This window comes from Canis lupus, chromosome 5 (assembly GCF_011100685.1).
Source record: "Canis lupus familiaris isolate Mischka breed German Shepherd chromosome 5, alternate assembly UU_Cfam_GSD_1.0, whole genome shotgun sequence".
Taxonomy (NCBI): Eukaryota; Metazoa; Chordata; class Mammalia; order Carnivora; family Canidae; genus Canis; species Canis lupus.
In genome coordinates this window covers 9,715,054-9,859,232 of record NC_049226.1, presented here as the reverse complement: position 1 = coordinate 9,859,232, position 144,179 = coordinate 9,715,054, and the positions used below count along the sequence as shown (strand labels likewise).

The 144,179-nt window shown below is 42.0% G+C and overlaps 4 protein-coding genes and 1 long non-coding RNA gene across 9 annotated transcripts; 3 read left to right on the top strand and 2 right to left on the bottom strand.

The window, feature by feature from the left end:
• Positions 1 to 12,705: 12,705 nt before the first annotated feature.
• Positions 12,706 to 13,635, top strand: OR8A1 (olfactory receptor family 8 subfamily A member 1). Its single transcript, NM_001388781.1, has one exon. It carries the CDS (start codon positions 12,706 to 12,708, stop codon positions 13,633 to 13,635), a length of 930 nt encoding a protein of 309 aa, NP_001375710.1.
• Positions 13,636 to 45,666: 32,031 nt separating this feature from the next.
• On the bottom strand, positions 45,667 to 56,304 carry LOC106558784. Of its 2 annotated transcripts, XR_005359113.1 has the most exons (4): positions 56,049 to 56,304; positions 52,017 to 53,887; positions 50,237 to 50,550; positions 45,667 to 49,735 (listed from the first exon to the last, which is right to left on the bottom strand). It is a non-coding gene; the product is annotated as an uncharacterized LOC106558784 (long non-coding RNA). The 2 variants fall into 2 exon arrangements; XR_005359112.1 differs by having other exon boundaries at positions 50,237 to 53,887.
• A 66-nt stretch (positions 56,305 to 56,370) lies between these two features.
• TBRG1 (transforming growth factor beta regulator 1) lies at positions 56,371 to 69,401 on the top strand. Of its 3 annotated transcripts, none has more exons than XM_038535817.1 (9): positions 56,371 to 56,719; positions 58,579 to 58,649; positions 59,294 to 59,526; positions 60,106 to 60,242; positions 60,541 to 60,687; positions 65,324 to 65,421; positions 65,674 to 65,784; positions 66,195 to 66,337; positions 66,872 to 67,010. In XM_038535817.1, the coding sequence occupies exons 1-9, from the start codon at positions 56,570 to 56,572 to the stop codon at positions 66,901 to 66,903; spliced, it is 1,122 nt and encodes a 373-aa protein (XP_038391745.1). In that variant the 5' UTR covers positions 56,371 to 56,569; the 3' UTR covers positions 66,904 to 67,010. The 3 variants fall into 3 exon arrangements, with proteins under 3 accessions (XP_038391745.1, XP_038391744.1, XP_038391743.1); XM_038535815.1 differs by having other exon boundaries at positions 56,378 to 56,719; positions 67,000 to 69,276; XM_038535816.1 differs by lacking the exon at positions 65,674 to 65,784 and having other exon boundaries at positions 56,373 to 56,719; positions 67,000 to 69,401.
• A 555-nt stretch (positions 69,402 to 69,956) lies between these two features.
• SIAE (sialic acid acetylesterase) lies at positions 69,957 to 108,874 on the bottom strand. Its single transcript, XM_038535814.1, is given in 11 exon segments — positions 69,957 to 71,503; positions 71,505 to 71,549; positions 72,948 to 73,137; positions 74,522 to 74,676; positions 81,037 to 81,170; positions 81,724 to 81,833; positions 82,996 to 83,173; positions 87,278 to 87,416; positions 96,353 to 96,528; positions 104,256 to 104,417; positions 108,730 to 108,874. Coding segments are annotated over 11 exon segments (1,533 nt in total). The 5' UTR covers positions 108,800 to 108,874; the 3' UTR covers positions 69,957 to 71,329.
• Positions 108,875 to 108,961: 87 nt separating this feature from the next.
• On the top strand, positions 108,962 to 121,262 carry SPA17 (sperm autoantigenic protein 17). Of its 2 annotated transcripts, none has more exons than XM_038535818.1 (5): positions 108,962 to 109,118; positions 110,319 to 110,499; positions 116,202 to 116,272; positions 118,066 to 118,152; positions 120,925 to 121,260. In XM_038535818.1, exons 2-5 carry the CDS (start codon positions 110,346 to 110,348, stop codon positions 121,066 to 121,068), a joined length of 456 nt encoding a protein of 151 aa, XP_038391746.1. In that variant the 5' UTR covers positions 108,962 to 109,118; positions 110,319 to 110,345; the 3' UTR covers positions 121,069 to 121,260. The 2 variants fall into 2 exon arrangements, with proteins under 2 accessions (XP_038391746.1, XP_038391747.1); XM_038535819.1 differs by lacking the exon at positions 108,962 to 109,118 and adding an exon at positions 109,479 to 109,687 and having other exon boundaries at positions 120,925 to 121,262.
• Positions 121,263 to 144,179: the final 22,917 nt, after the last annotated feature.

The window sequence follows — 144,179 nt, the reverse complement described above, 5'->3', positions numbered from 1 at the left end:
AACACAAAGGGTTATCATAACTTAGGGTAGAACATTTCATAACTTATTCATATCCCAATTCATTCTAGGAATAATTGCACTACATCTAGAAAGTAGACTTCTCTGATCCCTAACCCTCTCTTCCCACGGAGTATAGGTTTAATGGTAACATTACGTATTAGGTAAATGCTCCCAAACTCTGCCAAGAACAGACTTTTTCTAAATTACTAACTGGTCAAAACTCCCTTTGACTGTCCCTGTCTTCCACCCACTTTTCTTGGAGGACTACTCTGGTGGCTTCCTAGCTTTTGGTGCTCTCAAACGGTATGCTAGTGGATCAGATTCTGGATGTCCAGGGACACATCCAAATTTGTTCTTCCTCTTCAGTTTGCTTTTGTCTTTTTCTATTTTCTACTCTCCATGCCAGCTTCTGCCTTGACTAAAATTGACTATCCTATGACTTGATCTCTTAGAGCTATAGTTACTTTAATACCAAGCCCCCACACTAACAGAATTTTAGACCTGAGGCGATGTGGGAAATTGTCAAATCCAGTATTTCTCAAACCTGGCTAAGCACCCCAATTACCTAGAGTGTTTATTAGAAAGAAATTCTGGGGATCCCTGGGTGGTGCAGCGGTTTAGCGCCTGCCTTTGGCCCAGGGCGCGATCCTGGAGACCCGGGATCGAATCCCACGTCGGGCTCCCGGTGCATGGAGCCTGCTTCTCCCTCTGCCTCTCTCTCTCTCTCTCTCTCTCTGTGACTATCATAAATAAACAAAAATTTTAAAAATACTTTTAGAAAGAAATTCTGGGCTCACCACCCAACCTTCTGAATCACAATCTGTATGTCTATGAGTACAATAGCTGTATTTTTTTAATCTTCCCTGGTGATTATAATGCCAGCAATTTATGAATCTCCAGAATGAATAGTTACACCCATCTTACATACAAAATCATTAAGAAGATCCCAAGAAGTAAAGCCATTTGTCCAAGGTCACAGATCTAATTTAGGTCTCCAGGTTTCCAGCTTCTTCTAGTCCATGGGCCTGTATGCCCTCCTGCTTGGCTGGAATGCAAAGAAAAATTCATTTAAAAGTAAGAAATCAGACTTTGGATTTCAGATGTAAAGGAGTAGCTGATATCACACTACTACCCTCTTACCATAAACTACTACAATATCGGAAAAAATACATAAAGCATCTATTTGAAAACTTTGAGAAGCAGACAGCACAGGGATGAAACTTAAGAGAAGGCAAGAAAATGTAGTAACTACCACATTTCTCTAGGCAATTTCCAAATCAAGCATAGTGAGATGGAGCCCAAGCAGGTGACAGCAGTCTCTACTACTAGAATAAAGACCAGTATTCATGAATGCCAGGACAGCTGGAATCTGTGAGACAACGCATGGAGAGGAAAATGTCAAAGAGAAGAACCCTCAGTCATGTTCATTGAGGACTCCTTTGAGTTCTTAGCTGAACTCTAAACTTCGTACATGTGCATGGCAAGACTCCAGATGTCTAGGATACAACAGCTGTTTGGAATCTAGGAACTGAATAGAGGTCACAGAGCATGCACAGTCCTGGGGAGCTATTAGATGTCTGGCTTAGTGAGAGTGGAGAAACTTTGGTGAACAAACTAGACATTAAGATGAACCCCCTGAAATCCATACCTAAGAGTGAGGACTAAGCCATCAGGCTAAGGGCAAAATGGAACTAGACTCATCATAACAAAGACTAATCCAGATCTCAACAAGATCACGGTGATCTGCTAGTAAATTAACCGCATCTCCAAACAAAATGCAACAATCTATACAGAAGAATAACATAATCCAGTCTCTACAATATATTCACAATTCCAGCATTATAAAATAAAAAATTATGAGAAATATAAAGAAGCAAGATAATATGACCCATCATCAAGAAGTAAAAATATTCCGTAAAAGCAGATCCCCATGTCCTGAATGCTGCAATTAATGAACAAAGAGTTTAAAATAACTACTGATGGGGGAGCAGAGGACTAGCTGAGGACAAAGCACAGGTCCAGGGCAGCACATTGACAAGTCCTTGAAATAGACAGAGGGACATTCCTCTACAGACTCAACTGCTTCAATGTTCATACTTTGCTAAGGGCAAAATCAATCTTAGCCTGACCCCCAGGATCCTGGAAGTCTACTTTAACATATAAAAATTCCTTTAGGAACTTCCTTTATCTCTAAACCCCCCAAGATACATGTTGACAATCATCCCCCAAGCACATGGCCCACCAATAGACAGACATCTGAAGGGTCTCATGACTAAGGTTTTATTAGATGGTAATAAATGAACTTTTCCCAATAATAGCTAGCCCTCTCAAGATCCTGGAAACCTTGCTTCCAAAATTCCTTTGAGAGTATGCTATCCTCAAACCACTCCCAACTCCCAGGTATATAATCAGCCACTCCTCACAGGCCAGGGCAGCAGCTCTTCCTGCCATTGGGCCCTGTCCCCATGCTTTAACAAAACCACCATTTTGCACCAAAGACATCTCAAGAATTCTTTCTTAGTTGTCGGCTCTGGACCTCACCTATATTCCACTTCATCAACTACTATAACCATTTACTGAAATTTAGACAAAAAGAAATACTAAATTGACTAACAGATGGAAAACCCCAACATATTTATTTTTAAAAAATAAAATAAAGGAAAATTACAAAAAAATCTTCAAAACTGACAATATTGGAAATAAGGAAGGCTGATTTCTTAGCAGACCGGCACAGCCAAAGAAAGAATCATTGAAAGCAAAATAGATCAACAATAATCCATATTCAAATAATATAGAGAAAAAAATAATAAAAAGGAATATAGCAACCAAAATATTTAGGACAATGCTAAATGGTCCAACATATATGTAATTAGAGTTTCAACAGGTGAATAGGTGAGAACTGTGAGAAAGAAGATTTTTTAAAATAATAGATGAGATGATCATATTGTTTTATCCTTTCTCTTATTGATGTGATGTACCACCTTGCTTGATTTATGAATATTGAAACACCCCTTGCATCCCTGAAATAAATCCTATTTAACTGCAATGAATAATTTTTTAATTTTTTGTTGGACTTCGTTTACTAATATTTTGTTTAGGATTTTTGGATCTCTGTTCATCAGAGATACTGGCCTGTAGTTCTCCTTTTTCTGTAGTATCTTTATCTGTTTTGGTTTCAGGGTAATGCTGGCCTCATAGAATGAATCTGGAAGCTTTTCTTACTCTTCTACTTTTTGCAATAGTTTAAGAACAGGTATAAACTATTCTTTAAATGTTTAGTAGAATTCACCTGTAATGCCATCTGGCCCTGGATTTGTGTATATTAGAAGTTATTTTTATTTCTAGTAATTAGCCTGTTCAAATTTATTTCCTTCTGATCTAGTTTTAGAAAGTTGTGTATTCTAGAAGTTTATCTGTTTCTTCAAGATCATCCAATTTGCCGGCATATTCTTTTTCATAATTATCTTTTATAATCTTTTGTATGTCTGTGGTGTCAGTGTTATTTCTTTTCCCTCATTTCTAATTTTATTTATTTGGATTCTCTCTCTCTTTTTCTTAATGAGACTGGTTAAAGGTTTATCCAATTTTGTTGATCTTTTCAAAGAACTTTCTCCTAGTTTAATTTATCTGTTCTATTGGTTTTTTAAATCTCTATTGTATTTATTTCTACTCTAATCTATTAATTCCTTCCTTCTCCCAGCTTTGTTTGTCCTTTTTCTAGCTCCTTTAGGTGTAATTTGGATTGTTTATTTGAGATTGTTCTTGCTTCTTGAGTAGACCTGTATTGCTATACATCCCAAAGATGTAGAACATTTGGAGTATTGGTGTTTTCGTTTTTGTTTTTCTTCATGTATTTTTTTTCTTCCACAGTTTCTTGGTTGACCCACTCATTTGTTAGTAACATGTTGTTCAAGCTTCATGTATTTGTGTTCTTTCTAGATTTTTTCTTGTGATCAATTTCAAGTTTTATACCATTGTGATTGGAAAAGATGTATGATATGATTTTAATCTCTTTTAATTTATTGAGATTTGTTTTGTGCCCTAACACATGATCTATCCTGAAAAATGTTCCTCAAGTACTTGAAAAAAATGTATAATCTGCTGTTTAGGGATGGAATGTTCTGTATAAATCTGTTAGTCCATCAAGCCTAGTATGTCATTCAAAGCCAATATTTCCTTATTGATTTTCTGTGAATGACCTAACCAGTCATCCTACTGGATTCTACTGCCTAGAGAGAAAGGGTAGATGTGGTTGTTACTCATTTTCTTGCCTTCTCTTAAGAATTTGTTACTCATTTTCTTGCCTTCTCTTAAGAATTTCTGTAGATCATCTATCCTTTGATCCTGTTACTTTAAAACAACTATGTACATATTTTGTCTAGTTTTTAATTGCTTTTGGTAAGATGGCAAGTCCCATGTAAGTTATTTGCCATGACCAAAACCAGAAATCATAAGTATTTATTTAACTTAATTTGGCTAGCCTTTTACGGAGTTCCAAAGCCTAGAAGGAAGAGCAAGGAAAGACCAAGAGAAACAAAAGAATATACTCATGAGAATATATGCCTGGAATATGGTAAGCACTCAGAGTAAATGATAAGTAATAATATTCATAATGCTTCATGTTCAAGAATACTTGCAGCATATTCAGATTACTAAAGAATATATTTTTATGAATGTTCCTATTGAATATGTCATTTTTTTTAAGATTTTATTTATTTATTCATGAGAGACACAGAGAGAGAGGCAGAGACACAGGCAGAGGGAGAAGCAGGCTTCATGCAGGGAACCCGACTCGGAACTTGAACCCAGGTCTCCAGGATCACACACTGGGCTGAAGGTGGCGCTAAACCACTGAGCCACCAGGGCTGCCCAAGAATATGTCATCTTTGACATATACCAAAAATATATTTTTTTCCAAAGATAAATTCAACAAATATATCCTACTTCTGTAAATATTCTTCAAATTATTATTCTCTTAATATAAATAATGACATAGATGAGATGAACACTGGGTGTTATGCTATATGTTGGCAAATTTAATTTAAATAAAATTAAATAAATTTAATATATATATGTAAATAATGAAAAAACATGTGGAAAATCTTGGAGGATTTGGGGAAGACTGTGTCATGGTTTTTTAGTCTTCCTGGATACTCCCATCAAAAAAAAAAAAAAAAAAAAAAAAAAAAAACAGCACAACTAAATAGCAAAGAGGAATCCCATTAACAATGTCAATGACAAAAATAAGGGATATGTTATCCCCTTTACCTCCAAACATAAGCAGATGGGCACAAACCAGCAAAAGCTTAAAATCTGCTTAGTATCAGCATCTGTGCAGGAAGAAACAGAAGGATGCGACAGGACATCTGGCAAACCTGAAATCCAAAACAACTAATCAGTATTCCAAGTAACTCTCAAAGGCCAATTTGAAAATAGCACCTAAGACTGGAAGGGATTTTGCATTCTCCAATAGTGGGTGAATTTAAATGTCTCCATACTAAGATCTGAAGGGGCTACAGTTTGTGCACTATGAACTCTCAAAATAAAGCAACCAAAGCTCTTTACAAGAACAGGAATAAAACCCAAACTAAACAGAACAAATAGAGATAAAAGAAAAAAAGGTCCAGATAAAGGTAGAAAGGGGACAGAGCCAGGAGATCTCAGACAGCAAGTCATCATGTTTTTTCAGCACCTCACAAAAGCAAAAGAATAGAGAATTCTACATGGATAAAGTTAGAAAAAAAACTAATTTGATATAAAAAATGAGCAATAGAAAAGAATCAAAGAAATTCCATATAAAATTATAAGCAAACCAGAGAGACATACTGTTGTTAGTCTGCTTAGGATGCCATAACAAAATGCCACAGAATGGGTCACTTAAGCAACAGAAATATATTTTTTCACAGTTCTGGAATTCAGAGTCCCTACATTGGTGATTTCTGGTGAGGACTCCTCCTGGCTTACAGATGGCTGCCTTTTCAGTGTGTCCTCAAATTGGGAAGAGAGTGAGCACTGGTGCTACTTCCTTGTCTTAAGAATGGCACCAGCCCTCTCAGATTAGGACCCCACACTTACAGTCTCTCATAACCTTTATCACCTCCTTATATACATTCTGTCTCAGAATACAGTCACATTGAGGGTTAAGGCTTCAACATAGAAATTTGGGGGTTGAGGGAACACAACTAAGTCCATTGACTACACATAAATGATAATATTACATATAATACAAATATTATTTCAAAACAAATTAAGGGATCCCTGGGTGGCGCAGCGGTTTGGCGCCTGCCTTTGGCCCAGGGCCCGATCCTGGAGACCCGGGATCGAATCCCACGTCGGGCTCCCGGTGCATGGAGCCTGCTTCTCCCTCTGCCTGTGTCTCTGCCTCTCTCTCTCTCTCTCTGTGACTATCACAAAAATAAATAAATAAATAAATAAATAAATAAATAAATAAATAAATCTTCAAAACAAATTAAAACACATGAAAATGTTACAAGACATGAAAGAACAACAAAAGTCAGAATTAGAAAAACTTATAAATCAGGCAACAGAACCCAAGAAATTATTAGGAATAAAAGAAAAAATAACTTAAGAAATATGACAGAATTAGAAGTAGCAGAAGAGCGAATAAACACAACAGATAATACCTGAGGAGAAATAGAAGGTAAAAAAGAGGGGGTAAGAAAAAGGGAGGGAGATTCTGAAAAAGGTTTGTGGGAAAGCAGCAAATTTAGACACCAAACAGAAAAGATCTAATCCAAATAGAGTAGAAGCTCCAAAAGAGATAATCAAAGCAAGGGACGGAACAGATAACAAAGACTAGAATTCGTGGATCTTTTCCTAGTGTCAAAAAAAATTTTTTGAAGTGATATATTGAAAAGAATTGTTACACCTAAGAAAATTGCCCCAAAACAAGTATCAAAACATATCCCAGTGAAATTGTTGGCCTTTTTAAATAAGAAATCCTTTGAGAACCATGTAACCCCAAATTTCCTGGTTCTTTCTGAAAAGACTTAGAAATAATAACCAAGCCAGAAGCAATGATCCTCTCTAGCACCTAATTACTGGTCTTGAAATACCATTTCACCACTAAAAGAAAATATGCTTCCTGGAGAAATGATTGGTTCAGGTCAAAAGAATGAAATGTATGAGATGACCTCGGAACATCTTGTCATATCAGATAAAAATTAGTATTAGAGACTAGTAACATTCTGTCAAAGACTCAAGAGACAAACTGAAGAGAATTCCACAGGCCAAAGACAGAAAATTTTGAGCAAGGAAAGGATAATAACATTATGTGTAATGACACATAAAATATATTTAAGTTGATGAGAATATAATGATTCTAAAGAAAAATACCTGGTTACCTTTGCAAGATAGTAAGAAACCAAATCATTATTTTGAAAATCAGAAAATGAAGGTCATGTAAGTGTTTTTATCTGAAGTATGGGTGGATAATGAACCTGCTGCATATGAGATAAAATTGCATTGAACTAAATGTACACACACACACAAATGAGTACAAGTAAAATGGAAATCTGAATGAAATCCATGAATTGTGCATGGCAGAATGCATATGCAGTATTGTGGTGTCGCACTATAATTTTGAAAAATGTTACCATTGGGGAAAACCGCATGAAGAGTACACAGGATCTCTCTACATTATTTCTTTCAACTGCATATGACTCTGTGACTATCTCAATATAAAAAGTTTAAAAATCTTCATTTGCAACATTTTCATGGGTAAGATATTGCTGAATATAATCTCTAAAACTAAATTTTCTTATGAACATATTCCCTTTATGCATGAGGAGTTCTTAGAACTCTACCTCTTATGTCCCTCAGCCTCCCGCCCTTCTACAGTGGCCATCGACAAGCACAGCAACAGGGTGACAAGCTCAGTGTTGCTTATAAAGTTAACATCTCTTTACTGAACTTCTGCTTGGTTTCAGTAAAATATTTTAATTTGCTTTAGAAACATTTCAAATAAACATTTTCAGTCTATATGCCTACTGAAGAACAATGTTGAGTAGTAACCAAAATGGTAGTAACCAATGATGATGGTAATGACAAGTGGTAGTGGTGGTGGTGCTAGTGAGGATGGTGGGGTTGTTGGCTATAAGATATTTGAATATTGGCATTAGACTCTAAGTTTCCCAACCTGAAGATGACTCCAAATAAAAGGAAAATTAACACACCTGGGAGACAAACATGCTTCCCAGCACAGGCGTAAACCAAGACGCTAATTGTTCCTCCAACAAGGACTCCAGGCTCCGAAATGACTGCATCCCAGGAGGTTCTGCCCATGTGTTATATAAACAGACCCCCAGTCTCCCAGTCTCGGTGACCCCATAACCGTGCTGGCCCCTCAGAATACATTTAGGACTAGATATGAATCTCTATGGTTCTCTCCTTTCTTGATGTTTATTTCCTGACTACTGAAACCAAGGCATCCCCTAAAATTTCTAAGGGACCATTTTGGTTTTTTCTCACCGCAGGTATTTAATTTCATACTTAAAGCAATTGAGAGAAATATTTCTTCTATGAACTCCTAGTTCTAATGCAGGCTTTATTTCTAACCACTTGTCTACCTTCATCGCTAAGCATTTTTTCTTTGTGTGCTGTGTTCTCGTCGGCAGCAATCCCAAGCCTCTGATGGTCTGGTAACGCTAGAGGTAATCATTGTAGTAACTGATATCAAATATATGGACCATGTTTGCTTATTTTATATCATTAAATGATTATGGGAGTAAAAAATTAACTCTGTGTTGTCTAGGATTTTCACCATCTGCACCACACTGGTGTTTGCACTGCTTTGTTTCGTTTTTGTTTTTTAAAGATTTTATTTATTTATTTCGAGAGCAAGAGAGAGCATGAGCAAGGGGGAGGGGCAGAGAGCCCAACATGGGGCTCCATCCTAGGACCCCAGGATCATGACCTGAGGCAAAGGCAAATGTTTAACCAACTAAGTCAACCAGGTGCCCCTCTGCACTGCTTTGTAAAGCACTTTGATTTCTGGTAATGATATATTCAAGGTGATTTTCTATGTTTCTTATTGTTTTAAGAGGTGAAAAATTGGGTACAAAGAGATATGTAAGATTTATTTTTAATCTATTGTTATCTAGAAGACATTCGTTTTCTCTTTATAGTAAATGGGAAAAAAACTTAGCTACTTCTGAAACTAGTTATTGTGAAGTGTCGTACCACCAATAACATATGAAGTTTACAATGTACTGCAGATTTTCTTGACTTCACACCACATCTTAAGGATTTAAAGACTCTTATATCTAAGAAAAGAAATAGGGTTAGTGCCAGAATTATTATTATTATAGGAATCAAATGAGACAATATATTATAAAGTACTTTAAAAAATCAGGTTACAAATGTTTTGTAAAAAATTTTTTTGAAAAAAAAATTTTTGTGTTATAAAATTTTATTTTATATAATTTTATATAAATAAATTATAATTTATATATAATTTTTATTTTATATATAAATATATTTTTATTTAATTTTATATAAATAAAAATATATATAATATAAATATATATATTATTTAATTTTATATAAATAAATTATATCTATATATAATTTTGTTATAAAAAATTTTGTGTTATATATAATTTAATTAATTAATTAATTAATAATATATATAATTTTCAAAAATTATATATTATTAAATTATATATTATATATATAAATTATATATACATATATATAAAATTTAGAAAGCTAGCCACTGCCAATATTAGTCTCCAAGTAGCAGGGAAATGGTGTGGTTTTACTTTTGTTTATTTGTAGTTCTTTTTCTTTAAGAGTTATTTATTTGAGATAGAGAGACGGAGAGTGGGAGGGAGGGGCAAAAGGAGAGAGAGAATCCCAGGCAGGCTCTATGCCCAGCGCAGAGCCTGACCCTGACACGGGGCTCCATCTCACAACCTGGAGATCATGACCTGAGCTGAAATCAAGAGGCGGACACTTAACTGACTGAGCCACCTAAGTGCCCATGCTTATTTATATTTTTAATTTTCTACAGTGCATATATATTGCCTTTGTAATTTTTTAAATGCACCTGAAATTAGCAATGAAATAATCTCCAAAATTTCAATAAGTTAAGTTTATTAAATAGTAATAAAATGCTACCCAAAGATAAGCTACACCAAAACAATACAGTTTTTTTAATTATTTATTCATGACAGACACAGAGAGAGAAGCAGAAACACAGGCAGAGGGAGAAGCAGGCTCCCTGCAGGGAGCTCCATGCAGAACTCGATCCCAGGACCCCAGGATCATGCCCTGGGCCGAAGGCAGAGGCTCAACCACTGAGCCACCCAGGAGCCCCAACAATACAGTTTAATGGAAACAAAACAGATAGTAGTCAGAAGTCCTGGGTTATAGCCCAGTTCTGCCTCTATTAACTATACAATTTAGGGTAATGTTTAGAGCTCCAATTTATTGGAGAATGAAAAAAATAATGTAACATTCCTCTTTCTCATATGCTATGCACAAGCTAAGACATCAAGTGTAAAGCATTTTCAACCTCCACGTTGCTTAGAGCTGTAGAGTGTGGACATACAAGGCTGCACACTTGGGCTACAAACAAGCTCATGATCAGGCAAGAACAGAATTTGAGTTCTAAGTCACTGATTGTTAGTATGTTCCAAGCAAGTCACTGAAGGTCTGGCCCTTCTGTATTCTCAAGAGGAAAATGGAAATAAGGGGCACCTGGGTGGCTCAGTTGGTTAAGCATCTCCCTTGGGCTCAGGTTATGATCCCAGAATCCTGGGATCTAGCCCCACATCAGGTTCCTTGCTCAGTGGGGAGCCTGCTTTTCTCTCTCCCTCTGCCCGCCACTCGCTCCCCCTGCTTGTTTGCTCGCTCTCTCTCCCTCTCTCAAATAAATAAATAAATCTTAAAAAAAAAAAAAAAAGGAAAACAGAAATAAGAATCCTACTCAGAACACATTTCTCCTCATACCCAAAATTTTAGAAGTTAGAGATTGACCTTTAAAGGGCATTATACAAAAGTTAGTAATTATAAGAGGACACAATAAAAAGAGGAAGAACTTAAGTTTTTTTTCCTAAGAGATATATCTTAGAGATGGGCCATCTATAAGTATCATGCCCAGCAAGGATGATCCATGCTTCTTAGGGACATGTTGACAATTTGAGTGCCTTGTCATTAGGGAGATCATGGGGCCTGGTTTCATATTACAATCTGAAAATCATCATGGTAACAATAATGGCCTTTGGGCACTTACCCTGTACTATATTATGTGCCAGTGTCCACACTGCCCCACGGGTCTATTAAATCTGAATCTCTGTGGGTGGAGCGTAGGCATGGAGACTTCCAAACATTCCAGGTGATTACAGTGTACAGTCAGTGTTGAGAACCACTGTCTTAGAGCCTCAAGTCCAGTGAAAAAGTAAAGCCAAATTCCAGACACCTAACGACACTTTTATGGGAACTGAATGCTTTGAAAAAATATTTCTAAATGTGCATTATCCTATGTCATTTTTACAACTACCTTTGAAATTGATAAAACTGATTTCTTCGTCCATAAAAAACATCTTGGGACGCAAGAACTCCATCAGAGGCAAGGAAAAACTACGTCGCCCAGCAGTTTGCAAAAACCAGGGGAGACACAGACTTGGGCTACAAATTGAAGTAACTCTGTCAGGAAAGGATCGGGCTGGAGGTTTAAATAGGCAAAAACCTAGGGCAAGCTCTGTGCCCTTTATGGACATGGGTCAGACCCAGGTCCCAAGCTGCAAGTTTCCGGAGTGGGGGGACAAGCAGGATACACAGCTCCCTATTTCTGATAGCAGTTTGAGGGTGTGGCTCCTGCTGGAGAGCATGACAGGATGTGTTGTGCATAGTTTTTTTCAAAACTGTTGCTGAATTTTGTGCAAGCTTGTCATCTCAGGCTGTGCCGACTGGTTTTGTTCCCCGTGGTCATTCGCCTGATTAAATTTTTAGTTTTTCTCCCTTGACATGAGGGCACCCATCTCACCTATCAGCCTTTACTGTCTAATTACTGGGGCCTTTTGTTCTCATCTTCATCTTTCAGATACAGAAACTGACTTGTCATTTGGTGATATAGTCGTAAGTACTGTACTACCCTGACACTGTGTCAGTTTGAGATGGGTATTTTTGCATTTACATTCAGAGACTATTTGGGAATTGCACAGATGACAGGGAAATTTTATTTTTGAAGCAAAATGCATCTCCAAGTACAAAATATGAAATATGCTGCTTGTTACCTATAGGATGGAGGCTCTCAAACCTGAGCGTGCCTCGGCATCATGTGGAAAAAGGGTTAAACCCAGATTGCTGACCACATCCCCAGGCCTTCTGATTTGGTCAGTCCCAGTGAGGCCTGAGAGTTTGCATCTCTAACAGGATGCTAATGCTGCCGGTCCAGGGAATACACTTTAAGAAGCATCACTAAAGGATATTTCAGAAACATGAAAGTGGTAAAAGTCCTAGATCGTGGCCCCTTTTTCCTTTCATCCTCATGATCTTCGAAACACCCAAAAGGCTGATCTTTCTCCCAGCAAACAGCAAGATGAGGGAGGACTCATCAAGAAACAGCCCAGGATCCCCCAACTGACCCCAAATGCTCAAAACTAGCTTCACCCAAAAGTCCAAGATGCAGCCTTTCATGGACTTCTCTCCTATCCTCACAGGGCTCCCAAACACAGAAGAATGGCTGCAGAAAATCACTCAACAGTGACCGAGTTCATTCTCAGGGGCTTGACAAGTCAGCCAGATCTCCAGCTCCCACTTCTCCTCCTCTTCCTTGGGATCTACTTGGTCACCGTGATGGGGAACCTGGGCATGTTCACACTGATTTGTCTGAATGCTCAGCTTCACACCCCCATGTACTACTTCCTCAGCAACCTGTCACTTGTGGATCTCTGCTACTCCTCTGCCATTACCCCTAAAATGTTGGTGAACTTTGTGTCAGAGAAGAACATCATCTCCTATTCAGGGTGCATGTCACAGCTCTACTTCTTCCTACTGTTTGTCATTGCTGAGTGTTACATGCTGACAGTGATGGCCTATGACCGCTATGTCGCCATCTGCAGCCCTTTGCTCTACAATGTCATCATGAGTCATCAAGTCTGCTCCCTGCTGGTGGCTGTGGTCTATGCCATGGGGCTCATTGGCTCAACAATAGAGACTGGCCTCATGTTAAAACTGTCCTATTGTGAGCTCCTCATCAGCCATTACTTCTGTGACATCCTCCCTCTCATGAAGCTCTCCTGCTCTAGCACCTACGATATTGAGATGACAGTCTTCTTTTTGGCCGGATTTAACATCATACTCACCAGTTTAACAGTCCTTGTTTCCTATGCCTTCATCCTCTCCAGCATCCTCCGCATCAGCACCACAGAGGGCAGGTCCAAAGCCTTCAGCACCTGCAGCTCCCACCTTGCTGCTGTGGGGATGTTCTACGGGTCTACTGCGTTCATGTACCTGAAACCCTCCACGGCCAGTTCCCTGGCCCAGGAGAACATAGCCTCTGTGTTCTACACTACAGTGATTCCCATGCTGAACCCCCTGATCTACAGCTTGAGGAATAAGGAGGTAAAGGCTGCTTTGCAGAAAACACTGAGGAGAAAAATGTTCTGAGGTCAATGTTATTCTTGCTTGATTTTAAAATTGGTTTAATACCAGAGGGAAGCCCCCTGAATGCTTATCCAACTGTGATGGGAAATAGGTGCTTGGCTTCATGGTTGAATGAATGCATCCTTCCCTTGTTCCCCTTTCCTTCCCTCCCTTTCTGGACTCTCATTTCTATTTGAAATCAAATGATTTCAAGTTCATGTTTTCTTTCATTTGAGATCCATTTTCTCTGTGTGAACCCTTTGGTAAACATTTACTATCTTAACTGTAATTTAACATAAATGTTAAACTTTCAGCATTGAGTTTGAAAGTCATCCATTGTTTTATTACCTTCCCTACAGAAAATATTACTCAACCCAATTATTTTTTTGTGCCCGGAAGTACACAAGGCAAAGAAAGGTGAGTGTGAAAATCACCAAGAAGTGAGACACAGTTCCTTGCTCATCCAGATCTCCTCTTTCTTCATTCCTCTCTACTTGCTCCTGCCCAGAACCTCTACATGCCCCATTTATATAACTTCATAGTAACAGTAAAAATAGTAAGAGCCAGTCATATGTTTTGAGATGCTTACTCTGAGCCACGCAACTCCCCTAAATGCTTTGTGTGCATTATTTCTTTTTTTAAGATTTTATTTATTTATTCATGAGAGACACACAAGAGACACAAAGAGAGAGGCAGAGACACAGGCATAGAGAGAAGCAGGCCATGCAGGGAGCCCAGTGTGGGACTCAATCCCAGGATTCCAGGATCATGCTCTGGGCCGAAGGTGGGCGCTAAACCACTGAGCCACCCAGGGATCCCCCTGTATGCATTATTTCAATTATACCTCACAACACACAGGTACCACTGTTATCCTTATCTCACAGATGTGGACACTTGGTTCAGTAACTTGCTAAGGTCACATAGCTGGCAAACAAACAACACTGGGGTCTAAGTCCAGGTAACTCAGAGCCCGCAGTTTTGGCTCTCACACATTTTCCCTTCAGCTTTGGGCCAACACTCCCTTGGAACAGCCTGTTAAGCTTGACATAATGCTCCTTTTTCAGTTTCAGATACTTCCAAAAGATAATTTCTCAAGTCCCCCCTTTTATCACCTGCCCTAGCATCTTTCCCACTATAGACAACTTCTTCAAGAGGACTAAGGAAGGACTACACTAGAGTGACCAACTTCACCAGTTTGCCACTGAAAGGCCTCCATCTTGGGAAATCTCTCAGTCCCAGACAAAGGAGGATGATGGGTCACCCTCAATTATACATTACTGCAAAATCTCTTGTCCTGCTTAAATAACTAATAGACCTACTATAAGTCTCCATCAGAAATCCAGTGGCCACAGGACAAAGTTTCTCCCTGCTGCCCTTGCTTATATTGGTATCAAGAACAAAGGGGTTAGGTTCAGCAGCCTGACCTAGGGCAAAGGATTTATGGACATCCTCTTGTCATTTATAGCTATGTTTGGTATGCTATTGTATCAAGCAGTGGTTTATTATGAAAAACAGAAATAACTCTAGTTTTCTCAAGCAGAAAGGAATCTATACAGGAAACTAGTTGCTTACAGATTTTTGAATGACTGGAGAAGGGGTGAGGTGGTCCTCAGAGTGACTCCACAGTAGACATGATCTAGAGGTCCTATTGCCACTCTCCCTGCTTCCCCCATGAAAATTACCTCTCACTCTCATGACTAGTGGAAACTAGGATGAGAATCAACTGGAAACTTGTCAGAAATACACATTTTTAGGTCCTCTGTAGGCTCCAGGCCTACATAATTAGTCACAATCTGTGCTTTAATAAACCTTCAGGTGATTCTGAGACACAATGAAGTGTCGGAACCCCCTGCACCACCGTTTCAGTGGCAATTAATTCACATCCCAGGGCTCCAGCTACCAGGGCATTTGGCTAATTAGTTTTTAGTTTTTAACCTGACCAGAAGGAAGGTAGAATGGGTATTGAAAGAGCCATACCCATTTTTTCCTGACATTTCTCCAGAGATAAGATCACTACCATTATAGAGGCCCACTAGTTAGGGAAAAAAAAATGTAGGAAAATATTTGTTAGCTGAAAGTGAGAAACCATAAAGCCAAATTAATTGGTGAATTTCAATATATCAAAAATTAGGATATTTGTTCAGCAAAGGACCTGGGAGATAGAGTTAATAGAAATAGAATGGAAGATGATATCTAACTGGCATATATTAGAAACACAAGAAGAAGCCAACAGGAAGCAAATCATCAACAGAAAGATGGGCAAGGTATATACAACAAACACTTTACCTCCTGAAGTGCTGCCAAGCATGTGAAGAGATGCTTAAGCCAATTACTAATCAGAGCAGTGCAAATTAAAACAATGAGATCTCTCTTTACACCCACGACTGGGTACCTAAAAGGACAGGCTGTGGCAGAGACTTGGCAGCAATTAGAAGCAGAGGATTAGCCATGGGTGATAGAGCTCTAGAGCTCCAGGGCTGTGCAAGATATAAAACACATTACTTATGTATATAAAATTACATGCACACAAACCAGGGGAAAAAAACACATTTAGAAAGAAAAAAATAACATAAAACATACATTAAGTAGGTTAGAATGGTTACCCAGAGAGATAAGACGCATGGAAGTAGGGAGAGGGAAAAAGAGAAACAGAAATAAAAGTTCCTTTTTCTAGACGCAGCCCCCAGATTCATACCAATCCACATGCCCAAGAAGCCCTGGATCCGAGCTGGCCACTGAATTGCTGAATGGGGAGACATTAATATTGGTGAGGCCCGGAGAAAGAGTCTCTAAATATTTGGAAATTAAAAATCAAGCTAACAAAATGTTAAATATTTTCTTCTTCCTACCTTGACAAATATACCTTCATAACAAGCGAAAATGCCAGGTTCAAATTTAGAAACCTCAGAACGCTAAGAGTTCTGCACCAGAATGTGATATTAAAGGAAGGCTCCACCTGGTTCCAGCCCCCTGCCGTAGCCACAGCTTGGTGCCTCCACTTCCCACCACGAGATCTGTCCCTCTACACAAGGGGCCTCACATAGACACATTTACGGATACCCTGGTGTCCAAGCTCCACCCATATCCCCTGTACATAGCCATCCGCTGGTTTTCCCTTTGGCCAAGGGGTGAACAACCAGCTATGGGGTCTACTTTTAGGGGACAGACCTTGAAAGAGTGTTATAAGCAGGTAAAAGGTATTTGGGCAGGGAATTCTGGGATCCCAACATTGAAAGCAAGACCAGAATGAGGTACAGAGGTTCTTTGCTGGGCACATCCCCTTAGATCATCCTGTGGGGAGGGGCACAGCCAGAGAAGGGCCAAGGATGGAAGACCTCTCACCAGGTCTAAGAAGGCTGTTGTGGAGGGAGGTGATCTTTGACCATAGCTGTATGCCCGTAGCTGCTTCTCTCCCTAACTGGCAAGTCCTATGGTTGAGGTAAGTTTGTCATTCATATTACGCTTTGCAAAGCATCTTCTTTTTTTTAGAGTGAATTCAAATGTATATGCTTCTTTATGAGAAAGCATATTAAGTTTGAGATAAACTTTAATTTTAGCTTTCTCGGGATCTTTTTCTACTTATTATGGGTGTGGCTTAGAGTTTTCTTAAAAAGAGAGGAGGGCCATGTGAGTGCATAAGCTTCTTACTCGTTTTTCATACCATTAGAGATAAAACAAGTGTGTACACGTGGAACATCCTCTCTCATGTGTCCTCTGAGAAGTACACTCAAAGGGTCTCTTTCTTTTTTGCCTCTAGTTAACAATACGGTACTGTATACTAAAAAATTTGCTAAGATGGTAAATCTTACGTTGTGTTCTTGTCACAAAAAAAAACTTAACAGAAGACAAACTTTTGGAAACTTTTGGAGGCGATGCATGTGTTCATGGTATTGAGTGTGGTGATGGTTTTCATGGATCCAGAAGCTCATCAAGTTGTATACATTAAATACGTACAGCATTCTGTATGTCAATCACACCTCAAAGTGTTTTTTCTTTTAAATGGGATCTTAGGGATCCCTGGGTGGCTCAGCGGTTTGGCGCCTGCCTGTGGCCTGGGGCGCGATCCTGGGGTCCCGGGATCGAGTCCCACTTCGGGCTCCCGGCGTGGAGCCTGCTTCTCCCTCCTTCCGTGTCTCTGCCTCATTCTCTCTCTCTCTCTGTGTCTATCAGAAATAAATAAATAAATAAATAAATAAATAAATAAATAGGATCTTAATGTTCAATAGAAATCAATACTTACCATCTTGTGAGATCATCTGATATACTGTTTAAAAATAAGAAAAATAGGGGGTGCCTGGGTGGCTCAGTTGGTTGGGTCTCCAACTCTTGATTTCGGCTGGGGATCATGGGACTCCACGCTCAGCAGGGAGTCAGCTCCCTCTCCCTCTGCCCCTCCTCCGACTCACACACACATATGCTGTCTTTCAAATAAATAAATAAATCTTAAAAAAAAAAAAAAAAAAAAAAAAACAAGAAAAATAAAGCTAAGTGAGTTGTCCAAAGTGTGGAAAAAACAAAGACCACCAAATGAGAACAAGCAAAGGCTATTTATTCAGAGCTTGCCATGACAAGGAGCCAGTCATTGTTTCTTGCCTTTGGTAGAGAGACTCATAAGAAGGGCAGGTAGTGAGAAAAAAAGGGAGAGGCTTTAGTCATGCTCTAATTGGAGGTAGTTGTCATGAGGAAGCTGGAAGCAGGCTGATTAGAGGTGGGGCTCCCTAAGTGATTGGTTGGGGGGAACATATTTGCTTACTCTGGTCCAGAGTTGGAACTGAGGGCAGAAATCAACAAAGCTGACAGCCAACAACTGAATCCTGACCATTCTGGGCTAATTATTGCAGAGGCTGTGGTTTGGCTTCACAGGCTGGTTGCTGCAGAGGTTGTGGGTAAGAATCCTATTTTTACACAAGGTGTGGCCATTATGTGTTTGTATATTCAGCTCCTCAAAAGTTACACAGTGAAAAACTGATACTTCCATCCCTGGTCTTTTGACTGCAGCTCTCAGAGTTCATGCCTTTTGCACTTCTGTATGCTGCTGTGCATTCCAGAGCTTTTCAGAAGAATCTAATGTAGTTGAAACAGCTTGGAAAAAGTCCAGGGCAAGGGTGTGGGAAGGATGGTCTTTAGCATCAAATGCACAGCAGTTCTGAAATAGGAACCACAATCCAGGGCTAAAATCTTCATTAGGAAAAAGAATAAAATGCAGTTGTAATAATCCCAAGCAGAGTCGTGGGGTTCCATTCTCATTCTGAACTGCAAAATAAGAATCTTCAACACATGTAAGAAAATTTTGCTAAATCCCACACCAGTTATGGAGGGTTGCTGGCCCATAGCCTCCCTTTCCTGATCACCAGCTGCAAATTCCTTTGGCGGGCTTAGCACAAAGCAGTGGAGCTCCACCTCAGGGACAGCTGAGGGTAAGGAGTCTGGCACCAGGCCCAGCTGAAGTTGGATCCTCTTCCAGCAAAGACTCTCTCCAAGGCCAAGCCTCCCTCTAACTATCCGAGGCCCGGACCATCAGAGAAGCATCTCCTGCTCCCTAGCATAGATAACTGCTCAGAGCCAGCTGCCCCAAGCTGTCCTGTCCTCACCCTGCCTGTCCTGGGATCCCTCCTGCTGTCTTTGCCTCCCCATCCCCTCCCCTACTCCATCCCAGTGCTCATCAGTATCTAGTTGCCCATACACAGAGCTTCAGGGCACATGCTCTCTGAAATCCTGGTGGCCAACAGAGTCATGTTCATAGCCTTGGGCTGCCTCCTGCCACTGGTGTCCCTGGCCCAAGAGTTCCCCTCCAGCATGCTGCGGCCACTACATAATGCAGAGGGAGTCTCTCCACCACCTTATTCCTGTCTTTGCGTGGAATTTAGAGTAAGACAGCTCCAAGTGTGAAGCATACATTAACCAAGTTTCATTACTTTGAGCTGGGCTGAAAGTACTGAGACAAGCAGATAAAGCAAGTGCTTAAGCACCGGTAAATCAAGACACCAAAAAGATTTTGGAAAACATCTCCACAATTTCCCAGTTTAAAAAAACCCAGTAACTATTTTAATGTCAGAATAGATGTAATTTTTGTTTCATTTCAAATATTCAAATTATATTTTGAATTTCATGTGGCTGAGGGAGAATGGGCACTGTAATGGTTTCATGGCCTGAGGCCCCAGTGTAATTGAAATGTCATTGACTGATGGAGGAGTGGGTCTCAAACGTTAGCCTGCATCAGAATGACCGAGGAGGCTTAGGAAGACAGCATGCTGGGCTGCACCCCAGAACTTCTGATTTACTAGCTCTGGGGCGAGGGCTGAGAACTTATCTATACTATTTCCATTTTACAGGTAAAGTAAACTGAGGTTAACAAAAGTGAAATAATTAGTCCCAGCTCAGGAGTCAGTAGGAAACAGAGCAAACGTGCAAGTGCACATGTCAAAAGTATATCTTAAAAGATCATGCTCTTTTTTAAGACACCGTGTCCTTATTTATGTTAAAATTGGAAATTCATGGGCTCAAAATGGTCATTATCACCTAGATGCTCAGAGAAATGCAAACCTTGTGGGCACATCATACAGTGCAAACTGCATGGGTTCTGTTATCAGGATGACCTGAGTGTAAATTCTGATGCCTTCATTTACTGTCAAACAAAAGGTGCCCCACTGGATTCTTTTCCTACAGAGAAAGGGTGCTGCGCATGCCAATCACCTAAGACATAAGTGGATTCTCATCCAACATTGTAAGGAGAGGAGCCTAGATGGAAAAAGAGAGAGGACCTGGCATCCCTTCCTCAGTTTGGACTTTGAGAAGTAGAAAGGTCCAATGTGATCTTGCATAGTGAGGGTAATGGGTGGCCTCTGCCACAGGAGCCGGGACATAGACATCTCCGTGGGAATCCCAAAGCTGATCATGATTAAACAATATCTCATAAGATGTACTCTGCTCACCTGCCTCACATTTCTTTCCCTTCTGTCATCCCCTAGCCTTTAGGACAGTCGTATTGGAAGCCTCTGGCCTTGTCTCTAGAGGTACCACAGGGCAGCAAGGTTGTGGTCATTTGTCTGGTGTTGAAGAAGCAGTGGCCCTCTGTGGCCTGAATGCTGGTGGGTAGACACAGAGAGAAGGGACAGAAAAATCTGTAGGACAGGGTCTGAGTCAGTTAGTGCAATCACCTCTCCCCACCCTGAGAGGCAGTCTCAGTTCCAAATTTGAATGTTCTGAGTTTATTTTAGGAAAAATGGCTTTTTTTTAATGGAAGATTCACCAAGTACACAGCAGTGGCCAAGAGACACATGAAAGAGAAATAAATATGTCTGTTTATTAAAATAATTATTAAAGCATCCATTCATTAAATTGAAAAATATTTATTGAAACTATAAATATTTCTGGCTATATAAGCAGGGGGGAAAGACCTATCACTAGAGACACATAAAAATAGTGGATAAGCAATATTAAGGTGACCTTTTATTATATGGTATGGTTTGTGGGAAAGTAAGAGAAGTTGCTGCGAGGGGGAAAAAAAAGGAAACTTAGAAAGCAGGAATCTGATAGTATAAATGAAGCTGGAGCCAGGGTTGACCTGCAGGTGTCCTTGGGCCAAGAACCTGGATTTTCACACATGAGGGGCAAGAGATAAAGCTGGTGGCCCTGGCATGATGCAGAGTGGGATTCAAGGCCATCTACCTCCCACCACACTCATAAACCCATGTTCAAAGAAAGTGAGACCTGAGTGAATGAACTAGGGGGAAAAAATGCCCCCAGACAGGCAGCGAGCAAGGAGAGAGGCTGGGTTCGGCCTTGGCTCCGGAGGGAGCAGGGGGAAAAGGAAAACCCTCTCTGCTGAGAACCCTACCACACCTGCACTTGCATGTGTGTGGACCTAGTTGTAAATCCTCACACCAAACTTTATCAGAAAGAGGCCCTAGATGTTATTAGATTGAATTAGAAGTGTGGTAATGCTCCATGGGAAAGTACGGGGTTGGGTGAAAGCATTAAATGGGGGAATTCAACTGAATCTCCAAGGTCAGAGAGAGTTGCCCTGAGGAAGTGAAATTCAGACACCTAAAGGATAGGATGTAGTAGATATTGGGCTCTCCAGCACCAGAACACCCTGGAAGCCTGCTCTGGTGTGATTGTTGAATTCTCCCCAGTTGGCAGCTAGGAAGGCCAGACAATGCTCCCCAGATCTCTAAAAGGTACAGAGAGACCTCAGCCAATCATATTCCCTCACTTAGGATTTGCTTCCAGAGCAAGTGTTAGGAAGAAGCAAGGAGAATTTTGAATCCGTAATGGAAAGACAAAGATGATAATCTCTTGCAACCAGCCATGATACATTTGTAATGAACCAGTGGTAATGGCCATGACCATTGTTAGTTGGTGCCATAACTGTGACTCTAGCCCCCAGGCTTCCCGTGGTTTCTAATTATTTCCTAAACTTAGTTCCCCAGGTTCTGTACAGTTTTGTGAATTTCCCCCTATCTTTCCAATACATTTATTTCATGCTGAAGTTAACTGAGTCAGCTTGTTTCTTGCAGCTAAGAACCATCCCCGGCTATAACAGAAGCTAACCAATTATAGCACCCAAGAGAAGGGAGTCGAGAAGAGAACATTCCAGGCTGGAAAACAGCTTTCACATCCTGTGACTGGTCATTAGCCCCTCCACCATCTTCCTGGTGGGGTGAAAACAGCCCTTCCCTCTTGCTTCCACACAATACTCCATATGTATTTATACTTCTTTATCCCTTCCAGGCTCTTTTTTATTTGGTGTAGTAAACCAAAAAAAAGTACAAACATCTAGATTCCAGAGATGATTGTTCTTTCAGAGAGTAATATCTTTGAGGAAGAAGGTAGGGGAAGTCTGTAGGCTATGTGTCTCACAAGAGCTATATTTTAAAAAGATAAACTAATGTTCTAATATAAGCACAACAACTCTAAACACGTTTGCTTGCAACCTAGATATCTATTTATGTATCTGCTCAAAATTTACTGGGAACCTTCTTAAAATAATTTAATACATCCCCCAAATTATTTTCAAGCTTAAATAAGGCTAATGACATCACTATTGTTTACATGGCTAACATGTGGCATAGTTAAAATTTATATTTTAAATGAGCACCGTTTATAGTAGCAATCTTTTATGTGACACACACATGCACACACATGCACGTACACACTCTATTGTCTGTTGAGGTGCCTTACATAATCAATACATTTCCTATTTTATACAATTTATTGTATGATTTTATGTTTTAAATTATTATAATTTATAACATAGGGTGTGTCTTTACTTTTACGACAGGTAATTGGCCATACCTCTATTTATTTTATATTCAATCTTCAGTCAGAAACCATGTCCTATTTCTTAACATCGTCATTATGGAAATACATGATTAAGTTTTACAATGTGCTAAGAACTCTTTGCTCAGAGTCCCAAGTGATAAGTAGAAGGCGACTAGCAGAGGATGGGAGAAGGATTTGCCAGGTAGGGAACGCAATATAAAAAAAAAAAGAGATGGAGGTAGAGGAAATACTAGTATATTTAGGAAAAGGTGAGTGATATGGCTAAATCAGTGAGTGCACTGAAGAGTAAAACAAGAGAGCTTTAGGTAAGAGTGGTGTGATTCTTGATCTTATGTGTCATTTTGGCAATATCATGTTAGGTAGAAGTATGGCTTTGTTATGGTCTTTATATGGAGATTAAGTATGGGTCAAGGAGATACGCTTGGTGTCAGATTGACAATGGGTGGACTGTGACAGCTGATTTTATATGTCAGCTTGGCTAGGCCATAGTATCCAGTCTTCCCTTCCAGCAACCCTCAGTTTGTTTCCTATGATTTGTCTTCCTCTCTGATTTTGTCTTGTTTTATTTTTTCCTCTCTTCCCCTATGACCCTCTGTTTTGTTCCTTAAATTCTACATATGAGTGAGATTATATAACTGTCTTTCCCTGACCGACTTATTTCACTTAGCATAATACCTTCTAGTTCCATCCACGTCATTACAGAATGGCAAGATTTCAATTTTTTTGATGGCTGAGTAGTATTTCCATGCATATGTGTGTGTGTGTGTGTGTGTGTGTGTACCACATCTTTATCCATTCATCTGTGGATGGACAGCCGGGCTCTTTCCATAGTCTAGCTGTTGTGGACATTGCTGCTATAAACATTAGGGTGCAGGTGCCTCTTCATATCACATTTGTATCTTTGGGGTAAATCCCTAGTAGTGCAATTGCCGGGTCATAGAAAAGAGCTCTATTTTACAAATATAAACTAAACACCTTAGAGCTGTAACCATAAAAAGACTCTCTAATTCCCTTCCTGCTTCCCCAGATTAATTTTACAAACCAATGCAGTTGCCAGTAGTAGTCTTCCTGCAAAAGGGAGGGCTCTCTGAAGAGAAGGAAACTCCTGAAGTCAGGCCTGTCCTAAAAAGAGAACGTCTGGGGGGTGGGGCTATATTTCACCAATACTACTCCTAGCTCCAACACTCAGGACTCACTATTTTCTCTTGGGGATGAGTCAGGAGAGAATGTGGACAAAGAGAAAGGATTCCTCCCCTTTTTTACCATCCTGGGGCACAGAAGGAATACATACCCAGTTATACAGGATTCATCTGCTTTTGGCCAAAGTCAATGGCCCATTTACATATGGGGTGGTCACTTGCACAGCATATTCCCTTCTTGTTATATCCTAAAGACTCCCTAATAAAGTTCCACTAAGTACAGTTGAATACTGTGGTATTACTGGGGCACCTGGGTGGCTCAATCAGTTGAGTGTTTGACTCTTAATTTAAGCTCAGGTCATGATCTTGGGGTCCTGAGACTGGCAGGACTGCATGCTGCATGAGCATCAGGCTGCATGCTCAGTGGGGAGTCTGCTTGAGATTCTCTCCTTCTTCCTCTGCCCCTCCCCACACTCACACACTCACACTCTGTCTTTCTCAAATGAATAGATAAATCTTTTTTAAAAAATACTATGATACTACTGAAACATACCTTAATTTTTAAACTGCTGCCAAGAAATAATTAAGAAATCTTAAGATACAACCTCTTTAAAAGACAATTTTCCTTCTAGCCTAGCCATTTGTCTCCACTGGTCAGAGTTTTTATCTGTTTCTGGGAACCCATGTGTAATTAGGGGTAAATATACAAAGTGTGTCTCAAGTCAAGAACAATCCAGAGAACTCCCAACCCAATTTGGGAGCTCTTCTGGGAGAGGAGCTTTTTGTGGGGGAGAGAGAACAGAGAGATGTGCACCTATCATGATGTCTTTATCTTTGGTTTCCCCATGTCCTGTCCTTCTTTGTCCTGTGGGCTGCAGAGGCAGGCATGTATACACGACCTGATTTAGTGTGAGGGATCCATAGGGCAGAGCAAATCTGGTTTTTGTGAGGCAGGAAGAATAGAGTCCTAACCATGGGTGAATAAGGCATAAGAGCTAGAAAAGCAAAGACAGGAAGGAATACTTGAAGATAGGCAGGAATCATTTTCCTGCTTCTTGGTGATCTTTACATGCATAGTTGGGCCACAATCAGTGGATGGTGGGAAATAAAATAGTTTCCAGAGAAGGGACTAGTAGGAGGCAAGGTTAGAGTCTAAGTCAAGGAAATTGAGGGCTTGTCCAGAAAACCAAGACAATGTCATTCAGAGTCCCAGTAGAAAACACCACACTCAAAATGGATGGTTTACCCTACACTCAAGTTCCAAGGGAATTTATGGAGAACATCAATACTGGGGCACCAAGGTGGCTCAGTCACTTAAGTGTCCAACTCTTGATTTCAGCTCAGGCCATGATCTCAGGGTTGTAGGATTGAGCCCCGCATCAGGCTCAGCACTCAGTGTGGAGTCTGCTTGAGATTCTCTCCCTCTCCTTCTGCCCCCCCTTGCTCTTGCACGTGCTCTCTCTCTCTCTCTCCTCTTTCTCCGTCTCTCTCTCTCTCTCTTTCTCTCTCTCTCTCTCCCTCCCTCTCAAATAAAGAAATAAATCTCAAAAAAAAAAAAAGGCATGAATGCCAAAGAAATGGGGATGGATGAAAGGAAAGAAGAGGAAGAGAGAGTGACCAGTTTTAAACAGAATCTGTAGATAGTAAAACTTTGGACCTGCCCCCTTCAGAGTTGATACCTACAGAGATAAAGTGAATGAAAACATGAAATAAAGATACTGAGCCTGGCAACTACAAAGTTAGTGCCCACGACTACAAAACCCATCATCCATGACACAGGAGCTGGAGTAAGGGGCTACAACATACCTGTAAGAGTTGTTGCTGTTGTCATCATAAAACATGGTCAAGAAATCTGAAGATACAAACGATTTTCTTTTCCTTTCCATTTCTCTCCACTAGTCAGAATTTGTATCTTGACCAGGCCTCCTGGTCAAGCCATGGCGTTAGAAAACATTGTAATATGGGAACCAAGCATGAACAAGAAAGAATCACAGCCTTCACAGTGACCATAAGCCACTAGTAACAAAACAGTGGTCACTGATGACACAAAAACGAATAAAAAGATCTAAGTCTTGAAGTTCACATAGGTGACAATGATTAATAAGTTCAATTATTTGGGATGAATTGAAAAATGAATAAAAAAGATCTATGAAGGATAAGCTAAAGATAAGGAAAAAAAGAAAAAGGGCTATTGAGTGAGATATCACTTCCCTAAGATCAAGAAGTGAATGGCCTGCAGCTCTGGTCTCTGTATGAACTCAGCAGGAATCTAGCAATCATGGATAAGCCATCCTCTTCTGGACAACGATCTCTTGGTTTAGAAAAGAAGAACCTTATTAAAGATAGGGCCAATTCCTCACCTTCAGAATGAGAATTTCTATCTCCAAATCATGCAAAGGAAGAGAAGCGAGGTAGTAATAGCTATCCCTTCTTGTCCTTTTCCACAGTTAAGTGTGCTCTTCCCATATAAATTCATCTGCAGGTGGGAAGTGTCCAGAGGTCCTCAACCCCCAGGGCATATCTCTAGTCCAAGTGGGGTGCACTAGGCCGTGTGCCAGAATCCAGTACTGACAGCATCTTAGAGAGATTGAGTAGTTTCGCAGGCTACTCAGAATTTGGCCTTGAACCAAGCTCAAAGATTGAGAGCTCAAAAGACCTCCTTTCTTGATTCACTCTCCCCCTACCACCCCAGGTCCAAACAAGAAGAGGGAACAAATCCAAACCAGTATCTCCACCTGAAACATTCCAGTATGGTCCTCTAGGTTGGGAAGGATACCAAGAGACATGGAATGCAGCCATTCTCCCAGTGGTGTCATTAGAGCCCCTTCTCTCCTGCTCCTAGAAGGGAAAATGCTCAGATAATAGAGGAGGGAACAGTTCTAAACCTAGATCCTTCTTCTCCCTGCTATTCCAGGACAAGAAGATACTAGTCCCTTTCTTTCTAAGTTAATCTGGCAGGAATTCTGAGCTAAAGACCATGATTTCTAATTAAGGCTGTGCCCAGAGGCTCCTCTCCAAATGAAGGAAGAAAATAAATATCCTTTGTCTGTATCACTGTGACCATAAGATGATATTTGGAAGAGTTTTATTTTACATGTAGATAAACTGGAGGCCTAAGTAGTAATCAAGAGGTGGGTCCCTTGAAGACTCTCCTAGATTCTATAGAAAACAAGAAATCATGGCCTTTGAGATCATACGTGAAACACACTTTTACCACTACCAAGCACAATTTCACTTCAACCCTGCCACTGCTTACCTCAAAAACAATGGAGATAGGTGTCTACTCTGTCCCCTCTCCCGTTTGGTCTTGGGGCCCAGGGTGGATGCTACACGGGAATCCCCAAACTGGCTCTCTTCAAAGATGGCCAAAATTTAGTAATACAATTTATAGATGTGGAAATTGGACAGGGTTGTAATATTTTCCACATGACAAACTTTAGTGCTTGCTTTTATTTTACTTTTTAAAGTAAATATATATAATGTATATATAATATATAAATATATGTATACTATTTTACTATGTATATGTAAACATTTTTCCCTACTAAATAAATTATATATGTATATGTGTATATATAAAATGTAAATATGTATAATTATCTACATAAATATGTATATGTTATCTATATAAATATGTATATTTACATATATCTATATAATATATATTTATCTATATAAATACGTATATTTACATATATCTATATAAATATGTACATTTATACATATATAAATAAATTTATATATAGATTTTATATACATTTTGTTTTTACATTATCTTTAAAAAGAGTTAGAAAATGTTTAAAAATCAACAAAGGCCTAAACATCTTCAGTATCAGTTCAGCCTGGATGATTCCTTTAGCTACTGCCACCTGGTGGCAGCATGCCTAAAATTCAAGTACAGAAATCAAAGATCGTGCTCAGGAGCTCCCTCTATCCCACGCATAGGAAACCCAGATTTTGATTTACAGGTACAACTGCACAGAAGGAGCACTGGGTATTGGGAGAGAGATGGGCAAGGAATGACATAACATTTAAGAATGAACACCAGCCCTTTAATGTAGACAGAAATGGGAAGTATAAGTATATATCACTGTTTAAATTTTTTACAATAAAAGAAAAAGAGATGGGAAGAGTACTGGGAGGAACATTTTTAGTATAATGACAATATGCTTATATGTGTACACTGAGAAAAATAGTAGGGAAGAGAATATTGAAAGAACAAGGAAGAAAATGGAACTTTCAGGATTTGAAATACCTTAGAGGATGAGATGAGGTGGCACCAAGAGCACATGGAAAGGCATTTTACAAAATTCAATACCCATCCATTACATCTAAATATTAGATAAATAGAAATTGATAGGTAGCTCTTCAGATGAATTGAAAACATTCTTAGTGTAAAAATACTCATTGCTGTGATAGGCTGAATCGTGTCCCCTCCAAACTCATATGTTGAAGCCCTAATATGACTGCATTGGGAAAAGGCTTTAATAGGTAATTAAGGGGTCCCTGGATGGCTCAGTGGCTGAGCATCTGCCTTCAGCTCAGGTCATGATCCCAGGGTCCTGGGATTGAGTCCCACATCAGGTTCCCTGCAGGGACCCTGCTTCTCCCTCTGCCTATGTTTCTACCTCTCTCTATGTATCTCTCATGAATAAATAAATAAAATCTTTTAAATAAATAAATAGGTAATTAAGTTACAATGAGACCGTTACTGTGGGTCCTAATCCACTCCTAATCTGACTGGTGTCCTTATAAAATGAGGAAACTTGGACATCAAGAGAGACACCAGGTTTGTGTGCACACAGGACAACTATGTGAGGGCACAGCCATCTACAAGCCAAGTAGAGAGGCCTCAGGAGAAACCAAATCTGCTGATATCCTGATCTTGATTTCTAGCCTCCAAAACTGTGACAAAACAAATTTCTGTTGTTTATACCACACAGTCAACAGTATTTGTTATAGCATCTCTAGCAAACTAATGCATTCCCATTAAAACCTAAACAAGAAGAGGATGCCCATTATGCTTAATATTGTATAACAGGGAAGAGAAAACGCCATTGGGCAAGAGAACAGAATTAGAGGCAAAAGAATCAGAAAGGAAGAAGTAAAACCATTTGTATGTGCAGTTGACATTATTATATATCTGAAAACATCAAAAGAATTAATGAAAATACACTAAAAATAATACCAGTAAAATTGTAGGAAAAAAATAAAAATCAATATATTTCCTATACAAATAGTAACCTGTTAGAACATATAATAATAGATCTCATTATAATAGAAAAGTAAAATAAAATTCCTAGGTAAAAATCCAACAAGAACTTTATAAAACCTATATGGCTAAAGACATAAACACACTTAGGACACAAACAAGATCTAACAAATGGGAAGACGTTCCAAGTTCTTGGATTGGAAGACTCAACCAAAATAAATCAATTCTAAGTATGTTTATAAATATAACATGATCTCAATAAACATAGCCTCAGTTTTTTTCTGGAGAATGCAAACTGATTATAAAGCTCATAAGAAAGAATAAATAAACAAGAATAGCATAGAAAATCCTGGGAGGGGGAGGTGCGGAGGATGGGAAATGCATAAGGTGTAAAAGCTAACCCTAACAGGCATGGAGACATTATAAAGCTTCTATAATAGCAGATGAAGAGAATGGTAAATGGTTGGAATTGAATATAAAGCTTGCATATGGACTTGAGAACAAGTAGAAATTTAATATTTGATGAAGGTAGCATCTCAAGTCAGTAGGAAAAAGATGAGTTTCCTTTTTTTTAAATAGTGATGGTACAACTGGATAGCCATATGAACAATAATAAAATTAGATCCATTTCTCACACCATAAACAGTGGAAATTTCAAATGTATATATTTATATCTCAGACAAAAAGCTAAAGTCTGTAATATAAAAAGCTTCTAAAAATTGAGAATAAAAAGACCTACAACCTAAGAGAAAATGGACAAAAGACATGAATAGAGATTTCAAAGAAAACAGAAATATTAGTTGCTTTTAAACACATGAAAAGGTACACCTGGGTGGCTCAGTGGTTGAGTGTCTGCCTTTAGCACAGGGCGTGATCCTGGGTCCAGGATCGAATCCCACATCAGGCTCCCTGCGAGGAGCCTGCTTCTCCCTCTGCCTATGTCTCTGTGTCTCTCCTGAATAAATAAATAAATTATATCTTTTAAAAACATATACACAAAAAAAGATACTCAACTTTTCTTATATAAGAAATTGTCATTAAAAGTATACATAAATGAGGGAGCCCTGGGTGGCGCAGCGGTTTGGCGCCTGCCTTTGGCCCAGGGCACGATCCTGGAGACCTGGGATCGAATCCCACGTCGGGCTCCCAGTGCATGGAGCCTGCTTCTCCCTCTGCCTATGTCTCTGCCTCTCTCTCTGTGTGTGTGTGTGTGTGTGACTATCATAAATAAATAAAAATTAAAAAAAAAAGTATACATAAATGATACTTAAAGAAAAAGTGGGGTTTCAACCTCCTTTTCCAACAATGAGGGAGTAATAGGGCTCAGACTTGCCGTTTGCCTTAAACTAGAAAAATAGAATATGTGAGGGATGCCTGGGTGACTCAATGGTTGAGCATCTCCCTTTGACTCAGGGTGTGATCCCAGGGCTCCAGAATCGAGTCCCCCACTGGGCTCCCTGCAGAGAGTCTGTTTTTCCTTCTGCCTGTGTCTCTGCCTCTCTCTGTGTGTATCTCATGAATAAATAAATAAAATATTTTTAAAAATAGAATATATGAAACAATTGTTTTCAGATGTTGACAAAAAAGCAGAAGAATCTAATTCCAGGGAAACAAGCAGGGGAAGAAATAAGTGTGATCACCCTGACTTTCTTCCTAGAGGCAATTTCCAAACAGGAGTGCAGGGAAAGCAAAGCAAACACAGCCTGGTAGTCATACTGAACTGAGGAGACAGATGCTGGCAGTTGAGGAGCTCAAAGCAGCTAGAATCTGTGGAATGGAATACTGGAGCAGAGGGAGGTTGCAAAGGGGAGTTCCAGAAACCTGCAGAGAGTCTACTTGAGACTTTGGTTCAATACCAAATCTGAATACAGTTAAATTCCATGAGGCCAGGTTTAAGGAGGGAGAGGGGAATGGTTCTTGGACAAAACCAATTATCAGAGAGTATTAAGCAGAATAATTCCCAGAGCTCATGCAGCCTGGAATCATTCAAATTCCTGCCAGACAGAGTGAAGAGATTTCAATAAATACATGGGGCAAACCCTAGGCTATTCTAGATGTACCTAGAAAAGCTTAAAGACAAATTTTAAAAGAAATCCTGTCAAAAGAGAGCCTAATACACTTTAAAATACAATAAAATTCAGCACTTAACAACATAAAATCTGTAATTTTACATGCAATCAAAAATTACTAGATAAGGAAGAAGCACAAAAATATGATCTACAACCAGGAGGAAAATAAGTCAGTAGAAACAGCTGGAAGTGACAGAGATGATGGAATTGGCAAATAAGGACTTTACAATTACCTGTTATAAATATGCTCCATATACTCAATAATTTAAAGGAAAAAATGAACATGATGCTTAAAGAAATTGAATGTACAAGACAAAACAAATGGAACATCTAGAAACTTAAAAATACATAACATCTGGAGAGGAAAAGAAAATCACTTGATTGTATTAACATCAGATTAGATGCTACAGAAGAAAATATCAATATACTTGAAGATACTGCAATAGAAACTAAATAGAGAAAAGAAAGACTGACAAAAATTAATAGGACCTCAGTAATCTCTGGAACAATAGCAAGCAATCTAGCATAGATGTAGTTTGAGTCCTAGCAAGAGAAAGGGGGGAAAGGAATTTTTTTTAAAATAATGGCTGAAATTTTTCCATATTAGATGAAAACTAACAAGAGGCTCACTTAATCTACAAGCAGAATTAACACAAATAAATCCACACAAAGTTATACCAGCATCAAATTGCTGAATAACAATCATAAAAAGAACATTTTAAAAGTACCCAAAGAAGGAAAGCGCATTATACAGAGGAACAAAGATAAGAATTACTGCAGATTTCTCATCAGAAACAATGCAAGCAAGAAGATAATGGAATGAGAGCTTTAAAGTGCAGAAAGAAAACTACTGGCAATCTAGAACTCTGTATTCAGTGGAAGGGTCTTTCAAAATTGAAGGTGAGGGGCACCTGGGTAGCTCAGTGGTTCAGTGTCTGCCTTCAGCTCAAGTCATGATCCCGGGGTCCTGGGATTGCGTCCTACATCGGGCTCCCCACAGGGAGTCTGCTTTCCCCTCTGCCTATGTCTCTGCCTCTCTCTGTGTCTCTTATGAATAAATAAAATCTTTTAAAAAATGGAAAGTGAAAAAAATTTTTTAAATTTAAAAATGGAAAGTGAAATCAAGATTTTTTTCATATAAACAAAAGCTCAGAGATTTTGTTGTCAGCTGACTGCACTAAAAGTTAGGGGAATTTCTCTAGGCAGAAAGACAAAGAAAATTTGGAGAACCCCTGAAATTGTAAAAAGTAATCTTTTATATATAATATAAATGTAAGCTTGGGGAGCACTTAAAATTGTAAGTATGTGGATAAATATAAAAGATATCTTTCTCAATTTTTTATATCCTTAAAAATAAAGCAAGGAATGACGGCAGAAAGGAAGGGAAATGGGCTGCAATTTTAAGTAAGACGGTAAGGTTAGGCCATATTGTGAAGGTGATAATTGTACAAGTACTTAAAAAAGACATGGCTGGAATTGTGTTTGGCGATATCCGCCACTTTAATGTCCTGTTGGGTAAATGTAGCTCAATGAAATATCCCTCCCAGGCAGTACATTTTTATCATGCAATTTAGTAACCATACCTTAATCTAAAGCACTGGCTTTAGGGAGAAAATTTTACATAGAGACATAGAGTTTAGAGAAGCAATAGGCCTTTCTGGGCACTTGAAGAAATCACAAGTCATCTAATGAAAGTACCTATATACACCCAATTCTGTTCTTCAACTCCCAGCCCTGGATGCTCTAAACTCCATTCATTTTGTAATTGGTTTTAGGAAGAGATCTGAGAAACCCCTTACTTTAAGGACTAATATAATTGGTATGTGACCATCTGTATTCTACATTCCTTATTAGATACATTTTTCTTAAATGAGGACAGACTTTTTAGCCAATAAATCTCAATTCAAAGAAATTCAAGTCTCAGTAAGTTGATGAGTTAGATATATTTTTGATCAGAGTTAAGGGCTAGAGTCCCCTTGGAGAAATCATGAAATTATAGCACAAACACCAAAACCCATCTTCAAGGCCTGTTTTTGTTGATGAGTATATATATATGATAAGCAGTGATCAATACAATGTTTATTTTCCTTTGTGGCCCATGTTCAACCAGGCTTCAGCAGTGTCAATTGGTACCTTATTTATAGATTTTTGCTTAGAATTTTTCCATGTCTTTCAATATCATTAATAAATCCCAAGCTATCTCCTCAATCCCACTGCACAAAATTTACAAACAGAGAAAAACAATTCATTATCACAAACTTAACCTATGCCCCATAAGGCAGACTCTCCCTGGGACTTGAGCACAAATAAAACCACAGGGGTTCATTAAAAGTTGAGTTTTCTCTACAAACCTTTGAGGGCTCTTGCATGAATGACATGACCCCAGGGGAAATTTCTCTGACTTGATGTCTCTTCAGAGACTGTTGCCATGGAGGCATCATTTTCCAAGTATTAGGTCCACCTGCTTTTTTGTTTTCTGTTTTATTTTATTTTTACTTTTTATTGAGGTAAAATTAACCATTTTAAGCATCTTAAGTTGTATACACTACAGTTTTTTAGTACATTTGCAATGCTGTGCAACCATAAGCAGTCTCACTCTCCGGTCCTGCCTACCCTCAGCCCCTGGCAGCCACTAATTGGCTTTCTGTCCCTAATGATAATTTGGTCGTTTCATATAAATGGAGCGGTATAAATGTGGCCCTTTTGTGTCTGTTTTCTTTCATGCAGTGTAATGTTTTCAAGGCTCATCCATGTTGTAGCATGTGTCAATATTTCAACCTTTTCGTGGCTGAGTAATATTCCACTGTATGGATGTACTACATTTCATTTGTCTGTGCATCTCTTGATGGACATTTGGGTTATTCCCACTTTATAAATAATGCTTCTGGGCAGCCCTGGTGGCGCAGTGGTTTAGCACCGCCTGCAGCCTGGGGTGTGATCCTGGAGACCCGGGATCGAGTCCCACATCTGGCTTCCTGCATGGAGCCTGGTTCTTCCTCTGCCTGTGTCTCTGCCTCTCTCTCTCTCTCTCTCTGAATAAATGAATAAATAAATCTTTAAAAAAAATAAATAACGCTTCTGAAGGTCAGACAGAGGAGAGAACTTAGGTCTTCTCAGATCCGTTCTGAGCATGTGGCCTGTGCTGGGCATACTCATAGCTGTCTAGATTCTCAGGAATATGTGGGAGCTTTTCAAAGCCCTCATTTCCCAAAACATCTCATCCCCTAGTCTTTCTCCCCAAAGCTTATGGCTTATCTATTGTTTGCCCCAACTCTTATCTTTGCAGTGACTAATGCATCTGCCTTTAAACATTTTTCACCCACGTCCTCCTACCCCTGTGGCCACCTCAGCCCTGGGAGAAGTCCAGGTTAGGTGAAGTAGAGGCGAGCCCTCTGAGCTGGCCTTTCAGAGAACCACCAGAGAGGTCAAAGCAAATCACCACAATTCTGGGGAAATAAGGTCTGTTGTGCTCTCTCCAGGACTGGTATTTATAGCAGGAATGCAGGCTGTCGTCCTTAAGGCCAACACCCAGCTGGGAGCAAGAGATGCATCCAGGATAAATTAAAATGCCACAAAGCTGTCCTACTACTATGATTTAGCTTTTTTTCCCCTTAATTGTGTGTCTCTGGTTGCTGCAAGCTTTTTAAAAAGTATTTTATTTATTTACTTGAGAGAGAGAGAGAGAGCAATAAGCAGGGGGAGTGGCAGGCAAAGGGAGAGGGAGAAGCAGAGTCCCCACTAAGCATGAAGCTCAATGCGGGGCTTCATTCCAGGAACCCAGGATTATGACCTGGGTTGAAGGCAGGTGCTCAACCCACTGAGCTACCAGGCCCCCCTGCTGCAAGCTTTTGATTCGTTTTCAGAGTTCCAAGAAAGTTAATTTCAAAAAAAAAAAAAAAAGTTAATTTCAAAAGTCTTATGTCAGTTGTGTATTGTTGTTGGGTATGCACATACTTTTTGGGAGCTCCCTACTCTGCCATTTCTGTGGACAGCACTCTAGAATCATCCTTCTCCCTCTCAGATATATCCTAGTTCAGCGAGAAATTATATGGCCTTGCTAATTATCCAGACCATACACCTTGGAACCAGTCTGATCTCAGTACAAATTCTGCCTCTCTCACTTCTTAGCTGAATGGCAGTGGCAAAGTTGATTAACTTCTCTCTGACTTTCAAATCCCTTATCTTAAAATGGGATAATCACCACAACTCAGAGAGTTATATTTATGAATAAATGGTGCCACTTCGGCAGAGCACCATAATTTAAGATCCAAAGCTTATGGTAAAATGTGGGTTTCCCTGTCTTTACTACTGAAATCTTTAGCCAAGTCTAGGGAGCCCCTGGGTGGTTCAGGGGTTGAGCATCTGCCTTTGGCTCAGGGAGTGATCCCAGGGTCCTGGGATCGAGTCCCACATTGGGATCCCCACAGGGAACTGCTTCTTCTCCCTCTGCCTATGTCTCTGCCTCTCTGTGTCTCTCATGAATAAATAAATAAAAGCTAAAAAAAAATAAAGCTAAGTCTAAAGCAACATGTTTAAGGCAGGTATTGCTAATGGAGAGAAGTGGAGGGAATCATATGAAACCATATATTTTAAAATGCAGCACAAAAAAGTAAGTATATATACAGTATATATAATATGGGCTCATTTCAGGGGGAAAAAAGCATATGTATCTATACAAAATAGCTGGAAGGGTAGACATTAAGTAATAAAGAATGGTTATCATTAGAAGAAATATGCTTTAGTTTCTCATTTTTTTCTTACCTACTTGTATTTTCTTATTTTTTCATGTACTTCTGAAATTTTTTAAAAAATGCTTTGAAATACAGTAATGAGGTCCCTCTCCTGTTTATCTCCAGAAATCCACTAAATCAGTTTTACTTAAAAAAAAATAAAGTCCTAGAGTGTCTTGGTGGCAGTCGGTTAAGTATCTGGCTCAGGTCATGATCTCAGGGTCCTGGGATCGAGCCCTGCATCAGGCTCCCTGCTCAGCTGCTCTTTCTCTCTCTCTCTCATTCTCTGTCAAATAAATAAATAAATAATAAATAAATAAATAAATAAATAGAATTTTTTAAAAATAAAAAATAAAGCCCTACACAAAAGTCAGTTACAGCAAAACAGTGTGTTATGAGATGGGCTGATGGCCAGAAATCCTGGGTCCCAGGCCTAATTCTGTCTCTTATTAGCTACCTGGTAATTTGAGTTAACTTTTTGAGCTTCAGTTTCCTGGAAGATGAAAAAAATTATCATAATAAATGCAGTATTCCCCTTTTTCTCTATGCTGTGCAATATATTAGCAAGACTTCAAGAGAAAAGTGCCTGAGAGATACCGGTGTACATATTTAAAAGGCTACCAACCTAGAACAGGGACTCTCAAATGTTCATGCACATCAGAATCAGAAAAGTTGTTAATACTCAGATTGCTGGCCTCATCTCCAGAATTTTGACAGATCTGGGTGGGTCCCAAGGTTTAGGTTACAAATTCCCAGGGGATGCTGATAATGCTGGTCTGGGAACCACATGTTAGGAACCACTGTACTAGTGGTAAGAAGAAAACAAGTTCTTTGGGATCAAGTTCCAAGTCATCTCTCTTAGTTCTGTGACCTTGGGCAAATCTCTTAGTCTATCTGCTCCTGAGTTTCTTCACCGATAAAAAACATATTACAATTCCTGCTAATAAGTACCATCTGCCCCCAAGATTTTTATGAGGATTAAATGATTTAAATGTGTGAAAGGAATGCATAAACTCTACTGAATTATGCAAATGGCATTAATTATATAAGTAAGGCAACTAAAGTAACTAGAATTTAAATTATTTTTATTTTAGGAAATATATCTTAGACACAGATGTCTGTCAGTTTAGATCCCCAACAATGAAGATGCACGCTTCTAGAAAACATGTCTAAGATTTGAGTACTTTGCCACTGTGGAGATAATAGCCCTTTGGTTCAATACCATGATGTGAACATGTAAATAACAATGATAAACAACACGAGAGTTAAAAATTTTTGAACACTTGCTATTTACCAGGTCCTGTGGTGATTTAAACCCCACGATCCTAAGAAGTAGCTACTATAATTGCCAAGCCATAGCTGAGGGAACTTCGACTTCTAGGCATAACATGCTCAGGGTCACACAGTCAAGTTCAGAAAAACAGAGTTTCTAAATATTGTGTTTATGATGCTATTTGTTAACTCACTTCACTTAGACATTATTCATTCAGAGCCCAGAATAGTCTCTAACTTATTAGAGTTATTATGAAATATTTGCTAAGGGAATTACTGCCAATTAGATCTGATTTGCATTTACTTCTCTTACACCCACTGAACCCCCAATTCTTCTCTCTTATAGCCCCAACATAGGTATATCACAGTTTGAATTTCTCAACACCTAATGTTTACTGAACTGGTTCTATTTTCTTTTTTCAAGAGTGAATGCTGTCCCCATGACTTTCTATGTGCCTCTTCTTCATATACTCCACTTTCAGGAGTGGATACGACATGAGATGAGAATTTAAGGACAGACAGACTTATTGGGACCTCGATGTAAAGGATACGCAGAGGAGGGGGATCTGATTCCCCACTCAAATCATTTTTCTTTTGATGTGAAAATATTATGTTCTATTTCTAGTTTCACCTAACCCTGACTTAACCCTGAGCTCCTTTGAGTACAGAAATACCAATAGATCTCATCTTTTTTTTCTTAGTTCCCTTATTTTATTCAAGATAAACTACATTCCAAGCCTAATCTACCCAACTTTTCAGCTATAAAATTATTCTGTCCTAAATTTTTCAAGCTATAAAATTCTCAGTTGATATAATCTAATCTTTCTTTAATAGAACACTGTACAGAGTCATAGATCCGGACTTTCCAGCATCATAGGGCTTAACCCAACTGCCATTTTGGTAGATTCAGCTTCATGTACAAAGAAAACCTAATTATTGGCATCAATACACAAAGTACTATATCCTACTTCTTTTCTGCTTTTTAAAATTTTTCAATACATACACTCACAAGCATACATAATTTTTCACAGGTAAATAACTGTGATAACATATCTTTTTGTGGATATATACAATTTCTTGTTCTTTCTTTCTTTCACCTTTGGCTGCATCATGCATATCCCACATGCAGGCATGTAAAACAGTTTCTTCATGGTCTTCTAACTTCTACATCTGTTTGCACTAAAATTCAATGAGTCAATCTCCATTAGTACTGATATGCATGGCCTGTCAGGGTACAGACTGTACCCCTTTTTGAAAGGTTTCTCAGGAATGACCACACGGTGCTGTCACCCCAACTACTGCCCTCTGATTTAGCTGGTGGTAACCAACCTCTCCTGCTGTATTGGATCATAGAGCTTCAGGTCCAGGAAAAATATAAAGTCAATTTGCAGCTGCCTGATGGCAATTCCCATTTCTATAGCTACTGAGCATTTGAAAAAAATATTTCCATATGTGTTATCCCGTTTGGGGTTTAAAGAACACCTTAAGAGTTGATATTTTGACTTTTCACTTTGTAGATAAGGACAGGATTGTCATTCAGTGCATGGTATAACTATAACCACACCACGCTGTACTCCCTGGATTTAGGATAATGTCAGCTTTACATTATCATGTTCTGGTGAATATTTTGGGATTGCCTATATGAAAAAGGAGATTAAATTTTTGAAGCAAAATACACATCCAGACCCAAGAAATGCAACACAAAAAGTTTTATCTCTAAATGTCTGAAAAGACTGTAGGCAGTAAAGACTCCAGGCCTTGGCCATTTCCCCTAACCATGCTGATCTCTGAAACTGCCCGGCTCATCTGACTCCTAACAAACAGTAAGGGTAGTGAGATGAGCACAACAGAGGCAACAGTTCAGTGGGGGCAGTTCCTACCTGGCCTCCCACCTGGAAGAGAGCTGCTGCAGAACATCTCTCTACAGTGACAGAGTTCATTCTCAGGGATTCCACAAGGCAGCCAGGCCTCCAGCTCCTCCTCTTCTAGGGAGCACCACACTGGGGAGCCTGGTCTTGATTGCTCCACTATTTCTTACTTCACAGCTTCACATTCTCATATACTGCTTCATCAGAAATTCATAATTTGTGAATCTCAGCAACTGCTCTATTACTACCTCTAAGGTACTGATGAATTTTGTGTCAGAGACCCAATTTGAGCTCTATTCCTAGCTTGTGTTTGTCATGGCTGAGGGTTATATGCTGACCACGGCATTTTGTCATCAGATCTCATCAAGGCAGTTCCCTGCTGGCAGCTGTAGTATTTGTAATGGGGTTGATTGGTTCAACAGTAGACATTGTGCCTGGTATTAAAACTGTCCTTTTGTGAGTTATCCATCAGTCATTACTTCTCTCATATACTAACATGTATGATATTGACCATTTTCTTTTTGGCTTAACTCAATATGATAGTCACTATTAACAATCTTTGTTTCCTAAGCCTTTTCTCTCCAGCATCTTCCACATCAGTATCACAGTGGGCAAATCCAAAGCCTTCAGCAAGAGCCCTGAGATTTTTCTATGGGTCTGATGCATTCATGCTTCTCTCTTGTTCTCTCTCAAATTGCTTGCTGTAGGAGAAGCCAGGTAGTGAGAACACTCAATTGGCCCTATGGGGAAGTGAGGCTGCCTGACACACTGAGGCCATCTGTCAACAGCCATGTGACAGAGCCATCTGGAGTGTGAATCATCCAACCCCAGTCAGACCTTCAGATGACAAGAGCCCCAGCCAAACTGTTGACTTTACCTTGTGGGAGACCTTGAGCCAGAGCAGCCCAGTTAAGCTGCTACCAAACTCTCGACCTATAGAAACTAAGAGATAATAAACCTTTATTTGTTACACAGAAATAATTAATGCACCTATGAAGAGATACTCAACTTGTTAATGTATCTAGAGAAATGCAAATTAAAATAATGAGATATCACTTTATACCATCAGCTCATTTTAATCTCAAGATCCCGTTGCCCTCATAAAAAATATCAAGGATCCCAAAGAACTTTTGTAAATATGAGTTGTATCAATTTATATTTACCTTGTTAGAAATGAAAACTGGAAATCTTTAAATATTTATTTATTCATGTATTTTAAAATAAAATCATAAACCCATTATATGTTAACACAAATATTTTTGTGAAAAAATAACTATATTTTCCAAAATAAAATAAAAATTTAGTGAGAAAAGTGACCTTGTTTTACAGTTTTACAAATCTCTGAATATCTGGTTTAATAGAAGATGGAAGGGGGTGGCACCTGGATGGCTACCAGTTGGCTGAGCATCTGACTCTTGGTTCAGATCCATGTCATGATCTCAGGGTCTCAGGATTGAGCCCCACATGGGGCTCCACACTCAGTGCAGAGTCTGCTTGAGATTCTCTCTCTCTCTTTCTCCTTCTCCCTCCCTATCTGCTTCTCCCCCTACTCATGTGCATGCATGCACACACTCTCTCTCAAACAAATAAATAAAAGATAGAAGGAATCATATCTGCCTTGACAATCAGTCCACTGAAATATCACATATCATGCAGCCTTTGGAAAACACCACTATATTGTTCGTAAGAATGGGAGTTAAAAGACCAAATAGTGTCCTAATATTAGTTTGAAAATAATTTTGACCTTGTGAACCCCTTAAAAGCTTCTCAGGTACTCTCGGGGGTTCCTGGACCATCTTTTGAGAACCTCTGCTTTACATTCAACAGACTGATAAAAATTTTAAAGTTTAATGGTGCTAAATGGTGAAGATGTGGGAATATTAGAAACTTTATGCACCACAACCATTCTAGTGAACAATATGATTCTTCTTAAGACAAGGTACCTATATGCTGCCCTATGACCTAAAACTTCTAGGTCCTTGATATATATCCAAATTGAATTCTCCTGAAGGACTACAAGGGGGAAATGTACACTTTCTTTGAAACAAGGAGTACAAGCAAGATGAGTGTTCATGAACAGGCAAATGAGGAGGTAAAATGAAACATTTTGCAGCAGTAGAAACAACATTAAGCTGTGAACATAACAACATGGATCAACTTTAGAGCTGCAGGGCTGAGTAAAAAAAAAAAGAAAGAAACACAATGAGATACAAAACACAAAATCACTTATGAATATTAAAATTAGAGTATATAGACTTTTGGGTAAAGTGTCACATGTCATCAGGGAAACATTTCTGCAACAACAAACAGGAAAGGCTATATTAGGTATAAAAATTATGTTTTGTTATCAGGATATTAGGAAGCTATGGAAGAAATGAGGACAAGATTAATTAAACTTCCAGAGGGGACAAATCGATTTTGAGGCAAGAAGATGATTTCCAGGGATTTTTATGCTGGAGGAACTTTCTGCTTGTGGGTGCCAACTCACTGTTGGTCTTGGTCCAAGCAAAGGGCCTCTGTTGGGGTTAAAATGAACTATCGGAGCTCTAAGCAGTTGTGGCTAGGGTGGAGTGACAACTAGAAATTTGAGGGACTTTAAACACATGTCCAGTCCTCCCCATAGGACATTTACGGAGTACTGGTGGGCTAGGCCAACAGTGAAATCCCCTACACTCTGTGGTAATTAGGAAACAAAGATACTGCTCAGCAAGGGAACCTGCATTAAAGTCACTGACACAAACTCACCCAATACATGGGCCACATTGTAAAACTAACTACATGCAATGGGAGGCTAAAGAATTAAGCTGAAACCCTCTAACGAGGATTAATAGAACCTCTCACAGACCTTCAGAGATTAAGAGACAGAGACCCAACAGACTCCCAATCCAAAACCTGGAAAGGTCAATCTCTAAGATTAGAAAAAAAAACTAAGTGTGAAATGAATCTTACTAGAACTCCAGCAAGGACCTAACTCAGCTCAGTCCCCGATCAGATTCAGTAATCAGCATCTCACTCTGTGTGCCTACCAAAAGAAAGGGGAAAACATCTCTGGCAAAAGACAGCATCATCTAGAGCATCTCTGGTTCTTAGAATCAGTTCTTTTATCCACAATGTTCAGCATACAGTAAGTACAAAATGACAAGGATGTAAGACCATTTGTAAAAAGGAGACAGTAGAAGCAGATCTTCAGATCACCCCAATTCTGGAGTTGGCAACAAAGATTTTAAAAACAATTCTTATTAATAGGATCAAGAAAATAGAGGATGGATGAATTACATGAAAGTGTGGAGATTTTCACCAGAAAACTAGGATCCTTAAAAAAGAATAAAATGGAATTTTCTGGAGTGATGATAACATTCTAATCTTGAATAGGTGTGGATTATACGCCAGTGTATGCATTTGTCAAGCCCTGTGGGCACACTTAAGCTTTGTGCATCAGTGTATGTAAATTTTACCTTAAAATAAACAAACTGTAAACAAATATTGAAGCACAATTAGTGATATGCATGCTGAAGTATTTAGGGAGAAGCATGTGAATATTTGCCATTTACTTTGACATGTACCCAGAAAAATAACATAGATTGATGGGTAGGAAGAGGGAAAGATAGATGTGTAAAAAATCAAGCAGAGTAAAATATGCTAAAGGTAGGAGTATTATAGATGTTCACTGTATAAGCTTTCTTTTCTTTCTTTTTTTTTTTTTTTTTTTTTTTAATGATAGTCACACACAGAGAGAGAGAGAGGCAGAGACACAGGCAGAGGGAGAAGCAGGCTCCATGCACCGGGAGCCCAACGTGAGATTCGATCCCGGGTCTCCAGGATCGCGCCCTGGGCCAAAGGCAGGCGCCAAACCGCTGCGCCACCCAGGGATCCCTTTCTTTTCGTTTTTTAAAGATTTTATTTATTTATTCATGAAAAACAGAGAAAGAGAGAGAGAGAGAGGCAGAGACACAGGATGAGGGAGAAGCAGGCTCCACGCAGGGAGCCCGACCCGGGACTCGATCCCAGGACTCCAGAATCACGCCCTAGGCTGAAGGTGGCGCTAAACTGCTGAGCCACCCAGGTTGCCCTGTAAAAGTTTTCAACTTTGCTTTATATTTAATGTTTTCACGATAAAATACTGCTATAATAAGAGGATTTTATAAATACTGATATGCAAAATAAATTTGACAATTGGATGAAAAATAGACAATTTCCTCAATTTAACTAGTTACCTGTAGTGTTTTCAAACATTCCACGTATTTTTTTACATTTCCTTCAAAATGTGGAGCCTAATTTCCGGACACCTTGGTGGCTCAGTGGTTGAGCACCTGCCTTTGGCTCAGGTCATGATCCTGGGGTCCTGGGATCAAGTCTCCCACTGGGCTCTCCGCAGGGAGCCTGCTTCTCCCTCTGCCTGTGTCTCTGCCTCTCTGTCTTTCATGAATAAAGAAAAAAAAATTTTTTTTTAATGTGGAGCCTAATTCCCCTCCCCTTGAACATGGGCTGGATTTCATGGCTACCTTCCATTGAATAGGAAAACAACAGAAACAGCCACTGCAATGTCAGGGGTGAGGTCCTGAAAGGCACTACAGTTTCCTGTTTGTTCTCTGTTGGAGCATCTGCTCTGAGAAAACCAGCTGCCGTGTTGCCTCACGGAGAGGCCCACTGGGTAAGAAAGAGAGGCCTCCTGCCAACACCCAATGAGGAACTGAGACTCCAGCCAATAATCACTGGATGAGCTTGGATTTGGATCCTCCAGTCCCGCTGAAGCCTTTGGTTGTCCATAACCCCAGTCAACATCTTGACTATAATTTCATGAGAGAACCTTGAGTCAGAACAACCCAGTTAAGCTGCTCTTAAATTTCTGATCTACACTCTTTGAGATGAACTTTATGCATCAGAGCCATTCTAGAGAGCGATATGATACTACTTAAGACATATGCTGACCTATGACCTAAAACTTCTAGGTCCTCGATGTATATCTCAACTGAATTTTCTTTTTTTTTTTTTTTTTATTTATTTATGATAGTTACACAGAGAAAGAGAGAGAGAGAGAGAGAGGCAGAGACACAGGCAGAGGGAGAAGCAGGCTCCATGCACCGGGAGCCCGACGTAGGATTCGATCCCGGGTCTCCAGGATTGTGCCCTGGGCCAAAGGCAGGCGCCAAACCGCTACGCCACCTAGGGATCCCTCAACTGAATTTTCTAAGGACCACAAGGGGAAATGCACATTTTCTGTAGCACAAGGAGTACAAGGAAAATGAGTGTTCATCAACAGGCAAACGAGGAGGTAAAATGAATATATGCTTGTTTTAAGCCCTCGCTTTTAATACAGTTTTTACGCAGCAATAGAAAGCTAGTGCATTTAAGCTGATAGAACAGAGACCAGAAAATTTGAATAGTCGAATGTTTATTAAGTAAACTGCATCCATTAGCTAAAACTTTCCCACAAAGAAAACCCCATGCCTAGATGGCTTCACCTATAAATTCTTCCATATATTTAGTGAAGAGAATTGACACCAATCTTGCACAAGTGTTTCCAGAGAACAACAAAAAAAAAAAAGTTAAAGATAAAAAATATTTTTTTTAAGATTTTATTTATGTATTCATGAGAAACCCAGAGAGAGAGAGAGAGAGAGAGAGAGGCAGAGACACAGGCAGAGGGAGAAGCAGGCCCCACGCAGGGAGCCCAATGTGGGACTCGATCCCTGGGACTCCAGGATCACACCCTGAGCCAAAGGCACGTGCTAAACCACTGAGCCACCCAGAGATCCCCAAGAAATATTTTCTAATTCTTTTAGTGAGGCCAGCATAATGTGCCAGAGTCCTTACAAGAAAGGAAAGTTAAATCAAGCTTGCTCTTTTTGGTAAATATAAATGCAAAATCTTGAACCAAATTTTAACAAACTGAACCCACCAAAAAAACAAGAATATAATGCAGAACAAAGAAGCCAGACACAAAAGAGTATATACATATGATTCGGTTTCTATAAAGTATAAAGAAGACAACAGTAATGTATGTTATTAGAAGTTATCACGATTACCCTTTGAGAAATGATACTTAGGAAGAAGCACTAAGGTGTTAGTAAGATTTTATTTCTTTTTTTTTAAAGATTTTTGTTTATTCGAGAAAGAGGCAGAGATGTAGGCAGAAGGAGAAGCAGGCTCTTCTCAGGGAGCCTGATGCAGGACTTGATCCCAAGACCCCAGAATCACACCCTGAGCCAAAGGCAGACACTCATCCACTGAGCCACACAGGTGCCCACAACATGATACCATTTGATAGATGAGAACACTGAGCCAAAAGTGACTTGCCTGAAGTCATGCAATTAAAAAAAAAAAAAAAAAAAGAATACTGCTAGGTCTCCAGTGGGAGACTTTTCCCTTTAAATTTGAAAGATCAAATAAATAAATAAATAAATAAATAAATAAATAAATAAATAAATTTGAAAGATCACATTCTTTTCCACTATTCAATACTGCCACCCATCCCCCAGCTTTCTAGAGGACTGATGGAGGCTTTTTTTTTTTTTAAAGAAAAATATATGGAAATTGTAAATACGTGGCTGAAACATTGTGGGAGAAGACCAGAGGCAAGGGAAAAAATTGAACAGCAAATATAGTTTCTGGGAAAGAGCCTGGGCCCGAGGCAAAAATCATCACAGAGACAAAGAATACTATGGAGCAACAGTCCTAGCTGGGTCTTGGGGGCTCCACTCCCACCCTAACCACAAGATGAGGGCCTTCAACACGTTTAAGCAATCTCCACCCAAATTCCACACCAATTACACGGGGGGCCTGGCTCTACAACCCTCCTTCTCTCCACCACCCCACCAAAAATACTTTATTAATGAGAGGACAGCATAAAGCCACAGGACTGCATCTGCTCGGGGGCAATCCAGAGCGAGCAGCCTGGCACCAGCCCCAGCTGACACCCGACCCTCCTCCAGTGAGGACCCACTAATCTCTGCCTCCCTCTAATTACCAGATGCCTGGCTCAGGGCCTGGCTGGTTATTTAGAGAACCAGGGCCTGCTCCTAGCACAGATCTCTGCAGGGCTGGGGCTGCAGGCGCTGTCCACTCAACCCAGCTGCCTGAAGCTGCCATCTCCATCTCCCCCCACACACCACTGTGCGGGGCCCCTTCCTGCCGCCTCTGCCCCCCGAAGGTCCGCGGCACCATGTCGCTCGCACACACAGCCGCGGAGTACATGCTGTCCGATGCCCTGCTGCCCGACCGCCGAGGCTCCCGCCTCCAAGGACTGCGCCTGGAACTGCCCCTGGACCGCATGATCAAGTTCATAACCGTGGGCTTCCCCCTGTTGCTCATGTCCCTGGCATTCGCCCAGGAGTTCTCCTCCGGTAAGTGGCTTCCCAGGCCCAGGGCACGAGACCCCACTTTGCTTTTCACTCTTTGCATAGGCTCTGAAATGAGGCAGCCCCCACACTGTCCAGCTTTCGCAACTTTGGCCTGAGCATCACCCAAGAGGCAGACGATGCATGAGTGTAGGGCACCAGCAGAGCAGAGGCGCCAAAAGCTTGAAAATCATTTCCCAGCTTTTGTAATAAAAATATTTAGTTTTGATCTCAGTATTCATATGTTACATATATTGCATAAAGATGCATTTATGCATCTTTGCAATAAATTAAGCTTTTATTTAGATTTTCACGTGGACGAGAGAGATTGGGGCTCCGTGATCTTTTCAGAATGTAGGACCACTAATGGCCTTAGCCATGCTTTAGACAAGCCTCTCATGGTCTCGGCCTTCACCTACCCTCCCCCTCTAGGGCTTCCGGGTTTGAGGACTTATGTTTAGAGCCTGACACCTCAGAGATGCTAAACAAATACATTCCAAACATGAACACACACACACACATATCTGGTGTTCCAGGCCCTAGATGGACTCAGCAAATTTCCCACCTCTATTAAAGGGGGACTTCCTGAGAATTGGGATTTCTGGCTTTCTTTTCTGGCTGTGCAATTAGCTTACTATTTCCCAAGGAGCCAGTCAACCTCGCACTGCCTCTTGGGTCACCCCCAAGATGGAGAGGACAACTGGTTCCCCCTTTCTGCCTCTCTCTAGAGAATGATGGCAAAACCAATCTCTCCCTCCAAGCTCACTTTCCTTTCAGCACAGCCTGCTCACCCTTGCTCCTGCTGTGGGCTCAGAGACCTCACCACACACACCCCCACCAGGAGTGAGGGGGGCCCCCCGTGTCTGGGGGTCCAGGGAGAGCTCTGAGGGGAAAGAGACCACGTCTGAGGCCAGTCAGCGAGCACATGGACAGGCCTGAGCCAAACAGACCTGTGCTGACTCGGGCAGCGCAGCCCCCCAAAACCGGGCCATGGCAAGGAGAAAGGACCTGCCAGATATAGAAATTGGCAGAGCCGTGGAGCCAACCCCTGGAAAGCCCAGGGCTGGCTGTCCCCGGGGCCCCCGTTCCACTGCTCCAAATCCAGGCCGCCTCCAAGCTGTGTTCCCATTCCAGGGCCTCCCATCCGCTGCTTCTCTCCCAGTAACTTCAGCGCCCGGCAGGCTGCCTACGTGGACAGCTCCTGCTGGGACTCGCTCGTTCACCACCAACACGATGAGCTTGGCCAGCACCACATGAAGTCCCTGTGGCCTCACAAGGTAAAGTGGGCCGGGCTCCATCCAGCCGCGGGGTGGCGCCTGGAGCCGCCCAGAGCCACATCCTTCTCTCTGGCCCCTTCGCCACCCTGCACCCCTGCTTTTTCATTTTCATCTTTGACTCTCATGTTTCTTCAAGTGTCTGGTGAGCTTTGGCGGCTCACTTTTGTCCGATTGGAAGCTTCATGCCTATGAGTGAGGCTGGCTGACCAGCCTTCTGTTTACAGTGAACCCTCTGGGCCAGTTCACTAGGAAAACCTCAAGTATTGGAATGTGTAATCTTTTCTCTTGCGCCGGTTCCAAGAAGAATCACTGGTTCCTTAATCTGTGCAGGGGGGAGGCAGGGTGCAGATAGTACTAAGCTCCGCTGCCAACCCTCCAGGGTCTCAGCACTCAGTATTCACTCAATTTACTCGGTTCTCATTGCTGTTGCTCTGCCCCTAATGGACCCCAGTGAAGAAGCTCTTTAATGTTTCCAAGGGGTGAACCACAGGCCTTCCGCCAGGGGATGGAAAGGGCAGTCGCTCGATAAGTGCATGTTACAGAGAAGATCTGTGTGTCTGTTTTGTCAATATTCCTGTTTGCAGCCCCACCTGCCCCCTCATTTTCAGATGTACCTCATATCTGCAATTCCTGAGTCTTTCTGGCTCTGTGGCACAAAAACAGCTTGCCTGGCCTGCCTCAACTCCCCATCCTGCCACGGGCTGCTATTTCCTAGCATGCTACTGCTTTCTGGCTTGCAACATTTTATGGCTCTTGTCTCCTGTTTTCCTTGTCCTTATAGAATAAGGTCTTTTTTTTTTTTTAATCCCTTTATTGTCATTCTCTTGGGGCTTTGTGAGGGAGCAGAAGTCATGTGTGTGTCCAATTCACAATGTTGAATCGGAAGTCACTCCTGACATTTACCAGTTATGACAATTTACAAGGCCTCCAAAGGCCACATGGGTCTGGGACCCAGACAAAACCAGAGACTTAATGGAAAGAGTTCATGGGGGTCTTTGTCACTGGAAGTCTTCAAGCAGGATCCAGATGGCAACAAGGTCAAGATATTGCAGACGAGATTCAAATGTCAGAAAAGAGTCAAACTGTCTGACTGTATCGCCTAAGCGCTCTTTAAACCGATTCTCTGCCTCCACTTCAAACTATTCAAACAGACTCTCTGGGGGTCAAGTTTATTTTCAAGAAATGCTATCTCTTGAAATTAAAAGTGATTTTCTCTAGTGGACTGGCATAGTTTTCCTAACCTGTCTCTGGTGTTTAGTTTAGAAAAAAAACACACACAACACCCCGTTTTCTTCTACCTAGCTGCAACCAAATATGCAGCCAAACTCTTTTTCAAACCCTCCTCTAAAACAAAAAGCATCCCTGCTTCAGGAGAAGCTATAGTCAAGTAGTCCTTAAGGGAATAAGCTTAAGGACTACTTACTTACTTCCTTCCTTACTACTACAGACTGCCTACTTCCCGATCCTGCTCACCCACCCACGAGATGTGTAACCCCGTACAGGTCACCTAACCTTCTCATGTTTCCATCTCCTTGTAAGACAGATGTTAATAGCGCCTGCCTGCCAGCATCCTCCTGAAGATCAAATGAAATACGCATGTGAAGCACCTAACACAAATGTAGGTTCAAAACGCCCATCACAAGTAGAGTTTTTACTGTGGGCAAGATAGTGGCTTATCTCAGCAGCAAGTTGTATAGTTGAGGACACACCTCAATGTCAGCTTGTATACATACATAACAGAGGTAGCCCCCAAAGGATCCCAAGACGGTGCCTGCTGGTGTCGTGATGTGACCACAAATGCAGAGATGAAAAGACCACTGCACAGGAGGGGAGGCCGTATAGACGATGCGGGATTGGACCTCCTCATCTCAGCAATAGTGGGATGCCTGGCTGGGCTTGGAAAGCAAACAGACTCCAGATGTCTGGTGATAAGAACTTGGAGCAAAGAGAGGTTGATTAAGAATGAAGACTGAGAATGAAGACACTCTCCCCCAGGATGTGACGCTGTGACCACTGCTGGCTGTGATCTCTGATCTCTGGTTGGCGACCCAGGCTAACATTTGTGGGGGAATAGTGGGGCTCCTGTGTTCTCTGTGTGTGTGTCCCCCTCTCCCCTTCTCTCTCCCTCCTCCCGTCCATCTCCCTCTTTCTGTTCTCCCTGGGGTACTACACATCTACACAGACCCCGGATCTGAGGAGTGGAGCTGGGGAATAGAGATCAACCATCCCTGCTCCTCTGGACTTCACAGCCTGGGCCTGTGGCGGCTCATTCCCCATGCTGCCTCCCCTTTCTGAGGCAGGAAGCAGGGATGAGAGCCCCTTACTCAGAGCCCTCTCTACAAGGCCCCTGAACCCTGGGCCTCCCTCCTCAGCTCACTCTCGCTCCACAGGCCCTCCCCTACTCCCTGCTGGCCCTGGCTGTGGCCATGTACCTACCAGTTCTGCTGTGGCAGTATGCAGCTGCACCAGCCCTCAGCTCAGATCTGCTGTTCATCATCAGTGAACTGGACAAATCCTATAATCGCTCCATCCGCCTGGTGCAGCACATGTTGAAGATCCAGCAGAAGAGCTCAGACCCCCATGTTTTCTGGGATGAGCTGGAGAAGTGAGTTGTCTCCCATCCCTTTCTGAAGGGCTCAGCTGAGCGTTAACATGGTATCATTGCAGGGTCATCTTTGAACCATTCTCTGTACCATCCTTCTCAGGAATCCAAAGTATTTACACAGCATCTCACTAACTCTCCATTATTTCTGTACAGGGAGAACAAGGACTCTTCCTCAGTTTACAGATGAACACCCTGAGTCCCAAAGGGGCTAATCTCTCTAATGTACCACTGCCACATACCATTCCCCTGCTCAGAACCTCCCCCCATGCCTACTAAAAAAGGCCCAAATTCTCCCAAGTATTTCTCCAAGGCCCTCTACACACTGTCACCAACCACTTTTTCACACCTCTGACCACCCAGTGACCTCCCGCTCCACCCAGGCAGTCTCCTCTTCTCCTGACTAACCATTCGTTCGCTTAAGCATTCATGCATCATTTACTGGCATCGCAGGTGCCGTTCTGGGTGCCTGGGATCCATCAGTGTGCGCTGTGTGTGTTGGGGGCGGGGGTGGGGAGGAGACCAAGCTACACCTACCCTTAGGGGGCTCACATTCTATTGAGGGGAAACGGACAACAGGTAAACACAACACATAAGCAAATTATACGGCAGAAGATGAGGGGTATGAAAGGAAAGTAAAGCCAGGTGAGGGGGTCAGGAAAGCTGGGAAGCTGTGGAGTGGGGCAGCTTTAAATAGGGCGGCCAAGGGAGGCCCCATCAAGAGGAGCGCTGAGCTGAGACCTGACACTATTCCGTCTCTCATGTTTGGGCACATAATTTTTCCTCTGAAAAGAGCTCCTCTCCCGTCTATCTTTCTGAACTCAACCTCTTGAAAACCAACTCTTATACTCTCTGTAAAGGTTTCTGAACACTCCGGCCCATGAGTCACCTCTCTCCTAACTTCTACAACACCGTGGTGTGTACCCATCAATTTAGCCACAAATCAAGCACAATTTTTATTGCCTATTTGCATATCTTATCTGCCATCTTCCCCACAGGCCAGATGGTAAACTTCTTCGAAGCAGAGGCTGGCTTACATGTGCCTGAACACCACAGCTCCCAACCAATGCCTATTATTTATTAGGCATATTTGTTTTTAGCATATTAATTTTTTATAAAATGGAGTGGCCTACAAATCATACACAGAGTATACAGACCGAGAACCAGAATGTGGTTATCTAGACTTCCCAATTCAGTGCTAATTTAATAAACCTATTGCTTCCAAAGGATTCTGTTTCAGCTTCAAGGTTTAGTCTGCTTTGCTGGGCAGAAAGCCAGTGTGACCATTTGTTATTCACTGGTCATTCACTGGGTTGACCACCTTGCACTCAACAGTTGCAGAATTAAGTATACTCACACACCTCTTTAGGGAGAGGAGTGGTTATGCTCAGGGAAGGCAGATTTTCGTGTGAGCCAAGAACGCCACGTCGGATGCACAAATTCCATTACTTTCCCCACGTGGCTCTCTCCAGATGTGGTTCTAAATGGGTCTCTCCTAACCCTGCCTCCTTTCTTCCCCTGCCCAGGGCTCGGAAGGAACGATACTTTGAATTCCCCTTGCTAGAGCGGTACCTGGCATGTAAGCAGCGCTCACATTCCCTAGTGGCTACCTACCTCCTGAGGAACTCCCTCTTGCTCCTCTTCACCTCAGCCATCTACCTGTACCTTGGCCACTTCCACCTGGATGTCTTCTTCCAAGAGGAATTCAGCTGCTCCGTCAAGACAGGGCTGCTAAGTGATGAGACCCACATGCCCCAACTGATCACATGCAGGCTGACCTCTCTGTCAGTTCTGCAAATTGTTAGTCTCTCCAGTATAACAATATACACCCTCTTGGTGCCAGTGATAATATACAACCTCACCCGACTATGTCGGTGGGACAAACGACTCCTATCCATCTACGAGATGCTCCCCGCTTTTGATCTTCTCAGCAGAAAGATGCTGGGATGCCCCATCAATGACCTCAACGTGATCCTTCTTTTCCTCCGAGCCAATATCTCTGAGCTCATCTCTTTCAGCTGGTTGAGCGTCTTATGTGCTTTGAAGGACACGACCACCCAGAAGCACAACATTGACACAGTGGTTGATTTCATGACATTGTTGGCTGGCTTAGAACCCTCAAAACCTAAACATCTCACCCACCAAGTATGTGATGAAAACCCATAGTTAAGAAACCACTGAGCAAGAAATTTTATGGAAAGTAAAAAAAATCTCTTCTTCACAAGCCTCACACACTAATGTACAAAAATATCCACTTTAGAAAAGCTAAGTGTGGATTCAGCTGAATCATACATCCTGGATTATGTTTTGCTAAAGGTGAGAAGATAAAATCAACGCATGAAAACAAATCTGAAAGTTAGAGCTGAAGAGTCAAACTAAAAAATTAGGTCTAGAGCATTCTTTGAAGATAGAAAAGCAAAACTAAAACTAAACTAAAAGTCTAGATATTCTTCGAGGAACGAAAGTTCTAACGGCTACGTATGGAGGCAGGTTCTCCTCGGTATATTTACTGCATGGCCCTTCTAGGATCACACTCAGCTTAACCCAAAGAGCATGTGGGGCAATCTGCCAAGTGAATAAAAATGTGAAATCCCCAGAGATCCTGTGGTGTGGCCTAAATCCTAAGAACTTGCCAGCTTGCTTTGTGGAAGTCATTGACCTTGCCTAGACCCTGTGTGGCCTGCAGAGTAGGCCAGAAGATAACGATGCAGGGACTGGTTATCTGTTCTTGGGGGTTAGGACAGCATAGGACAAGGACAAGGCCATGCATCAGCTGTGGGTGGAGCTAAGGTGGTTTTCATCATCTAAACCAGGGACCCACTTCGCCAAGGGCTGGGATTATGGGTTGTGGTCTCCTTCACAACTCCTAATGGGCCCAGGTGTGCTTCTAATACTCCAGGGGATGCTATACCCCTTCCACTTACAGCCAATCACTGAACAGCCAGTCACTGAACACTGAGTGCTGTTGAGCCCCTGCCCTCTCTTCTCTGTCTCATTACCCAATCTTAGCTTCTAACTTCCATCCCTGTGTCTGGACCTAATGGAACCTCGATCTGACTTCAATGGCCCTGCTCAGCCCACAATACCATGTGGGTATTTGATATTTCTTTTTAGGACCGCATACTTCTTCAGAGAATTTTGTATTTTCAGGCCTTTTATAGACTTCCTTATATAGGTAAGTAGAAATATTGCATTGCTCCCATGCTTCTCATGATGCTGAGCCTTTGAATATGCTGTCTTGGCTGCCCAAGATGCCCTCCTCCGTTCTTCACTGGCCGGCCACTAGCTCTCCTTCAGAGTCTGCCCAGCCATATTTTCTTCAAGAAGGCTTCCCTGGGGATCCCTGGGTGGCGCAGCGGTTTGGCGCCTGCCTTTGGCCCAGGGCGCGATCCTGGAGACCCGGGATCGAATCCCACGTCGGGCTCCCGGTGCATGGAGCCTGCTTCTCCCTCTGCCTGTGTCTCTGCCTCTCTCTCTCTCTGTGACTATCATAAATAAATAAAAAAAAAAAAATTAAAAAAAAAAAGAAGGCTTCCCTGTCTCCTCCCCTGTTCTCTAATTATGTGCTGCCATATTGAATACCTACCTCTGAGATAAAAGCTATTACACTTTATTAATACCGTCCATTTATGTGCCTATCTTTATCCCCTTTAATCAGTTTCCTAAAAGTTGCATCATAGTGGGCACTAAATTAACATTCTTCTGAATAATGACTGAACCTTGCTTGACAATGTTACATTGTTTAGAGCACACAGACCCAGCCCCTAAGTAATCTTGTGTAAGAAAAGCTTTCTGCACAAACATGCACTTCACAACAACTGATGACCAAAAAGCCAAACAACATGGAAGGAATTGTGTAAAATTATGCCATTATTGGAATATTAAGCATCTGTTGGAAATTATGCTTATAAAGCAGTCATAATAACACCACAAAATGACAATAATAATAGTATAACAATGGTAAGCGAACAAATATAATATATACATAACATATATATAACAAATAATATAATAATGGTAAGTGAACAAAAAGGAAACATTGGGGATGCCCGCGTGGCTGAGTGGTTGAGTGTGTGCCTTTGGCTCACGTTGTGATCCCGGGGTCCTGGGATCGAGTCCCACATCGGGCTCCCTGAAGGGAGCCTGCTTCTCCCTCTGCCTGTGTCTCTGCCTTCCTCTCTGTGTGTCTCACAAATAAATAAAATCTTTTTTAAAAAGGCAACATTGTATTATCTAAAATACATAAAAATGCATGAAAGTATTAAATACACATAGTCCCACATTAAAAGTTGCAACATTATGGATTTTTAAAATTCTTCTTCCTACTGTATTTCTTAAATGTCTAAAACTTGTACACATTTCACAAATTGAAAGGAAAGGTTTCTAATGAAGAAAAAAATAATATCTTAACGCAAATTCCACTGAAATCCATTGGCCAGAGCAGCTCGAAAACTAAAGCAATGGTCATGCTTTCCCTTCCACAAGGTAGGATACGGGTATATGAAGGGGAATGGTGAAAATAAAGTCAGATCACAAAGCCTGCAAGGACAAAATACAGCTGGACAGCAAACAAATCATGCAATTGGCAAATAGATTGGGGGGGGGGGGACGACAATCTCTTCCTATCGCTCAATTTATCTTTTCTCAGGTTCCAAGAACCAGTCTATACTAGCAAAGATAGGATATTGTGTACATTTTGTAGGCTTACATATGCCTGGCAGTTTCGAAAAATAATTCTCGAGTATGTTTGTGAAAATACACTGGCTCCCCGAGGAGTTGCTCTATTAAGACCCTGCTAAGTCCAACAGGGGCAGCTTTCAATACGGAGGGACAAAAAAGAACTTTCATAAGGCTTCTCTGTGTTAAAACCACTTGGTCAGACCCTGTCATTATTTTTACAGTTATGAGAAATGAAATACCTGGATTACCCATTCAAAACCTCTTTTTTTTTTTTTTTTGAACTCTGACTTTAAGTTACTTATACCCATTAGCATTACATTCCCCCCCCCCCAACCCACCCCTGTAATCCGTGGAACTTGTTTTAACTAGGTCCATATTCCCCTTTAACTCCACATACAACTCTAGAGGTCTACATCTTGAACCCATAACCGAAATCCTATTTTACATCAGTCAGAACACCTCACAGCTCACAACCCTCACGGGCTCCCATTATTCCGAGCAGTACAGAGCGTTAAACGGGAAAACCCGCGAGCTCCTCGGCGGCATCGCTGGAATAAGCACGACTACAAGCCTCTTTGCCTTGCAGACCTGAGCCTTTACCGATCAATAGGTCAATACTGCTTCCCATACGATTGTCTACACCCCTTATGTGATGACTTTGGATACCCCTTCGTTACCAAGTTAGCCCTAAATAAACACAGGTTACAGGTGCAGAAACCTATTTTCGGTTTCGTCAGGGAAACATCCAGACTGCCTACACTTGGTGCTCGTGTTCTTAAAACTGCACGTTTAGCGGGACACGGGGGGGCGGGGCTCGGCGGTGGAGCACGTGACCCTGGGGTCCCGGGATCGAGTCCCACTTCCGGCTCCCCGCGTGGAGCCTGCCTCTCCTTTTCTCACGAATAAATAAAATCTTTTAAAAAGCAACTGTGTGGTTAGACCTTGTCTTTCCTATTAGCGTCTGACCTGAAGGAGCAGAAGCCTTTTTTTTTTTTCCATTCTGGTAAAAACCACGGCCTAATCGGCTCTCAGGAAACCTTTCAGGAGCGGACTGCACCGGGAAGCCCCGCGGTCCGGGTGTGGCCCTTGCGGGGACGGAGCGCGTGAGAGGCCCGCGCCGGCGAGACCGCGGGGTTCGCGGCGCCCCCTCCACACACACACCCGGGCCGGGAAGGCACACAGCCGCCCCACCGCCGAGACGTTCGCAGCCGCGCCCAACCCAGGCTCGCCGCCCCGGAAGTTATCCGCGGCGCCCTTACATCACTTCCGGGCAGGGCTCACTTCCTCCCCGACGCGGAAGTGCGGGGAGGCCCCGGGGCCGAGGGCGGCGGACGGAGCTTTGGTGCCGCCGTCCGCCTCGGGAACGTTCTGGAAGGCTAGATCCTGGAAGGCCGGGTCCCGGCAGCCCCGACGAGACGAAGCCGGCGCTCCTCGGCCTGGGAGCCGATGCCGGCCGCGCCCGGGAGGCCCCGTAGCGGGGCCGGACCATGAGCCTGCTGGGCGGCCCGGCCTCCTCGCCGCGCGCCCCGCTGCCGTCCAGCAAGGCCAGGATGAAAAAGCTCCCGAAGAAGAGCCAGAACGAGAAGTACCGGCTCAAGTACCTGCGGCTGCGCAAAGCGGCCAAAGCCACCGTGTTTGTGAGTCTGACCGCCGCTCGGCGCTTGTCCGCCTCGACACTCCTCTCCCTCGCGACGCGTCTCCGCACGGCGCTCCCCGGGCGGGGCGGCGGGCACCGCGGTGTCGGCTTGCGCACACCCGCTAGGCCCGCCCGCCGGGCGACCCCGGACGCCTTAGGTCGTTTCCGAGCCCGCTGCCTGCCTTTCGGAGTTGGTGAAGATTGAAGTGAGGAAGGTGGAGTGCTCGGCACCCCGAGGACGTGCCGGGGACTTGGCGGTCCTTGCCCCTCTGGCCGCAACGCTCTGGGAAAGGCGTTGGATTCTCAAGAGGACCCTAGAGGGAGGCACTGAAACCCAAAGATGATTTGCCCCGATCACTGGCCCCGGTTTCTCTACCACTTCCACTACAGAGCTTATTCCCAGGCACCCTGAATACACACAACTGACCCCTGCCCCAAGCAGGCCCGGGAAGCTTTCCAGTCATTTACCCCCACCCCCGCCCCCTTTTAATACCTTGAGCCTCTCTAGTGTCTCTGCTTGTTCTTCTGTTGTAGAGGCACTGAGTCTACCGACCGAGCGAGCTGGCCTGCAGGCCCCGGTCCGTGTTACGGTTTATCCCGGCTCGCCCAGGCCTGCCTGCCTCCGGGCTGGGAAGTCGGGAACCGAGTCCTCAGTCGCGCTTCCCACGTCTGAATCCCCCACCTTACCCTCTCCTCTCCACCAAAAGCTCCAACATTCTCTCAGCTTTTTGGGGGAAGCCTAAGGGAAGGTTTGGAAGTTAAACATTCTTTCCAGAAGCAATCACTTAGCACTTGCTGTGCGCTCTGGAGAGAAATGAAGGAAGTAGAATGAAGAGGACTTGATACTTCATTGGCCATTCCCTTTCTTTTATGCCCTCCCTACATGTCAGCGGTACCTAAGGTCTAGGTTACCAGAAGGAGGTTGGTTCCATCCAGTACTGGAAGCAGGCATTGTGGAGAGAAGGGGGTGCCGCTTTGAACATTCAGAGTGCGAGGTCTCCCCTGGGGAACATCCAGAGGAGAGTGTGTCCTTTACAGCTCATGCTTGGCAAACAGATTGCATCAGAAAGACAGATGATTCTTGAGTACCCATGAGTAGATTACGAAGTTTAAGAATTTTGCATATTACAGTGGATTTTGTTCTACCCAGGTCTACTCTTCAGGGTTCATGTAGCATGAGATGCTTTGGGTTACATTGGTTTTGTGAGCTCCCCAAGAATCAAGGCACTTGGGAATGGACATTTCTCATATTTGGAAGGATTAAACTTAAGCCGTATGCCCTTTTCTCTGCCAAAGGCTACCCTAATTAGGGTGATCATATATCTTGGTTTGCCTAGGGCAACCCTAGTTCTACCACACTGTACTGGCAAAATAATTACCAGCATCCCCTTTTCATTCAGACATGTCCCAGTTTTAGTAAGTTATATAATTACCCTGCCCATAGTGGAACTTGACTCTACCTTTAAAAAACTTTTTAAAGTTTTTAAAAGCTGTACATTGTTTTAAAAGTTTGTCTGCAAGGTAGAGTAGCTCACCCAGCAATATAGACTATTTTGATTTGAATTATAGCTCCTCTTGGCGTGCCTGGGTGGCTCAGTTGGTTAAGCATCTGACTCTTGAGCTCAGGGTGGTGAGATTGAGCTCAGTATCGGACTCCTCACTGGGCATGGAGCCTGCTTAGGATTCTCTGCTCTTTCCCTCTCTCGCAGCCCCTTTCCCCACACCCCCCCCCCCCCCCCCGATCTCGTTTGAGCTCTCAAAAAAAAAAGAAAAAGAAAAGAAATACAGCTCCTCTTCCTAGCATAATACTTTGATCTTTTATTCTTTTTATGTGATTTTATGCAAAAATTTTTCTTAAAGGAAAATGCTGCTATTTGTGATGAAATTGCTCGTCTTGAGGAAAAATTTCTTAAAGCAAAAGAAGAAAGACGGTGAGCTGCCTTCATTTTGTGTTCAAAATCACATTTTCAGTGATTGATACAGTGTTACTGTTTTGGGAATTTTTTCCAGTAGAATTTTTGTGCATTATACGACCCATTGGCTACTGATCAAGTACAGAGAAACTCACAACCGCTGGTACTGGTTCCCATTTACCCAAGTCATGTTGGACCCTGGGGATGAGACAGCTCCTCTGTTCATCTTTCTGACATGATCCTCTTGCCATATCTAATAAGCTATCTTCTTATAACTCTTCAATTATAAAAGAGAAGGGATAAAAGAAACTGCCTCTCATTCCATAAATACTCAGTATGTACTACTCTATGCAGACCACAGTCTGTATATAAAATATATACATAAGCAGGTCATGGTATGTGCCTTTTGGGAGCGTAACACCTTTCAACATCCAGGTAGAGGAACACTCTAGATGCAATAGAGATAAGCTACAGTCCTCTGTATGGCTCCTTGACATATTGTCCTCTGGAGCTTCATTATTCCCTGGGTCCAAGAAGAACTTTATTTTTATGAGTGTGATAATCTTTGTGTATAATTCTGGCTTTTCCAGCACTTGAGTAAAATATTGAACTGATATCAAACAGAAGTTCATACCTCTGCTCCTTTTCCTTCCCAAACTCAGGTATTTGCTAAAGAAGCTCCTCCAGCTTCAGGCTCTAACTGAAGGGGAAGTACAGGCTGCAGCTCCTTCCCACAGCTCCAGTTTGCCCCTGACTTATGGTGTGGCCAGCACTGTGGGAACTATACAGGGAACTGGGTCCATTTCTGGGCCCAGCACTGGGGCTGAGGAACCATTTGGGAAGAAATCCAAGAAGGAGAAAAAAGAAAAAGGCAAAGAGAACAACAAACTGGAAGGTACCTTGGGGAGAGGATATCAGTTGCCCCAGTGGCCCAATGACTGTTGACAAAGAACTGGTACTAACATGACCACAGATATACTCAAACTCTCATCTGGTCCTTAAGCAGCTCTCCTAGCCCTCAGAAAGCAAGTATATCAGAGCTACTTTGGGTGAAGGAATTCTAGACAGACCTGGCTAAATATGAAGAGAGCAGGCTAAGGGCCTCCCCCCTGCTCCCACACTTCCAGGTCTCTGGGATGCCTTCAGTTCAGTCTTTCCTAGAGGCAGGGAAATGGGCTAGGTGGCCTCTTGAGCACACGGATGGCTTGGGAAATTTCTGATCTGTTAAATAAAGTAAGAGGCCTTAAAAAGTGCAAGCCTTTTAGGTCCTCAGCACTAATGTTAAAATTAGCCACTGCCAGGTGGGTGGGTTAGAAAGATACTCTGGGCTTTTGGGGAAAAGCCCCCTGTGCCCATTCAGGGAGTATATAGAACCAGGATTGGCTTATGGCTCTTAGCATTCACGTGTCAATTTTTCCCTTCCCCTGAGCATTGGGAGGGACCTAAAGTGGGTGACCCCAGATTTGCGTTTCAGTTCTGAAGAAAACATCCAAGAAAAAGAAAATGGAGGGAGGTGCTCGCAAGCTGGTTCAGCCCATTGCCCTGGATCCCTCAGGACGGCCTGTGTTCCCCATCGGACTGGGGGGTCTAACAGTATATAGCCTGGGGGAGGTGAGTGAGACCAGCGATACATAGAGAGGAGAATCAGAAATACGGGAATGGGGTTGAGCCTTCCCTCCCCGTTCCCATTAGCCGGAGTCCCTTGCTGATCCAGACCAACCCCAGAAAACCTCCAGTCCCTAGGAAACCAGGTCAGTTTTGTCTACTGCCCAGCCTACACACTTTCTCTCTGTGATTCAAGTCATTCTTTGCAACCCCAAAATGGTCTCAAGGGCTACTACACACAGTACACTGGACTTCTGAATTCTCCAGCGACCTTAGTCGCAGATTCGGGGAATCTCTCTTCTAGATCATCACCGACCGACCTGGCTTCCATGATGAGAGTGCCATCTACCCTGTGGGCTACTGCAGTACTCGGATATATGCCAGCGTGAAGTGCCCAGACCAAAAGTGTCTGTATACCTGTCAGATCAAGGATGGTGGCATGCAGCCTCAGGTACCCACTCTCCTTATGACCGCTGTTTTTCTTTTCTTTGTTTTTATGTTTTTTTGGTTTTTTTTTTTTTTTTTTTTTTTTGAGAACCTTCTCTGTGACAGCCACTTATGGGTATTACCTGTTTTGACACTTAAGCACATACCGTACAGTCACCATTTGAGTAACCCCAAGATGCAGAAAAGCGATTAGCTCTAAATCAGACATTTGCTAATAAGTGCTTGAGCTGGTATTCGGATCTATATCTGTCTGGCTCTCATAGTGACGACCTTTCCTTTGAACCCTGCTGCTTGTACTGTTGCTATGGTAACTGTGTGAGGCTAAACAAGCCTATATACAGGAAAGACTAATTTGATACTCTGCCATTTCAGAGGACCAGGATGGGGGTAGCAAAGATGGGGGTGTACCTATTAGTTTCTGGTTGCACACGCTCTTAAGGACCTGGAAGATGTGAACCTTAGTTTTGTAAATACCTTTGTTCATCCTTCCCACTGCTACCAATTCAAGGCAGCTGATTTTCCCCACCCATCACCTCTGATCATTAGGAAAAAAATAGACCATTTTCAAAGCTCCAGGCTTCAATGTCTGATGTTACAGATCACCAGAAAGTTGGGTGGAAGGAAGTAAAGGCAAGGAGGGGAACCTTTGAGCAGAAGCTGAGAGTCAGCCTGATGCATGTGGATAATACTGCAGCGCGCCTCTCCTGGTTAGAGCGTTGTTAGATACAGGTGACTGTTTAAATGACCTGGCCACTGCAGGAGTTCTGTTTAGAAAGTATTCTAACAGAAAGACTCCTTGTAGCAATAGCCCATATTTATAACAAATTTATAAATTCACTGCAAATGTAATCAAAATTCTAATAAGATTGTAATGGATATTGACAAGCTGATTCTTAATTTCCTCAAAGACAAACTGCTGAAATATTTCTGAAAAGAAAAGTTTGTAGGATTTTAAGTATCCCCCCCCCTTTTATTTTTAAAGCTTATTAACCTCTCTAGACATTATTTTCAGGTACATCATGAAATTTAGTTCTTTCTTTTTCCAACTAACATGAAGTAATCTCTAGTGTGCATATAATGCATATAATATTTCAGTATGCTTCCAGATGATTCTTTTTCATCTCTGTAAATGCTAACAGGACTTTTAATTACTTTAGCTTTATAGAATGTTTCATACTATATGTTAACAGAAATATAGAAAAATATTTTTATAATCTTAAAGTGAAGTGAAAGCTTTTCTTTAGTAGGGCATGAAATGTAGACGTCATAAAGGAAAATAGTAACATATTTGACCATTAAAAATATAATGAATGACAAAAGACCTGATAAGTTAAATTAAAACTCAAGCAAAAAAACAGGAAGAAAATATATAACTGTGGATTAATATCCAGATAAAGTGTTCCTCTGGTAAAATGCAAAAAGCAATCAGAACAGGTATTTCATAGAAACAGTGCAGATGGTTGGGTTGGTAAGAACAGACCTCATTAACAATTAGGGAAATATAAATAAAAAGGCCCTATTTGGGGACGCCTGGGTGGCTTAGCAGTTGAGCCTCCGCGTTTGGCTCAGGGTGTGATCCCAGAGTCCTGCGATCGAGTCCCATATCAGGCTCTTTGCATGAGGCCTGCTTCTCCCTCTGCCTATGTCTCTGCCTCTCTCTCTGTGTCTCTCATGAGTAAATAAATAAAATCTTTTTTTTTTTTTAAAGGTTCTATTTTTCTCCTAGGCAAACAAGAGAGAGATTCATAATATTTAGTGTTGGCCAGGATATAGGAAAACAAGTATGCATTAGTACAAGTGAAAATTTTCAGTCTTTTGGAAGGCTATACTGACAAATTTAATATGTGTGTCCTTTGACCCAGAATACTGCTAAGTATTCAAGTATTTCCTAGAGAAATGTGCAAATGCTAGTAAAAGAGTTAATATATAAGTTATATAACTTAACTGTACATAATGGCATGTATGCAATGGCAAGAAAATAGGAATAGCTGAAATATGCATCAGTAGGAGAATAGATAAAAATTAAGATTTATCCACCTCGTGTATATTATGTAGCAGTTAAAAGAATGAAGTAGAGTTATACATACAAACAGGGAAAGCTCTCCAAGACCAAAATAGTAGATTGTGGACTTTTATTTGCTCTTTGTCCAAAATAGTATAGTGCATACAGTATAAAAGATTGGCATCAAAGTGACCAATACCAAACAAGAGAGCAGCCCTGGAATAACCAAAGAAAACTGTCTGTGTTTTTTTCATGCATGGCTGAGAAGTAGACACAAACCATTAAGTGTCTTCAGTTTGCAGGGTAGGTCATTGGTTGAAGTAACAAAACTGCTGACTAAAACTCACAAGATAATGATTATTGACAAAACTGAAAGAGCTCTAAAGGGACACCTGGGTGGCTCAGTGGTTGAGTGTCTGCCTTTGGCTCAGGGCATGATCCCGAGGTCCTGGGATCGAGTCCTGCTTCAGGCTCCCCATGGGAGCCTGCTTCTCCCTCTGCCTGTGTCTCTGCAATTCTCTCTTTCTGTGTGTCTCTCATGAATAAATAAATAAAATCTTAAAAAAAGAAAGAAAGAGCTCTAAGATTTGACACAGTAAAATTGAAGTGAAAACTGCAGAAGAAAACTAACAGCCGCAAAAACCATACTCAGGAGACTAGATTTGGGATTCTAAAAAATGATTAATAATGCACATGATAGTTTGAAAATATACAGAAAAGAAATTAATTCTGTTTGGAATAATTTGGCTAAAGTAAACATTTTTTAAAAACTAGGTACTGTTTTGGTTTTCCTTTGGTTTTTCTTAAGTTTTAATTTAAATTTCAGTTAACATACACTGTGATGTTAGTTTCAGGAGTAGAATGTAGTGATTCATCAGTTCCATGAAGTACCCAGTGCTCCTCACAAGTGCCCCTCTGACTCCCCATCCCCCATCTAGCCCACCCCTTGCCTGCATCCCTCTAGCAGCCCTCTTTGTTCCCTCTAGTTAAGAGTCGGTTCTATGATTTGCCTTTCTTTATTTCACCCTGTGTTCATCTGTTCTATTTCTTAAATTCCAGGTATGAGTGAAATCATGTTATTTGTCTTTCTCTGACTTCTTTCACTTAGTATGATACATTGTAGCTCTGTCCATGTAATTGCAAATGGCAAGAGTTTATTCTTTTTCTTTATCCATCAGTCTCTGGACATTTAGGCTCTTTCCATAATTTGGCTATTGTTGATAATGCTGCTATAAATATCAGTGTATTTATACCTTTAAATCACTATGTTTTGTATCCTTTGCGTGAATACCTAGTAGTGTAATTGCTGGGTCACAGGGTAGTTCTTTTTTTTTTTTTTTTTTTTTTTAACTTTTTGAAGAAACTCTGTACTGTTTTCTGTTGTTTCCTGTGTTAATTTTAAAAGCTATTCTGACGGGTGTAAAGTGATATCTTATTGTAGTTTTGACTTGTATGTCCCTAAATGATGAGTGATATTGAGCATCTTTTCATGTCTGTTAGCCATCTGTATTTTCCTTTGGGAAAATGGATACTGTTTAACCAAACTTTATAGATCACTAGTCAAGGAACTTAATTGGCTAAGAACTTGTTACAGAAATATTTTCTTCACAAAAATTCATAAAACTTGTAGAAAACTGGTCAAGGAGTTAAGATGGCTAGAAAATATATGTTATAAAAATACTTCCTTGGCAGAAATTCCTCAGTATTAGTATAGTTTTGATTAAAGGGTTTATATATATTTGTGTGTATTTATATATATATATAAAAATTATGTGTGTGTGTGTATATATATATATACACACACACACACACACACACACAAACTCTCTCAAGGAATTTTGCAATTCAAAAAATAAATGATGGTTGCAAGAAAAAATGGCCTGTGTTCCTCCTAAACATTAGAGTTAACCTAAGATTACATGATGTTATTTGATCTCATATATTTCTAAAATACCATTTGTGGGGCATCTGGGTGGCTCAGTCAGTTGAGCATCCAACTGTTGATTTTGGCTCAGGTCATGATCTCAGGGTCATGAGATGGAGCCCTGAGTCAGGCTCCCCCTCAGCAAGGAGTCTGCTTCTCTTTCTCTCTCTCCTTCTGCCTCTCCCCCCACTGATTCTTTCTCTCTCTAATAAACCTTTAAAAATAAAAAAGTAGGGGGGCCTGGCTGGCTCAGTCACTTAGTGTCTGCCTTCTGCTCAGGTCATGATCTCAGGTCCTGAGATTGAGCCTCGCATCGGGCTGCATGCTCGTGGGGAGCCTGCTTCTCCCTCTCCCTCTGCCTCCTACTTCCCTGCTTGTGTTCTCTCTCTGTCTGTCAAATAATGTCTTTTTTAAAAAATAAAAAATAAAAATCATTTGTACTTACAGATATAAGTAAGTGGATAGGAAAGGTAGTAACAAATTAAGTGTTGACTTGTGGAGAGCAGTCAAGTAAGGTGTATTGCACCAAAACAATCAAAGGACTTTGTTTTCTTGGACTGAATTTTTAACAGCCCTCTAGGAAATTGTGCCCACCTTCTAGTATCATATACATCAGCTTCAAGATCTAGAGTGAAGTAGTAGTTGTAGGAGTAATAGGTCTTTCTACTATTTCCTCCTTCATGGTTGATCTCATTGCCCTTTGGTCTTTCTCAGTTTGAAATTGTTCCTGAAGATGACCCTCAGAATGCCATTGTCACGTCTTCTGCAGATGCCTGTCACGCAGAACTGCTCAAGACCATAAGTGCTGCTATGTAAGTTGAAACTCGAAGACAGTCTGAATAGATCACTTGTAGAGTGAGACTTTGTTTTAAATGTACGGAAATCCTATATTTATAGAGCGCTCTCCTGTATCCTTTAGATTTCTTACCAGAAATCCTTTGGATTTCTCCAGAGTATCCAAGTCAAGAAAGTTTGTTCTCTGCACTCATACCCACATTCCATTCCTGAACCTTTCTCATCTCCCTCTAAACTTTTAAACTACAAATCCTCCCTTTCCTTTTTAGGGGAAAACTAATGCCCAACCTGCTTCCATCTGGAGCTGACTTTTTTGGGTTTTCTCATCCAACTATTCACAACTTGATCCAGAGTTGTCCAGGAGCTCGAAAATGCATCAAGTAAGTGTGGTCAAATCCATTCCCTTGAGAGAAGTCCTGTGATGAGTGGGTCAGGGACCTAAGCTGACAGTTACTGCGTTGCTTATTCTTACACTTACTGAGCTGCTTCTATGTGCAAAGCATGCTTGCTCCCAGCCGGCGCACCTCAGTATTAGTCCCCTTGGCCTCAAGTGAACAGGAGCCAGTACCCCACTGTACTTGAATTACCATTTTCTGTGAGTACCATGAGAGCAGAAGGGTTGGGATGTCTTGCAGAATGACATGTCCCTAAAGGCACCTGTCTTCTCTAAGTTTCTTTGTTAATAGGATTTTTAGATATATCTACGGGAGGAAATACCTGATCTGGAAGTAAGAACAGGTCGTTACAACTAACAGACAGCTCTTGATAACGATACCCTTTGATCTCGCAGTTACCAGTGGGTGAAATTTGATGTGTGGAGACCTGGAGATGGGCTGCCGCCCCAAGGACTGCCAGAGGATGATCCAACTATAAGCTTCGAAGCCTTTCACAGACAGGCATTTGGTGAAGATCATGTTGATCCCATCCTGCAAGGTAGCTTCATTTTACCTTTCCGGCTTGAAAATTGTTTTTAGGCCGCCCCCTGCTCTCCAGAGTTGAGTAATCCAGATAGCTGGCCAGTAAGTGATAGAAACTTCCACCGCCCCAACGGCAGAGTCCCAGGCTCAAGGATGGGCTGCCCCACCAAGCTCTCCAGCAGTGCTGGCGGCAGTCACAGGGAGCAGCTGCCATCAGGCTAAGGCAGGGCCCCCGGAGAAGTTCAGCTTTCTCATTTTCTAACCTAAATACGACCACATGGAGCTCCAGGGGAGCGTTCACGGTGCAGGACTAAAATTTCAAATGAAGTGAAGGGGACCAGGTCATGGCCTTGGTCCCACCTATGGTCAGTGGATTCCCGGCCACAGAAGCGTGGAATGATCAGGGAGTCTGGCACTGAGTCATAAAGGGAGAGTCCTGGACTGGAAATAATAGAATTAAAATTCTCACTCTCTAACATATAACCCTAGCCAAGTCACTTACTCTGTTTTGGCCACGATTTTCTTACAAAGTTCTGTCCTGTCTTAACAGACGAGGGCAAAATTCAGCTGGCAGATTTGTAAGGGTCTTAGGAATTGTAAGGACGTGTACTACATGCGTCTGATCAGTCCCCTGAGATTCCTAGGCAGCAGTGGAACTGAAGGAATGTTCTTCTCCAGGATCCTTGGACCTTCCAGAGCTTCAGCCCACACCCTTCGTGTCCTCTTACCAGCCCATGTTCCTGGCACACGAACCCCTGGCGGACACTCACCTACAGCACCTGAACTCTCTGTCACAGTGTAGCCCAACGCAGTCTTCAGACTGACCAGGAAGGGGTCATGTCCCACATCATTTAACTTAAGACTCCAAATGTGGAAGAAGACAGCAGTTCGGGAATGAAGGAGACAATTAACACATTGTCATGGACATTCCTGTGCCGACAGTATTCCCCGGGAAAAACTGCAGCTGCTTTATTTTTAGCAATAAATTTCTCTTTACAAATCTGCTTATTTTCATCTTCTTATAATCGGGATTTTTTTTTTTTTTTTTTTTTTTTTTTGCTTAGCTCTGCCTGAGGTAGAGTAAACTTAAATGTTCTATAAGCCAGAGTGCGAGAAGGCTGCGGACTCAGAAGGGAGAGGCGGGAGTCTAACAGCCCTCCACCCGGATTCTGACCCTAGCTCCAGGAACGACGGCCCAGCCCCTGCCACCCAAGCACCTGCTTTATTTTCACGTCCGTACGATCCCAGTCCAGTGCTGCTTATCCCCAAGCTGGAGAGGCCCGGCCAAGGCACACCGTTCATCTTTATCATCACACGTCATCCTTCAAGGGAATCAGAAAGTCCTCTGTAATCCTGTCTCTCCCCTTTGCCATTCCTTATCTGAGAACATGCTTGTAGCCGAATACCTTGAGTCCACACAATACCAGATCCAGCGTGATGGGGGGGGGGCGGCTCCCATCCTGCAGGGCAGACTCGCCCGGTCACTTCACTAGCCGGGCAGTAACATGACTGGTGTTCTATGCAACCGAATGTGCTGGCCCTGCTTAGGGCACTGAGGGAGAGGCTTACCACCTCGCCTGACCCGGACCACTGGCAGTACCACGTGGGCTGCCCTCGCTGTCCGTCCTACCAGGTACCAGGGCCAGATGGAAGGAAGCAACGGAAGGACCCCCCCCCCAGAGGCGGAAGAACGGGGAAAGAGTGGTGACAGTTGTCACTGCGCTGCAGTTCCTAACTGCTGACTGGGGACAACAAGGGGGTTCTTGTTTCCTAGGAGTAGGTGCATCAGCGGAGGGAGGGGGCAGACAGCCACACTGGCCACGGAAATACCAGAAACGAAAGTAACTGCTATTAACTTTCTGACTCTTAACTATAGACTTTTTATAAGTTTGTGTAGCTTTTACAGTACAAAAAAGTAAATAAAATTTGGATAACAGCAAACCTGGGGTATAAAAGGGATTACTCAAAGCTGTTAATGCTTCCATGTTTTCCTTTGTTTGCTGTGTATGTTGGCTAGACACGTGCACTTCCACAGAATGGATACCTGCTGCTTTTACCATACAGCAGATATACTGTATTACATACAGTCTGAGTAAGACACATAAAGGTGAGCCTCCTTTTAAGAAAGACATTTAAAAAATTTTTAAATAAGTTATTGTGCTGTTTGCTTTGATAAGAGTATTTACTTTTTAGCTTTCCTAGAAGAGTGGTTTTCAAACTAGAGATCCCAACCCATTGGTTTTTCCTAAACAGGGAGTCAAGACCTCTATTTTTTCAATTAAATAAAACACTTAGAACTTAGTAGAATGCATCACATGCCAAAATGTTGAAACTTGTATGTGTATGTGTATTTACATTAAAAAATCACATGCATCCATATGAAGGGGGTACATGAAATAAATGTAAAACCTTTTTTCTACAGGTCATTTTAAAAAACTTGAACCCTCCCCCCAGTATACTTAACACATCTTTTCATCTCTTGGATTGTTAGAGATTCAAATCTGACAATATCCAGTGTCAGTGGGATTGAGGCTAAATGGCACCATAGCTTAGTGGGTCTGTAAACCATTGGACCCTTCAGGAGAGTTAAGCTGCAGTTATCAAAATGTTAAACGTATTTATCCTTAAAACTGTTACTCCACATTAAGGATCCTGAGGAGGTAAGCAGACTATGATGTTTGCCTGTAACATTCATCACAGTATTCATTTTAGCAGGGAAAAATTGGAAAAAAAATCTCTATGTCAACTAATGGAAAATTGGTTAAAGTATGGGGCTCCCGCAAACTGAAACACTTAATCTAACTGAATAATATTCAGTTTACGTAGGAAAATTATTTTGCTTGAGTAAGTAAAAAACCGATTATAAAATGATACAACGTGTAGTGTGTAAATATAACCCAAGCAAATCAAGTGAATGTTTACCAAAATATTAAATGTTTTTTGCCAAATGGTGAATTTTGGGGTGATTTTTACTTGTTTATACTTTTTGTTAGTGTCCAAATCTACAATAATTGTAAATCTCATTTTTTGAATGCTAAAAAGTTAAATTATTCAGCCATTAAAAATGAAGTTTCACATGACTTTTAATTTACCTACTACCTAAAGCTAATTTTTCCCCTTGTTGCACAGGTTACTGGGGGTGAAAGGAGCCTGGGCATTGGGTTCCTGACCATGCCGAGCCACCTGAAAATTAGAACAGCCCATGTGTGCATGTGTGTCGGCAGAGAGGAGGGTAGATTTACTTTTTCTCAGGAGTCCGTTCCTAGGTTCGTGGTTCCCCTCAGGTCAGATGCATATGAGGTCAAAGAATGTGTGTTGGGAGTTAGTTGTACACTAGGAAGTCCTCAGAGGAGCCAAAGTTCCTTGCAGACTGTATATTTGTGCTGGTGTTTTACTAGATAAATCCTGGCACTGACAGAGCTGGTCCTGATGCTCAGAGCTACACTTGGGCCCTTTGGGGTCAGGTGCGTGCTTATTGCTTTCGTTCTTTTCTCCCATTAAGGGAGTGGAAGCTACTCCGGCTTCAAAGAACAATTTACAAACCTGTTCCTAACCCAGTTTTGATGGGCCATAAATGTATACATGCCACTAATGATGATACTTTTATTTCCAAATTCCAATAGATGACACAAATATCAGGTGCAGTTAGCGTTTTTAATCAACCAATAAACAGCAGTATGAGTAACAGTACACACACAGAGCCCACTTTCACATTTGTCCCATCTGGATTATTTTTCTAAATGCTTATCGTGTAGCTTTATTTTCAGCCTCTTTTTTCTTCTATCTGGGTTATCCTTTCTTTTTTTTAAGATTTTATTTATTTATTCATAGAGACACAGAAAGAGAGGGGGGCGCAGAGACACAGGCAGAGGGAGAAGCAGGCTCCATGCAGGGAGCCCGACGTGGGACTCGATCCCAGGTATCCAGGATCACACCCCAGGCTGCAAGTGGCACTAAACCGCTAAGCCACCAGGGTTGCCCTGGGTTATCCTTTTTATAGGTAAACCTCTTACCTCAGATTTCTACTGAGCCTACTTGCCCCTCCATGACCTCTGTTTTCACGTTGTCCAGAGCCAGTACGTCCCTCTTTCTCCTGACCCCTTTAGGCAGCCCCTATGCACCTCACCAAATGCCTGTGTGCAGTGCTGGCTGGTTTCAAACACTCAAGAACTGTTTTTGGCTGGAGAGAGAACACAAGTAAGGCTAGAAAGATTTCAGTTCCACATAAGGAAAAACTTAGGAAGTTTAGAAACTTCATACAGAGATTCAGTAACCACTTGCCAGGTTTCGTAAAGAACACATTAGTATGAGCTGGCCCACGTGGCCTTGAAGTTCCTTCCAACCATGAGTTTCCACAATTCTGGACATAAGGGGGCAACTGTGTGACAGGTCACACTCCCCACAGGGAAGTGAATGACACAGGTTCCATTTGTTTGTAGCTGGGAATTAGTCCAGTAAGACACTAGGCTGATTAGGGGACAAAAGGCAAGCATCTCGTTTGCCTGCCAGTACTGGCTCATCTCATAATCAGAATACAGAAACAGCCATTTGCTAGCAGGGAGCTGCCCAGTGCTTTTCTCTAGTTGCCTTTAAAAGCAACAGTCATCACTTCAACACCAAAAATCCAAATCTAAAGGACCCACACTTAAGTTCAATATATGATCAGCTGAGTGAAGTCAGTCAGTCGGAGAAGGACAAACATTATATGTTCTTATTCATTTGGAGAATATAAATAATAGTGGAAGGGAATATAAGGGAAGGGAGAAGAAATGTGTGGGAAATATCAGAAAGGGAGACAGAACATAAAGATTCCTAATTCTGGGAAACGAACTAGGGATGGTAGAAGGGGAGGAGGGCGGGGGGGGGGGTGGGAGTGAATGGGTGACGGGCACTGGGGGTTATTCTGTATGTTGGTAAATTGAACACCAATAAAAAATAAATTTAAAAAATACATATATATGATCATATGCCACTAAGTCAATTAGCAAGCTTGCTGTGCTCTCCAGGACTAGTTGGTCATGAAAGCAATGAAGGGAGGTGCTGGCAGGGTGCTGCTGGGATGGTAGATGGGGCACTGCTTATATTCACAAGGCCATGTGGCCCAGGCATAGCGAACAGCAGCCAGAGTGCCATGACAAGAACCGGTACTCAGAGTCAGAGTCTGAGCCGAGAAAGCATCCATGGGAGCCTGGGAGCCACTTGCACTGATGATCGCTGCAACATGAGATCTAAAGAGAGAATCATAAAGTCAGGATGGTTAAGTCAGGATAATTCCAAGAGATTGGGAACTGCCCATTAGACAGACTAGAAGGGAGAGAAGGAGCCACTCTTAGTCATGGATCCATTTCCTACAATAACCAGAACAAACCTGAGTCCAGGTTGGGTTTGGTCAACATAGCCATAGTGTGATGATAAATGTTCGTGTGATAAAATAAATTAATAAAACACTGAATTACTGAGGGAGACAAGGAACCATAATCACATAGAGCATTTAGAGAAGGTTCCCCTGAACAACCTTGCTGTGATCCTTCTGACCAGTTGGCAAAGCAGGTAGGACCTGAGCCAGTGGAGCCATCCAGCTGCTGCTACCACCCTGGCACTCCCAAGGGAGCCAGGCAATGAGGAAGGGGCACAAAGGAACCTTGGATAATTCACCTTTCTCCAAACAGAAAGCAATCCACTGAAGGGGACATAAATTATCCAGTACCCACAGGTTAAATTCTATCCTGCTCCCAACTCTGATTCTAAGTCCAGATGACGGGCAGATGGCCAGCAGCTGACTACAGAGAATGAGCTCAGTATGTATACTTCTGGGGAGCTGGAATGACCTAAAACCCGGTGTCCTAAGCTCAATGGGGTAAGTGCTGCCCAAGCACCTGAGGCCAGTGGATATTGTAGCTGGGACTCCAGAGGAGGAGCACCCTAGGTAAACTCATGTACAATTAAAGCGTGTCTTCAATATTCATTCATTCCTTCCGGTGACCTCTTTCCTCCCCCCGCCCCCAACTCCCCCTGCAGCCTGATGGCCTCATGGTCCCCAGAGACAGTCATCTGCATGTTCCATGAGTAATGCCTCCAGCTGCACCTCAACTTTGGAAGACCCCTACATAAGCTCTGTAATTATTAGCTCTACTTCCACAGTGGAATGACCCTCGCAAGGTACGAGAAGAAAGTAGTTCCATTACATTAATTCGCACCGACTTACAAATCCCTAAGCTAAGCCTCTCAAAGAAGACACTAAACTCAGTCTCAGAATTTGGGAGAGTGTGACATAAAAAAGACATCCAAGGATGAGGGAAATAACCCCGAGTGAGGAATCTTCCAATTGGTAACCTACAAATAAAGCCACAGGCCTTGCCAGAGCAAAGATGAATGCTCTGGGAGCAAAATACAAAAGGAGTATTTTAATGTGGATTCATTTTCCTTTCCTTGACTGTCCTAGCAAAATTGCCTCTAAGTGAAAGAATTAATAGCTACTCAGTCACCCCTCTGGGATAAACTCCGCCCTGCCAAAAGAAACCAAGCTCTGCCCACAGAAATGTTACAATTAAAGAGATGGGCTTCAGTGTGGAGAAAATCCTGACTCCCAACACAGGACGAACCCCTGTTGTTTCAACTATTCTCACCTCAAATATCTTGTCCTGCCTCTGCACCTGGATCTCCTGCGAATACATGAGGTTGAGCAGCCCCTTGTCGGCCAAGAGTTCCATCTTCTCAGGCAGTGGTCCTTGAAAGATCACCTTCTCCCCATAAGCCACTGCACGGGCCCCCAAGTGCAGCCGGTAGGCCACAGTCTGCTTGTCTCGAGGGTGGATGCTATAGGATAAACAACAGGGAGAGAACTTCAGGTTTGAGCTCAACGGTAACCATACATTTTTTTTTAAGCATTATACAAAGCACCCTTTAGATAGGTAAGAATAAAGATGCCTCGGCGGGGGGTGGGGAGGACCCCTGGGTGGCTCAGTCAGTTAAGCATCTGCCTTCAGCTCAGGTTATGATCCCAGGTTTCTGGGGTCGAAATGATCCCAGGTTTCTGGGGTCGAACGCTGCATCAGGCTCCCTGCTCAGCGGGGAGTCTGCTTCTCTCTCCCTGCTTGTGCTCTCTCTTGCTCTCTCAAATAAATAAATAAAATTAAAAAAAAAAAAAGAATAAAGTTGACTAAATCTAACAGGGATCAGTGGCTCAACAGCTTAAGAGACATGGGTGAATGATAATAATCATAAACGAGGCTCTGAGCCCCCCATAGGGTTACAAACCTTGAAAAAGTAGAGGACTTGGAAGGAAGGAATAAATGTCCCTGAGGGAGGGAGGAAAGGCACCAGAGCAGAGCTAACTCAAAGTTATTCTAACCACTGAAATCCTCTGAATCCATTGTTCATTACTTGGTCTCCTCCTGGTTTTATTCATCTAATCAATCAATCAATCTTCTTTGTTCAAAAATAAATATTTGGGATCCCTGGGTGGCGCAGCGGTTTGGCGCCTGCCTTTGGCCCAGGGCGCGATCCTGGAGACCCAGGATCGAATCCCACATCGGGCTCCTGGTGCATGGAGCCTGCTTCTCCCTCTGCCTATGTCTCTGCCTCTCTCTCTCTGTGTGTGACTATCATAAATAAATAAAAAGTTTTAAAAAAATAAAAATAATTAAAAATAAAAAAATAAAAAATAAATAAATATTTGTTAAAGTTCCTACTATAAACCAGACACTAAGTGTTGGGCCTCGTTTCATTTCAAATCCCCTTGTATCCCACAGCTGGCGTGTGGGAGTCATCGGAGCCACTCACCTGTATCACATTACTCCTTGTCTGAGTTCACTGAAGCCAGGCACAGCCGCATGGCCTGCTCTGGCCAATGCAATGTGAGCAGAAGTTACCTTAATCACCAGTGTGAGCCTTGAAGGTGACTGGAAGCACAGATCAACTTGGAATCTCCGTCACTCTGGATCTGTGAGCAACTATAATGAGCAAAGCCTCTCTACTGACCTTCTTTGGACATGTGAACAAGAAATGTTCCATCAAGGCACTGCTATGTTGGGGGGTTTAGTTACTGCAGCACGGGCCGGTGTAAATGATTAATAGAGAACACTCCTAAAGTCCAATCCTTAGAGCACTCTGTGCCCCTCACAAGTGAACGTCAGAGTGAAGGCCACAGACAAAGAACATATAGTATTGTTCAAGCAAAGCCCAAGAAGCACCCCCATACCTGCCAAAAGGTGACTTCCTATCGCAGAGATCCATTGCTACCGCCATGAAAGTGTTGGGCATCCTCAGGTTGGGGACATAGCCAAAGTCTGCTGTTTGATGCCAACGGATCTGGGGAAATGTATCATCCGAGGGTGCAGACAAATAGGAAGATAACTAGAAAGTAGAGAGTGCTGCATCAGAATCCTATCGTAGAGTCTTCTTCATAAGCAGACCCTGCTTCTGCTTCATTCATTCATTCAAAATGCTCATTCAACAGGTATTTAGTGTGCTTCTTACTGTTGTGGCTGAATGTCCCTCCCCACACACACCACAGTGTGTCTGTGTCGCCCCTCTCGTCAAGAGGTGTAGTCTGTTTCTTTTCCCACTGAATCTGGGCTAAGCCTGTCATGTTCTCCAACCAACAGAATGCGGTGGAAGTGACGTGCAGCTTTTGAGTCATTGCCCGGAGCGCCTTTGCCTTCTCTTGCAACCTGAAGATGGCCATGTAAAAAAAAAGTCCAGCTACCCTGCTGGAGAAATGACATGGAAGTGTGTGGGGGCGGGGGGGGGTGGGGGGGGGAGGCCTGGGAAATCAGAAGACCCTTAGGAGAGAGAGGGGTTAATGTCCCAGCAGGCTCAGCCGAGAGGCCAGTCAGGTGAATGCTCAAGCCTTCAATTCAACTCGCAGCCACACGAGCAAGCCTGGCTGACATCACACAGAGCAGAGCTGAGCCGTCCCAGTTGAGCGCTGCGCAGCCGACCCATAGAATCATGAGCAAATGCAATGGCTCATGTTTTAAGGCCACTAGTTTGGGGGTAGTTTGTTACAAAGCAACAGGTAACTGATACACCTATCTATAACATGTTTGGGTGCTACAGGGAATCTGCCCATGAGCCTGTGGTAGACTGCATCAAAGACCCCAATTCTTCACACCTTCCTATATCCACACCTTCCTACCATTTGGCTTTGTGGTTTCTCCCATTAAGAGAAAGAGTACATTTCCCCCACCACTCCCTAAGCTAAGCTATGTGGTTTGCTTTGGTCAACAGACTGAAACAGAAGTTACAGTGTGTCAGTTCCTAACCTAGGACTTCAAGAAACCTGTGTGGTTCCCCCACTCTTTCACATTTCTGCTGTCACCATGAGAATGACACACCTGGGCCAGCCTGCAGCCCTCTGGAGAAGGATGAGAGCTGTGGAACAGAGCTCCCTTGTCTAACCCACTCCAGCCAAGGCTAGGTGAGAGCAGAGCCCCAACCCTACCCCGCCCCACCCCTGCCACTGACCCATAGAGATCTGAAAGAGCTCGGTGGAGCTCCCCCAAGATCAACCAGCCCCCAGCTACCCACACGAGAGCCATAATAAATGTTAGTTTAAGCCATGGAGTTTTGAGGTGATTTGTTACATAGCAGTGGCCACCTGGTACAAGTACGTCACAGCTCGTTGGGGGGACAGCCCTGTCCATAAGAAATGTTAATAATCAATAGTATAAAATAGCACGGATTAAATGCTGTATCAGAGGCATAGACAGCAAGTACTCTGCAGTAGAACAAAGTTTATTATTATAATACAACATGGTCTCGGAATGTGTAAGAAGAAAAATGGCTGGGCCCAGAAAATATGAGCAATCACTACAAACAGGACATATTAGAACCTTATAATATGCAAAGGTAGGAAGGAGAAAGGTAATTTTGAGAGAGAGAGAGAGAGAGAGAGAGATCAGAAATGGAGCTGAACTGGAGGGTTTATGTAGGAAAAACAATGTTGCAAAGACAGTGAGGCAAGTATCTGGATAGTTTATACTTTACCCATAAGCTACAGAGGTGATGGTTGCAGAACATGGTGAATATACTAATTAATGCCCTTGAACTGAACACTTTAAAATGATTAATTAAATTATTATGTGAATTTCACCCTCAATGTAGAGAGCCACTGAAATTATTGACATGATAAAAGGACTATTTCAAAGGATTAACCTAGTGATTGTGCAAATGATTCTGTGTAGAAAAGAGCCGAAAAGCAGAGAGAGTGATGGTTCAAAAACTACCAGAACATTCTAGACACATAAGAGAAAAGCCTGCCCTAAGACAGCAGCAGGAAAGGGATGTGCAGGAATAAGACAACTTCAAAGACAAATGACAGAAGCAGGCAACCACCTGGATAGGGGATGGGACACAGAGAAAGGACAGTATCCATCACTCTGAATCTGGACATCTGATCTCTGCATGGGATTCCACAGATGTAGTAGGTAAGGTCCTTTACCACTGACTTCAAGCTAACCAAAGGAAGAGTAGGAAGGGAGCCCAACTCAGTCAGGTAAGCCTTTAAAAGAGGGTAGAGAAGTCAGAGACTCTCCCTGCTGACCTTCAGGAAGCCAGCTGCCATGGGTTCTACAGCTTCAAGGAAACAAATTCTACCAACAGCCACCTGAGCTTGGAAGGTAACCCCAAGGCTTAGCTGAGGCCCCGGCTCTGTCCAACACCTTCTCTGCAGCCCTGAGTGGAGGACTCAGCTAAGCCATGCACGGCAGGCTCCTCGCTCAATGCGTATAGCATTGTTTTAAGCTGCTATATATGCCATAATGTTTTAATGCAGGAATAGAAGACTAATATGCCAGGGATAGAACTTTGCAGGCAGAAGGAAAGGAAAATGGCAGGCCCTAGGACAGAGTATGCCTAGCGTGCTTAAAGACAGAAAGGCAGCCAGAGTAGCTGAAGTGGAACAAGTAAGGCAAAGAAAATCAGGAAGTGATGTCAGAGAGGCACTGGTGGCAGGGGCAGACCACATATCGCTTTGTTGACCTCACTCATATGGAGGAACCACTGGAGGTTTTTTTAAAGATTTATTACTTATTTGAGAGAGAGAGAGAAAGCGCAGAGGGAGAGAATCCCCAAGCAGACTCCACGCTGAGTGTGGAGCCCACCTCGAGGCTCCATCCCACGACCCTGAGATCATGACCTAAGCTAAAACCAAGGGTTGGACACTCAACATACTGAGCCACCCAGGCACCCCTGGAGCCTTCCGACATGGCTTACATTCAAAGGCTCACTTTAACTGAAATGTTGAGAATATCCTAAAGGGGAAGAAAAGGGAAAAGCAGGAAGACCAGTGAAGAGGCAATAATACTTCAAGGAAGAGGTGATGATGCCTCAGACTGGCCCAGGAGCGCTGAAGGCAATAAGAGGCTGGCTGGCTCTGCAACATCCTGAGTAAACACTTCCATCTAGACTTAGAACTGACAGACTCCTACTCCTGCAAAGGGCAGAGGCTCCGAGGAAAATTCCTTAATATTACTGTGACGCACGCGGCCCCACACTTCCTTCCTTTTTTCTCTGATATTTATATCACCTTGCTCTCTGATTTAGACTGCGCCTTATTCTTAGCCCCAGTCCAGCCAAGGAGAGGCATCAACCTGTTATCCCCCTCTCACAAACCAGGATCTAAGAGTAAGTCAGACCACAAGCTGGGAAACAGTCTAGGTGAGCAAACCACAGTCTTGGACTCCATTTGAAAACATCTGTCCCCATCAGAGGAGCTATGTTTTGAAGAGACTGCTACCCCTTGGCCTTCTCACTCCCAGAGCCAGTAAACACCTGAGGTCATCCCCCACAAACGTAGCCAAATGAAGCTTTGAATTCAGGAAGTTTTCTGCTTCTTGGCCTCTTCCAGAAAGACTAGAAAATCCGCGGGAAAACACCAGAGAGGGTGCACTAGTAGTAGAAAGGATACGATCTGGAACTAAGGGGACATTCCCAGTTCTCTTACTAAAATCTCTTAGGCAAGTCTGCTTTAACATATGAAATGCTCAAAGGTGCTAAAGCTTCCCAAAGGAACTCCACCAAAAGGCCCAGTGAGTGACCCTTCTTCTTCTCACACAACACCCAGAAGAGCCACGCTCAGCAGCCAGTGTCATGATGAGAATCGCAGCAACAGAGCTACCGGAAAGAGTCTAGGGTATGTACTAGCCTGAAGCCCAAGAGGCAGAAATGCTAAACACAGCCACTCCAGCCAAGGAAGCTGTTTTCAAAATGGCAGTTTGAGAAGAATTCCTGCAGCAATTCGCCAGCTTCATTGCTTGCACTACCCCAGAGTGGCCACGCAGAGGCACCAGCATACTCCACACCCAAATGAAATTCTTGTTCCCGCCCCCCCATCTGAGATCTACTAGGGTGCTGTTCAGCCTCCCACAGGGCTTAATAGAAATACTGCCCCTAATGAAAGCATATGATAGCCAAAGAATATAAAAGTGGCCATATTCAGAGGACTTTACAACAGCATCCTTGCACTCCGCTCCGCCGTTCCTCCAAACCCTTCGTACACAGGCATACTCCTCAGGATCCCCTAGTCTCCTGCTCTTGTTTCCTTCCCATGCTTCAGTACTAGTACCAGTTCATCCTTCCTTGCAGATCAACTATCCCTCCAGATTTGCTGACTTCTCTCATTGACAACAAGAAACACTAACATCACCTGGCATATGCCATGCTTTATGTGGATTAACACACATAATAATTATAATAAGGAAGATAATAATGAAAAAATAATACTTCAAATAATAATCCTCCTATTCAATAACTGGCTCAAAATCACACAGCCAGAGAGGTGTCAAAGCTGGATTTGAATCTAGGCAGGCTAGCTCTAGATCCATGCACTGAACCATTATTATGTCATATTTGGTATTTCTCTTTGAAGGTATACATTTGTATTCCCAGTTTTCCACAAGCAACCAACATGATTTTGTCGATGATGGCCAGTGAAAGCCCTGAGACTAAGGGACCTAGTCTCACAAAACGGTAAGGCAATAAGTGCAAGGACCAGGTCTCTGATTCACGCTCTATTTCTAGCACCTCACACAGTTCATGGCATATAATAAGCATACGACACATAGTTAGAATTGGCTGGAGTCACATTCAAATCACCATCTACACAGCAAAGACAAAAAAAGAACCTCAAAAGTCCAAATGGAGTTTCCACCAACAGAAACACAGAACTGATGACAGGGCTTGCTATTTTGATAATAATGAGTAGAATCATCCTGTTTCAAAGTCAAAACAAATGTGAGAAAGGCGAAAGAACATGGTTGTAACATAATTATAAGTGGAAAGGAGGTCTATAAAAAAATCTTTATCCAAAAAAAGGTACGGTGAAATAGGACAGGGTGGAAGAGACGTGAGGATGGTGAGCAGGAGGGATCTGTGGGTGCGGAGCCAGACATCTGGAAGTATGTGTGTCCAATTCAAATATTAAAGCCTATTCCATTATTATGCCATGAGTTGGGCCCCATTTTTCTAACACCTTACTTGTTTTATTTCCTAGATTGCAGGGAAGTCAGAACTACCACCCTGCTAAGAAGTCCAGGTATTGGAAGGGCCATATGAACAGGTAAGGTCACACCATTATGAACTTGGTTAAATACATTTATTCCTTTTAGAGAGCAGAATCTTTCTGACTAGTTGCCGCTAATTCAAAGTATGATTTCCCTCAATATTTTCTTTTCATTCACGTGTTAGGCCATATTTAATGACTGCTGACCAGTTAGATACTGGGACATAAGTGTGATCCAGGAAAACATGGTCATGGGTGCAACCAACATGCAAGTAAAATGGGGAAGGACAGGGTGCTCCTTTCCCGTCTGGGGAAAGGAGGTACCTACCCCAGATGCTGAATACTCACAGAAGGCTTCCTAACCTGCTATCCTGGCTGGGGTCTAAAGGATGAAGTTGGCCAGGAAAGTGTGGGAGACAAAGGATGCTCCAGGCAAAGAGCACGTGCAGGGGGCTGGGAGAGAGAGCAAGCTTCACTGTAGGGGCTGGAAGAAGCACCACCGAGTTACGGAGGGCGTGGGGAGGTGAACATTCTCGCACATAGCTGCTAAGAGTACACAGTTTATCCAAATTCATAAATGTCTACAGAGGAACTTGAGGACAGGTTCAATCCCTTAAACAGCATTCAGTCTGACCTTGGAATTTCACTTCTGGGAATTTATCCTATGGGAAGAATTAAGCATGCATACAATGATTTAGCCACAAAGAAAATAAACTTATGCCACTGCTTAGAAAAGCAAGATGTGTAAAGCAATCTTAGAGCCCATTTATTGAGAGCTAGTTAAATAAATTAGAAAACAACCAATATTATAAGTTGTGCTCAAGATTAATATTTATTGGCATGCAAAACTGCTCGCAATATGACATTAAGAGCAAAAGCAAGATATGGTACAGTGCCATGGTATGGATCCCCCTACAAAAAACACATGAGCAGAAGAGGTCTGCTTACTTCAGGATTGAGGAATTAGAATCGTTTCAGCTTCGTTTTGCTTGTCTTTTAAATATCTTTAATGAACACGTATTCCTTTTTTAATTAGAAGCATCAGCCACTTTTGAACCTTTTTTTGCAGATGTACTTGCCCCATCAGTGAACTGAGATGAGTCTTATGCTCAGTTCTCAACCAGCTGACTATGAGGGCAAAAAAAGGGACTATGGATTGCACAACATACCCCCACACCAATGGACCAACCCTTCTCCCTCCCCACACATACCTGGACAAATCCAAATGGGAAGAAGCGCTCGGTCTGCCCCTGGGAGCCATGGTGAAAGGTTTGGCGCCAGTCTTCAATGAGTGCAGGGAATGTGCAGTTGTACAGATCCCTGTTAAAATTCATATTGGACTCCCCTAAAAACAGTCCAGATCATGAGAGGAGTTTGGGGGGGATGCAAACACAACCACACATTGCTCCCCAACCTCTATCCATACCCTTAGAGAGTGGGCCTTCCTACGGTCTCTTTGGACTGGGCTTCTGACTTGTTCTGGCCAAGGGGGGCCTCAGCAAATGGGAGGCAAGCAAAGGCTTGAAGAGCCTTGGACTTTGCTCTCTCTTGATACACTGGATCCCTGAGACTGCTACATAAATGATAAAGAAGTCAAACCAATTTGCTCAAGGCTGGGAGGCCACCTGAGTACTGTGATGCCACAGCAGTCAACAGACAGAAGGGAGAGGCCATCCTAGGTTGTCTAGCCACCAGACACCTGCCAGGTGGCCAAAGGCACATAAAAGATCCCAACAGAAATTAACTAAAGCAGTCTATGCAGGAAAACTACCCTAATAATCCACCAAATGGTCAGCTGAATAAGACTGTTATTTTTTTAAGTCACTAAGTTCTGGGGTGGTTTGTTATGCAGCAAAAACTAACTGATACAATGAAGAAACAGCAAAATGAGCACTCACCCTGGTACCATATCACCCCTTTCAGAGTCATATTATGCAGTGGGTGGATCATGGCATTCCAGAGAACAGAGTGGTTACTGGGACCAGTCACAGAATTAGATTGAGTGAACCTACAATTGATAAGATGTGCAAGTGTCACGAGAGAGCTAGTGACTGATCACGTGACAATCCCTAAACTGGGTATCTATCCAGCTTTTGCTTGGCATAAAATTCTGATGAAAGCAACACAGAATCAGATTGAAACACTGTTTCACACAAAAATATGTGAACAGCCTCCAACTTTCATATCTATCCTGGTTCTTCCAGGATAAGTGTATCAGTCAACTTTCTAGGAGTTCAGAGGGGGCCATCCCAGTTTCCAGATGAGGTCACTAAAACCAGAGAGGAGGAGTGTTTTATTATCTGTGTCTCAGGCAGACAATAAATTTATTTAACTGGTACTCAGTGGATAGACACTTGGATGTTTTTTAAGCTTTCTGCTTATCTTCCTTATAGCGAAAATCACTGCCTATAGGCTTAATTATGTTCTTAAGATAAAGTCCCAGAAATGGAATTGCTGGGTCAAAGGGCACATTTTTTCAAGGCTTTGAACACATTCCTAAATTTCTCTGAAAGATACATATGTGAGTTTATACTCATGGCAGCTGTATATGAGAATGCCCACTTCCCCACACACTTGGTGGCATCCCTTGACATCCTCAGAGATCTGGAAAGCCTGGTTTTAGATCCCTCCCACTCTATGTAGGCCATTCTCTCAGTTCCAAAGCCGAACGTCTTCCCTCTCCCACAGGTATGTCTATACCAAGAGCTACACCAAGAGCCCAATCCTCCCCCATGGGTCTTCCCAGATTTAATGAAACAGCATCTGTGAAAGCAGTTCCCATACTTTAATCTCTGTGTTGCTGTTAGTGTTGGGATTTTATCCACAGTATGTTGATAGTATCTACACTTCTAGAGGTTGTTGGGAGTACTAAGTGAATTAATACATATAAAATGATTACAACAGTATCCAACATAGAGGAAGCTTTCAGTAAGTATTAGCTATTACTAATATTAAGGAAAAGGATCATAATTGCATCTTGACATATTCTCAGATAAGTGTGGTGCTAATGACAGTGGAAATAACATCTCACATGTCCAAGGACTAAGTTATATACATTCAGTACATATTTGGACACTCCACAAATACCTGACTCCCCAAAAAAAACCATGATCCTTCTCTCTTATAAAACTTCCTAGATATTTTTCCCAGACTGCAGGATACTTTCTTACCCTTGTGTAGGAACGCCACAGGCTTTCAGCGACCTTTCAGATGACCAGGCTTCAATGGGTGTCCCACCCCACGAGGAGGAGATCAGCCCAATGGGGTACTGCAGAGTGTCATACAAGTTACGCCCAAAGAGCCAGCACACTGCTGACATGTACTGGAAAATTCCATGGCCTAAGTTCTCTGTTCAGGAAAAGTTAAAGAAAATGAGTCAGAAACATAGTAGTTCTACAACTACATATAAGTCACTGGATTGGCACTGCAAAAGATCCAAACAATACAGGTACTCAAAAAGTTGAGAGTGTAATACTGGGAATTCAAATCCATTTCGAATGAAATAAAATGGACTGAGCACCTTCTAGGTGCCAGGCACTTCTAGATGGTTGAGATACAGTAAATAAAGAGATAGAGAGAGACATGGAAGCTCTCCTCATAGCAGACATTCTACAGAATAAGACATTTACCTGCAGGACACCCGGGCGGCTCAGTGGTTGAGTGTCTACCTTTGGCTCAGGGCGTGATCCCAGGGTCCTGGGATTGAGTCCCACATTGGGCTCCCCACAGGGAGCCTGCTTCTCCCTCTGCCTGTGTCTCTGCCTCTCTCTGTGGGTCTCTCATGAATAAATAAATAAATTCTTTAAAAAATAGACATTTACTTGCATAAAATATACGGCAAAATATGGTTAAGTGCTTCCAGGGGTACAAACAAGTAGTAAGGGGTTTTAACAGCAAAAGAAAGGATAGTGAATGAAAGGCAGATCACAAAAAGCCTAATAAAACTGACCCCCTCCCCTGAGCTTCCATAACACTCTATGCAGAGTGTTTCCCTTACCCCCCTAAACTATTAGCTGCTCGAAGGCAGGAACCTTATCTTATTTACTTCTGCTTCCCCCATGTCTAGTACCTGATGGAGTCTCAGTAAATGTCTGTTGGCTGGTGTTGGGTGGCTGTAGGTAGCTGGTGTCAAGAGGGATCTACTGATGGGTAGGTAGAAGGAAAAGGTAAATAGGGGGTGGGGGTACACAGCTGGCATTCCAGGCAGAAGAAACAATGTAAGTAGGCATACAGAGCAGGAAAAATATTGAAAGTATTTGGCGCCTAGACCACAAAAGGAGAACAGCAGAAGGTAAGATGGGAGTCACATCTTGGAGGAAAGAAAGCAGAAAGCCAGAAAGCCACTTGGAAATGCCTGGGAATGAGAATGCATGGAAGGCAGCCCCACCATCCAAAGTGTCCACACCCAGGCAGCCCAGGTGGCTCGGCGGTTTAGCGCCACCTTCAGCCCGGGTTGTGATCCTGGAGACCTGGGATTGAGTCCCACGCCTGACTCCCTGCATGGAGCCTGCTTCTCCCTCTGCCTGTGTCTCTGCCTCTTTCTCTCTCGTGCTCTATGTCTCTCATGAATAAATAAATTTTTAAAAATGTTTTAAAGTTAAAAAAAGAAAGTGTCCACACCCTAATGCCTGCCATCTGTGGAAATGTTACTTTACATGGCTATGGGGACTTTGTAGGTGTGACCAGGGTTGAGGACCTTGATTGTCCTGAATTATCCAGGTGGCTCCCATCTAATCACGAGTCCTTAATATCAGAGAACCTTCCCAGCCAGGGTCAGAGATGTGACAATAGTAGGAGAGGCAGCAGGAATTTAGAATATGAGAGCGCCATGATCTACTGGGCTCTTCCTCAGATACCTGCAATGCCTCACCTTTCTCAATTGGGACCTCCATGGCCACTCTCAACTGACTGATGTATCACTGACCTCTACCCCCTGAAAACCACAACCCTGTCCCAGCCCCAACAGTCCTACTGTACCCCCTTCCCTTATGTATTTTATTTATGTATTTTTGTCTCATTAGCTTGCTCACCATCTTCCCTATCCCTTGATACTCAACAATGTATTTGGTCTCTAAATTTAGAGTGAAAGGGAGGTGATAGCAAGGTATAATGTATTATCCAAATCTAATGGATTCCTGAGTTTTGGGTAACATATAGGGAAAGTTCATAGGCCAAAAGATTTATCTAAAAATTTACCCAAATTGAATCAGTGCCTGAATTCAGATAGTGTGATACTGAGTAGTATCAGACACTTTGTATATAATGTACTGATTTTATTATTCATTTCCTGTATTCCTCCACTCTAGAATGCAAGCTCCATGAGATCAAGTGTTCTTGCCTGTCTTATTCACTGCCATCCCTCCTCAAGCATTCAGAACAGTGCTTAGCAGACAGCAGCCTCTTGAACATTTGTTGAATGAATTAACACTTGAAAATGTGGGAGCAGACAGGAAATGACAGATGTTGGTGAGGATGAGGAGAAAGGGGAACCCTTTTACACTTTTGATAGGAATGCGAGCTGGTGCAGCCACTCTAGAAAACAGTGTGGAGGTTCCTCAAAAAGTTAAAAAGAGAACTACCCTATGACCCAGCAATTACACTACTAGGTATTAACCCCAAGATACAAACATAGTGATCCAAAGGGGCACCTGCACTCCAATGTTCATAGCAGCGATGTTCACAATAGCCAAACTGTGGAAAGAGCCCAGATGTCCATCAACAGATGAATGGATAGAGGAATATTAGCCATCAAAAAATGGAATCTTGCCATTTGCAACAACGTGGATGGAACTAGAGGATATTATGCTAAGCAAAATAAGTCAATCAGAGACAGACAATTATATGATTTCACTCAAATGTGGAATTTAAGAAACAAAAGAGAGGATCATAGGGGAAGGGAGGGAAAAATAAAACAAGATGAAATCAGAGACAGAGACAAGCCATAAGAGACTCTTAATCACAGGAAACAAACTGAGGGTCATTGGAGGGGAGGGGTTGGGGGAGACAGGGTAACTGGGTGATGGACATTAAGGAAGATGTGTGATGTGATGAGCACTGGGTGTTATATAAGACTGATGAATCACTGACCTCTACCCCCTGAAATCAATAATACATTATACGTTAATTAACTGAATTTAAATTTTTTTTAAATGTGGGAGCAGAGATTACCAAAGTAAAGCAGGTACAGACAAAAAAAAGAAAAGGGATAAGAAAAAGCACAAGGGACCACATCTGGAGGAAGAGACTGAAGAAAGAAAAACGAGAGAGAGAGAGAGAGAGAGAGAGAAGTCAGAGGAGAAGCATTAGGAAGAGGACCATGCAAGCCAAGAAGAGTGTGCAGTTTCTACTTTTTAAGACTGATTTATTTATTTATTAGCTTACTTTATTTTAGAGACAGAGAGAAAGAAAGCAACAGTGCTTTCTATTAGGGCAGAGGGAGAGGGAGAATCCCAAACAGACTCCCAACTGAGCACAGAGCCAGCCACGGGGCTCAATCCCAGGACCCTGAGATCACAACTTGCGCCAAAATCAAGTCAGACATTCCACTGACTGAGCCGCCCAGGCGCCCCTGGAACATGCAGTTTCTTTATTTTTATTTTTATTTTTATTTTTATTTTTATTTTTATTTTTTTTTGAACATGCAGTTTCTAAAAGCGGTGGTCAGCAGCGTCAAGGGCCAGAGAATCCAGTATATAATTGGAAGAGCAGCAGTAGCCTTGAGGTGAACAAGTTGTTGAGATGGAAGCAGAAACCAAATTACAAAGAACACATGGAAAGGCAGTGAAGAGAATGAGAACAAAAGATGTTCTAGGAAAGCTTAACAAAGCGACAGAAAGAGGTGAGGCATCATGAGAAGGGTGTTTGTTAAGTTTCATTTTGCTTTGTTTCATTAGAATAAAAGAAAGACTAAATCTGAGAGCAGGGCCTGTGCCTGTCCTGCTCACTGCTGTATCCTTGGGGCCCAACACAAAGCCTGACACAGAACAGGCAGGAAATAAAGATTCAATGCTGAATGGACAGGGGTGTGGAAGACCAGAGCTCAAGGGGTAAAAGAAAGGCCATGGAGGGGGTGGCCCCCGCATCAAAAGCAGCCCTGAAAGGACACCAGTCAGTTGGGTTCAGACACAGAAACAAAGGAAGGGGGAGAAAGGAGAAGCGTGTTGAGGCAGTGGGGAGAGACGCTGGCGGAGCTCATGCTGCATGGCCTCAGTGTGTTCAGTGAAGCTCAAGGAAGCATCATTGCTCATAACAAGACGGAAGAGTCACTGGTGGGATCTTGGGAGGGAACGTGAAATGGCTACTGTCAGGAATCGGGTGGCCAGTCAACAAGGAATGAGGAAAAGGATGGTGGGATCATGATAAATAGATCAGAACCGAATCCGGGATTACGGATTCCACCCAGGGCACTGATCCATCATGTAAGAGATGGCTCATGTTCCAGCGATCGCTTACCTGTGGTGGGCTTAGCCCACTGCAAGTCAACCTTAGCAAGATCCTCCAGCTCCTGCTCTGCCTGAATGAGTGACACGGAGAATATACGGACAGACTGATAGGCTGCGGTGTTAGCCAGCTCCCTGGTGGCATTGAATATCTAGAAAAGAAACAGCAATGTCATTTCTTACCCCCACCTAGTGGGTGGTCAACTATCCTACTCTTAATAAACACTGCCAACCCTCTGACCTCCTACTGAGCCTTCATATACCAAGATCAATCAAATAAATAACCAAAACCAGAGATGGGCTTGTCTGAGTCAGCTTGATCCACCTTGATGAACAAAGACCATGATGAACCACATCCCCGAAGAAAGCAGGAATACAGTGAAATGTGAGATCTCCAAGAGCAAGTCTGAATTAGATGAGGTCTAGGCTGAAGGTCAACTACCAATTAGACCACTGTGATATCTTAAAACTAAAATAAAAAAACTAAAATACTTCACTTCAGAAAAAGTATCTGATGATATAAACTTAGCATTAACTTCTTTTCAAAATGGAGCCCAAAAGGCCAGGGGGGAGGTAGATTTGTGTAATCCACAGCACATGAGAGAGGTGTCTTCCAAAGGAACACACCTGAGAAACACAACTGTAGAAGGATTGAAACATACAAAAAGTCTCAAATGCTTATATTCTCATCTCATCCTGGCACATCACCCAAGAAAAGCACGGGACGCATGGCAGTTTGAAAGGTGGTGTTCGCTGTGACTGCTGAGAGCACGCCCAAGGAACCAGACAAAGAAAAGCATCCATCCAAAGAAACCACTTTTTTCCCAAATCCCTTCCCAAAACCTCCCCAGTTGCCAAGAGCATGACAGCAATGGCTTGGACCTTTTCTGGATGAGGATGAGCTCTACTGAGTGGTTTCTTTGTTAGTCATTCTTCTACGAGCTTACTCAAAAGTGCTATTTCCTCCCATCCTGACTTTGCAGCTAGTTTTTTCTTTAAGAATGTATTGCAGGGATCCCTGGGTGGCGCAGCGGTTTGGCGCCTGCCTTTGGCCCAGGGCGCGATCTGGGAGACCCTGGATCGAATCCCACGTTGGGCTCCCGGTGCATGGAGCCTGCTTCTCCCTCTGCCTGTGTCTCTGCCTCTCTCTCTCTCTCTGTGACTTTCATAAACAAATAAAAATTTTTAAAAAAAAAGAATGTATTGTAAATATATTGTTTTGTTTTGTTATTTGTGTGTGTGTGTGTGTGTGTGTGTGTGTGTGTGTGTTTCCTCATCTTCTCTCTACTCCCCTGGCCTCGTCTGGTTTTCCCAAAACAAAGGGCTAACAGGAGCATCAGGAAGCCCAGTTATCATTGGCCTCAGGGAACCAGAAGAGCTCCAGCTGACAGAACTGCCACAGCGAGAGGCGCAGGAGGCTGGGATTCTTTCCATTGGCCTCTAGCCACAGAGTGTGCAGCTGGCTCCATCTCCCTCCCACCCACCACGGGGAATACAGCTGGCCCTCCAGCCCACGGTGGAGAGAAACCCTGGAGCAGCCAGGGTGGCCCCCACAGGGCATTTCATTGAAAGAGGCTGCCCCTTGCACCACTTTTTTTGACTTGCCACGGAGCCTGCTGCGGCCAATAAGCCGGGCCAGCTGCAAATGAAATGTCTGGGGTGGGGAGCCACAGCTTGAAATGCCCCCTGGGTGACAGCAGCTCTAGCCGGTCAGGGTTACAGGCCTTCCTGCTAGCAGGACAGAGATTATATACGGTCTCCGGAAAGTTCCATAGGAAATCCAGACCTGTTTGTTCAGAATCCTGCCTGGCAAGCCTACTGTAAAACAAACAGCAAAAGAGTAAAAACAGGCTACAGAGCTCCACAGTCTATTCTGGCAGGAAAATTATTTTTCAGCAGCAAGTACCTGTAAAATGTCACCTCCCTAGAAATCAGCTCTGCTCTGAGCGCTAAGGATCCTACGTTGCTGCCATGGAAACGGGGGATGAAACCGCCTTCCTTTCTCTCCACCCACACGGGCTTCCGCAGCGACTGGGAACTCGAGTGCCTCCGTGAGATGCCAGTGTGGGCAGGCGGTGTGGACCAACCGGCGACGGGTCGCGGAGACCCGCTGCTAGCCCCGTGGAGCAGGGCAAGGCCGACACGGTCCTAGGTTTACCAGCACATGGAGCCGGATCCCAACCCCGGGCTGGGAAAAAGTCCCTTTTTCAAACTCACATTTGTGTACTGTTTCAAGCCCAAACTCGAAAGCCACAGCAAGTGTTAAAAAGGGTGGTGCTGGGGTGGGGGGCGATTCTTGCTCTACCTGATGACAATTCTTTCTGAAATTGGTGTCCTTTCCCAGTGTCACCAAGCCCTCTCGATTGGAAGCGCTTCCTCGGGGATATTGGCAGTGAATTTAGGAATAAAGAGATTTCAGGAAGATTTTCATTTAAATGACACTTGGTTTCCCCGGCTGATCAAAGGGGAAGCCTTACTCCATCTGCTGAGATCAAATTTCATCTCATCAAACACCTCAGTGTAATTATTTTTCTACCAAGTATTTAAATGAGGATGTAAATGAATACCAAGGTATTTGAAGTCATTAAGGCTGCTGCGGCTGAGAGGGAGACCCACTGCCTCTCCAGGGACCCCCAGTTCACCATCAAAGCAGCTGCTCGCCGGTGTTCATTTTGTAACCTTTATGCCACATTCTTGAATTAATGAAGAAACGTCAAGAATCTATTTTCCTCAGAGAATCTTGGCATGGGGTCTGCATGAGGGAGCAAGGCATGTGTGTGAGAGTATGTGTGTGTGCGCCGGGGACACGCGGGGAGCTCTACTTAAAAGAATCTGGATTCTGTACGTTGCGGTCCCTTCTCCTACTACAGTATAACTGAGCAGTTTTAAAGTAGAGGGAATAACTATAAACAAGCCAGCCATCATAACTCCCATGAATCTTTTATTGTAATATGGTACCAGCCCTTTGCTTCTGGATTTTGACTTCTCTACGTGTAAAGGAGGAATGTCAGGATTGCCACGATATTGAAAACTGGGTTTCCTAACACTGGCCATCTTCTTCTAAGCCTAGCTAGAAATATCCAAGTCTTAAGACCTACCCTGACTTAGGAGGCAACAGATGAACGTTTAGACTTTTCTCCATTTATACACATCTCACTCAGCGTTATAAATAACACTCAATCTTAAAATTCCACTTTACCCTAACAACAAGATGGGCATACAATCTGCCATTTCCTTCATTTGAATGTGAAGAGTGGTAGGTTATAGTAGAAATCTTACCTCCTCAGAAAAGTCATGTGGAGGGGGGCAAAGAGAAGAGAGAGACACCATGTGTGTGTACATGTGTGTGTGCGTGCACATGCATGTACATGTGTGTATGTGTGTGTGTGTCTTGTGTGCTGGGAGTCTTTAGAGGAAAAGGAGCAAAAGGGATAAAAGAGGAGTCATATAAAGCATCTTTTTGATCAAAAAACAAAGTTCTACATAGTGCTAAGAGACTGGAAAACTTGGCTTTGGATACCGTCAGCACCTAAAATGCTGTCTTACAAACTAAGTGCATGATTTAAAACAAAAAAATAAAAAATGAACACTTGGCTGTGTCAGAAGGAATCTTTTTTTCTATCTCCCTGTATCTCAGAGCTTGTATCCTTAGTCTAATGCACAAGATGCGTAAGAGTAAATTCTAGTCAGAGAGAATGTGTTCACTCTTAACAATATCAAAATCTGATTTAGCTTGACAGAAAATGGGATGCGATCCCCTGGCATAGACTGCTATTGAGAACCTGACTGTATAGATACAAATACATCTGGTCCATGCCTTTCTGTGCAAACAGGAAACTACAATTAAAGCATTAAGGAAAGTACTGTTTTCCTTAGTGAGTTAACAGCAATCCCACTTCTATACAAAACCATGCTTTCTCTCAAGATACAAAACTTCAATTTTGCTTCCATTCACTAGCACTAAAAGGGAACACAGTTAAAGTTCACCTTAATAAACATTTAAATTCAAAGTTGTCCATATATTTAAGCAGGGCAGGAAACAACAGTAAATAACACATCAGTTATGAAGCCATAAACACAAGAATTTAGATTCTGAATTACAAAACTAATAAAAAAATGAAGTAGATATGTCCAGAGTAGGATCTTTTTAGTAGTATTATTTAGTAATTGGTTAACAAAAGAAAAAGAAAAAAAGCAATCGGGTAGAAGCAATAGAAGCAAAACAAGAAATCATAAAGTAAGTGAAAGGATTCAATTTCATAATCTGAAGATAAATGAATTGAGATCATAGTGTCATAGAGATTTTTAAATCTCAAACATATGTATTTCTCAAAAATTGAGAAGTAGATAATATGAGAAAGTCAGGGAAATAAAAATCAACTTGAGAAGAAATTAAGTTTTAGAGGAAGAACTGGAGAGATAATAATCTTTTCAAGTTCTTAGCCTATTAAAGGAAACAAATCAAAGTATGCAGAACATATCTGCGCCAACCCATAATGTAAATTAAATAATTTATTCCTAAGATTCTTGTTTCTATAACTTGAGTCCTTATTGTAAACTGAGCCTTTGATAAATATTTAAGAGATTAGTTAAGTCAATATCAGTTTCTTGTTTTTATAGCTTTTAAAAATTATAGTTATTTGATGCTCATTATAGAAAAATCAGAACATACAGATGAGCAAAGAAAATCAATCCCGATTTCAAATGTGCCAAAGAACTTAAATCTCTAAAGTTCTGATATTGCACAAAAAAATCTTTACTCCTCTTTCAGCAATATTTTAAGCTGACAGAGTTTCAATATGTCTATGAACTTGCTAATCCACTGTCCAACCCTGATTCCAATTTAAATGAAACAACAATGGTCTCCCTTACTTTTATTTTAAATCAGATAGCTCCCACCAAACAAATGAAACAATGACAATTCTGAGGCCCAAAGCACTCATCCCACGGTACCCTATCCAGAAATCCTCTCTCTTTATTCTAAACAGTTTTTGTGTTTGAGAAAGTAGAGCTGATCTTAAAAAGAAAGCTGAGGGCTGAAGACATATAGCACCACGGCTTTTTTTCTACCACTGCTGCCTTGCTAGAATACCAAACTAAGAGGTGTGCTTCCCTCAGTAACTTCTTGAGTGTCCTTTTTTATACAGCTTTACTGAAGAGACCTCACTCATAGTCTATTAGAGGAGACCCATTCTCTAATAGCAACAAAGATAGGAACTCTTCAAAGTGACTTTCATCGCTGACCACCATATTGGCAAGTCAGCATTCCACTGTCCTATCCCACTCAATTCTCCATGTACTCCCTTGGAAGCCTACCCAGTGCTCTTCCACCCAACATTCTAGCAGGGTACATAGAGCCTAGGGAAGTCCCTACATAGTTATAATAAAGGAGAAAATATGTGAGGTCTCAAAATTTAAGAACTGTTCACCTTCAAAGACCATGACTGAAACAGAGAAAAAAGAATTGATGCCAAAAAAAAAAAAGAAGAAGAAGAAGAAGAAGAAGAAGAAGAAGAAGAAGAAGAAAAGAAGAAGAAGAAGAAGAATGGATGCCAACTAAAGAAATCCTAAGTTATGAAAAAGGTGAGCAAAAAGAGTCATCAGTAGCCTATTATTTATTTCTGTGAAAGAAAAAATCATATATAAACATATTCATTTGACATATGAATATATATCAATTTCATATATGATGCCTAATTAAAGCATCAAGAGGTCTACCACTTACCTTGAGATAGTTCACACACACACACACACACACACACACAAATAGATAAACCAAATATGGCAAAATATTAACACCTGTCAATCTAAGTGATGAGTATATAGGTGCATATAAATATCTTTTGTGTGTGCTTGAAACTTTTTAAAATAAAAAGTTTTTTAATGGTGATATCTTATATTTGAACAGCAGTTTTCAATTTATAAAGGCCTTTTAGAAACAAACACAATAATTTAATCTGTAAATTAGGTCAGATATAATCACTATTGTAGTATACTCATGAAAACTAATTCTAAGACATTTAACAAAATTCATCATACCTTCATGATAAAAAAAAACAGTTTTTATAGAGGGAAAACTCCTCAATATGATAAAAGGCATTTATGGGAAAACCCACAAGTAACATCACACTCAGTGGTAAAAGAGTGAAAGCTTTCCTCCTAAAACCAGGACAAGACATGGATGTCTGTTTTCATCACTACTATTCAATATTGTACTAGAAGTATTAGCCAGAGCTATTAGATAAGAAAAAAGAAATAAAAGGCATTCAAATAGGTAAACCTATCTCTATCCACAGATGATATGCTCTTATATTAGAAAACCCAAAAAATCCACAAGAAAGCTACCAGAATAAACTAATTCAGCAGTTTCGGGGTACAAGATCAACATGCAAAAATCACTTGTCTCTATACACCAGCAATGAGCAGTGCTAAGAGGAAACTAAGAAAGAAATTTTATTTACAATTGTATTAAAAAGAATTAAGTACTTAGGAATAAATCTAGCAATGGAGGTAAAAGATGTGTACACTGAAAACTGTAAAACATTGCTGAAAAAAGTAAAGATCTAAATTAATGGGAAAACATCCCTTCATATCAGGAAGGCTTAACACCATTAAAATGTCAACATCACCCAAAGCAATCTACAGATTCAACATAATAACTAACAAAGTTCCAACAGCCTTTTTTCCCAGAAATGGAAAAGTATATCCTCACATTCATATGGAATTGCAAGCAACCCTAAATAGCCAAAACAATCTTGAAAAAGAAGAATAAATTTGGAAGACTCATACTTCCCAACTTTGAAACCTACTACAAAGCTACAGTAATTAAAAGAGTAAGGGGTAGCCCAGGTGGCTCAGTGGTTTAGCACTGCCTTCAGCCCAAGGCCTGGGCCTGGAGACCCGGGATCAAGTCCCACATCGGCTCCCTGCATGGAACCTGCCTCTCCCTCTGCCTGTGTCTCTGCCTCTCTCTCTCTCTCTCTCTCTCTCTGTCTCATGAATAAAATCTTTAAAAAAAAAAAAAAAGAGTATGGTACTGGCATAAGCAGAGACATATAGACCAACAGAATAAAATAGGAAGCCAGAAATAAACCCTCACATATATGGTCAGTTGGGAGTTCCAAGAGTTCAATGGGGGCAAGGACAGTCTTCAACAAGTTCTTCTGGAAGAACCGGATATCTATTTGCAAGAGAATGAAATTAGACCTTCACCTCATACCATATATAAAAATCGACTCAAAAAAATGGATCAAAGACCTAGAACTATAGAATTCTTAGAAGACAACATTGCGACACCGGATTTGGCAACAATTTCATGAATATGACACCCAAACCACAGACAACAGAAAAAAAATAAACTAGACTTCACCGAACTTTTGTGTATCAAAGGACACACTCGAGAAAGTGAAAAAAATGACAGCCTACAGAATGGGAAAATATTTGCAAGTCAAAGATCTGAAAAATGTTTAATATCTAGAATATGTACATAATTCCTACAATTCAACAACAACCCAATTGAAAAAAGGGGCAAAGAACTTAGACATTTCTCCAAAGATATATAAATGACCAATAAGTACATGAAGTAACACTCAATATCATTAAACATTAGGGAAATGCAAATCAAAACCACAATGAAATACCACTTCATATCTACTAGCATGACTATAATAAAAATATTTTTTTAATTTAAGAAAAGCCAGAAAGTAACATGTGCTAAAGAAATCAAAACCTTTGCAGAAAGCTGGTAGGAACGTAAAATAGTACAGGCACTGTGGAAAAAATGGTTTGGTGGTTCCTCAAAAGTTAAATATAAAACTAACAGATGATCCAGCAATTTCACTCATAGGTATATACCCAAAAACATTGAAAGCAGGGACTGGAAGAGATATCTCTAGAGCAATGCTCATAGCAGCATCATTCACAATAGCCAAAAAACAGAAACCTCCCAAGCGTCCATCAACAGAAGAATGGATAAACAAAATGTGGCATACACAATGGAATACAATTCAGTCATAAAAAGGGACAAAATTTCAATATATGCTACAACATGGATAGACCCTGAAAACATTATGCTTAGTAAAATAAGTCAGACACAGAAGGACAAGGATTGCATGATTCCATTTACAATAGCATCTAAAAGAATTGAATATTTAGGAATGAATAAATCCAGCCAAGGAGGTACACCAAAAACCGAGGTACTAAGAAGAGGCAAATTCATAGAGAGAAAGCAGAAAAGAAGTTATCAGGGGGCTGGGAGAAGGGGAAAAGGAGGACTTATTGTTTAAGGGGTACAGAGTTTATGTTGGGGATGAAGAAACAATTCTGCATACAGATAGTGGTGATAGGTACACATAGGACTGTGAATATATTTAATGCCACTGAGTTGTATACTTAGCAATGGTTAAAATGATAAATATGATGCTATATTCATTTTAACCACAATTGTTTTTAAAAAGCACATTTTGAAAACAAAGTCTCAGAAATACAAAGTGATTTGCTCCAAGTCACACAACTGGTAAAAGGCAAAGCCAACATTCAGTCTCAATTTGTTAAATCTCCATGACAACAAAAGACATGTATTATATTAGACGCATAGCTTAACACAAAATCTAATTGTTTTGATTTCTGAGGCTCTCTCCAGAAGCTCATCTTCTAAAACCTATCAAAAAGAAGAGTAATCTACTTTATCTTTCAATTTGATGTGAAATCCGCCTGACCGTCAGATGCTTCAGCTTCTGCCTTTAGCTCAGAAAGGAGAGAAAACAGTGCCCTGCACCTTTACACTGAACTAGGTGTGATTAAGAAAGCAGGCTCTGGAGTCACATTGCCTGTTCATATCTGGCACCACTATTAACTGTGTGACCTAAGTAGGTAAATTAACCTCCGTTAGATGAGGACCAGTGTCCTCATCTGTGAGATGAACAACCGTACTTACCTCATTAAGTTAAATTAATTATTACATGCCACACACTTAGAAAAGACCTTAGTCCATGGTTTAAAAAAAAAATTCTTGCCCCCTTCTTCCTCCTTCTTTTTCTTCTTCTTCATCATCAACATTATTTATTAACACTGAGATTCTGTAAATTACCTGTGAAACCGTCATCTGCATGTTACTCTGCCCACTGCAAAGCCAGACATCTCCAAATAAGACATCATGAACTCTCAGGGTGAAGTTCGTTTTCCCAAATGTCTGCTGTGCCATCACCTCATAAGGTCCACCAGGCTTCATAGGATCCAGTACCACCATCCAGCTATTAGAGTGTGCTGAAATCATTGAAAGGCTCCAAGGAATTAATCAATCAATTAAAATGAAATTAAAGTCCAGTCCTGCCATGCATCACACTCATTTGTGGCTAAACGCAGTCATTGTGATGGACTGAACTCAAAGATATGAAGATGGGCCAAATTTCACACAAGCAAATACAAAATAACAAAAGCAACAGCATTTCTATGCTTAATCTGTGCTAGTCCCTCCTTCCTTGTAACTGAAGCATTTATAAGAAAAATAAATCAGCCAGCTATAATCCTAAATGAGAATAGACAAAAACCGAGATTAAAATTCAGGGAGTTTAATTTAAAAAAAAACGCAAAGTAGAAATTCCTATTAAACTAACCAACTGTCAATATTAATAGAATCATAACCCAATAGATTTACACAGGGCCCCAAACAAATTTGAAATTATCTAATCAAAGGTGAACACAGGTTAGAGAAAATCATTTATAATCTGGAACTTCCCCTTACTTGATGGTATCATCCTTGTCATCAATCACCCACCCACACCCCATGTTGCTTCCAAGGATTAACGCTACCAGTGGGTCTGAGTTCTCCAGACTCACAGGTGAGTGCAGAGAGTGACATATAAAGAAGTAGTAGGAGCATATAAATTAATCTCTCTGTGAAGAAGACATTTAGACGTGCCCAATTAATTATTTTCACAGAGTTATTTACCAGACTCAAGGTTTTCGGACTCAATTAGGGAGATGAAAAGCTATCCAAGACCCTATTTCAGAGATTCATAGCATATTCCTTAGGAACCACCCCCCTACCACCTTCCTACCTCTCACCCACTCATACCACCACCACTGCCAACATCATACTCAGAAACTTAGGGAAAATATCTTCAGAATGGCAAAATTATGCCACAGAGAACCAAACAACATGAACAAAGTTGAAGACGTGAGAGTGAGAAAAATAAAATAGAGAAATGATCGTTGTAAAATAAATATTCTTGGCATAATGCCAAAGAATACAAAATAATCTCTAATTTGCATCCATCAGATCAACGTTAATTCTTTTTTATTTATTTTTATGTTATGTATATTTTTATTGGAGTTTAATTTGCCAACATATAGCATAACACCCAATGTTCATCCGTCAAGTGCCCCCCTCAGTGCCTGTCACCCAGTCACCCCAACCCCCTGCCCACCCCTTGTTCCACTACCCCTTGTTCAGATCAACGTTAATTCAAAGGGAAAGAATGGTAAGAACTGGAAATGGAGCACCCTAAAGTTTTTACAGCAACCTGTAAAAAAAAATGATAATTATAAAAATACTATCCAAGTGCCTACTATGTACTAGATTCTGTGCTAAGTTCTCTCCAATCAGCAGAAGCCAAGCAGAAGGCTGAGAGGTCCAGATGCACAACAGGAGACTAGTAAAAGCTCCAACCATACAGGATTGCTCAGAGCCTTGAGGGAAATGTCCAAAAGCCTCGAGGCGTCCACGCAAGCTTGCGTGCTTGCTCCTCTCAAAAGTACAATCGACTGAGGTTGCTACTCCCATCCATCCCTTGGAGGTCAACTAAAGCCAGGACCAAATGCTCACTATTGTTTTTATATCACCAATAGCCAGACATCAACATATTAAATGTATAATTCACCTAAAGCAGAAAAATCACTGTTTTGGAAACAGTGGGCAGCGAGTACAGATTGTGTCGCACAGGTGCGATGTGCTCCATATGGCTCGTGCTTCTGAGCAGACAGACGCTCCAATCTGCCCAACTACAGTCTTGCCAAGGTCTTTCCAGGCTTCTTGCACTGACATAGCTTACTGGAGCTCGGTCCTTCTGCCACCAACATTACTCATTTATTGACAAGGTGGTCAAAGAACCTCGGGCAGGACTTTTTTAGCTCTCTACTACCGTACACTCTACTAGCCACTGCCGTTCATTTGATACTTACACATGGCCTCAACCCGCGAAATCCAGCAAAGAAAATGGCCTTCGCCAGGGCTTCTGGAAGCTTGTGTTGCCCCCAACCAAAAGACAAATGAGGGGAAGGAGGGACCTTTGGGCAAGAGATGATGGCAACACGGTCTTACCACAGCAGGTGGGTGAGCTCTCTCCAGCGCCTAAAGGGTCTAAGAGAAGCCAGGATCCAGACCTGAGCCTGATTCCCATGAACTGCCTCCTGAGAATGATCAACTCCCTCAAAGACTTTGGAGAACTTCCTCTGCCCTACTCTTCAAGTTTGCTGAGTTTCAAGCAGTTTTCCCCTCCCCTCAGTAAAAGGAAACTAAACTGTGGCACAATAATGAGGGTTAAGTGGAGTTATTGCCTGGGAACATGGGGGAAACCAGATCCACCGTAGAGAGCTAACTAGTGGTCAAACTAACTCAGAAACAGTTCATTTAAAACAAGGGGGATTCCCTCCCATGTTAAGTATATGTGAAGGAGAGCAACCCCCCGTGAAGGCTGCTTCTCCAACTAATGGCAAGGGTAGGCTGACAAAGGCAAAAGTCACCATGTTTCCCAAGGAGAACTCATTGGTTTTTGACTGTCAGTTCAGGGCTGGCTGGGTAAAGAACTGTTTACCCAGCTTGACACAGGATGATGAAATCCACTTATGGTTTTTAGAAATTGTGTTGACCCACCAAGTCCACTGGGTTGAATCCAAATAATGAAACTGAGTCATTGACTATGAAGAGTTGGAAGCTCACCATCCATCCAGCTGGCTTTCTGCTGGTCCTGATGGGCCTTCTGAGCAACAGCTTCTTCTGGGCCCTCATCACCTGCTCTCTTATAACCTCTCTTCCAATCCAGGCCCAGGTTTCTGTAAATTCTCATTTTTGTTTCATTCAAATCTCTGCTTCCTCACATTCTTTCTTCTCCCACCAGGGAAGATTCATGTTCTTCCTTCATTATATAGTTTCTTAGAGTGCTTACCGTGTGCTAGGCACTCCCATCAGTAAATGACAGAGAGTAAACCCCAGCCCTGAGTTACACCAACAGGAAAGCCATGCAAACTGATTAGGTTTTTGTCTTTCCATGTCCAAGGGTGAGTGTACCTGGTGGCCTATTTCTTCCTGTCCCTCTTCTCTTCATACTCCGGCCAAGGGCACAAGTGAAGAATTCTCTCCATTTTCTCTCCACCTCCCTGACCAACCCCCAGCTCAAAATCAAGGGAACAAATCATCAAAGGGAAAAAACATTAAAAGAATTTGTCTGAAGACGTGATTAGTCATAAAGTGCTTTCGTGTTTTTTTCTTTTGGCTGTTCACATCAGATGTTAATTATTTTTCAGGTTATTGTGCCAAATCTCAGATGCCAAGAAGAGGAAAAGGAAAATTATCCATGACCTATCCCTTCCCAAAAGAAAAAGCCTAGAGCTGGAAGAAGCAGCCCTGTTCACTTCTTCCCCCACAAAAATCCTGGCACTTCACCAGCTGCAAATCAGTTCAATGATGTGCAGAAGTGACTTGGAAGTCTCAGTGCCCAAACTGCCCTGTTACAACCTGCATTTATTCTGTATAAAGTGCATCTCCACCACCGTTAAACATGAATGTAAAAAGAAGAAAAAAAAAAGCTTGCAAATTTTTTCTATCGAGAAAACTGTTTATGCAAGTTAAGTTAGAGCATCCCATGGCAGACACACCCTCAGGTGACACCCAATAAGTCACAGCCTCGTATAATCCCCTCCCCTCAAATGCATGCAGAACTTGTAACTTGCTTCCAACCAACAGAAAATGGCATAAGGGAGGAGATGTCATTCTTGTGATTAGGTTACATTATACGGAAAAGATAAAGGGGTTTTGCAGAGGGAATTACAGTTCCTAACCAGGTGACTTTAAGTTAATAAAAAAAGGAGATTTCCTTGGGTGGGCCTGACCTAATAACATGAGCCCTTTAAAATAAAGAAGGTCTAGAGATCAGAGATTTGAAACAGCAGAGATGCTTCCATGAATGCTATAGGCATAAGGAAATGAATCTGCGGCAGCCCACAGGAGCTTGAAGCGGCTCATTCCCTAACCAAGCTTCCAGATGAGAACACGGCCCAGCCAACACTTAATTTCAGTCTTGTGAGACCCTGATCAGAGAACCCAGCTGAGTGATGGCCCAGGCTTCAGATCTCTAGAAACTGTGTCACGATAAAAGTGTGTTGTTTTAAGTACCTAAGTTTTTTTGGTATTTTATTGTGTAGCACAGTGCATGCTGACACTGCAACCAGGAGGGGTTTTTTTTTGTTTTGTTTTGTTTTGTTTGCTTCTCTAAGGGGTTTAAGCTTTTTGTAATTTTCTAAGCTAGAGAAAATATCTCTACTCACCTCAATCATGATGAAAAATCGAGACACACTCTCATTTCATCACCACCACCCCCTCAAGCATCCCTCAGGTACCTCAGAGTGAGAGGATACACCCTATCCTCCTCCATTTTATTCCTTGTGTCTGAAAGAATCATCATGCATCATTTGTTAATATGGTTGGGGTTTTTTTTGTTGTTTTGTTTTTGTTTTTGTTTTTGTTTGTTAATATGGTTTGAATAGGCCCAGTACCTGGCCCATATTCTCAATCATCCCTCAAGTTTTAATTTTCCTAAAGCTTAATTGCCAGTCGTCCTGGACAAAAACCTTCCTGCTGTTAATTCCATTTTGTTGTGGGCACCCAGGGGATTGATTATAGGTAATAAGTTAAATATTAACAGAGACAAAGTGACAATTTGAGATAGTCTAGCTGAAAATCCCCGAGTCCTCATCAAAATTTAAATAGAAATCAACCCTCCAATATACCCTGGAATGTTTCCTTTGAGAAGCATTTTCTTGGTGCCCTATAAAATTTCCTACATGTCTCCCTCCTTTACTCCAAATAACACTTTACCCATTTTGCGTCATGTGCAGAACAGAGCAAGATGCCCCTATCGGTAGGTTTATGGATCTATGTAAAATAAATACCTTTCTTCTCTACCTAGCAAATGTGGAGAGACTAAGAAATAGATCTAGCCCCACCACCAATAACAACCACTCCTTTTCCCGTGAAATTACCATCAACAATCCATGAATCACTTGGTTCCCTTAAGCTGTTGCTGGATATTTTAACTTCAAATGACACATCGCTTTGCAGTGAGGCAACTGAAGCACTGCTTAAATCAAAAGTACCAAACGTGAAAGGATAGCAAGAAAGTGAGTTCCTGGAGGATGGGCACAATTTGTATTCTTCCTTGTATTTTCCAGGGCTTTGGTGTTTTATACACAATAAGCCCTCAACTGATATCTATAGATAAGTGAGCAAGTTCACTATCACCATGAAGGAAAAGAAAGGCTCATCCCTTAATTGTTACCTTTTACACCTTGTTGTCACTACCTACCCTCTTGCCTCATCTCTGGCCACTCCAAATCTTGGTCCTACAATCCCCATGAAGGGGGAACAAACTAAAAATAATGCATAAGAACGTTAAAAGAAAACTGAAATGCTATATATATGGGCAGAACAGAGCAAGATGCCCCTATAAGTAGATTTATGGATCTACATAAAATAAATACTTTTCTTTTCTACTAAGCAAATGTGGAGAGCCTAGCAAATATATATAAAGTGTATATATACACACATACATATGTATATATGTATATATATATGCATATATGTATGTACATCTTCTGTATCTACCGTTACAGTACTATGTAGTCTCTGTCTCCTAAATATTTATTGGTATGTTAATTATTAGCACCAAGGAAATCCTATTTATTGTTTTTAAACTACAGCGGTTCTTTGGATTCCTAAACCAACATCATTTACTGAGATTACCAGTATTTATTCTCTGTGCTGTTAATTTCTAAAATAGACACAAAAAGAGAGCACTGCTCATCTCTCGAATTGAGTCTATCTTCAGTTTATCCTATAGGCCACCAGTAGCATTTAATCTAATGGCAAACAACTTCTCAATCAGTTTAAGCTTTCCTTTTAACTCTCTTAGTTTCACTCAATAACATTCTTACCTCAAAAAGTGTTGAAATCCAAGAACTAGAGGCACTCACCTGGCATCTAAGGCTGGTACATAGTATTTAAAAATGTTTGTTGAATGGAAATGAATTACAAAGAGCCTGCACCGGAATCTGGATCACTCTGAACTGGATATTGACAGAACTAATCAGGCAATCCTTGTTTTCAAGGGCCAAAACACTTCCACAGGCTTCCCGGTCATATATATATATATATATAAAACTAAGTCAGTACTTAAACCAACTCCCACATTCACCCCACTGCTCCCCAGAGTAGCCTCCTGACCTGCCTCTCACCTTCAACACACCATAACTCTACCACTACCTCTAACGGAGATCTGATCCAGTCTCCACTTGACCCAGCCCTGACTGTGGCCTCCTAATCCAGTAATTTCCAGCTATGCTCCTCCACATGCTGTTATGCAGCTTAATCTCTTCTAGACAGAGAATCCTTTGTAGGACCTGTCTGCTCTTGGAGGCTTCTGGTCCTAGCCTTCTTGAACATGCCTACAGCCACTACCTCAGGTCAGGCCTTCATTGTCTCTTGCCTGAATATCATAATAATTGGCTAACAGTTCTCACCACCTCTACTCTTACTGATCCCTAATCCACTTTCCATAGTGCTGCCAGAGTAATCTTTCTAAAATACAAATCCGACAGTCGGTCCAAACTAGAGTATACACTCCTTAGCAGTGACAGACAAGCCTTCCTACATTTTAAACCTTCTCTCCCAACGTCTGCCAGTAGCCACATACCCCACTGTTCAAGCAAACCAACCTGCTCGCCTTTCTCCAAGAACCTGTGCTCACTCGTGCCTCTGGGCTTTCCTCCAGGCTCTTCCCCCTACCTGGTTTGCCCTACTCATCTTTCAAGATAAACCTTGGGTTAAGTGAATTATCTCTCCGAAGCACTCCATGGCACATTGCTCTTCTACATTGTGGCACCTAACACACTTATGTGTAATTGCTTAATATTTTTCTGTCTCCTCCCCTAACCTGTAAGCTTCCTTAGGAGAGAGACCACATCTATCTTGCTAATCACTGTCTCACCAGTACCTAGCACAGTATCTGGCACACTGGCACTCGATAAATATTTGACTGACTAAACATAAAATTATTATTATTAATAATAATGGCAGCTAATAATATTAATATTATTAATAAAATTAATAATGATGATGATGATGGCAGCTTACTGTGTGCCTGGCACTGTCCTAAGTACTTTACATGTGTTAATTCATTTAATCCTTGAAATAATCCTAAATATCATTATTGTCTCCACTTTACAAATAAGGACATTGTGACGCAGAGATAGAAAATAACACAGCCTGAGGTTATATAGTCATAACATGACAGAGTCACAACCTGACCCAGACAGTGGATCCAGAGCCTAGGTTGTCGGGACTCCTCCATACTGCCTCTCCTTCAAATATAATTCAGTTCGAAAGGCACCTTCTGTGAAAACCGTATCTTACCATCCAATCTGAATTAGACATTTGTCTTCCGTATCCTATGACACCCTACATACACTTTCATCATAGTATTTATCACACTGAACTTTATGACTTGGTGTCCATTCCCCTTATTCCATGAGATACTGGAGGGCAGGAACTTTGACTCTGTGTTGAGTTTCTTTGTACCCTCAGGACATCACACATAGTACATACTCCAACTTTCATGGATGGATGATAGAGCCTGAGTCAGAACCTTAGCGTTCATTTTCAGATTATCCACCAGGTGGCGGAAGAAGACAAAAGCTGAACAGAGGGCGAGATCCCTTACCTTTCACACTTGTCACTTTCTCCATGATGGTTTCCTGATCTCGGTACAGAGTCACCGTCACTGTGGCTTCCGATGTGCCATAGCCCCAAATCACTGCCCCTGCGGGCTCCTTCTGCAGCACCATGTAGTTATTGATGTAGGAGGCAAAGCGAAAACCAACATCTAAAATATAAAACAAACACTTAGAAGAGCATCATTGGAAGATACATCACCAACTGAATCTGGTTACACAGCAAAGAACATAATAAAGCCTTTATACAGGCCAATTTGAATATATCCAGTCCTTTTAATCTTCTAAAACTAGATCTTATGCTTCCTAATTAGGTAAGCAACCCAACAAGAAGAGTTGCCAACAATATGCATCAAAGTACAGGGTGACCAATAAGGAAAACTCAAAGAACCTAGGGCAACCAATGTACCGCAAGCCTCCTCACCCTCAGAGCTCTTGATCTGCCTTTGCCCTGGGCTTGGCCCTGACACTTCATTCACCTACAAATTGCTAAGATGCTCCTCTTATACACCCCACAGATGGTATTTATGAGAAAAATAAACTACTTCCTTTCCCTACTTTCCATTACCACACCCACTCCTTGTTGCTGAGAATAAAGAAACCTGCCTCTCTCCAACACAGCCTTCCCGAATCTATCCCCCCACCCTTTATTTCCCCCTTTCCATCCTACCAGTATCAACTTCTCACAAATAATTCCCCTTACTGTGTTTTTTTTTTACAATCCATTAAAAATTCTAAATAAGCATTTATGAACATCTGCAACGTCTGCTTCCTTCCAAGGTAAATTCAGATAAACTAAGATGAAAAAATAAGGTCGGTGAGAAACAGAAGGTCAAAATGTCAGAACAGAGGTCTTTCGTCTCAATTTTACCCATTTCACAAGCTATATTATATAAAAAGAACAAGAGAGAGCACTTGAAACTGTAGATTCTATTCTAGAGTCACTAACAAGACTGAATAAGAACTCACTTTAACGAGATCATTCCTATTTTTAACATGCAGCCTATATTGAAGTATTTTATTAATAACAAGCATCTATCCAAATTATCTCAGTGAGTTCCTCATCAAAACTTAACAAGGGGGGAAAAAATCTTAAGTTATGTCCCATTTTGTCTGAACAAAACAGACTAAAATCCCTAGAAGAAAATAATTAACAAAGTTAAGATTTTTTTTTAAGGGTTTTAAACAAAAATGATAGGCAGGACAGAGAATGAGAACTAACAAGGTTGACATTTTTCTCCCTGGAAGCTACAAATGATGATGGCCCCTTAGGCCACACTTAACAGGGCAGCATAGCTAATGGGGTCTCCTACACAGACTGGGTGGCCTATTTGTCCTGTGCTTCGAATAACAGCCCAGTTGCTACACATCTTCTGCTCGCTCTCTCTCATGAGCGTTAGTTCCATCATAAATCTGACATGACAACCAAAGATCATCCAGAAGGCTGGATAATGGGCTCAAGATGCACAGCTACCACAAGCAAAATGCTCTAAGAAGAGACTCCAACACCCCACAATTGCATAAGCAGGTTGGCAGCATGCTGGAGGGAAGGGGAGAGGCACACGTGTGGGAGGGCCTAGTCTTGGGTAGGTGCTTCATATGGAACGAAAACTGGAAACCAAAGGGCTAAGAGCTAAGCAGAGAGGATGAGGGTAGGGGGAAACGGAACTGGTTGTCACTTGCACATGAGCCTGTGCAAATGAAGGGCTGAGTGCAGCCACTGTTTTACAGGCTGGGGCACATCTTTCTAAGTTCCGTCTGTTTCCACCAATACACACTTACTGGACCTCACTGTGCCTGGCTCTATTCTGTGTTAAAGAATTTTAAAGATAGAAAGGATCTTTCAAAACAAAGAAAGAAAGGGGCAGCCCCGGTGGTGCAGTGGTTTAGCGCCGCCTGCAGCCCAGGGCGTGATCTGGAGACCCTGGATCAAGTCCCACGTCAGGCTCTCTGCATGGAGCCTGCTTCTCCCTCTGCCTGTGTCTCTGCCTCTCACTCTCTCTGCATCTCTATGAATAAATAAATAAAATCTTTAAAAAAAAAAAAGAAAGAAAGAAAGGATCTTTCACACTCGGAGGTAGAATCTTGTTATTTACTGATCAACACTGACCCCTCCCCTCCCCGGCTAGATTGGGTAATTTTGGTTAATAGCTTGTATATTAATTAATTAATTCGACAAATATTTATTGATATCTACTGTGTGCCAGACACCATTTTAAGCACTGGGGATATAATAGAAAAAGAAAAGGGAGCCTGGGTGGTCAGCGGTTGAACATCTACCTTTGGCTCAGGGCGTGATCCCAGAGTCCCGGGATCCAGTCCTACATTGGGCTTCCTGCATGGAGGCTGCTTCTCCCTCTGCCTGTGCCTGTGTCTCTGCCTCTCTGTGTCTCTCATGAATAAATAAATAAAATCTTAAAAAAAAAAGAAAAAGAAAAAGAAAGGAAGGCAAAGGGGAAAAAAAACACAAAACTCCAGCAACAGGGAGGTTCCATTCTACTGGGGAGCTTATTTCTGGCAGGCACAAGCACGCTGCATGTAGCAAACCCCTTTGACGGACCTTAAATCACGTAGGTAGTTCATGTCAGGACTTGGAACCAAGCCACCTGATTCCAAAGCTACTGCAATTTCCACTCTGCTGCAGTTAGATACTGGTGGTAAATTAAAAAAAAAAAAAAAGTCATACTTTCTGCCCTTATAAAGCTCACATTCCAACCAGATAAGAGTAGACAGTGGAACATTACCAAGGAATTGAGCAATGGACAAAATAGGAGAACAAGAAAGGAGGCAGGACTGGTCATTCCTTTTGTCAAAGACAAGACACTTAGCATTTGAATTTTTTTTTTTTAGGTCTTTAATTTTTTCCATCGTTTGGGCATTGGAGTAGAAAACACAAATTAACATTGTGGGGAAATTAAAAGTAGTCATTAGAAGCAGACTGACAAAATTAGGACAGCGGTTAGGTTACCTCTGGTGAGGAACTTGTGGGATGCACTGGGGAGGAACATCCAGGGAGTCTCAATAAAACTGGCAATGTTCTAGATCTTAAGTTGGGTGCAGCACCCTTGGGTGTTCATTTTCTTGTTGCATTGCTCATATATTTTTGTACACTTCAAAATATAAAGCAGTCAACACGGGCACAGGGGGGAATGATTTGAAGGAAAGATGTGAGGATATGCCACCGAATAAGAAGGAAAGAAAATTTAAAGCATTAATGAAAAAAAATACAGTCATCGGTCATGAAGGTAATGGAACCATAAAACCCAAAGGTGAAGACTGAATACAGGACTGGCATTAAAGTTGACAGCCTTTAAGAGAAGATCTAATAAAAGAATGGCCCTGCTCTCCTCCCATATGCTAGGCTCAAAGGTCACTGAGTGGGGATGAGAGCCAGCAAGGGATCCCCGGGGCGCTCAGCGGTCTAGCGTCACCTTCAGCCCTGGGGGGTGATCCCGGGGTCCTGGGATAGAGTCCAGCATCAGGCTCCCCCACTGGAGCCTGCTTCTCCTGCCTGTGTCTCTGCCTCTCTGTGTGCGTCTCTCATGAATAAATAAATTAAAAAGAGAGAAAATGCTATGCAGAGTGCTGCTGGTTTACACTTGTGTTAAAGCCTGAGAAACTCCTGATGGGCCACAGTTGGTCTCAGTCTGGGTACTTTTGGGTTCTCAGGTAAAGTAACTGCCAGTTTTCTGCACCCTGTCCCCACTCTCACTTCAACCTATCTTTCTTAGCAGGGATCTTTGGGATCCACTCTTTGAATGGCTTGAAGAAAACAGGTGCAGCGTGAGCACTTTCCTAGGCATTAATTAGTGGGCAGATCCCACCTGCTGGTTCTCCGTGGTTGTGGCTCAGCGTCCAGCCCGGGGCCCTCAAATGGCAGGATCCCAGCTGGACAGTAGTCCAAGTGAGTACTTGGACTCCGCCACATCACGCATATAACCTCACCACCGCCCTCTGTCAGCTGCGCCTGAGATCAAAGCTAGGCCTTAAATACTCTGAGCTACTGAGGGGGTTGTATTTCTTAGCCCTAATCACCACTTAAAGTAGTCAGACGTAATTCCCCCAAGGAACCAAGCTCCAAGCACACCCTCCCCAAGGGTACCACTGAGGGGGCAGCAGGGAAACGCTGTGGGTGATGACTCAGTCACCTGTTTCCAAATATTACCCAACTCGCTTCGCCCCCTTCCCTGCGGGTTCCCCTGCAGTTATCCGGGGACCCCGAGGGCCTCGGTCTGGCGCGATCGGGCCTCCGGGCTCAGACACCCAAACCTCCCCTCTGGCCCACAAGGGGCATCGTGACGACGGCGGGAGGACGCGGACCCGCGGGCAGCCCCGCCCAGCAGGCACCTGCGGCCCAGCCCGGGTCGGAGGGCGGCGCCGGGGTGGCAGGAGCTGCGGAGGACGCGGGACCTCGGAGCCCGCGCAGGCCGGCCGGCAGGGGCCGGGCCGAGTGCGCCGCCTCACCTGCACTCGTGGCGGCCAGCAGGACTAGAGGCAGCAGCACCGGCCCACACACAACCCTCGGCGCTGCCATGTTCGCGAGAATCCGCCGCCCGCGTGCTGGACTCCGGGTGCCCTCTGCAGGCGGGGCCCGGGCCGTGGGCGGGGCCGTGGGCGGGGCCGTGGGCGGGGCCGTGGGCGGGGCCGTGGGCGGGGCCGTGGGCGGGGCCGGGAGATCTGGCTCCACCCCTCCCAGGACGTTCGGTCGCGAAGCCGTCCGCGGCCGCCGGGCGAGGCCGGGCCTGTCCCCTTCCCGGCCGCCGTAGTTGGGTTCAAAAAAAAAAAAAACGGTTACCCAGCAACGAGAAATAACAACCGGAACCATCGGCAACCAGCTCTGCGAGAACGGAGAGGTGAGGCGGTTTTCCCCACTTCCTCTCCAGACCCGAGACCTCGCCCGTCCCCTGGGCCTCTCGCGTTCTCTCGGGATCCCCGACACATTCCGGGATCGCGAGGGCACCCGGGGCGCCGAGGCAGCCTGCGATCCCCGATCCTCGACGTCGCTCGAGGGCCGCGGTCCCCGCTCGGAGCGCCCTCCCCTCCCCAGACCCGTCCAGGGTCTCGCCCTGCCCTGGAGTGATTCGGTACCTCATCTCCCGTGCCCTCGAAAACCGAAAAGCATCCTGCACGCCGTGGGCCTCGTGACACCGTCTCGCCCCTCACCTAGACCCCCACCGGCCGGCGCTCTGTGCGGCATCGGCACCTCCACCGAAAAGGGCCAGGGTGTCGTTTGCACGCTCAGCCGCCCAGCCCGCTGCTTGGCAGCTGTCCTCGGTCCAGTCCTGTATTCCAAGACCGGAAGATCAGACCTGGTCAGGACAAAACCGGAAAACACAAGAATCCCCAAATCTCGGAGCCTGGATTTGCAGAATCTTTGATCTTGCCTCCGCCCTCTGAGCCCCTGCTGCCCCTTTCTGGGGGGGTACGTAGGCCTTTCCGGGCATTGTAGGTCACGCTTCGGAAGTGGAAGCAAGGGGCAAGACTAATTAAGTGTTACTCTTCTTCGTTTAACAAATTAGAGTAATTTCTAGAACCAAGATTGGCTCTTACTTCATTTTTTTGAAAATTTAAACCCCCTGAGAGTGTCTTCTTGGTAATTTCTGATGAATTTTTAACAGTACTTCTGAGTTCCTGTGGGATAACAAAAATTACCCTCATCTTTTTAATATGTTTTAAAATATATATTATATTATTATATATTATATATATTTATTCATTATATTATATATTTAATGTATATTAAAATATATATATAAGGGACAGAAATAAAAAGCCTTAGTGTTCTAGTGAAAAAAAATCTGCGATTTTTGTAATTTAAAAAATAATGATTAGGCCTAGTAAATGAGTTTGTATTTGTAATATTCTAATTAATGATAGAGAGTCCAAAACTCTGGAAGAAATGATGGAGAAATGATGGACTGGGGTTGTGTTGGGGGGGGGGGAGAATGAAAGTTCAGGAAATTTGGGTCTCAGAAATAATTTGCCGTCATAATTGTGATTATATAAGTAAAATCAGACAAGCTTACAGACAATACTCTCTAACGAATCTCTAGGTACAATAGGCAGTTCCTTCCAAGGAGATGTCGATTCCATTCTCCAACACCCACTACCGAATTCCACAAGGATTTGGCAATCTTCTTGAAGGACTGACACGGGAGATTCTGAGGGAGCAACCAGAAAATATACCAGCTTTTGCAGCAGCATATTTTGAAAATCTTCTAGAGAAACGAGAGAGTAAGATTTTTTTAATAGGCTTTTTTTTTTTCTTAAGTAAGAGACTAAGCATTTGTTTATGGTGAAACTGGGTCAAGACCATTCTCATTCCACAGAAAGCCTTTATGAGGCAAGTAGCTTCAAATAACAGTTCTTGCTATAGAAAACATGTGCCTTTATGATAAGTTTTCTTAAATCACATTATTTCACATTATTGAAGATTACCAGTTGATTACTCAGACCTTCTTTGTCGTGTTTTTCATGGACACACTGGGTGGAAGGGAACCTCAAGAGATCATCCAGCCTATCCCTCCATCTCCCAATAGGCTGTTCCAATGCATGCCAAGCAGCTGACTGCCTAGTCCTCCTGGGAAGAGAGTTTGGTTGTCTTTACATGTTGACTCTTCTTACTTCAAAGTATTATAACTGTTGTAAAAAATAATTCTATGCTCCTTACATTAAATAGATTGGTATTTGCTGGGGTATGTGAAACTGTCTGCAAAAAAGCACAGAGTAATACTGCTTTTAAAACTAAAATTCCAGGGGTGTCTGGGTGGCTCACTCAATTAAGTATCTGACTCTTGATTTTAGGCTCAGGTCTTGGTTTCGGAGTCATGAGTTCAAGCCCCATGTTGGGCTCCATGGGTGTGGAGCCTCCTTAAAAAAAAAAAAAAAAAAAAAGAAAAGAAAAGAAATCCCAGCTTGGGAAGTAATTTATATCCTTTCTCTATTCTTCCAAGGTCCTGTCCTGCCCAGAGACTAAGATTCATGCTAACAGTGACTCTTTGGCTGAAAGCCAAAGAAGTTTCTTCACTTCCAGAAATAAAATTTCCAAATTCGTAGCTTTGAAGTCTCATAACTATCAAAATCTGATCCAGTAGTCAAAATGGGAATTATTACAGCTATGCATCTCTATAAAAAAAAAAAAAAAACCTATTCTTGACTAGAACAAACATTTTGTATGAGCTGTTTCCATCATTACTTTTGACTGCAGTATTCCAACAGAGTGGTAAAAGTGACTAGAAATAACTACAAGTAAGTGAGCATTCGATTTCAAATCATTTTCCAGAAGAAGGAAACCTACCACAAGGCTTAAATTGAAACAACTCCCATACACACTGCACTGCTCCACCATCTTGTCTTCTTTTCTCAACCCCGGCAGAGCTCAGAATCTCTGCCAATTTCCTGAATGTTGCTGGTCTTTTCCATATCCAGTCAGTATGAATATCTGTTGTATAATTTAAAACTTACATGCTACTAAAAAGCGATTAAAAGAACTCAGAGTAAGAGGTGAATTATAATGGGCATTAATTTTGTTATTATAACATTAATTTTACAAACTCATGAGTAAAATGTCTTTAGTCATTTATTTAATTTTAGATCTCAGAAATGTCCCATTACAAAAACATTTGAGTCATTGTTAGTGGATCATGATAATTAAAGCAATTGGTGATTCAGAGTAATAGTCTCAGATTACTAGTCTCTAACTAAAAAACTAGATAAAACTACTTGAAAAAATTTAAAGCACCATACTCAATTCCACTCATGTAAACCAAAGGTGAACTATCCAACTGATGCAAGTATCAGAATGTAGTCTATCCAAAAGGGAAGAAAAAAATCCTCTAGCCTAGTGTCTCTCACAATGCAAGAATTCCCTTCCAGCAGTCTTCATAGGTAATTATTAGTCTTAACTTTGATTTTTCTGACAGAAAACATGTTAGCATTTGATATAAGTGGTATCTCAAATCGTTAGGGAAAAGGTGGGCTTTTATTAAATAATGTTGAGATAAAGATGGAAAAAAGATAAAATTGAATCTATTCCTTACATCATACACCAGGGTAAGTTCCAAATTGATCAAAGATTTAAATTTTTTTTTAGATTTAAATTTTTAAATGAAATCATATAAACAGATAAGGAACATGGATGAATTTCTCTGTAATATAAGAGAGGAAAAAGCTTTTCTAGCTAAGTTGCTACAATTACTTAAAAATCCAAAAGCAATTAGGGAAAAAAAGACTGGTAAGATTGGCAACATAAAACTAAAGTTTTACATGGCAAAATCACCATAAGAAAAGTGAAACTACTTACAAATGCTAAACTGAAGAAAAACATTTGCAATTTATAACCCAACAGGTTAATAAACCTAATAAAGTTTTGTGAAGATACGGAAGAAAAAGCAATGACCTTTTATAAAACGATGGTCAAGAGATATGAGCAAACCACACAAAAAATGCGAATTGCCCTTAACATGTGGGAACACACTGAAACTAACCCATTACAACATAAGCCAGATCAAAACTACACTGGGATACATACCACTACCAACTCCCCCCATCAGACTGGCAAAACAGCCAGTTTGCCAATTTATTCTAGACAAAGCTAGAGGGGAAATAAACAGTCATACACATTGCTGGAGGAGATATAAAATGATATAACCCCAAAGAAGAGAATTTGACCGAGAAGCTCCACTTCTTCCCTTTTCATTGCATCATTTTTTGAGGAAACAATCGAAACATCCATCATAGGGAATTTGTTGAATAAACTAGAGGACATCCATACAATGGAATTAATTATATATAACTACTTAAAAAAGAGAATGAGAAAGATCTCTATATGTTGCTATAGAGTGATCTTGAGGATATGTTAAGTGAAAAAAGTAAGGTGGAAAAAAAGTGTTTAGTATACTACCAATTACCTAACAAAGGGATGTTGATACGAATATATAACTATTCATTTATATTTTTAATGAAAGACTAAGTCTTTTAAAAGTCTACATTTACCTCTGGAGGAAAAGTAACAGAGTGGAGGGAACAGTATAGAAGCTAGAAAGCTGGACTTCTCTGAATATATCTTGAATTCAAAATCACAAATGTTCAACATAGTTTAAAGTAGAAAGAAATTTTTTAAAATTTTAAGCAATCTCTAAAGTTTGGAAGTGAAGTGAAACAAAGGAGCCTAACTAGTATTAAAAATGGGTAGATATAACCACACAGAAAAATTATTTCAAGTGACTTTATAATACATACAGTAATGTGTACATCTCTGGTGGATATACCCTAAAAACAAAATGAAGTAAAAAAAAAAGTCTTAAAGTGTTTTCAGTAATCATTGTTAATAATATTATAGTATAATTACAGTTTTTATTCACTGTAGGACATAGCAAACAAGTAACTATCCTACTGTTATTAGAATAAGATTTTTAGTATAAGAAAAATGACATATAGATATAAAAATAAAATAAGTTAGTAAAATCCTATAATCCTAAATTTGAACAGAAAAATATCAGTGTGACCTCAATGATATATTTTCTCTTCAAAAATGAAAGAGATGTTCTCTAGCTGTATACATTTTTTAAAAGGCTACAAAACAATGACCAACCCAGTACCAATGAGCACCCAGCCTCTAGAGTGTGACATCTAGCTACCATTTCCCACAGACCAAGGCTTCTAGACTAGCTAATTCCGTGATTTGGTCAGCAAATATGCAAGTTGAGCCTGAACATCTTGCCATACCAGAAAAAAAGGAAACTATCAATGATTACTAGAGTTGTTTCCAAAGGACTCAGGAACACCTGAATACCTGAATGAGTTCCCACTGGCCAATTTTGGACAGTGAGAGCATCAATAAGAATAATAAATGCAGTGGATTGAAGTTGACCCAATTTCTTAACTATTCAAAACAAGTAAAACTTCCTTAAGAGGAGGATCCTAAGGAACCAACTGATTATTCTGAAAACTGGTCAATAAGGGGGAAGCATCAAAACTTTAACCTACCTTTTCTGGATGAACTGTGTGTCAGCTAACAGTTAGCTGTTGATATGGGAAAGTTTTTCTTTACTGATTACTCCAGAAATAAATAATGATCAAATAAGAACATTGCCATTTTGCAATCCCTAAAGAAATGATCTAAGCAATCATCACCAATGGGCCATTAAAGATTATAAAAAGAGAGACAACCAGATATTATGTGTATCCTGACAAAATTACACTGCATTATCTCTAAAGTATTCTTGCTAAATAAATAAATAAATCCTGAATCAGCTACAGGAAATTCAAAAGCAAAGGAACTTGTTAAAAGTCATAATGAGAATGGAATCAGAAATATCTAAACTGTGGAAAACTCCAAAGGAAAAATGATCCAATTTCCTCAACAAAAACATTGCAAGGAAAAAATATGTGGGCTGGGAGATTGGTGAAAATCTCTTCCAATTAAAAGAGATGTAAAAGGCATAATGAAAGGCCGTGTGGGCCCATTGTTTGGGTTCTGTTTGAACAAATCAACAGTAAAAAAATCAACAAAAAATATACTAGGCAACATGGAGAAATTTGGATAGCTAATATTAAGGCATTATTGTTAGTATTTAGATGTGATCATGATATTGTGGCTTTATATCTTAGAGATGCACACTGAAATAAACATTTATAGATAAAACAATAGGATGCCCGGAACTGGCTTGAAAATAATCACAAGAAAGGGTGGGAAATTGAGTGAAGTTACAGATAAAATAAGATAAATCCTGAGTTTGTAATTGTTGAATCTGAGTAATATACACGTTATATTATTCTCTCTACTTTTGAAGTTTGAAATTGTTCATAGGGGATCCCTGGGTGGCGCAGCAGTTTGGCGCCTGCCTTTGGCCCAGGGTGCGATCCTGGAGACCCGGGATCAAATCCCACGTCGGGCTCCCGGTGCATGGAGCTTGCTTCTCCCTCTGCCTGTGTCTCTGCCTCTCTCTCTCTCTCTCTCTCTCTCTCTCTGTGACTATCATAAATAATTTTTAAAAAAATGAAATTGTTCATAATGGGGACATCTGGGTAGCTCAGTCGGTTGGGCGTCTGCCTTCAGCTCAGGTCATGATCCTAGGGTCCTAGGAATGGGCCCTGGGATTGGGCTCCATGTCATTGGCTCCCTGCTCAGCAGGAAGCTGGAAGCCTGCTTCTCCCTCTCCCTCTGCCACTCCCCTAATTTGTACTCTCTGGCTCTGTCAGATGAATGAAATCTTTTAAAAAAAAAAAAGAAATTGTTCATAATGAAAAGTTCAAAAAATCTGCTTAAATATAAATATTTCTTCCTGTCTTTGTTTACTGACTACATAATATGCTTCATTTTTATTTTTTTAAAGATTTTATTTATTTGACAGAGAGAGAGCACAAGCAGGAGGAGGAGCATCATATATTGTTATCACTGGTTATGTTTACAGTGTTAAGCTATGTACATAATAAGATTTTCCTTTTTTTAAGATTTTATTTATTCAAGAGAGACACAGAAACAGAGACAGAGACATAGGCAGAGGGAGAAGCAGGCTCCCTGCAGGGAGCCATATATGGAACTCGATCCCAGGACTCCAAGATCACGCCCTGAGCCACAGGCAGACACTCAACCACTGAGCCACCCAGGTGTCCCCATAGTAAGATTTTCAACTAGCAATAAAGAACTTCCAGCTTGGGCAGCCTCGGTGGCTCAGCGGTTTAGCGCTGCCTGCAGCCCAGGGCGTGATCTTGGAGACCCTGGATCGAGTCCTACGTCAGGCTCTCTGTATGATGCCTGCTTCTCCCTCTGCCTGTGTCTCTGCCTCTCTCTGTCTCTATGAATAAATAAAAAAATAAAATCTTTAAAAAAAAAAAAAGCCCTGTAGTTTGAAAAAAAGATCTTGTGTTACTAATCTGGATTTACTTTAATGAACTCAAAATAAGTCTGAAATTATTATATTTTTATTATTTAGAAACCAACTTTGATCCAGCAGAATGGGGGGCTAAGGTAGACGACCGCTTCTATAACAACCATGCATTCAAGGTATGGTCCTATGAAACTCGTGGATTTGGTTATTTCTTCTCCTTGTCTCCAAAACAGATAATAGCAGAATCTCCCCAGAATCACGATCATGAAAGGCATATATATCTTATTAAACCTTTTTAGTTGTGCTGTTCTTTCTGACGAGAATTTTTTTTCTAAAGTATCTGAATTGTGAAAAAAAATAAAGTATCTGAATTGTGAACAGATATTTAGCTGAAATTGAAAGGTGATCAACAGAAAGAATGTACTTGAAAAGTTACAGAATAACTACTATAATTTATTCTTCAAATTGTATTGGGTATCACGATGGTTAGCAATAGCGGATCCTCAATAAATATTTGTTGAATTAACAAATGACATTTCATAAAATAAAACACCATTTATCTAGTTGTTTCATCATCATTGACATCATGGTGGAGTTTCTTCTACAAAACTAATGTGTTCAAAGACTGAACCTGCCTTCTCTTTAGCAACATTCTCTGAACCAGCCTTTCTCAACCAAGGTTCCCCAAAATAATTAAGCCCTAAGCCAAAGGCACTCATTGCATGTAAAGAATCAATGTCTTTCCTTTGTATCCAGGATGATTCTAGTTATGTACCATCCTTGATAGAATAGTCCCTCAAAACATTCTGTGTTCTGTGGTCCAGAAGAGGAACACTGGATGATAAGGGCTATGTGTGACCCTTTGTGATTGGCATCAACTAACTGGGAACTTGATGGAAATTCTGTCTCAGGCTCTACTCGAGATCTGCCAAGTCAGAAACTGAACTTTAACAAGCTCCCCAAAGTAATTTGTAGGTACATTGGTGTCTGAGAAGCACTCTTCTAGACAACTGAGATAATACATTAGCCACAAATCTCCGCCAGATATTAGAATTAAAAGGAATTAACCAAGTTCAGGTTTTGATGGTGTTCCGCAGTAGAACTGGGGAATTTCCAGGGGAAATACCTGTCACTTTTTCCATGAGTTCAAAAGTGAAGTTCCATCCATTTGTGCCTGCCAGATAATGGGAGTGTTGAGTTTGTTTCCACTTAACTTAATTCTCTGTGTTCATGTTTTATTTCAATCAAAAGAATAGTGTCAAAAAGCTTTAAGTCTTTGTGTCACATAGCAATTTTAGGGTGTTTTTTTCCATCTCTTTTGAATTCTAAAGGCTTTACTTAATTAGCTTATATGTCTTCAAATTTCTGTTTTATGGATTCAAGAAACTCTTCTCATAGGTTGTGAATTAGCAATGCCTCTATTTTGGTGAAAGTTTTCAATAACCATGTCAAAATAGGCATAGCTGATATCCCTTTTTTTTTTATTTAAATGGCTCCCCATAGCACAATTTACTTCTTTGATATGATTTTTAACCTTCAAACTTCATTAAAAAGTCCACTTGATCTCACATCATGGGGCACAATGGCACATATTTTGTTCTTATTTTAAAAACTAGCAGCACTTCTTTTTTACACTTTGTTCAAGATTCATTACAGCATCTTAACAACTTTAGTATAAGACAATAGCTTTGTTTTCATATAAAAACAATGCTGCACACATTCCAAAAGCAAAAATGTCAAACATTTTTCACCAATTGTTTGGTCATATTTGTTTATGCATATTCCCTTGAGAGTTTTAATTTATTTCTTTTTTTTCCAACCTAGTTTCTTTTTTTTTTTTAATCAGCATGTACTTAATTCCTACTACTTCTCAATAACATACAGAAATATTTAGTGACTTTCAGCAGTTTGATGCAAGACTTTACTGTTTTGGAATATTGCCTGTTTGACCCTCTCACCCCTCTTCCAGGAGCAAGAATCACCTGAGAATTGTGAGTCAGAAAAAGAAAAATCTCCCCCATCTGTGAAAGAGGATGAGACACCAGTCACAGCCTTTGTAAGTTATATTTTCCATATATTATTAGATTCCTAAAAAGAATCATATCCCTCAAATTAAAATTATACTCCAAATATGAATCTAGTCTATTATCCATATTGCTAAAATAATCACTTTGCTCTCTAGATAACTGGCATCAGTGATAAACTCACTGGTAGATCATTTGTAACTATGCCTATTATGAAGGAAAACTCCTTCTTGCCCTTAAAAATAAAATCTTATTTTCCAAGATTGGCAATAGGTGGGAGAATCTCAGTCTTCATCCTTCAGATTCACTTTCCACTCTGAGAATTTTTCACTAATCGATGCTCTCACCACCACACAGTGGCAAGGGTCAGAGATGACAAAAGGAAACTCGCAGAGAATCACATACCACCAAACAGAATGGCTTTCCGCAATGTGTAAAGGTCTTACTCACCTTCCATGCACTGCTGTCTACAAAATAACTTCCTGGGGATCCCTGGGTGGCTCAGCGGTTTAGCGCCTGCCTTTGGCCCAGGGCGTGATCCTGGAGTCCTGGGATCAAGTCCCACATCGGGCTCCCCGCATGGAGCCTGCCTCTCCCTCTGCCTGTGTCTCTGCCTCTCTCTCTGTCTCTGTCTCTCTGTGTCTGTCTCTCATGAATAAATAAATAAAATCTTTTAAAAAAATGACTTCCTGCCTGATAGCCTACATCTAAGCAGTAAAGACCTGACCTGAGTAGGGTCCACCTTCAAAGATACCTATTTTCAGTAGTGTGCTAGAGCCAGCTCTCAAGAGACAACTGTGCACATCTCTATACAACCCATGATCAGTAATGTCTACTTTACCAAAAATCAGCCATGGTAGGAGTATGAAGATCATGGCCAATACTACAAATCAAACTTTTTTTTTTTTGGAGAGTCCATATATAAACATTTACTAGCATATCACTGCCTATATTATGCATAGTCCAGACTCAGAGAACCAAGCCTAGTGGGAAAGAGCTCACTCTCTACAATGTTGAAGACCAAATTTCTGAGTTCCTTTTCATGCCTTAATGTCCCAGTTAGTCACCCGTTAACTGACACCCAAAGCAGACATACCTTACCTCCTACCCAGCTAGGGGCATAACTTTTCCCTATAACCTTTATAAATGATGCCAGAATTATATCAATACAACCCAATCAGCCTAACATTGCCATTTGCCAGTGTCATTTCCTTACATCTTTACTAGTTGCCCTTACCCATTCATGAATCTGAGTTGAGATTTTATTGATTTCCAACTCCACTGTAATGCATTTGCTCATACTGAGGCATCATCTCAGAGGATTTAATACCATCCTGTTGGTATTTAAAAGTTTGAGAGCTAGATTTGCTTCACTGTTTTTTTTTTAATGGGGTGAGTGTATAAATAACCCAAGGGTCCTTCAACAGGAGACTGAGTAAATTAATCAAGTTGCATTAGTACAATGTAATATAATAGTGGAAGAATGGGCAGCATTACATACTGAATAGTAATATAGAAAAGAGAACCAAGATACATAGTTATATGGAAAAAATAGTTGTGAACATTGTAATTAGCATGATCTGATTTTTAAGATAAAAAGGCATGTATATACCCATATGAATACTTTGTATACAGAGAAACTTTGGAAGGATATATATATATACTCACCCCATAATAATGGTTACATCTTAGGAGTAGGATTAGGAAAATGGGAGAAAACTCACTACCAGGAACATTTATGTTTTTAAATGTACATGTACTACTGTTATAATTTAAAATGATATATTAAAAGCTATGTATCTATTGAATTAGACACTTAGAACCTGTGTGTTTCACTGTCTATATTTTGGTAAATTATATATAAATTTTATTTTTTTAAGATTTTATTTATTTATTTGAGAGAGAACAAGAGAGAGTGGCAGGAGGAGCAGAGACAGGGACAGGCAGATTCTATGCTGAGTGTGGAGCCTGACACAGGGCTCGATCCCACGACCTGAGCTGAAATCAAGAGTCAGACTCTCAACCAACTGAGCAATCCAGACACCTCTACACCTAAATTAAAAAAAAAAAAAAGAAGCTATATAAAGAAGTTCAGCCAACCATGTTAAAACTGACACCATTGGGGGCACCTGGGTGGCTCAGTTGCTCAAGCGCCTGCCTTCAGCTCAGGTCATGATCCTGAATTGCCCGGATGGATCCCTGTGTGGTTGGGCTCCCTGCCCAGTGGGGAGTCTGCTTCTCCCTCTCTCTTTGCCCCTCCCCCTGCTCTACTGTCTCTGTCTCTCTCTCTGTCTCTCAGCTAATCAAATCAATTTTTTTTAAAAAAAAAAAAAACCTGATCTTATTGGACTAAAAGGATTTCTCTTTGGCAGTCCACTTTAAATATATGATTTTGCTTAGCTAATCATTGAAAAATTAAGAGATTAATTTCATATAATCATGATTATTTTGAAACAGCACATTTACTATTCTTGACATTTTTACCATGCCTCAAGGATTCTTACTTAGTTTCAAAAAAAAATGTTATTGCTCAGGAAACTGTTAAATAGGAGCTATTTTGAGGGGGAAGTTGGCACTGATCGTTTATTGCAGAGACATATTAAAGAATGAGAAAACAAAATGCCTGCTATTTTGGCACTCATCGTTTAGTATATATACAACGTGACAGTGTATAAAATTCCCTTAAGAAGCAAGAGATCTCAATTGTTACATCCCTAAACTGGTTAAATTTATGCATTTATTTTCATGGCATCAAAATACTGGATATTTAAGAAGCGTCTTACTTTTTTCTCCTTTCCATGAAGGAATCTTCTGAAGAAGAAAAACAAAGAGAGGAGGATGCTGCTCTCAAAATCCAAGCAGCCTTCCGGGGACACTTAGCCAGAGAGGAGGTGAAGAAAATGAAGTCAGGTGATGCTGAAGGAGAGAAAAGAGAGGGAAATGAGTGAGAAGACTGGTTTTACTCCCCCGCTCCCCAGAAAAACATGAAAAAATCATCCAGATCCATCAGCCTCGCTGTGATTGTTGTTTTTTTCTTAGTAAGGGAGATGTGATGTAGTGAAATAACATTTGTTGCTGTTGTGAAAATCTGTCATGAGCATTTGTTTAATAAACATGCCATTGAACACATGCCTCTTAAAGATTTCTCTGAGATCATGAGTCTTATTTATACTTCTCCCAAGTCTCTGTATAAAGACCCCTGGATTTAAAGCTGTAAAACTGGCATGTCTGAGTTTTCAGGGCTCTCAGTGGTTATGTGGTCTAACCATTATCTAACGAATAAATTCTCTATCACATGCCTGAAAACTAGTCCTTCAGCTCCTGGTTCACGCCCGGGTAGAGAATTTTACTGCTTCTCAAGCATAGTCCATTTAGTTTTTGAATAATTCAAATTATTAAAAAGATAAGCTGAATCAAAAACCTGCTTCCCTGTAAGTTTCAACCATATGTTTTCATTTGTCATGCAGGCATGCAATCATTTATTGAAAAATGTATTGAGCCCAAAACATGTGCTGGGATTTAGTAGTGAATATCTGTTCCTACACCCAGCTGATGTTTTTTTTATTGTCATGCTCTCCAAAACCACACAGAATAAGATGAATACATATTTGAAAAAAACAAAAATCATCATAACATCATAAATATTCTTCCTCAACTAAAACTTCCCAAGTTTTTCTCAATGCACAAATGGTAAATACCTGTATCATAAACTCAAAAGGCCTTACATCTTTTTTTTTCAGTGAATCATTCAAGCCACCCCCCCTCCCCGAGTGCTTTATTTTTAGAAAGTTTGGTCTCTCCTTTTTGAGACCTTCTCACCCTTGAATATCTAAGAAACTGTGGGGTTCATGTCTTAGACCAAAAGAAGCAGTTCCTTTCCCAAAACAAAATAGAGAAGAAGTGGAATCTTGTTTAACTAATGCTGTTAACCTTCTACCATGATGATGCAGCATCGTGGTAATGTCCTGGCTGGTTCGGATTCCTGTCTGCACACCTTGGATGTCCAAGCTTTGGTTCTAACATTACACATCTCTCAGCTCACAGTCATACAACCATTGTTCCCCCAAATCTCAGTAACATTCCTGGCTCTGTCTTAAGGAGCTTCTAAAACCAGCCACATGTTATGCATAACAAGTGTCCTCCCGCAAACACTTAGATCCTTGTCTTAAGCTCAGACATTCTCTTTCTGCAAAGCAGTTTTATTTCAGGTGCCCCATTTCCCCCCATTCCCATCCCTGAGCCTTCTTCAGGCTCTACAACAGAAGTTCACCCAAGTGATCTTATCCACTCAAATCAGATGACTTATGCCAGCAATTTCAAGGTTGTGGCATTCATTCTCCAATCTCTACTCACCTCCGGACAGCTATCCCCCCTTCCAAGGTCTTACTGCCACTAGGGAGCTACATGCTGGCTAAACACAAGTCTCTAATATCCACTGGACTTTCTCTTCCCATCCTTAACCCCCTCTCCCAGGCTTAGAGAGGAAAAAAAATAATCAACTCTCCTCCAGCTTTCCAGCTGCTCATCCCCCTATTCCATTTAAAGCACCAGCCTCCAATCCATTTGCTCCTCAAACGAAAGCCATCCTGCTTGGGGGATTATGAAGAGGACCCAGAATTAATACAAAGACTTAGCTTCTCTGTCCTAGAGAGAAGACTAGAAAAGGAAAAGGAGATTTTTTCCCCTAGTGAGTACATAGCAAGAAAAAAAGAAAAAAGATACCTTTTAACTTTTTAATAATTCTGTTATGCATATAAAGTGATTAATGCTGTGCTTTCCACATAGTACACACATACACAAATCTAGCAGTTGACATTTTTGGTGAAGAAAGAGAAATGAGTAAGGAAGAATGGATATCATAACAACACATATTAATAACATTTTACTATCAATTAATTGGTTTTCCTCATCTCCCTACCTGATTGTTCTCAGTCTCTTTGCTGGTAACTTCAGCTCCCCAACCATGAAACTCTAAAGTACTCCCAACTTGTCACTGGACCATTTTTCAAGTGATCACACTTGTTGATCTTATCAAGTGTCCTGGCTTTAGAAGCTGTATACAGACTACTCTCAGATGTATACCTGTATACATTGGGCCTTTCTCCAACTCCAGACATATATTCAATGACCAGCTTAACCTCCCTATTTGGATGTCTATAGGCAACTCAAACTTAGCACATCTAATACTACTATTAATGCTCCTGACGACTGCTCTGCAGTTTTTCCCATCTCAGAAAATGACCATTCCATTCTCCTGTTTGCTCAAGCCAAAAATCTAGAATTCATCCTCAACCCTTCTCTTTCTTTAATACTCCATTAATAATCCATCAGCTAAACCTATGGATTCTATCTATAAAATATACCCAGAATTTGATCACTTCTACTGTGACTACCCTGGTCCTAGTTCCCATTCTCTCTCTCATGGATCATTGCAACATTCTCCTTATTACTCAGTCATTACCACATTAATGCCACATAATCCATCCCAAAGTCAAAGATTTAAAACCATTACTTTTTTCTCATTTAGTCTGTGGATCAGTAGTACTTTAGCTGAGGTAGGCTGGACTCCAGACTCGAAATTAAGTTCAGAATCGCTGTAAGCTGAAGGTTTGTGGGTTGACTGGGGAAGGTTTCCTTCAGGCTGTGAGAGCAGAGGTCCACTGTAGTACCTTCTGCTTCATGTGTCTATTCAGAGCCAATGCTGAAAATACTACCCAAGACATGCTTTTCTCATGGTAGTCATATAAGCATAAACAGGAAAAGCCAACATAGAAGAATATTTTAAGATTTTGCCCATATGACTTCTCCTGACATCCATTGACCAAAGGAAATCACTTGACCAAGCCCAAAGTCAAGAAATGAGAAAATACACTGCTTACCATGAAACTATAGCAAAGTCACGTGTGCATAATAGTACTACAAGGGGTAGTGAAGAATTGTGAAGAACCAATAATTCAATCTACCACAGTCTGTTCTTTTGGTTGTAATTATTCACATCCCTTTCACATGCAAAATAATTCACTCCTATCCCAAGACCTCTAAAAGATCCATCAAATCCTTGAAAACCCGGATCTATATCAGGTCCAGATATGGCTATTCTTGAGCCTATGAATTTAAAAAGCAAGTATCTTCTTCTTATACACCCTACATGCAACAAATGATGAGCAGGGATAATATAACCACAAAAAAAAAATACTCTCATTCAAGAAAGAAAATAATGGAAGCAAAGAGGAATCACTGGCCCATAAAAATTATGAAATCCCACCAAGTGAAGATTGTCAGGTTCCTCTATTTGAGAAAAGGGAATAATGTTTCATGATTAGGCACAGGTTCTGATCTCTAAAAATCACTTTCCAGTCTATTCACCATAACTCTTGGTTCTTCAGTATGGAAAATTATTCTTTTTCCATCATCTCCCTTCGTCACTTGGAAAGGGCATTAGCAAATATGTCTTTCTTGGTGGATAAGTGGATTTCTCAACCTGATCCCTGCCTGTAGAAAACTGAGAGCCCAAATTTCTGTTCACATCTTGCACACCTTTAGTCTCTTTTAGTTGTTAGGAATGCTTTTGCCAATAGACTTTTCTTAAAAACTTTTTGCGAGTTTTCTGTGTTTGACTCTAGTCAACTTCAGGAGCCAAAAGCTGCACCCATCATTTCTTTCAAGATATGCCTCCCCCTCTCTCTCTAGATTTAATTATATTAAAAGGAGTGAAGAATTGGAACCAATATTTCAATATACTAAAGCCTCATAACTGTCACAACTAGTCTCCCTATTTCCACCCTTTTCCCTCTTCCAACACAGCAGTCAGAATGTCCTATTATAGTTCAAGTCATACCTTGTCACTCCTTTGCTTGAAATTTCCAATGGCTTCTCATTTCACTCAGAGTAAAAGCTAAAGTCTCCACAATTGTTCTATGCAGATCTTGCCTCCTGTTACCTAACTCCCTTCCCTTATCATTTTTTCTCCATGTTTCTGAACACCATCTCCTGAATGGTGTTGTTTACTAACCACTTCCTCTTACTAAAATGTATGTTCCACAAGGATAGAGATTTGCTATTTTGTCCACTGCTTAGTTGCCTCTATTACATGCAGAAGAAAAGAGTGAAATGTTTCTAGTGGTTCATACAGAAGTGGGAGGAGAAGAGGGAAGAGATATTTATCTTCTTCCATCAAATTAGCTGATTGGATTATACATCCATCCCTGAATAAATCACTGAGATCAGAGGAAAAGAATATGCCAATTGGCTCATACCTATCACCATTAGAACCCACTCCTAGGAGCAGAGGGTCAATTCCGCCCAAAAACCTGGTTGAAATTCAGGAAAGTTTGAAGTCCCTTCTAGGAAACAGAGTAATATTGTCAGGAAGAAGGGACAGTGGATACTGGGCAAACAACCAACAAATAGCCACCACAATGCTTTAGTCACCACATGGCTTCACATTACACTGTGCTGTTTATTAAATTATTTGCCAAAACCAAACACTAGAGAAGTATCAAAAAAGAAAGGAAAAATTTAAAACAACAGACATGAGGCTAACAAACATGGAGAGATCTGAGTAGCCTGCCACAGAAATTGCAATGTTATTAACACTCCTTGGAGTTGTGCAAAGCAGACAGGGGCATCTCCCAAGAAAAGAGCTTTGAAGTCTAGGAAAACATGTAAAATCTTGTGAGAAAAGAAGAACTTAAACTATTTTTAAAATATAATTTTGTTCTGTGGGAAGCTAAGTATGAGAGTTTGTGACCATGAGTCTTTCATAAAACATTCTTAAGAGCACTGTACCTATAGAAAAGGAGGGTTTTTTCCAAGATCATCAGTCAGTCCTTTCTAATAAACATAAGTCCAACATAATCTGGAGGGATGGGCTCTCTGTTGCACTGTGATATGGAGCTCAGTGTCTGTGAGTGAGAGAGGAGCCCAAGATAAGAACCTGAATTGTTGCTGCCATTCTGTCTCTTAACACGACATCATCCACTTTTGTGGTTGATCCTTTTTTTTTTAAATTTTGTGTGTGTGTGTGTGTGTGTGTGTGTGTGTGTGTGTGGTTGATCTTAAAGCAAACTCAACAGTGACTTCCCTAACTTCTCAATAAAAGTAACTCAGTAGTTTCTCTATACCTCAAGCTAACTTGAATTTTCTAATATTTGGAAACATTTCAGCAGGTATCATATTTTCTCCAAACTGAGTTTTGTGCTGTGAAATTATCCCCATGTTCTTGTTTTATGGGAAGGAAGGGAGGTTATATAAGAGCCAGATACTAATTTTCTACATGGTGTTCTTTTGGCCTGAGGATATTTCCAAAGAGTAGGTTAAAATATAAATCTAGGTCTTTGGCTCTTTGTTTTTAGGCCTATTTGCCCTCTGCCATACATCTATAATATACATATAATGGCCCATTTTGTATGAATTTATGATGGTGATAAACTTATATCTAATCTGAAGTGTTTTTTATAACCATAGCTACTGGGATGGATAATTACTTATATCTGTGAAGCTCTCAAAAGATAGTGGACATGAAAAATGTGATACTTTAAAATGTGAAAACACTTCTCTGAATAAAATGTGCTTAGGAGTATGCAATCTCTGTTGTATAGAGGCAAAATATTAAAATCTGCCGATATTGTAACTAAAACCTCAAGAGCCACCAACCACATTCATTACCAAATACCTTGCCATAGGACTGTCAGCACTCCAAGACCAAGAGATCACCACTGGAAGGAATATACTATCCCAAGGGGGTCAGATATAATGGGGAAGGTATGAAAGTCAGCCATCATTCTATCCCTGAAGGCACCTGTCTCAGAGGCTTCTGACCAAAAATTCAGGCATTTTATTCCACTGAAATTATATTATTAAGAAGCAGAGCTCAGTTGGATAAATTAGGCATCACGCCGATTTTGGAAGCTGCCAGAAAGACTTGTTTTTGAAATCCTTGAGACAATTGAAAACATGCTTCCCTGGAGACGTAAGCAATTTAGAAGGGAAACAAGATCAACTAACTGCAGTGCTATCCCTACAATGATTTTAGAGTCACCTGCTTTCAGATTGTTCGAAGTCATGTCATGAAGGCTGTGGTCTGCTGCCCAGACCTGCCCCCCCGCCCACTCTATTTTTTCAGGACCGAATGCTGCTTCCATTCTGGAAAATGCCTTCAGCATGAGGGAGCTGCTTCCCCCTAGGTTGCACCCTCCCTGGAGACAGCTTGCATCTAATGACTACAACGGCACAAGAGCATGGCCCCTTGCCTCAGATTGAGACAACTGTTGCAACATTAGCCCAGTTCAACTTCCTCCTCCACCCAATCCTGCTTCCCTACCATCCTTACATCTATCCTTCAGTAAATCATCTCTGCTCAAACCCTCAAAACCATCAGTCTCAGAAATCATTTCCAAGGAACCTGACCTATGATAGTTAACTTGAAAGTCTCTGACACACCTACGCCTGTATAAACTTTTTGCTTCTTTTAACGTCATCTGTATTAGAATTGAACAATGGGCAGACCTGCTGATCAGGAGCTAATCTACAACAGAAAAATACGCATGTCTATTTCTTCTCTAAATGAATTATAATTACCAAAATTCCAAATACTAACATTAATACTAAACTGTGTTTCCTCCAAAATTCCTATGTTGAGGCCTTAACCCTCAATCTGATCGTGTTTGGTTATGGGGCCTTTGCGAGATACTTAGGTTTAGATAAAATAACAAGTGCAGGGTCTTCATGGTGAAATTAGTGGCCAATAAGAAGAGACCTCAGAGATACATCTTTCTCTCTCTCTCTCTCTCTCTCTCTCTCTCTCTCTCTCTTCCCTTCCCCCTTCTTTTCATTATAATGGAAGAGCTAATGGTGAGGACATCGATTAACTATAAGGTATTATAATGGGAGAACATGGCAATGGGCCCTTAACTGCCACTTAGAGCCTCATATAGGATTTTTCTGGGGGTGACCATTTCTTGACTATCAGGTACCACTTCCACCTTCCCATCAGCACCTAGCTTTCCTTTGACTTCTACACTTCACCAACACAGACCAAAATTTGAACCAGCTCTAGAGATAAGTGTAGACTGGCTTAAGCCAAGTAGCACCTTCTATCATTGTTTCAGACCAGATATGTATTTTAGGCCCATCTCATTAGGTAAGAAGCTCTCAGCTCAGAGTGATTTCACCCCCCAGATGTTTGACAATGTCTGGAGCCATTTTTCCTTGTCCCAATCCAGGGTGGAAAGGAATGGTACTGGTATCTAACAGGTAGAACCGAGAGATGCTTTTTAACAGCCTACAATGCTCAAGATAGACACCTCCCCGACAAAGAATTCTCTAGCCCAAATGTTACTGAATTAGGTATTAAAATGTCCTGTAGCTGCAAGGGAAAACAAGCTTTAAAATAAGCTGACCCACGAGAAAGCAAGTCAAAAAGGAAGGCACTGTATCTGGTCAATGACCTACTCAATCACATTCTAAAGTCCAAGGGCTTTCCACTTGTATGATCCTATTAATCCTCTTTTTTTTTTTAACTTTTTAGTAATCTCCTTTATTTCTAATGGTTTTCAGCTGTAACTGATATTCTTCTAAACACATCACTCCTGCATAAAAGAATAAGAAGGAGAAATGCAGACATCAAGAAAAAGGAAACAAGAGGGAAGAGCACAAGATAGTGACTGAAGGGATCAGCAGCTAGAGCTAGATATTCAGAGAGAGACAACATGCTGCTGTCCACCAGCTAGGGCTTTTGACCCACCGGTTGGGATTTACCAGAATTAACATTGTAGAGGATGAAAGTATATAAATCATGATCCTTTCCTCAAGGGAACATAGGGATTTATCAAAAAGATAAGACCTACAAAGAATACAGGAAAGATTGAAAAAGGATATTTAAAATATAACACAAAAAGCACACACCATAAAAGAAACATCTGATAAATATGATCACATTAAAATTTAAACTTTCATATATCAAAAAACACCATAAGCAAAGTGAAAAACACAGCACAGAATGAGAGGAGATATTTGCAATTCAAAATGCATAAAATTAACAAAGGGTTAGTATCCAGAATATAACTTCCACTCAGTATAAAAACTTTGCATGGGAATGGTACACTAAATTCATGATAGTGATTATTGTGGAGAATGGAAGAGAATAGGATTGAAGAAGGAAGCCTAAAGGATCTCAAGTATATACATGTTTTATTTCTTTAAAAAAAAAAAAAAAAAAGCCCAGAGTAAGACATTGAATGAATACAAATAAGACACTTTAATAAAGCTCGGTGGTAGGAACATGCATGTTTTTATATTAGCTTCTATTCTTTTTTTAAAAAAGATTTTATTCATTTAATTCATGAGAGACACACAGAGAGGCAGGAACATAGGCAGAGGTAGAAGCAGGCTCCAGACAGGGAGCCTGATGTGGGACTCGATCCCAGGACCCTGGGATCACTCCCTGAGCCGAAAGCAGATGCTTGACAACTGAGCCATCCAAGTGCCCCATATATTCGCCTCTATTCTTACCTATATGTTTCAAATACATTTTACCAAAAAAAAAAAATTATGAATTCCTACAGACCATTAAGAAGAAGAATTCGGGAAAGGGGCAAATATGTGAGCACAAAAGGAAATCCAGGTCCACTAAACATATGGAAAAAAGATGTGAATTCTCCCCAATAAGAAAAATGTAGATTAAAGAATGGTGAGATATGATTTCTCATTCATAGATTGGCAAAACTTAAAAGCAGACGATGAACAACAACTGGAACTCGTACTGCTCTTGGGAATGCATGCACATTGGCACATTAGCAAGCAAACTTGTTGACAATAAGCATACTCGTTAGTGTTTAAGGAGGTCAGTATATAATCCCCCCTATCTTCCCCACCCAACTGCTGAACCAAATGAGGGAAACAAAGGAGAAAATTTGGGATTAAAAGATAATGTTTAGAAACAGAACATTCACTTGGAACTGCAACCAGCAATTAATACAGCTCAGAAATAGAAAGCCTGTCTCCCACATCTGGATACAATTGCTATTTGGACTTTGTCTCTCCTCACTTTAGGGGGAGAGAGGGAGAATGATTTTGTAAGAAGGTGGAAACGTAGAGTTGATTTTGTTGTCGTATGCAAGTTCAAACAGGCTTACCAGGGTGCATAGCAATCGAGTAGCTGAAAGGGCAAACTATACCAGTTTCAAAGCTATTGTCCCTCAGCCTCAATTCCACCTTCTATTTGGCATTTTGGTGCTGGAACCGGGCTCTGCACACCACATTTCTCCTTTGCCAGCTGGGTCTCTTTTAAGCTCTAACAATAAGGGCCATTCAGGAGACTTCGAGGCTGGAGGAGGATGGCACATGCTCCTTTATGTTTTTTTTTTTTTTCTTTTTCAAGATTTTATTTATTTATTTGAGAGAGAGCGCGCACACACACACAAGTGGGGGGAACAGCAGAGGGAGAGGAAGAAGCAGGCTCCCTGCTGAGCAGGAACCTGCTGTGGGGCTCTATCCCAGGACCCCAAGATCATGACCTGAGCCAAAGGCAGACGCTTCACTGAGTGAGCCACCCAGGCACCCTGGCACATGCTCCTTTCTGTTTAACTTCTCTTTGGCTTTCTGTGCCTTTTGAGTTGAGTGACATCTCACCCCAGCGCAGCAGTTCAGAAGCAACTGAATCTAGCTTTCAGGGCCTGGTAAGAGGCCTCAGAGAGGACAGCTCCAGCCCAGCAGTGTTCTTCCTCTGAGGCCTACGTTTCAGTTCTGTGAAGCCCTTTCACTAAGTTTCTAATTTTCAGTCCTTCCAACTACCTCTCTTTATTCTGCAGACCTAGGAGCAGTAGCTGCTGCCTGCAATTTCTATCTCCAGAACAGCTGAGTTTTCTATTCTGGCTTTTTTAGGCAACAATTCTTTATACCTGATTAACAATTTTTTATATTAAATTCTGTTAAAATAAGTATAGTGGGCTTTATCCCCTGATGAGATCCTGACTAATTCAGATGGAAAGAGAAATAGCAGGATTTTTTTTTCTTTCACTTAGAATGGTGGATTGGAGACTTCTGGATTAAGAGAGAAGACTGAAGACATGTATTCGTTCCGTATCCTCCTGAAACTCCATCAAAGCAACAGCAAATGGTGTTTTTGTAACTAAAATGTGATTGGCAAAGTGAGAACTAAGACGAAATCACCAAGTTTTGGAAGTTGGAAACCAGATTCAGCAGAACCAAAAGAACCAAACCCAAAGTGAGGAAGGCTGAGAATGAAGACAATTTGCACAAAATTCCCAGAAAGCATAGATACAGGTAGTAGCAGATAGCACAGGATCTAGAGGGAAAAGGGAAGAGGCTAAACAAAACTGAGCAAAAACTAGTTAAGAAGTGGGGTGCCTGAGTAGCTCAGTCAGTTAAGCCTCTACCTTTGGCTTAGATCCCAGAGTCCTGAGACAGAGTTCCATGTTGGGCCCCCTGCTCAGCAATGAATCTGCTTCTCCCTCTGCCGCTCCACGTTCCCCCCACCTTTTCCCTGTTCATGCATATTTTCTCTCTCTCTCAAATAAAATCTTAAAAAAAAAAAAAGTTTAAGAAGTAGTTAGATCCTTAGCTTCATTTTCCCACTCCATGCCACTAGGAACCTTCCCCCACCCTCATCCTAGCAGAAACCTGGAGGTTTACAATCCAGAGAGGATAGAACAGCCTCCAGACTGGGAGCTGCCAGGCCCGTCTGAGAACAGACACATCATGCCCAAAGAAGGCTATAAGGTGACCATGTGCATACTAAACTGTGAATATCCAGAGACTTATAGCCTACTTTCCCAGTCACCCCCCAGAAAATAGAAAGATCCTAACCTTCCATGGGAGATTAGAAGGTCCTCCTCTGAAGAATCTGATCGAAATAATTAACATTAGGGATTCTCAACAAATAGCCCATCAAATCACTTTGACACTCAAAGCCAACAAGACTGCCCACAAGATAGAGCACATGATCCAACCAATTCTTCATTCTTGAATAAAACCATTCTTGATCAGCCAAAGATTATGAGACATAGATGGTGGGCAAAGCCTCTAACATAGAAATCGATTTTTTAAATTAAATTAAATTAAATTAACCAGGCAGCTCAGGTGGCTCAGCTGTTCAGCACCCGCCTTCAGCCCAGGGCGTGATCCTGGAGACCTGGGATCTGGTCCCGCGTCGGACTCCCTGCATGGAGCCCGCTTCTCCCTCTGCCTGTGTCTCTGCCTCTGTGTGTGTGTGTGTGTGTGTGTATCATGAATAAACAAATAAAATCTTTTTTAAAAATTAATTAATTAATTAATTTAATTAACTTTGTGAGACAGCCTATACAGGGAGAAGAAATTTCAAAAATACATATATATCGATACTCTCGAGGAGGAAGATATTACATTCCATTTTTAAAAAGAAGAAGCATTCAGAAAATGTTAAAAAGAGCTCTTAGAAATATCAAACTTGATAGCAGAATTTCAAAACTCAATGGAGTTTGGCAGCTCCTCAAAAAGTTATAGAATTGCTGTATGACGCAGCAATTCCATCTCTAGGTATGTGCCCAAAACCATTGAAAACCTATTTTTATGCCAAAACTTGTACATAAATGTCCATAGCAGCATTATTCATAGTAGCTCAATACTGGAAACAACCCAAATGTCCATCAACCAGTTGATGGGCAAGCAAGATGCAGTATATCCATACAACAGAATAGTATTCTGCCATAAAAAGGAATGAAGTCTTGGAGCACCTGGGTGGCTCAGTGACTTAAGTGTCTGACTTTTAATTTCAGCTCAGGTCATGATCTCAGGGGTCAAGGGATCAAGCCTCGTGTCAGGCTCTTCATGGGGTGGGGGGTGTGCTTGAGATTCTCTCCTTCTCCCTCTACTCCTCCTCCCACTCACTCTTTCTCTCTCTCTCTCCCCCCGCCCCTCTCGAAAATAAGTAAATAAATCTTTAAAACAAAAAGGAATGAAGTTCTGTTACATAATACAACATGGATAAGCCTTAAAAAAGAAACTATGTTAAGTGAAAGAAGCCAGATGCAAAAGGCCACATATGTATGATTCCATTTAAATGAAATGTCCAGAATAGGTAAATCCATAAAAACAGAAAAGAGGGGGATCCCTGGGTGGCTCAGCAGTTTAGCGCCTGCCTTTGGCCCAGGGCATGATCCCGGAGTCCTGAGATCAAGTCCTACATCCAGCTCCTAGCAGGGAGCCTACTTCTTCCTCTGCCTGTGTCTCTGCCTCTCGCTCTCTCTCTCTCTCTGTGTGTGTGTGTGTGTGTGTGTGTGTGTGTGTCTCATGAATAAATAAAGTCTTAAAAAAAAAAAAAAACAGAAAATAGGTTAATGATTTCCAGGGGATAGGAGTAGGAGGGAACTGGCATTAACTGCCATGAGGTATAGAGATATTAGAAATGTCCTGATCTTCTTGGGATGTTAGAAATGTCCTAGAATTTGATAATGGTGATGGTTTTACAACACAGTGAATATACTAAAAAAAATCACTGAAGCATTCATTTTAAAGTAGTGAATCATATGTTATGTGAGGCATATCTCAATTTTAAATGCTATTAAAATAAAATTTAGGGACACCTGGGTAGCTCAGCAGTTAAGCGTCTGCCTTTGGCTCAGGGCATGATCCCAGGACTGGTCCCCCATCAGGCTCCCTGCAGGGAGCCTGCTTCTCCCTCTGCCTGTGTCTCTGCCTCTGTGTGTGTGTGTGTGTGTCTCTCATGAATAAATAAATAAAATCTTTTAAAAAATTCAACAGGGGGTTTGAAGGAAAAGTGTGGGGGAAATCTCCCAGAAAAAAAAGAGTAAAAAGACAAAGGAGAAAATTAGAAATTTAGGGGAAAAGAGAGCAGGAAAACAGAATTATTAGTGTGATAATTCTAGAAACATTTCCATAAGAAAAGACACAGTTTTGAGATTGAAAAGATCCTAGAAGTACCTAGACAATGGATAAAAGTAAATCCACGGCAAAGCACATGGAGAAAAATTTGTGAATATTTAAGGACAATAAGACTCTACTAATTTTGAGGGGGCACCTGGGTGGCTCAGTGGTTGAGCTTCTGCGTTTGGCTCAGATCATGATCCTGGGGTCCTAGGATCAAGTCCCACATCTGGCTCCCCACGGGGAGCCTGTTCCTCCCTCTGCCTGTGTCTCTGCCTCTCTCTGTGTGTGTCTCATGAATAAATAAAATCTTTTTTTAAAAAAAAGACTCTACTAATCTTTAGAGAAAAAAAGAAGTTTCTCAAGAGCTAATACTGCACTGGAAATTTTTTTGAATTTCTGAAATAAATTATTCTGTACCCCACCAAAGTATCATACAAGTATAAAGATAAAGCAGAGACATTTTCAAACATGCAAAGCGTGTTGGATATTTTCCATTTTCCCTTACCCTGTTTTCCTGCTTTCTGCATTAGGAGAATTTTTTAATGACCTGCATCAATGGTTTCCTTTGCCTTCTAGGTTCGATGATAAGAGACACCAGCAGGAGGTCAGAGGTTAGGAGCAAAGGGATGATACATACTCCCTTTGCCTCCTTCTTTGATTTCTGTGAATTGTCTATGTCCCTGTACCAAAGGTCACAGCTCTAGTCAAACATCCCAACCTGTAGCTACTCTCTCTGGATTCTAGCAAGTTCTTCCTCCCCTTCATCCTTCAAGCCTACTATCAACATCTCTGAGGTTCTGACCCACCATTACTGGTTTTTATTTATCTTAGTGTGTCAGCTCGCTATTGCTATACTAACCTACATACCCACCTCTCCAAAGCTCAATGTCCTAAAATGACCATTTGTCCTCATAAACCTGCAGGTCAGCTAGAACTTGGTTGATTTAGGCCAGGCTCAGCTGGACATCTTTACGTCATGCTCTGGCAGCTAGATCAGCTGTGCTGCTTCTCACTGTAGGTCTCTAGGACAGTTGGACCAACTCTGTCCCATACATCTCTCATCCTCCTTGGGCTAGTGTGTTTCGTTCTGTCATGGTGATTACAGAGGTTCATAAGAGCACACAAAAACCTGTGGGGGCGCCTGGGGGGCTCAGCCGGTTAAGCATCTGCCTTCCACTCAGGTTATGATCTCTTGGTCCTGGGATTGAGCCCACATCAGACTCCCGACTCAACAGGGAGTCTGCTTCTCCCTCTCCCTCTATCCCTCCTCCCACCCCCACTCATTCCCTCTCCCTCTAATAAATAAATAAAATCTTAAAACACACACACACACACACACACACTCACGTGATTCTTCTTAAGGCCTAAGCTTGGAGCTGGCATCCTCTCACTTCCCCTCACATGTCATTGGCCAAAAAGTCACATGAGCAAATCCAAAGACCTGAGGCAAGGAAGTACACTCCACCATAATGAGGACATGAAAGGTTAGAGACAGAGATAGGGATGAAGAATTGAGCTCTACTCAATCTAGCCTCCCTGCCCTGACCTTTATAAACAGCCACTTTATTAAACCCACCTCAGTGACATTATTTGAGTATGCCACGTGTTGCCTTCTAGGCTCTTAACTGATATAAGAATAGATACCAGTAAGGGCCTGGAAAACAGTCCCCCAAAACAGGATTCTGATATTCTATTGCTCTTGTATTTGAAAAGCACAGAACTAATCTCTTTACCTGAGGTTTCTCTTTACCAGAGAAAATGGAATACTGGTAATCCATTCCAATAATGGCATTTAGTGGCATCACAGTGACTCAACTTATCCTATAAAGGTGGCACGGAATGAAGTGCAGGTGGAGGACAATGGAAATAAAGTTACTGTGGTACTTAGTCTCCATGGTGACAATCGTGAGCATAAAGACTGTGGAGTTGGCTGACTGCTTCTGATGGCTCCCCAGAGAGTAAACAGTGAAAAGGACATATTGAGAGCCTCTTAATACCCAAATCAGAACCAAGGAAGATCTGAAAGTGCCTATGGTAGCTCGAAAGGACTCCATGTCCTGTAGTCTCTGAATCGATATGGATGAAGACCAAATCTAGAAAATAAGTTTAATGGTTACAGAGTTGCAAACCCAAGTAAATACTCAAATCCTTCCATTTCAGTCTCTTAGAATAAGCTGAGGGTACTGATGGGAAGGAAGTGGGGCCCCAAGATAATGGGATGGACACAATTATGTGGACATGATGGGACTGGGAAGGTGAATACTCAAAACCTACTAAGCCTCCCTGAAAATCCTGCAATCCTTTTCCCACTGAATAACAACTTTTCAATGACTGCACCAAGGAAATTCAATTCCCCTCAGGACTCCCCTCCACTACCCTCATGGCTTCCAGATCCTCAAGGAAAGTTAAAGAGCAGTATAGTTCAGCCTGAATAAAGTACCAAGCCTGGGAGTCAAGGAGAGAAGACTATTTGCGGAAGGAGTTGCAGGACTTGATCAACTGTATCAACAGGTTTCTGGGGAGCATGTATTTCAGTGGATTCTAAGTTTGTTAGACCAAGAAGGACATACCTTAACACTTGATAGCTAAACGGATGCACAACTAACTGGGGATTAGGATTTAATGTTATGGTTCGAGCACCTGGGAAGTGGCATGACTAGACAAGTGTGTTGGCCAATCCCAACAGTAAGTCACAGCCAGTAGATCAAAATGTCAGAACTTCTCTGGCATACTACAGATGGAGGAAGAATTCTAAATGCTACAGGATATGAGAACATTAAAATTGATCTGTTATATGCCACCTGTTCAACCACCCGCTATCCCTATTCCCTCAGGAGGCCCCAGAGGATGCTCTATTCTTCAGGGTGTTAAGAAACGAGTTGAATTAAATGAATCCCAAAACCTGAAATATTCTCTTGGATCACTAACCAGAGTGTGTTTATGAAAGTCAGGTAAAAAATGGAGTTTTTGTTCAAGTCCAGTGGGACCGTGGATCAATTTCATGGTTCTTGGTCTTGGAAGGTATATTTTGAATAGGATACACTTAGTAACTGGAAAAAACTTCATTTTGCTTCCCTGACCCATAGGGGGAGGTCTATTATGGCCAGAAGGGAGAACCAAGTAGAAGGTCCTAGAACTGTCCTACCCCAACCAATTCTCCCCTGCCAAACTTGTAATCCAAAAGCAAATCCAGCATTCTGAATTACAGAGTTAGTGCCACCATTAAAACTTGAAAGAGGCAGAGGTGTGATTCCAATCACATCTCCATTTAACTTCCTTCCTGGCTCTTGGAAAAGCCAGATGGTCCTGAAGAATAGCTATACATTAACACACACTTAATCAATGGTGCCATTTACAGCCAACTCTGCTTGCCGCTACTCTGTTGGAGCAACACAACAGAGCCCTTGGAAGCTGGTATGCAGAGACTAAATTAACAAATTCTCCCCTACTCTCCATCCCTACCACCAAAAATAATCAGAAGCAATTTGACTTCATGCGGCAGGGACAGCGTTAACATTCCTGCTCTTTGTCATGATATGGTCTGGAGAAACCTGTCGTCTTGACGTCTTATGGAGCATCATACTAGTCCCTTACACTCTTCCCACGATAGACATCTCAAGGGTTTACCTCATTAGTCAAGTTCCCAAGGATTTAATGGTCTAGTTCATATCCAGATGTACTCTCTAAGGGAAAAGACGATTGGTTACATCTACCCATAAAAAGAGGCACGAGTCCTCTTGGCAGGACTCTGGGTTTTAGAGGCAACGAATAATACGTATGAGTGTGTTTCTCCTACTCATTCACCAGGAAACTCATTACAAGGCTGTCAGTTTTGAGATGACTTTGCAACAGGTTGCTGAGCAAGGTGTACTTCCCCTTTCAATTATATAGGGCAAGGTTGCCTACAGGGGCATGGGGCACGTGGAGGACTGTCCCAGAGGATTCCTCTGCACAGCCCGGGTCAAGGAAGGTTTCTCGGGGAGGGGGAAGAAGAGATGTGGGGTCGATGTTGGAGAGGAAGCCTGAGTCCACTGCTATGGGGGGGAGGGGGGTGGGAACAGCCAAAGGGCTCGTCTTTCCAGTTAGCTTGGTTTCAAAAACTGGAAGGATAGACTCCTTCCTGGGAGCCGACTGTGGCTGTCTCAGCGCTGGTTTCTCTCTGGAACTCATCCTTAAGGGTCCCCAGATCGACACGGAGGCCCCAGGAAAGGGGGAAGGGTGGGACGGGGTGCCCTCTGGCTCTGGCGAGGGTGGAACCCGGCGGACCCCAGGGCTCCAGCGAGCAGCCCGCGGCCCAAGGGCTCGTGGGTGAGAGTGGCCGAAAGGGCCCGAGCGGGGATGCCCGGGGGGCTCAGCGGTTTAGCGCCTGCGGTTGGCTCGGGGCGTGATCCCGGGGTCCTGAGATCGAGTCCCGCGTCGGGCTCCCTGCATGGAGCCTGCTTCTCCCTCTGCCTGTGTCTCTGCCTCTCTCTGTGTCTCTCGTGAATAGATAAATAAAATATCAGGGCAGCCCAGGTGGCTCAGCGGTTAAGCACCTGCCTCAACCCAGGGCGTGATCCTGGGGACCGGGGACCGGGGATCGAGCCCCGCATGGGGCTCCTTGCATGGAGCCTCCTTCTCCCTGTACCTGTGTTTCTCTCTCTCTCTGTCTCTCATAAATAAACTATTTTTTAAAAGAAAAAAGAAAAAAAAAGAAAGGGCCCGAGCTGCCCTCCACCCGGCAAGCCCCGAGGGTAACGTGCAGGGGTGCTCGCTCCCGCCCGGGGAAGCCCAACAGGCTCGGCGGGAACCCCCCCCACCCCGGGGGCCGGGAGGGGAGGAGCGTGGCGGGCGGAGGGGGGCGCGGGGGCTGCGGGGGGCCGCTCGAGGCCCAGCCGAGGCCGGGGCAGCTCCACGCAGCCTCGGGACTCGTTCCTCCTCCAGCACACGGTTGCTGGCGGTGGGGTTTTCATTGCCGCGGTTTAGCGCTGGCAGCGCCTCGCCTCCCCCGGCGGAGCTCGCCCTGCTCCCGGGGCTCCCGGGGCTCCCGGGCCGCCCGCCCGCCCTGCCTCCTGCAGACGCCGGGACCTGGGGGTGCAGGCGGGGGAGCCGGGGGGAGAGCTCCCCGGGCCGGGCTCCCGCCCCCTCCTCCTGCGCCCCCCTCCCACCCCGGCCCCGGCCCGGGAGCCTGCAGCCCGGGAGGGGGGCAGGCGCCAGGCTAAGGTACTAATTGTATTAACGAAAATGGCAAATACACATCCTTCCCATCTGGCAGCACAAAAGGAGAGGCTGTGGGAATGCAATTACCCACTCCAGGAGAGAGTAAAATATTTGTCAGGTTTAGGAATGAAATTAATATCCGCAATTACTAGAACTTCGCTAATGAGACGAATACAAATTGCCTCTCCGGGTTGCAAAAGGAAGAACCTGTCGCAGAAAACCCTAAGTGCGTTTTTTCCTTGCAGGAATCTCAGCCCCCGAGACAGGCGTTTCTCCCCGCCGCCGCCGTCTGAGGATCCGAGGTAGTGAAGCTGGAGATGATGTTCTGATTGTTGGTGACGCACACCCTGACATTACAAACTGGGGTTGTGTGTGTGGGAATGTCCATCTGGAGCCTGTGCTCCCAGGACTCCAGGGGGCTCTGGACAAGCCCCCAGGCCTGCACCACAAGATGGCCAAGTCCCCCCCCCACCAACACCCCAGGCCCACCCACTCACCTTGGCCGTGCCCCCTGCGCGCCTTCCAGGTCTACTGCAACAAATGGTTGTAGCCAGATATTTCTGCAATTTCCGACATTTTTTTTTTCTTCATGGAATTTGTATATAGCAAAGGCTGGGTTTGCTTTAGGCAGAGCATATGCTTCATATTTATTGGAATAAGTTTTCTGGTTCCTTAGCATTCTGTTCACTGATATTCCGTATGTTAAAAATATCTCCGTTTTTCCCCTGATACTCAGTAGTAGGCAGCCACAGTTTTCCTCTATAGTTTTTCTGGGTAAAAACCAGAATCTGCTCTCCACAGCCCGGGGGAGTATTCTATACCTTAGGAGAGGGATGACCTGATTTCCCACCCATGAAGAGGAATACGATTTTCTTACTCGCCACCAGTTTCACAGATAATGATACCAGGTAGCCTGATTCCGGAGAGCAAAGATCCTTATTTTAGAAAGGAAACAGTTAAGGCCAGACACCCTGCCTGTCACTTAGGGGTTCTGGAATTCTGATTCTTCTTGCAGGTCTACAGTGTGTTCCTTGCAGGAAGCATAAAGAAGAGGATCCGAACGCTTCAGTGAGTGCGAGACTCAAGGAGATTGGGAATAAACTCAGCAGGTGCACTCTTCCCAGGGGGAGCGGATTATAATCCCCTTGGGACCTCACATGCTAAGCCACAGCTCCAACAGCCTCCGTGATTTCCCGGAGGTCCAATGGGGAGGCCATCTTCCTTGCTGAGTCCCTAAGAAACATGGGGAACCACCATTTCAGCAATGGGAAATTGATTTTTTATGACAACTCCAGCAATAAGTGAATAAGTGAATAAGCCAGAACTATCCACACTTGAAAAACAGTTTTTGGAGTTAAAATGGTGAAATCAATATCCAAACTCAGATGCATCTGTATATGTATATATACACATTATATACACATAATACACATAATGTACACACACATAATGTGTGTGCGTTTGAGAGAGAGAGAGAGAGAGAGAGAGACAGAGACAGAGACAGAGAGAGGAGACAGAGAAAGCCAGAGAGAGAGAGATGCAGAGAGAGACAGAGAGAGAATGAGATGGCCAGGTGGGGCTAGGGAGAGAGAGAGAGATAAACCACTCCTTGGAGCAGACCCCGGCTGAATATGCCCCTCATCTGCTGGGAGCATGGACAGAGAGGATGGAGTTGTCAAGGCCAAGGCTATTCATTTAGTGGCCCCAACAGCCCCTCAGAGATCTACTAGGAAGACCCTCCCCCTCAAAAGCCATTTACATGAGTGACTGTAGTTTGTTGCCTTGGCTGAGCCAGGAAGCTGTCCAGAGCTATCTGGAGCTATATGTCATGGCTTCATAAACTACGTGCCCAACCTGGACCCTGCCCTGTCTTCTCTGGGCCTATAAGAGATTTTGTAAGCAGATCAAACTGATGAATTCCTTAGGTTTCAAATATTCTCCTGTAAGCTGATTATCTTTCATTTAAAATGCCTTTCCTAACATAAACACCACCTTTGTTCATTCACCCAATACTAGTTTGTCGAGTACCCACTCTACCAGGTGCTGGGGACACAATGGGGACATAGAGTTCCCATCTCAGATCAATCCGTAAAAACCGATTCAATCGATAATAAAGGCAAACTAATTTTTGTGTGTAGAAGAATTACACTCTAAGTTTCATCTTGGGCTACCTGGAAAATAGCATTCCTTGCCTTGGCAATAGCAGTTGAAACTCCCACCTGGTCCCTGAGCAACCGCAACCATAAGTAAGAAGTGCAGAAACCAGTGTCTGTTGCGTGCCGACTGTGTGTCTGGCTGTGCTAGCACTTTACGTATATCCATGAGATATGGCTCTCTGAGACAGACACAATTGCTCTCATTTTACAGATGAAGAATCCAACTCTCAGAAGCTAAGTGAAGTTGCTTAAGGTCACACAGCTGGTGACTAAGCTAGAATTTGAGCCCAGGCTATTGACACCAAGGCCCACATTCCTTCTTCTGTTCACCAACTGACTTTGGGCTTTGGCCCAGGAAGGTGGGGCAGCTTGGAAAGGTGAGGATCGAAGGTACCTTTCCAGGGCTTTGCCCAGGGCGGGCCACGGGGCCACAGGGAGGTAGAGGGTGCAGATGTATGGATTATTCCTACGCCAAAATCGGGCTGTGAGTATACCAGCCACTTTCCCCGCCGTGGCTTGTCCCTGTCCCATGCCTTGTTACCCACCCTGCAATCCTCCGAGACTGACTGGGTGTTCGGGTTACCAAGACACAACTGGAACTAAGAACCCTTTTCTTCCACCGTGTTTTCTGGGGGAAATGCTGCTGGAGACAGGCTGGAGGAAGCCAGAGCCTGAGTAATGAAAGAGCTGCTTATGTAATAGGAAGCCACCCAGTCTAGGCCGCAGGGACCTCCCTGGGAGTCAGGGAGCCAGGATCCCAGAGTTCCGTTCCAAGATCTCTGGCTCTGGGACCTGTCACCCTGAGCAAATCACCCACACCTGCTCCCGTTTCCCCCCATGTAACCTTGATGCGGGAGGGATGCTCTTCCTCCGCTTTCCCAGGGAGAGGCCCCCAGGAACGCCTGCAGCACAGTGAGCCGTGTGGCACTCTGAGCGACATCCTTCCCTTTCTAAGCCCCAGCCAGTGCCTCTCACCTTCAGGTGCTAACTTTTCCATGGTACCCCACAGGGGTGGTGGCCCCCATTCGTCTCTCAAATGTCTTTAGACTTATTTGATGTACCTAAGATGATTCCTCCACCTCCCGGGGTCCCCTGTAAGGTTATCGTGGCTTCTAATTATCAAGCCCTGAACGCCAGCAGCAGGCAGCTTCGGCTTCAGATGGAAGAGTCTCAGCTGGGATACCTGTTTCCTAGAACCACTTCCATCACTAATGAGATCTCTGTCTTGGAAAAGTCACTTACATCTCTAGAACTCACTTTCTTGGGACACCTGGGTAGCTCAGTGGTTAAGAGTCTGCCTTCCGCCCAGGGCGTGATCTCGGAGTCCTGGGATCGAGTCCCACGTCGGGCTCCCTGCATGGAGCCTGCTTCTCCCTCTGCCTCTGTCTCTGCCTCTGTCTCTGTGTGTGTGTGTCTCATGAATAAATAAATAAAATCTTAAAAAAAAAAAAAAAGAACTCACTTTCTTCCTTCAGAACAGAAGGGGATCAAGCCAGGTGTGTCTAAGGGCCTCTGCAGTTTGCGGATTTTGATCTCCTTACCTAGGAAGCGGAATCGTCTCACACGGGTTTCCTCCACTTGCCGAAAGTTTGCCTTATGCCACTTGGCGTTTACAAAAGATGTGCAGTACTAGTACCTGTTTTCACTAACTGAAAGAAATCCAAAGAGGATATTTCACTTTTGTGACAAAAGTGAAAGAAGAAAATAGTATTCGGTGTGTGTTTGTCCCAAAAAGGCAGCGTGTGCACCCGCTCCCCCCAACAGCGAGAAGGGCCCACCTGAGCTTTGAATTGCATCTGCAAGCAGTTGTGCTTTATTTTGGTTTATTTTGTGCATCCATTTGTGAGATGTGCCTTAAGATATCAGAAAGGCCTGAGAGAAGTTATTTTTGGGGTCTGCGACTGTTAAAAACCTTTCCGTATAAATTAATGGTAATTGGCTCTTCATTTTATATCATTTTGATTTAGGAATGGTTTCATAGGAACACTCTGCTTTTGAGTAGTGGGGGAAACCTTACGTTCTTTTATTTCATAACCTTACGAATGCCAAGACTCCATGGGTTGATTGAAATGGACACATACACACATGCACACGGATCCAGGCCTTTCCGCAATCATGCACCTGGTTAGTCTCCTAGTGTCAGGTCTTGAGAGGCACCATTCCAACCCCTGCCATCAGCTGTCTTAAACTCGAGCTGCTGCCTGTCTCCCCTGCCCTTGCACCTGCTCCCCAGGACCTTTGTCCCCATCCAGTTCCCGAAGAGTTCCTTCTGCACAGCAGGTGGCTACTCACCAGACAGCCACTCTCTGAAGTCAGAGGGTGAAGCTGTGAGAGGAGACTTGCTCCTTGCCCAGCCACCCGAATCCCAGCCTCAGGACAGCTTTGCTCTGCTCCACACGCGCCCTGCGTGGGTTGGCTCCTGTTGCTAGGAGAACCTGACCATTTGCATTTCCTGCTGTTTTTATTTTAGATTAGCAGCCGCACTGCTGCAGGAACACAGGGTATTTTAAGAAAAACAGAAAAGGAAAGGGTGAGGGGAGCATCTAGCATGGGACTCCTTCCCAAAGGCCCCCAAAAACACTCTAACCAAGGCGGCACCCATCCCAGACCCTGGCCCCACCCAGGCTTCTTGCTTCCTCTTCCCTGAACAGCACCATCCGTCTCCCAGTCCTGACATCTTCACGAGCACCTGCAAGCCATACAGGAACAAAACAACGATCTTCTTCCAGAAAAAGATTGAGCCTTGTACTCAACCTAACACACACAGGGCCACCAGTTTCCCCATCTTAAAACAACTAAAAACACTTCTAGATTCCCAT

Excerpts from the sequence above, each read along its gene's own strand:
- OR8A1 (NM_001388781.1), top strand. The coding sequence starts at position 12,706 with ATGGCTGCAGAAAATCACTCAACAGTGACCGAGTTCATTCTCAGGGGC.
- TBRG1 (XM_038535815.1), top strand. The coding sequence starts at position 56,570 with ATGAGCCTGCTGGGCGGCCCGGCCTCCTCGCCGCGCGCCCCGCTGCCG. Across the intron at positions 65,422-65,673 it reads AAGACCATAAGTGCTGCTAT|GGGAAAACTAATGCCCAACC; the intron begins GTAAGTTGAAAC and ends TTTCCTTTTTAG. Across the intron at positions 66,338-66,999 it reads TGTTGATCCCATCCTGCAAG|GATCCTTGGACCTTCCAGAG; the intron begins GTAGCTTCATTT and ends GTTCTTCTCCAG.
- SPA17 (XM_038535819.1), top strand. The coding sequence starts at position 110,346 with ATGTCGATTCCATTCTCCAACACCCACTACCGAATTCCACAAGGATTT. Across the intron at positions 110,500-116,201 it reads TCTTCTAGAGAAACGAGAGA|AAACCAACTTTGATCCAGCA; the intron begins GTAAGATTTTTT and ends TTTATTATTTAG. Across the intron at positions 118,153-120,924 it reads AGACACCAGTCACAGCCTTT|GAATCTTCTGAAGAAGAAAA; the intron begins GTAAGTTATATT and ends CTTTCCATGAAG.